Source organism: Triplophysa rosa, linkage group LG16 (assembly GCF_024868665.1).
Source record: "Triplophysa rosa linkage group LG16, Trosa_1v2, whole genome shotgun sequence".
Lineage (NCBI taxonomy): Eukaryota > Metazoa > Chordata > Actinopteri > Cypriniformes > Nemacheilidae > Triplophysa > Triplophysa rosa.
In genome coordinates, this window is record NC_079905.1 from 3067976 (window position 1) to 3178094 (window position 110119).

Sequence of the window (110119 nt, forward strand, 5' to 3'; positions counted from 1 at the left end):
CGGCAATAAGTCGCAAAATGATTTTCCACAGCATCTACAAAGCTTTTGGAATAGACAGCTTCGTATTTCTTCCAAAAAAGGGACGTGTTGACATTGGCTTTAACACACTTTTTATAGTGAAATGGTTTTTGTTTGATTTAATAAATGTCATGGATGCACAAAATCATGCTGATGCCTATTCCTTTGCACCTAAAAATGATAATAGCAATAGTATTATTCAGATTATTAGAGGTCAATAATTCTGGTCAAATAAGACATCAGGTGTCTTCATTCTGCCTAGATCAAACCAGCCAATGTTTCTAGATATTTTATGACCAGGCAAAACAGCAGCCTAGTAACAGCAGGGCAGGACATGGCGGCAGAAACACGGACCCAAAGTCACACATGATCCTCCACATGTCGATCCAAGCAAACATTAAATGACCATCGGACGCGAAAGATGCGCCAGAAATCCTCAAATAATTACCGACGGTGCTGAAACTGAGCCGCCAGAAGCCCCGCCCACCCGCTCGCGCCCGCAACCGGAGACTCACGGAGGGTTCCGCTGCTGTCGGACTCTATCGCTTAACGTTTGCCAGACTTGGATAAGAGTGGACGCAGGGGCTCGGGGCCGGAGAAGGGATTCACAACATTATTTCAAGCCTGTCGACAGTGGGTTGCGATCATCTCGTACGGTAAATAAGTATGCATGCTCGATCATTTAAATGCTGCACTAGTGGTGATGATGACTGTGCCCTGCGATCGTCTCAGTTGCATGAACCCAAATAGGCTTTAGGAGACCCGATTGACCACCATGCATCGTTTTGTCACGCGAGTCGATGTTGGCGCGTATTGGTTTATTTTGTATGTTGGACTGTTTAGCGGTGCACTTGTGTGTCAAACATGACATGTGAACCTGGTTTAAAACCCACTGGAGTTCATCTCACGCGATGTGTGCGAAACACCAGGCGATGTTACATAATTGCGCCCCACAAATTATTTACTTGCTATTTTGCGAAAATATGACAGTGTCGTTATCAGTTACAACATGTAAAAAAGGAGCGTAAACTTTGCACAATAAGCTCGTGTTTGTTTAGCGTCGACGCGCATCGAGCGTATGATGTTAATGCGCGAATAATTTAGAGATAATTTTGACTGTTAAATGATTGAATTATAAGTTTGGGGAAATGTGGGAGTGTTGAGAAAATCTGCACATTCTGTTGTTAACTCTACGTTGACCACATACCGCGGAAAATCTTGCGTAAAATAACGCGTTCACGAGTACTTAGTGAAGAATTTGCGACGGCGATTTGATGCCACACCTAACAGATAGATTCACGCGCACAGCTGTCGGGAGTGACTGTGCTTGGCTGCTGTGAAATGGACACGAAGTTGTGAAAGTTAAATGAGCTTAAAACAGCAGAGAGCGCGTGATTTAGTAGTCTGGTTTGTATCAGGGCGAACCGTGCAGTGCATGCCATGGCAGTCTGCACTTAGTTATTATCAGCACCATTTGAACATGAGCATCCCTACAGAATGATCTCGAGTCAAGTTCAAGTCAGGTTCACGTAATTGATGGTGGGTTTCGTGGCAACCTGACTGACACAAAGCTTAATGGTATCTACTTACAGGTGCATGAAAATCCCAAATGCCAGTGTTGCTTTTCAGGCGTAGTTGTCTTATTTGTTAAAGAGAGAACGTTTGGCATGGATGTCCCTAGTCTGTGCTTTGATACTTATGGACTTGAGATGAGCCGAATGGGGACTGTTTTTCAAGGAAATTAAGAACATGAATGCATATAAACGTCTACAAAGTGGAGATGCAGGCTTATGTTTGAAATTGATGCAGTAAGTTGCATTTCTGATTACAAGATGCATAGCCATGTCAGCTTTGTTTAATATCGATGAACGTACATGAAAAATGTCTTTATAGATTGGGAAATATACGGTTTTAAACTTTGCATGCCGGCACGTTTATGCAACATTTACATATTTGACTTAAAATCAAGGCACTTTGTATTGTCAGTGTTGTTAGCGCTGTAGGGCATATTGACGGAACATTGATTTCTCCCGGAAGTTGTTTATGAAGATTTGATTTCTTTTTCCAATGCAGGCAGTCTGAAAAATGTTAAGCGTTTTTGCATAAGAACAGTTTGTTCCTGACAGAAATGTGATATTTTTTATTACATTGTTTTACCATGACAATATAATTATGTATATGCAAATCTCGCCAATCTGACAGGACAGCTAGCAATTAGTCAGTTCAAAGTATTTTTCCTCAATAAATCCCTTATTAAAATCTTGAATAACAGACTTGTGTTTTGATCTAATGAATGAATGTATACAGACAGCATATCATCACGTTGTTAGCCTTTAGAATGCACCTTTAGTTGCTCCCTTACAGCTCACATCTGGTGTGATGGAAATGTTGCAGCGCCCCCTCAACCTCCACTAGGACACCTGCTGCTCTTTACATCTGTAGCCTGACAGGGTCTGCTGCCATGGCTTCCCTTTGGCACCGTGTCAGTGGAAACATTGGCGGGCACTGCAATAACGTGACTGTTATTGGGTTTTGTATGTACGAGATTCAGACGGTGGATTAGCAATCAGAGGCCAAATATTGCGAAGAAATATGTGAAATATTTCTTTTTGAAATCATTTTTCGACGATATAACATATCTTTCAGTGCATAGTGGTGAACACTGTGCGGTGCTTTCCAAAATCATTTAGTTTACACACCTAAATTTATGTGTCAGCTATGAAACTGTCATTGTGAGTTGTAGGTAATTCTGCTGGCTGATAGCACTGTAAGGAAGAGGGTATTTGGCACGCTACATTAGAGATAATGTCAATGCTCCGAGATCGCCGCCTCTGTGTTTAGTTCCCACAATCCTTTGCTGTTCTTATTTTCTTGACCTCTCCTATTTATTGCATGAGTGCGTGTGTTTTAACAGAGATAAACTATGCATGCTGAGCACAAGCATATCGCTGCTGTCCTTCTAAAACCTTGTATCCCCATATTTTGCAATTTAAATGTTTTCCCATAAATCATGAATAGTAGTCATCCATTATGTTTGCCACTGGGTTTTGCAAATATCTTATCAATTAAAAGTATTAAAAAGTGCTTGTCAACTTTGACAACACAGTATATGCAGTTATATATCCGGAAAACTGCATACTAATAGCTACTTTTCTTGGTCACATTTCAATGTATTGGCAATGGCAACATTGTTTTAGTTATATCTGATTTTGTGTCAGCTGTACTTCCGGATCCGTGTTGTCCTGGCACAACGTATGCCTTGGGCACGATACAAATGGCATGCTGAACAAAGTCGTACTATGGTCTGTAAATTATTTTGGCAAGAAATCCACTTAGGTTGGAGCGGCGCCTCAGCGGCACACACACGATCCGACACGAGCAGCGGCGCTTCTGTAGCCGATGCAACTTTGAGTCCATATTACATAATTTCCTAATCCGGTTTCCTCCTCTTTTCGTCTTCAGTTCCTGTCTTTTTTTTCTGTTTTACTATTATTAAAGGATATATCAATGAGACAGAAAACGCATTACTGCTGCAGTAGTATTTAGCACAATGGATTGAGTTACTGATATTTCGCCCCAGTGTTGCTAAACTTGTTTTATTTACAAGTTGATTCAAGAGCATCATGTCCCACAGCATGTTACAAAACCATAGTACTCATACTTTTTCCTCATACTTTCATTTTAAAGGCTACTGTACATAGTATGCACATTTTCTGTATGCATACTACCACTTGAATACTACTTTAGTACAGGGTGCAACCAGAACAATGTGCATGAAATGATAATCCAAATACGATGTTTTACTTTTTTCTATGCTTAATTCTTTGTGATACCGCAGATTCATGGTATATATTGATTTGCCAAAACAAGTGTTACACTGTGGTGATATGAAAGGATTTGCTCTAAAAATGTTGGGTTATTTGAACCCATGGTTGGGTTAAAAATGGACAAACCCAACTGTTCGGTTAGAATATCCAAGAATGGGGTTATAATTGACCCAACAATGGGTTAAAACAAACCAGCAGATGTTAATTTATGAACCAGCAGTTGAGTTTGTCCATTTTTGACCCAACCATGGGTTCAAATAAACCAACAGTTTTAGAGGTTTTGTTGCATTTTGACATAATTACATTTGCTCCAACAAGTGCATGGACCATGTTTTGTCAAAAATTTTGGAAAAAAATATTACACACTTTGTTATTCCACATTGTTATTCCATTCCTAACGTACACCCTAGTATAAATATGCTAATTTGTTTATCCAGCAGTCTCATCTTGACTATGTAACTGAACTCTTCACATATATCCATCTATATTTGAGTTTGTTTCCAAAATGAGATAGCTCTGTTTTTTTTCCAAAATCATGTTTTTTATTATGTTATCATGTTTTTATTGTGTTAGTTAGATGTGTTTTTTGAGTTATTATGGCTTAAATCAAAACAAACCAACTGCAGTTTGATTGATATTAATTGGAATGCACAATAAAAAAAAACATGATTTTTGAAAACAAATTTAAACGGAGTTATCTCATTTTGGAAATAAACTCTTCATTTACCCAACTTCAGGCACAACTTACAACAAACCGATCAAAATTGGAAGGGCAAAATACATTTTTTTTTCTAATTTCAGAAAAACTCGGACATACGTCATGATACGGAAAAGAAGTAAATCGCAATTTCCGTTTCATGGGGACTTTAAAATTCCTTCTTGTTTCGGTTTGTTTTCTTCTCACTTGTTCTCTATGAATACGTGATATTTGTGCTTGAAGACAGAGCATCTGTTTTCTGTTTGTCTGAAGATTTGAAGTAGACAGACAGAAAACCGAAGATAAAGCACAAGTATTTGTGACAGCGTGAGAGAGAGAGGAAAGTGAGGAAAGGGACCGTATGGTTGATGGTTGTGCGACTATGCAAGCGTTGTGCTTGTGCTTTGCAAGAGGAAATTGTGTGTCACCACAACAACCAAGCTATTTATACCACACTGGTGGTCTCCCTTAGACAGCACTATTTGATTTTTTTTACATTTGGCAGACAGTTTTATCTAAAGCAACATACTGTGTATTCAGGGCATGTATTTGATCAGTTTATGCATTCCATGGGATTGAAACCTGTGACCTAGCGGCACACTCTTCTGGCAAAACCACAGGATTTACATAATGTGAAAATCTGTTCAGTCTTGGTTTGTTTCTGCCTGACTCAGTTTTGGGTTTGATGATGTGAAGAAAACATCATTATGTGCCATCTGATAAAACGTGAATGAATGAATTACAATCTGCCAGTATTTTCCTGTTGTGCCATGTGAAAGACGGTTTTTTCCTTTGTTGATTTGATGTTTGCATGTTTGTGACTCAGAAAAGGATGGTGCAGTACAGTGCACAGACACAGACATATGTACACACACACGCACACACAGTTTCTGTTATCTCAGGCAATAATTTGGCCTGGTTTTTTTACTTTCTTGATCGTCGGGAAGGGAAACGCAGTCCTTTCACTGAGAAGCAATGGATGGAAAAAGGAGAGTAAGATAACCACAGTGGATGGAAAAAGAAGGTGCTGATTATTGAGGATGCTACAAAGGCAGAGAGAGAGAGAGAGTGAGGGAGAAAGAAAAAGAGAGAGGCAGATAGCAAAGCATATGAGAGAATAAATCACTGCCGAGGAATGAAAAGATAAAGAAACTATATTTCGGAAGAAATGTGCACGGTTGTGTTTTTATGTTTGTACTGACTGACAATTGCGGGAATTACCATCCAATAAAAATCCAAGACTGCAAATATATTTTCTTAACCAGTTTTTGGTAAGATTGTACAAAAATTTGTGTAAAAAGTGTAAGTGTAAAACTGTAGATAACTATACAGTATGTAGTCACCTTGACGTAAGTCAAATGATGTCAGTCTGTCATTGTACCTGACAGGTCAATTTATAAATATGACAAGATTACCATTGTGAATCAGGGTAAAGGATGGAAGCTGTTTTGAAAGTAGATGTTTATGTACACGCTCAATAACTGATTTTTTGCTTATTTTTGCTTATTTTTAATTACAAAAAAAATTGGCAGCGTTAACATCAACTTTTTAATCACTTCATATTGGTATGAAATGCCGAAATTGTTGAATGTTTCACTCTAAAATGTGCCACATCGTTGCTTCGAAATGATAAGGTTCTATCTGCTTTCTGAGCAGTTTTGAGATATTGAGCTTCAAAGTTTTGACATTGCATTTAACTTTGTAGATCACACCTTTTTGTTTCCTGAAAAAAGTCCCAAAATGTACACGACGTAAAGAAGAAACATCACATAATGTAAATAAGTTGTCATTTCTTGTCAAAAAATCCTTATAATTCCAAGGCAACAACATTACAGAAATAAAATAGGTTGTGGATGTTGTTTCACGTTGACTTTGAGCTCAAATTAAATCCCAGATGCACGATTAATCAATGCGCAAAACATATTTTAATGAATAAATGAATTCATCCTCTTGAACTTGTGCAGTGAGACCTACCATTTGATGTTTTAATGTGTTCTCTATTAAGCCTTCAGCAAGTAAAAAAAACTAGAGCGGCCGTGTGTTTGCTGATGATTAGCTTTTACTAGAAGGCATGTTGTTGCCATAATCTTTTAATAGCCAATGCACCCGCTCCCTATATTCAAAATGCCTCCGATTCAATGAGTGTTTGTGTTTCCAATGGGCGTATTGCATGAAAATGTGGTATTCTGAAATAGTCGCTGCGGTGGGATTCTCGACATTTTAGTGGGAGATATTGAAAGAGCTGTCTGCCCAAATTACCACCCCTGTCTGTTTTCATCACTGTCCTGTTTTATCTGCTCCTCTTTCAGATCCAAACGTGCTTATATGCATTTCTTCCTTGTTTCACGGTGTCATCTTCATTTATTTGATCTTGTGAAAACTCTGCACCGCTCCAGATTTTCCTCCGTCCTCTCCTGACCGTGTTTTATTAGGGACGCTAGAAGCAACAAGACAATACAGACAAAACATGTTTTTACAGTCAATTTGCTTGTTACGGCTCGTCCACGCTTTGTGTTCAGAACGATTTGTAAATATTTGTTTACTCCCTTTTTTGCTCATGGATTAAAAACCATTCAATGAAGAAGATTGTATTAAACATTCATATATGCTTATTTATTTATTTGATACAGTGTAACATTAAGTGTGATTTTTGTAATATAGTTCTGCAATTAATTCACTACAAGTCAATATAGTGACGCTCCTGTATGTAAACTGTAAAAGTTGAACGTAGGAACATTTTGTGACTATGCCATACTGTGTCACCACTATTTGTTGATCTAATTCTTTCATTTTACGAAAGACAACATCACAGAAGCATATTTTACTATCTCTCACAAGCTATGAATGGTCGGGATTATTCTGTAATCTTTACAGCCACGTCTTTTAATTACTCTCCTCGTCTGCCATTGCTTGCTCTGTTTTTCCTCTATAGTATCTCTCCCTTCCAAAAGCGGTCCCCCTCCCCTCCTCTACCTTCCCGTCTCACTGCATCAAAGAACCGACTTGAAGTGCCTTTTTCGGTATGGCATGCGCGCTTCCTCAGCGTCTGCGAAGTTGGCAGGACCAAAAGAGTCGAGCGACATGATTGTGAGCGAATGCCAGCAGATGAGAGCCGCACGCTCTGCAGGAGGACAGATAATGAACGGCATTGTCCAGCATCGTGTGCTGTGCTCTTACTAACTTTCATTTAGGAGAATAAAATGCATCATCTGTCCGCCGATTACCCCGACGCCAAAAAGAAAAGCAACTTAATTGTCCTCATCAAAGGGACTTTACCGTGACAAAAAAAACAGACTGACAGTCGTACAAGTTACCTTTTTTGTCCACAACGGATCGGTGTCAAAATTTAATTGGCCGAAAGAGAAATTTTGGATGATTAAGATGCCATTATCTCCACGGGGCTGTAAACATTCCTTTCAATGAAATGTGTTATGCGATTTAGAGCTGCCCAATTAGAAACAAACGCTGGCATAAACAGACTGAATACTGAAATATATATATTTTTATTATATTTATATATTTATGTCTTTGTAATTCGCTGTTTCTGTCAATGAAATGGAAATCCTACTACTTACTAAATACTTTGCAGTATGCAAAGTGTACACTATGTTTAGTTATTGTCAGGTTATGGATGTCCAGTTTTAATCCAATTACATCTAAAAATGATCAAAAAATGTGGAAGTCAAATATTTAATCGTATCTTTTTCGTTAAGTACCTTGTTAATATGAAATCGGAAAAAAATGAAGGTGCTTAAAAGGTTCTCCACAGCGATGCCATATAGAACCCTTTTTGGTTCCACAAAGCACCATTCAGTCAAAGGTTCTTTAAAGAACCATCTCTTTCTTACCTTTTTATAACCTGAAGAACCTTTTTTTGCCACACCTTTTTTTAAACATAAATGTTCTTTATGGAACCAGTTAGACACAAAAGGTTCTTCTATGGCATTGTGAAGCACCTTTATTTTTAAGATTGTGGATTATTGGTTACTCATACTCGTGGGTTTTATGTAGACTTTATATATTACCTCGAACTTTATTAAGAAAATGTGCATAGTATACTCCTCATAGTAAACATACTGTAAACATACTTCATACTGAACTGTTGAAATAGAGTAGTGTGTACTATTCCATCCCAAATGTAGCCAATTACAGCACCAAGCATTTTAAAGCGATCTCCCGAGTGACTGATGGATCCTCTGGCCTCACGTTTCTATTTCCTAATAAATAGCCTCATTCTCTTCTGAGTAAGTCTTTGTTGTTCACAGCTCAATAATTCTTCGCCTGCATCCTCTTTACCGTTCTGCCTTTGTCATTTTCTTTCATTATTTGTGAACATGTCTATATCCGCTTCTCCTCCCGTTCGAAATCTTTTCAATTCCAAACCCTTGCCAAGAAAACCCATCGGCAAATTTCATTAGCGCCGACATTTGCATTTCCTGTCGGCGTGTTACTGTAACACAGATTTTTAGGAAGACTTCATTTTAAAACGTTTTGAGTCCTGTCAGCGTTTTTGCTGGGCTCAATTTGGACACGGTCCTCGCGGCATTCGAGCGGTACCTCGCTGATGTAGTGGACGGAGGGAGGTAGTTCTTCCGAGAGAGGAAAAGGAACTTCTGCATCAGCAGAGATCTACGGAGAGAGATACGGTAAAATTGCCCTTGGCCTTGTAGCTCTGGCAGAAGGCGGTGGTGTTTTATAGAAGGGTTTTAAGGTGATAAGAAGACTGGCACTTAGATGATGATATGTATCTGTTAGCGAGATCCTGAAGTGAAGTGGCAACCAGATACTGATAGCTGTCAGTGATATCTACCCTTATACAGAATTACATTTACTTTATATCAGGGCTGTAATGTTGATTTGAACCCCTTCTTAATGGTTGCACATTTTATATGAACATATTTTTTTCAACATTTATCTGCTGCAAATATTTTCAATATTTCCTCTTGGTCAATATATACCTTCTCCAAATTGTTTTGTGTTCTTTAAATCGTTTAGATGTTTACAACTTCTGTCACCACTGTAGCTGATTTTTAATTGGTTAATCTGACAGCATTACAAACCATTGCCGTCCTTCCGAAACCTCGGAAGTCCAAATTCACAGTTTTCCAGGAAATGGGAAAAAAACAGTACTTTTTTAATGATTAAATGCTAGGGTTGTCAAACGATTAATCGTTATTAATCTCATCCAGAATAAAAGTGTTTACATAATATTTGTCTCTGTATACTTTGCGTATTAATTTTGTATTTTCACATACATGAATATATTTAAGAAAAATATCAAATATAAAAATTAATAAACATTTATATGTAATTTGAATTATTGGTAAATATGAAGAAATATCTGTAAATATTTCCCAAATATATACATGTGTGTGTATGTGTTTATGAATACAAAATTAATATGCACAGTACACAGACATATATTAAGTTAACACAATCTTTTATTCTGGATGCAGTTAATCGCGATTAATCGTTTGACAGCCCTATTAAATACTGTGTTGCTAAAGTTGAGAAGCACTTTTTAATACTTTTTATTGTTTCGACAAACATAAAAGATGACGAATATTAATGATTTATGGCAAAAATCTGATCTTTCAGAGGGACAGTGCCGTTTCACTCAACATTGAAATATATATAACCAGAACTATTAATTTATAAACAATTCATATTTAAACTGAATTTCTGATCCCAGGTCTTGCCTCATTACTTGTAGTCTTTGGAATACTGCAATGCAGAGCAACGGTAAATGACATTTGTTTTTACCTACAAATAAATAATAAATTGTGCTTTCATGTCTATTCTCCTGCGTCACTTTGAGGTCTTTTAACATTCATCTTTTAACCGTTACTACTTATGAATTTTTAATACAACACAGCACCGATTATGTTAAAAACGTAATACGATATTTGAAAATAAAATAAAATATTTGAAATACACACTCATAGATTTGGCAAACAGCAGTCATCAGATCTGCGAGATGGAGACACACTGACTGATGTTTTCCACGGTTTACATCAGCATGGCTTGTCCAATATTATCCGCTTCACAGTCTACAGTCTAAACTCATTTTCTGGTCAATAGAAGCAAGGTCACTAACGTTTTTCCATTTGTATCCCAGCGCTTTGCTTCCGTGCTACAGCGGTCATATGCGCAGTGCCTGCACAGTTTGCCAGCCTGCAGTTAATTCACGATGTGCTTCAGTCTTCCGTGATATCTACAGCTGCTCCGTACTGGCACCTGCACCATCTCACCACAAACGCTCGAGGAAACGTGTTAAAAAATACATGCTGTTTTATGAATGAATAAACAGCCACCGCGTTTCGTTGAATAACGTTTAGAATGCAAACAAATTTCTGTGTAATTAAATGTAAAGCATGGAGGACCCTCTGTATAAGTGAATCAGTGTTCCTCTTGCACAGATGTTGTGGGTTTCCAGGGAATGTGTATCTTGAATGAATAAATAAAAGATAAAAGAGTCTCCCAAAAGCATAGATGTAAGTCAATGGGTTTTGTAAAGGATCTTTATGTGGTCTATAGTGGGACTGCAAAAAATGACATTTTGTCGAGTGTTTTTTGTCTGTTTTGTAGTACAAATAACTAAACATTCTTACATCAAGATGTACTTTCTTGACAAGAAAAATGACCTAAAAAGTCTCCTTTTAAGGAGAAAAGTATAAGAATTACGTAAGTTTATGGTAAAAACCAGCAAAAAAATCTGCCAATGAGGTGAGAAAAATTAGGTATTTGAGAAAAAGGTCAAACTAAATTCAAGTTTATTTTTCTCACCCCATTGGCAGATTTTTTGCTTAATTTGACCATAAACTACTTAATTCTTATACTTTTCTCCTTAAAAAGAGATTTATCATTTTTTATATCATTTTTCATAAAACAAGACTGAATATCTTTGGTCACTTTTCTTGTCATTGATTTAAGATATTTTTTACTAAAAACAAGACAAACATGCCTTGCAAGAATGTCATATTTTGCAGTGTATACTCGGTGTCACCGCAGCCATTGGCAATGACTTGCATTGTTCCTGTTGTTTGAATGATATTTATGATATGTTGACCTATGCTGGGTTGTTTCCACTCAAGGTGGTGGGTTGCACTCATCGATGAGTTAAATACAAACATTTACAGGGTTAATTTAACTCAACAGTTTGATTTGTCTCTTTTTGGCCCAACAATGGGTTGAAAATAACAGAAAAGATGCACTGTGTTTTTCCAGACCTCAAATACTGCAAAGAAAACAAGTTCATCTTCACTTTTAAGCAATACAACAGTCATATTTGTCCACGTATTTAGGAAAAGTTCAAAAAATATTTTTTATGTGATTTTTATTGTTTTCATACCACAGACTTTGTCACGCCTGAGTTTTGATTTCGTTGAAATTCAGCAGACACTGAAGTGAAAAGGGCCACGATATACAGTATCTACAAATTCTGATGAAATTGAAATTTAGTTTCCTAATTTTTCTGCGGCTCTGTATAGATTCATACAGTGATATTTATAGATGCTTCTGCAATTCACGCTAAGACAGGGGAAAGTATTTTAACACGTTGAAACACTTTTTCAAACTTGAACTGTCAGATTGTTTCAGACTTGAACAAAGAAACCCAGTCAGCTGCTGTTTAAAGCTGCTGTGAAAAGCATCTCAGAAATGTTGCAGTATGGCTCTGTGCCCAGGCCGCTCTTCTCCTTGCAGGAGGTACATCCCTTAAATCCTCATTAACATGTTTTCCAATTTCTAATAGAGAATTCATATGCCTCATTTTTAATTTACATGATCACGGATGAATGCTCACCTGACTTGATTTTCAATGCTGATCACATTCACGAGGGGCTGAAAGAACCTTGTGCCAGGGTCATTATCATATACAGTAGGTTACAATCAAGGAGACTCATTTCATCAGTCATCATTTACCCTCATGTCCTTTTAAAGAATTTCTAAAGGATTTTCTCTTAAGAAAACTCCAAGCGCTCTTTTTTTTTTAAATATAATGACATAAAACAAGAACCGAAGCTGTCAGCCTCCTGTGCCATATCATGAATAAAACAAGATTGCTCTAGCATCACAAATCCCTTTTTTGGTCAGCAGTGCCAGCATCTTAACAGGTAATAGGTCCGGGTAATTTCACCATCTGTGATATTTACCTATTATGGACTGGAAGGCAGTAACACTGTGGAAACCAAGGCAACATGCTTTTGTACCCCTGTCAAGCCAGAGCTCCTGTGTGATCATTCAGCGTAGATTTGCAGTCATGTCCTACGGTGTGCTTGTCCAGCCTGTCTTATCTTTGAAGAAACAGCTACAGGAGAAATTGATGTGACCGAGCGTGACCATTATACGGTCTTCACTTTTTATGTTTTAGATGTAGATGTATTCATGTTCTACTTGTAGATCAGTGTTTTTCATGGACTTATCAATATGAAAGATGAATATTTCATGCAACCAACCTGCAATACGCTGAAGTGTAGGTTATACTGCAAAAGATGCAGTTTGACTTATTGACATGTGATCTGATTTGATGTGATTTTGCATGCAAGCTGTCAAGCAGAATTGACATCAAAACACTGTTTTGTTTGCTTAGATCTCATAGGGTCGTTGCGTTTCAAATCAACCCAGTTTTATATATTTCCCCAGCTTGAATTCCTTTTTTATATTTTTACAGAAGCAAGACCTTCATGAGTATTGATGAAAGCCAAAATATGAAATGCCAGCGCACCGATGAATATTACCTAAGTAATCCACTCATTTGAAGAGGAGGGCAAAAATGACAAACGTCACATTCAATTTGGAGCCATATTACAGGGGGTGAAAACTGACATGAGAAATCTGCCAGCAGCATAATTTTAGTTTTACACAGAGATTGGTATATCTAATTGAGAAATCTGTTAACTTCAGCTATCCTTGATGCATTTTATGCCAATGGTGACAGTTCAAAAATGAGGAAAAAGCAACTTTCGTGTTTGTTTTTTTGTTTGCAAAATTTGCATGCCTGTAACTCAAGAAATGTTAGCGATACCTTTTAGATTCTTTTACTTGACCAACGTTTCTTTTGGGAACTTAATTTTTAAGGCCCAGTATGGTTCAGTCCTAGAGATACGGAGATCTAAATGAGTAAAGTGTTAAAATGTAGGCAACACATTTTCAGTCATCAAAAACCAAATGTGGGTCATTTTGCAAATATCTGGCGCTTCATTTATTTTAAAGAGGAACGTCTGATTAATGTTGAAAGTAGAAATGTATCTTTTTTCCATCTATCAAAACAGCTGCATTGAACAAAAAACTTCTGGTTGAGTTGACACGGAATGACCCTGTAGTTTGAACAACCATCGCATCTGGTCCAGTTGACCAGAATACCTATAGCTTACATCAATGAATTTAATTTTGCCACAGACATTTGTCCCCATCACTGTGCCCATCCCTATACTTTGATATTAAAGGACCCTCATCTATCCCAGATTGAGTGCCCCCTACTGCCACTTAAAACATTGCAAGACAGCTTTATATTTACGCTATTAAATTAGCTGTAAAAAGCCCTAATTCCTTTTAGTAGCACTTCGGGATTCATCCTTAATACTCGTCCCGTCTTAATTCTCAACTGTGTCGTATCATTTCATTCCTGTCAGGGTTGAAAGAGCAGTATGCGCAAGCTTAGCACTGCATTATTACGGGGGCTTACGTTGCTCCGAGACGGTCTTTTCTGCATATGTTGAAGCTTCCTCAGGAGGAGTTTACTCTTGCTTATATTTCCATCAAATGTTTGTTTGTTTCTAGAACATGCAGTCAAAGGCATGTGTAGCCGAGCGGAGAAGATGAGCATGAGCTAGATGTGCAAATCTCAGCAGACTCAAGGCAAGGTTTGCTTTAATTAGTGTGTGTCTCTGGCTGTACACAGACGCGGCAAGTCCCTGGAGTCTGTGACAACAGAGCAGGCAGGGTTTGTTTTTGTACGAAGCCGCACTTCGCTGTATCACAAGCCGCAGTGACGCGTATCCGTCACCCGCGCGTCCGCCCTCTACTTTCGCTGCATGCCGGTAATGAGAGCGGATTAAAGATGAAAGGGTTGTCATTCCTCTGCCGATGTGAGAATGTGTGTGCTTGTGTGTCAAAGGTTTTAGAGGTTATCCCAATGCACCAAAACCGTTTGATGTTTACAGGAGCAAAGGGAAAACCAATAGCTCAAACCTATTTGCAGGTAACAGGCCCTCACCCCCTTGGTTTTGTCAAATGGAACGGCAACTCGGTATTGACGTGAAGGTTTCTTTCCATGCCGTTAATGATAATGGGATCTTTCCTACGGTAAATCATCCCTGTGGCTTTTTTGCAGATGGGAAATCTTTTTCCTTTGAAGTGAAGACGCTTGGCGATGCTGCCGGCACACTCACGTCTGCCTTGTCTGTTTAATGCCAACTTCCAGCTCTATGGGATTTTATTTTGGGTTTTTATATTCTTTAAATAGCGTTCAGAATGCATTTTCACACTTAAGCAGCCTAGAAGAGATGAAACTTGTTCCGTGTGAGTTTTAGAAATTCATTAAATCTTTTGAGACTCTCCTGAATGTTTCAAACCCTTTTTTTATGCGGAAAAACAAAATAGCAAAATCTCTTTTAATAGCCTTATAGAAAAAGTAGAAAACTTTTTGACACTTTTAGAATTACAGATTCAGGCTGCTCACATAACAGCCTCAAAAGTACAAAAACATTTGATTTTTAGAAAACTTGGTTACTTAATAGGCAAAGAGTACTTTAAAGACTATATCTTTTGTTATTTTATTTATTTACTTATTTATTTTTCAATTTGATCTGCTCCTCATTTATGTGTTTGAAAGTTCATTAATCTCTCACAGGGTTTGCATATTGCAATTTTTCCTTAGAAACATTTAGTTGAGAAGCAGTATTAGGCCAGAGAACATATATCATTATTTCATTTCCACGTTCATTTTTTAATGAAATGTCATGTTTTGTCTCTGTTCTTCTCTTGATCTTCTGAGCATCGGTCTGCCCGTGTGAGTTTTGACCTTGCACTGTCCTTGGGTGTCTCCCTCTCTCCCTGTGCCGTTTGCTCAAGTCTCATTCAGCCCAGACTTTTATATGACATCTCAGTCCAGACCAAAGGGTCACACAGCATTGTTCATTCCCTGTGAAGTTTATTGCCAAGCTTAGATTTCCAAACATCTTCAGCTTCCACCATCAGAACCGGAAGGAGTGGGTTCTAGTTTCTCGTTGATATGAGACCCTCAAATGCTTGATAAAACACCAGAGCTGTTTGAAGTTATGCTCCTAGTGCTAGTGTTAAAACATGATTTAAGTTACAGAACATAAATGTTATGGACAAACAAACTATACGGAAACTCTCTATTTTAATTCAGATATTTGTTCTTAATTAACCATGTGCTCAATATGTTCATAGTGGCTTTAATAGTAATGCATAATGCATTATTTTAGACCATGCAAATAGAAATACAAAACATTTAGACATTCTGGCAATTTTTTTCACTTTTTGTAAAGTGTGTGTGTGTGTGTGTGTGTGTGTGTGTGTTTGTTTTAATTTATGAGAATAAATGAAAACTATAATGCACAAATCCCAAGTGCATGCTTCTTAGTTCTTTGTATACCTGGATAGTCCCTGAACTGTCACTGAACTGAGAGGCAGGATCATGACAGAACCCCCGCCTTAAAGAACGCCCCCAGGCGTTCTCCAAGGGGACACACTAACAGGACAAGACCGACAGACATGAGGACAGACACCATAAACATAGAACAGAACAAACTAAGGGCAGGGCTGACAGGACGACAAAGGGGTTGGGGTTGGACAAGAGGATAAACATTAATGGGAGGGGGGGAGGGGGAAAGGGTAGGAGAAACTTGGGGACACTGATCTTGGGCGGGACAGGAGGTGGGGATTTAGGAGAGGTATGGGATTGCTTCCTAGAGCGGGGTGGAGGGGCGGGACGGGAAGAGCTAGGTGGGATAGGGGAACCTTTCTTGGGAAGAGGAGACATGGGCAAGACAGAAAGGGCTAAACGAGGCAGGGGCAGACTGGGACAATAACAGCGGGACAGGGTTGGGTACCGGCTGGACATGGCTTGACGCCGGCTGGAAGGCCGGCTTGACAGGGCTTGACGCCGGCTGGAAGGCCGGCTGGACAGGGCTCGACGCCGGCTGGAAGGCCGGCTGAGTCACCGGCTGAGTGGTCGGCTGGAAGGCCAGCTGAACGACCGGCTGGACTGCCGGCTGAACCACCGGCTGGACTGCGGTTGAATCACCGGCTGAAGTGCCGGACTGGACACTGGCTAGAATGCCGACTGGATCGTTGGCTGTACCGGCTGGGATGCCGGCTGCACCGGACTGGACACTGGAAACACCGGACTGGACACTGGCTGCACTGGACTGGACGCCGGCTGGAATGCCGACTGTATAGTTGGCTGCACCGGCTGGGACGCCGGCTGCACCGGACTGGACACTGGAAACACCGGACTGGACACCGGCTGCACCGGACTGGACACTGGCTAGAATGCCGACTGGATCGTTGGCTGTACCGGCTGGGACGCCGGCTGCACCGGACTGGACACTGGAAACACCGGACTGGACACCGGCTGCACCGGACTGGACACTGGCTAGAATGCCGACTGGATCGTCGGCTGTACCGGCTGGGACGCCGGCTGCACCGGACTGGACACTGGAAACACCGGACTGGACACCGGCTGCACCGGACTGGACGCCGGCTGGAATGCCGATTGGATCATCGGCTGCACCGGACTGGACGCACTATGTTTACGGCTTACTTTAGAGATATCAAGATGTTCTTAAGCCAAGTTCTTCAAAATTATGCAAATGAGTCATTTTGTGGAAACATCTCCAATAAGAGGAGCTACTTCGAATGCTTTTAATATTTGTACATCGTATAATACGCAGAATTCATGGGCCAAGCTTGTGCTGTTTTTGTAGGAAATTCCTTAAATCATTTTGGAATGGTTTATTGGTTATTATGTAGATCATTTAACATAATGGTTAAAGATATGGAAAAGTATTTTCATGAGGGATTTTCATGTTTTGAGAATGTCTGAGACAAGTGAAAAAATATAATCTATACGTAAAAGCTGTTTAAAAGGTACCAAATGTAAATGATGAAGGGTATAGAAAGAGTTTTTTATATCCAATTAGTTGTGATTTTCATATAACTAAACAAATAAATATTAAAAATGCAATATTGAAACTTTAAACTTTTTTGTTTTTTGGCCTACACAAAACAACAGATTTCAAAACTGTCTCCTTTAACCCCGATTCACAATAATGATTCACAATTTGAGCTGTCGGCTACAGTTTCACTAGAAATGTCATTTAAAGGGGTCAAATGGCACGAATACGTGTTTTTCTGTGTCTTTGGTGTTATAAGTTGCCCATGCATGTATTAGACACGTAAAATTGCAAAAATAAAAGTGTCAGAACAAAAGATGCATTCTATCTAAAAGCGAATGCTCACCCAGACCCGCCTGAAACTCCTCGTGTAACCACACCCCCTCTAATCTACGTCAGTTAGTAGGATGGTTTGACCGCCCAAATGTATATGCAAGTAAGGTGGGCGTACCTGTCAGTACAATTGCTTTGGAACCTGATGTTCCAAATATGGTAAGAACCGTTACATTTCCGTCACACGCTTGCAGTATTCGACCAATCACTACGCACTGGTTAATTGGCCAATCATAGCACACCTCCTCTTTCAGAGCCATGAGCTTTGCAAAAAATCAGAGAGGCGGGGCAAAGAGGAGATAGAAACATGCACGGTATGTGGAAAATACAGCGTTTTTTGTACCTTAAATCATGTATACACATTGCATTACATCTAAAACAAACAATGATATTCGTTTTAGCCATGTCATATGACCCCTTTAACATATTATGTAAACTAACCTGCAGTTTTATGTTTCAAACAGAGATGGCGCTAGAGAGGCAAAAGTGACAAATTGCTGCTCGTAATTTAATAAAAATGAATCATTGAGCCATAAAAATGCCCTAAATTAGAGAAACATTCATAAGTTTAATGACATTTACTGCATGAAAATGAATAATAGAAATGCAGTGTTGGTTGAAGATCTCAGAACATCAACAGTCCTAGTTAAAGCTGTTAATGATGTGAGATGTACAGAAGTGTGCTTTGCCTCTCAGGCATTCGGCTCTTAATTGGTTTAGATCCATCAGTCCGGTAGAAAGTTCTTTGTCACATTATGTGTCTAATTAAAATTGATATACCACATAAAGTACCTAGAGCAGCGTTCAGTACTTTAACTAGACTTAATGAAAAGAGTCCATAGAGAGAAACCAGTACAATGGGAATGTTGAATGTAATGTAGTGTTGATTACTATAAGCTGAACATTTAAACCTTTTAACATTAATCGACAAAAGTGTTTTCTGAAGAGTTTCCAAAAGCGGCTCATCAAACTTCTCTTTGATGAGCACACAATGTATATATTAAGTGTACTGTAAAATATGTTATACTTTATAATGAGAAGGGTGTATGTAAAGTAGCATAGAGTTGGTGTGTTCGGTTGTACTCGAAAGTCAAAGTTTGTTTTGTACACACACAGTCTATGTTTGTATTTAGTCTTCATGCTTTGAAGTTGCGAGATCTTAACTCGCACAAAGGTGTGTAGTCACGAAAAGCAGTAATGTCTTTAGAACGTGATTTCCAGAGTCTAGCGACTGGCAGCGCAAGTCAATTTTCAAAGAGCTGCCTGTAGACATTTCAATAACAGTACGTTTTCATGTTTAATATCTCAGGAACATTAAATGTGGGAGAGATGAGGGATAGCTAGAGCTTGATATCGGTGGAAAAATAAAGAAGCAATTGTGTAGAAGGAAACTTTGACCTTTGAGTAATGTTGTTGACTTTCTGTATAATGCTGGAGATAAGTATTAAGATTATATGGCTTGCGTTGGGTTTACAACCTTTTCGAGATATATCTGCTAATGTTTGTGTTAAACTTGTTTCACTTATGCCATTGAATAAGAGTGACTAGCAACTATTGTACAATTGCAAACAAAATAGATTTTAAAATTAGAGTAAAAAATATTTATTTAAAGATAGATTTTAAATATTTTGTGTTATTTTGCAGTACAAATGTCTAAATTACGTTAAAAAAATTGTCTTGTTTTTTTACACAAGCCACAAATGTCTGCCAATGGAATAAGCGAAATCAGGGGCGGATTGGCCATCTGGCGTACCGCTAACGTATGGGGCCGGAACAGAGGCGGAGGCCGCTAATGTATGGGGCCGTAACGGACGTGTTTGCCGCTAACGTATGGGGCCGTAACGGACGTGTTTGCCGCTAACGTATGGGGCCGTAACGGAGGCGTTGACCGCTTAGATGGACGTATTATAAATGCGAATGCACGCAACGCGAATGCAAAAGACACGGATGCATGCACCCCAACCCCCCCTGTCAACAGATTCAGTGGAGGGCCGATGCAGGCCTAAAAATGCCAGGGCCGATTTTTCTTCTCAGTCCAGCCCTGAGCGAAATAAACTTACAGTGAACTTTTTTCTAGTTTATTTTGTTACTCCATTTGCAGAGGTATTTGCATGCTTTGAGCATAAACCTGTTTAATCGAATGTTAAATGTTTATTCCATATCTGAACTATATAAACTTTTAAGATTTTAAGAAAGGAAAATAATACCATATTTTACAAATAACATTTTATTTTTCTCCTGATGTCCATTTAAATTTAAATTGAGGTTTTTGGCATACTTAGCTTTTCCTGACAGTTTACCAGCCTTTCAGAACCTGTTTTTATAAATGACCTGTGTATCAAAGCTCACACTCAGAATTGATCAATATATTAAACATGGGTGATCTCATGTTAACATGCTCTTGGTTGTGGTATTTTTGCATGTGTTTTTTTAATAAATGGGTGCTGAACTGACAAGCTTTCTGTTGTGTACAGTGAAGTTTGTCTACATCAAATTCTACATTCAAAAAAATGGAGTTTTCCATGATATGACCCTTTAAATCGGTTTATAAGCTTGTGTGAGAGAATTATCTTGGTTGTGATTAAATAATGTCTTCTAATGCATTCTTCTAACTGCATTAGAGTGTGAATGTTTTCTTATAAGCGCAACAGACTATCTGCACGTCGTGACTGTTGTAACATTAGACCAAACCTCACTACATTTATGTTTTTTTATTTGAACGTGCTGTAGGTAACACAGTTCCTGGAATAGACCTACAGGTAGCTGCAGATGTCTGTCATCTTTTGCCGTAATTGTCCGTTTGAAGCACAAATCGTGGTTGGCGTTTTTCTGGAAGCGCCGCGCGAGTTGAGGAGTGCAGGTGACTTTGTAATTCGAGTCCCGGCGTGAAGCGACTCGTGGTATCATCAGCTTCTCTCCTGGAGTCTGCCAAAGCTTTGCTGTCTGTTGCAGATCCTCCTGCCAAGCTCCTGTTGTGAATTCGATCTTCTCAGTCCTGCTGAGAAGCCTAAAATATGCGAACGCGTACAGATGTTTCTATCAACACCGCTGCGTCGAACGGAGAGGCTTTTCAGCATAAACCTGTTTAATTGACATTTAGCAGACGCGCTTCATCCACAACCAGATAAAGAAATGAAATCTAAATGTACCACTCTGAAGAAAAAAACGTCAAAACGTCGTAACTTATACTGAACTCTTTTTTTTAGCTGATGTCACCAAATCCTTCCCCTCCTTTCAACGCAATTTATGCCATCGAATCCATCGGTATCAGAACTCGTCTTTCTTTTTTCTAGCTAATGAAGATCTTGCTTCGCTCAACAATGTCACATTATGAACGTAAAATAACATGTGAATGCTATTTTATATCAAGCTTGCGTTTTCAATTTTTTCAAATGTGCAGTGAAGTAAATCCCGCGTCACCTCCAATAAATGTGAATGAAAGTATTCCTTTGCTATTTGATCTCTTATGCTGGCGTCCACACCCATGCGCTCTAGCTGGCGGTCTCCCAAACGCAAATCCGCCCTGACACTCGCACAAACTACGGCAGCGTGTCGCCGGAAGTCAAACCGAAGCTGACAGGTGGGCTGGTGCTGCATTGTTTAGCATCATGCCGAATGCAGCAAAGACCCTTAAAGCCAAAAGAATATCCTGTGTGTGTGTTTGTTGTCTTTGTGTCATGGAGAACAAGGCAGCAGTCAACCACAGAACAATGGAGGGGATGAAAACAGGTGGTGTGTGATGAACAAAACAGACTTGGATGTTCAGGAAGCATTAGTCATCATTAGACACGTCGTGTTCTGCGGGAAGTCGACTGAAAATGAAAGAGGACTTGGTAAAGAAAAAGAGGTTTATTGTGTTGACTTGAGCAGACCTTGGCCTTCTTCGGGACAATGGTGAAACGACAAGACTTGCTGGTTTGTTTTTTCCTCGGCTCGCTATTTGAGGACTTTCCGTCGCCCCTCTGGCCTTCAATCTGTATTCCCTCCTTCCTCTCTCTCTCTGTCTCTCTTTATCTCTCTCGCCCTATGAATTTCGTCAGCAGCCCAGCGGGAAAGTCATCTTATTTTAGTTCCCTTTGGTGATGCAGGAATGACACACTTCACCTTTAAATCACCTTTGAATTAATTGTTTTTTAAGATTTAACGTTCGATCCTCATTTTTGATTAAATCTCCGCTTGTGCAGATTATTCCCATATTACTCTACTGTCACTGACAATTTACCGTCTGATTAAGTCGGGATCCATTAGTCATTTAGATTTACTCTTGACAAACACATGCTTAAAAAGTCATAATATATGAAATTCCCTAAAAAAAAACATCACTCTGTTTTATATTGAAAGTTCAGATTTGGCTGGGAGCTTTTAGAAATGAATCATCATTGTTGTGATGGTTTTATGGGAATTGGAGAACATTTCCGCTCATACTCTTGAATTGTAAAGCATTGTCGGGGCTCTGCCATGTGTTGTCTCATTTTAAGGTGAAAGCACTCAGGTATAATTTTCTTCCGCTGCCATCTAGATCACATGTGCTATTAGCTATAAATACTCATAGCTCACAATATGGCGTGCGTGTCCGCTTGTCTCCAGGATGTTAAAGGAGTCGTTTTTTCCAGAAATGAAAATATTTTCATCATGTTGCTTCAAACCTGTTTGATTTCTTTATTGAACCCCCTGTTTGGTGCGTATAGAAAGGTTTATGAAATATTTCATTTTTCACACAGGCCTAGTGATCGAACTTCAGGTAGAACTCTGCGAAGAATCAATAACTGTTAAGTAGTTTTAATTTAATTTAATACAGTTAAAATACAATAAAATATTAATAAAAATTTATATGAATAAAATTTATACATTTTCTAAAATAATTTTATAAAGTAAATTGTTATATTATAACCAAACACAGACCGGACGTTTACCAAGGGCCGGGCGCGTGAGTCCAATGAAAAATCTGTATTAATTTAAAATAATTATGTAAATAAATACAAATAATTACATATTAATACTATTAATGTCAATTAGCTAACAAATTATATTACTATTAATATGAATACTTAATAACTGTTAGATAAAATGATAATTATTCATTAAGAATCAAGAAAATGACAAAATTGCTAAAAATGTAACTAAAATCAACATGAAAACGAATACAAAAAATAAAGCTAAATCAAAATATTCCTAAAACTAAACTGAAAAGAAGACTATAATAACTCAATGGGAAAACTCATATGGGTTTAAAACATCATAAAGGTGAGTAAACAATGATCAAAATCGTTTAAAGGGCCTTTGTCCCGTACGAATAAAGCACATACTGAATAATGAAAGCACAAAGCAATGTGATGGGATATGGAAAACACAATACTTATCTCCGCCTAAACCTCGCTTAACCCTAAAGTTGTCTTTTAATTAATACTGTAAGTTCATGAATAATTAATGTGTTAATGCCTTCTTCTTTCTCCGGCGTAGTGACTGCTCATTGCTTTGGACATCTTCCCTTGCATCAGGTGTAAAGGGCTGTTCTTGTTTCTGGCGGCAGGTGACCAAGCAGGCCTTATGTATGTGTGTGTGATGCCTGGATTCATGTTGATGTGATTAATGACTGTGAGAAATGCAGGCCATGTGGTATAATGCCAACTGTTAGCTAATTCCCAAATGTCTTGTGGGGGAAAGCAGGTAAGTGCACTGTATGACAGACTGTTTTTTTAAAGGAGCGTTGAAGAAAATCCGAAAGTGGATTCAGTTAAAATTGAAAAAGAAGAGAACAAAAGCATGCCAGAATGAGATTTTGTCAGATGTGCAGCCGTAAGCAGGTTCAAAGAGGTATTACAAATCAAACGGATTAGTCACCGGTTTTATTATAGAAATGGCATTTTTTCATGTTTCTGGATGATACACCCACACACGTGTTTTAGTTTACTTATTAAGATTCTGTTATTTGCCTTGGTTTCTGCATCGCTTTCTACAGAGCGAATCTTAAAGTTGTTTTGTGTATGGAGAGATTGAGAAGCAGAAACAGTCTGATCGTGAAATCATAACTGCAGCACGTGTGTGAAAGGCCGGGGCAAGTTGTCACACTTTTTACTTCATGTTTCTCAAGGGAGGTTTGTTTTTGAAACATTTTTGCGTAAGAATTTAGTCGTGTAGCATAGACACAAAAGCTCTCCTGAAGTGGATACAAAGGTTGTCATCTTTTTCCATCACGCATCTTGAACAGCCCTCCATCCATATCCCTCCTGTAGTTCTATTTTTAGTTGCAAATTGAGCACCGTTGAGGGATTACAAAAACCCAAACTTGCCCAGGACAAGAGTGTTCAGTCCATCAAAAGATGAATCTGTAAAATCCCCTATAGCTTACCTGCTTTGTTCCAACTCTAAACTACAAGGGAAGGGTTGAAATCCACTTTGTGATTTGTTGGATTGGTCTATGCAGTCGTTTTATAAATAGCATTGCCTGCTCACTTCCCACTGGTGCTTTACCTCTAAACTGGTGCATGCTGTCACTCGTGGTTCATACTCCAGGTCGCTGCATTCCTTCTGCATCTCTCTCACTGTTCATGAGCTCTAACACATTCCTTCATGTTTCATCACAGGTTGCGCTGAGGCTGGACACTGGTGATGTCACTGCAAAGTAAGTGTTTTGCTACTGGTGTTCACCGCGTTTGCTTTTATTGGAGAAGCAATTGAGACATTAAAGGGATAGTTCACCGAAAAAATACAAATTCTTTCATCATTTACTCACCCTCATGCCATTTCGTACATGTATGACCTTCTTTCTTCTGCAGAACACAAAAGAAGATATTTCGAAGAACGTTGGTAACCCAACAACATCGGTCCCCCATTGACGCAAAACCTCTATTTCTTAAAATATCCTCTTTTGTGTTTTACAGAAGAACGAATCATATACAGGTTTTGAACCACATGAGGGTGAATAAATGATGGCAGAATTGTTATTTTTGGGTGAACTGTCCCTTTAAGGAGATCTCATTTGTGAGATTACTTTTCTATTGATTTTTAATGCTTGTAATTTCGAGATTTATTATAAATGTGAGCGAATCTGTGCGCCTGTCCCTCGCTTTTTATTAGAGAGTCATTTATTATCACAACACAGCATCTGCGGATGATATTTGAAATACTTGGCATTTGAAGCCGTGAGGCATTTATTTAGTCATTTTCGTGCTCATCGTCTGCAGCGAGCGAGCCGGAGGGGTCCGTGAAGGTGGAACAGTGGCAGCAGACGTTTTACGCCTCTGACTCGGGGATACAGTCGGGAGCCACGACCATCCGCGATGAGGAGGAATTGGAATGCAGTAGCAGGAAGTACACAGTCACCTCCACCGCCGTGGAGAACGCCGCAGGTAAAACACTCTCAAAGGTCTTCTCTGAAACGTTTTGAGGAATTATACAACTTGAGGGCCTCTAAAATTTCACACGAGTTAATAGCATTCAGTCCACTTTCTGCCATGTAGTTTCATTGAGTGGGAGACCAGAAAGTGCTGTTTCTTGGTGATTGTTTATTCTGTCTGGTTTTAGTGCGTGAAGTTTCACAAGTGGCATCAGGCATACAAACAGCACTATTTATTTATTTATTATAGGTGCATCTTAATGGGAAAGTTCACCCCAAAAATGAAAGTTCTGTCATTTATTCCCCCTCATGTCGTTCTAAACCTGCATGACTTTCTCTCTTCTGCAGAACACAAAAGAAGATATTTTGAAGAACGTTTGTAACCAAACAACATTGATCCCCATTGACTTCCATTGTATGAACACAAAACCACATTTCTCAAAATATCTTCTTTTGTGTTCCACTGATGAAAGAGTCATATACAGGTTTTGAATGATGACAGAATTTTTGTGTGGATGGTTCGAGTGTTATTTCTGTGTACAATAATATTTCTTGTAATATTCACTTCCTTTTCATGTAAATTTGATATCGTATCAAGTTTGTAATAGTTCTCAATAGGCCGATAATTTCAATTTGAAATGCAGCAAAAAACGTATATGTTGCACGTATGTTATTTAAAATGTATATTTAAATACACAATTGCATTGTCATTTTACATACTGCATTGCCATTTCGCGTATTGCGTATTTCAAATTGAAAATTGCTACCAATATGCTTCCATAGATAACCATTCTCCTGTCCTTTATTAAAGAAGATACTTGTAAGATCCTTTTTTTCATGTTATTAAATTTTTTTTAGAAACATGTTATTTTCTGTTTAGAGCTGAAGTTTGGTCACACAGTGGAAACGGCATCAGTGTAAAATCAGAATATTAGACTGCATACGCATCAGTGCCGCTTGAAACGGTGTGGCGTGAAATCTGTAGCCTTGTCTAATAAAATATGACGTAAAATGTTTAGGGAGAGAAAAAGAAAACTGTGATCAGGATGTTGCAAGCAGGACTCAAATCTGCATCATCCTCACAAGCTCCGTGGCTCAACATGTCAGGAGTGTATGCACAAAAACCTTCTAAAACCATTTTGATCTGTTTCGACATGTGTGATTTTATTTAGACTAGATGAATATTTAATGCACATGTGGTGTTGTCATTATTCTTTGTAGTCGTGGTGCGCTCGGTTGTAAATATCTGGGGATTGTTAAATGGATTCCTCACCGTGGCTGCGCGAGTGCACTTTGAAAAAACGCTGAAAATTTATTGTCTGGCCATATTCCAAACCCACTGACATTTAAAAACTCGAAGACGAAAAAACGCAGTTCAGTAGATTTGCTTTTTTTTATGGTTTGATCGTTATTGCTGTTCAAACAGAAGCTGGAGAGAGCTCTGCCTGACGCTTACAATGCTTCCAGCGTGGATTGCTCTTTTCCCACCTCCGCATATCTTTTGTGAATCCGCTCTGTTATGAAATGAGACATGAACCAAGGCACTTTATAGGATCTGAACTCTGATTGGATGAGCCACATTTACAGCTGCCATAGAAAGCACATCTGGTCTACATATCTACAGTGTCACATACAGTCCATGATGTTAATTGTTTAAAAAAAAGGTATGACTTGAAATGGTTTATTGCTATAATATGATATCATTTTCTCTATCCTCAGATCTCGAGGCCCAGTACAGTCTGACTCGAGCCCAGAGAGTACGTGCCGCGATGTTTCCTGAGACGCTAGTGGAGGGAGAGACCGTCCTCACCATGCAGAGCAACCCGGATCAGCCCACCAACGTCCAGAGACTGGCCGAGCCCTCACAGCTCCTGAAAACAGCCATCGTCCATCTCATCAATTATCAAGATGATGCTGAACTGGCCACACGAGCCATACCAGAGCTCACCAAACTGCTGGCCGATGAGGACCAGGTGCGAGGTGTCAGTCAGTTTCGTGTGTCGTTATAATGTGTAAATTGATTCAAATCGAGCGATCTAAGTGTTAATACTTGAAACATTTATTCACCCTCAAGTCCTTCAAAATTTGTATGACTTTCTTCTGCTGCAGAACACTTTTGAAGAACTTTTGTAACCAAACAACAATGACCCTCATTGACTTCCTTTATATGGACACAAAGCCACTGAGACATTTCTCAAAATCTTCTTTTTTGTTCCACAGAAGAGTCATATACAGATTTTAAACAACACGAGGGTGAATAAATGATAACAGACTTTTTATTTTTGGGTGAACTGTCCCTTTAAAATATAAACCTTGTTTGTGCTACGAATAAACATTTATGACATCCGAGATATCCGAAACAATAAAACGTCCCTGTTATCGCTGTAGGTGGTGGTAAACAAGGCCGCGCTCATCGTAAACCAGCTTACGCGGAAGGAGGCGTCTCGTCGTGTCCTCATGCAGTCTCCTCAGATGATCGCAGCTGTGGTGAGGGCCATGCAGAACACCGGAGACCTGGAGACGGCCCGCTGCGCCGCCAGCGTCCTGCACAGCCTCTCCCATCAGCGTGAGGGGCTGCTGGCCATCTTCAAATCCGGCGGCATTCCTGCGCTAGTGCGCATGCTCGGGTTAGTGTGTAATGCTAAAGCACAAATAACTCGATAGTGCCACCACGATAAAGCCCGACCTGCTGGAGAAGTGAACGAGTCAACAGAGTTGATTCAGTGAGGAAGTGAGTCGTCTGATGGATTCTTTCCATGATTCTTGTTTCATTCAGTCCGATGAGTTGAATTGATCAATTTGAACTAAAATTGAAACAGAACTATTTCATTTAAATACAGTGTATATGGCCAAAAGTGATGTCATATTTGTGCAATGTTTACTTTTAATGCTTCCTCGGGTTAGACTAAACCAACAAAATATGAGGTATTAGGTACAAAATGGACAAAGCACAAGACTTTTAAGGTATTTATTGGACAAAATTATTTAGCAAACGAAATAATCTTGTCATTTCAAACCTAAATGACTTTCTTTCTTCTGAAGAACACAAAAGAAGATATTTAGAAACATAAAATCGTTGGTCCCCCATTGACTTGCATTGGTTTTGTGTCCACACAGTAAAAGTGAACGGGGACCATTTTACATTTTAAAAAATATCGTCTTTTGTTTTTTGCAAAAGAAAGAAAATCATTTACATTTTTATTTTGAAGGTGAAATATTCCTTTAAATTCTTCTCAAAGCTGAGCTTCGCTTTACACTCCAAGCACAACTATGCAACATGAATACAAAATGTTTATCTTTATTTTTAATAATACATTTAAATAAATAGCAAAGACGCCAATTTTTTTTAAAGCTGGACATCACTTTTGGTCACTGCTTCATATGTTTGTCTATTTTCAATATATAAAACGTAAACCAGTTTTATTTAAATGCAATTTCTAAGGCAAGCTGTGTTCCAAGCACATCTAGGTCAAAAGAACCTGAAATCCCAGTTAATTGTGCCGGTTCAGCACATATAAATTTCCCTGCTCTGTATTTCGTGAATAGATTTTGGTGCAGGTCTGTTCTGCATTGTGATGAATGCTGTGACTAAGCAATGCTATAGCAGTACACAGTGTCCTGTCTTGTCCTGTCCACGTATATCAAAACTACGCCCTCCGTAACAGTGTCCAGAGACAGGCCCGTAGCAGAGCTTCTGCAGCGCTCTATTTTACAGGGATATATTTGGACTGTGATGGGAAATTCACAGTGTCAGAAAAGCCATTTAGAGTGATGTTGAGATAATAGAGCGAAACAGAATGTTTATGACCAGAGCCCGTGGAACATTGACTGAGCTTCACTATATTAAGCCGTTTCCCCTTGGAGTAAAGTGTCTTGCTCAAGGATACAGTGGTGATGTCTATTAGGATTTATTTTTAAACATTAAACCTGCAAGTGCTCTGGTACTGGACTTTGTGTTTGGGACTGAATTTGGCCTGCATGATGTTGAAGGAAAATTTGATATACAACTTGCTAAATACATATACTGTATGCAATATACCACAAAAATATGCCGTAAAATACAATAATATACAGTAATGTATAATATATTTGTAAAATCAATCAAATTAAAATGATTGTAGTTATAATAAAACTATATCTAATATATAAATAATTATCATTATAAATTAAATTAAATTGAACTTAAATTAATATAATCTTCAATATATATTAAATCGTATTATATTAATATATTAATAGTATATATAAATTATTATGTATTTATTGTATATTTTATTGTATATTGAAATAAAATTATATATTGTTATTACATTAAATATTATAAATGACAATTATATAACTATCATACATGTTTAATAAAATATATAATAATAAATAGTAAATAATATTATATTAAAAGTAAATATAGATTATATTAAAATGTTTATTGATATTTTTTAATATTATATATATATAATTTTTATATAATTTAATTGAAATCAAATTATATATTATTAAATGAAATATTATAAAGGAAAATTATATAAATAACATACATGTTTCATATCCTTTCTTGGAAAAAAGCATTATTACTGCTTCTGAAAGTGAACACCCCCACTCTAAAAAAGCCATAAAAATAGGGCACAATATACTGTATTAATATGAAGGAATTTTCCGTGTTCATTTTTACAGTCGTTTTACCTGTATTTTACATTTTGCACTGCATTCATTTGCATTTTAGCATTAATGGAAATGTCCGTAAAATAAAGGAAAATGTACTGGTAATTTTCTGCCAGTACTTTATCTGTTTTTTTACGGGATTTTTACAGTGCATGATTTACTGATGCTGTACATGAAACTAATCTTACAGTATTATTGTCATATATTGACATTTGCTGCATTTCAGTAATTTCGATATATTGTGCAGCCTTATTTGTTCGTCCGAACATTTTTGCAATTCTATTTAGTGACGCCATTGATCTGAGCTTTAACCAGTGTGAGCACCTGCAGTTTGAGTTGTAATTGTTTTAATAACTGAAAATACGTTTAACACCACCTATAAAAATATAATAAAATCTAACATTTTTATGTTTATTTAGTTCACCGATGGAGTCAGTGCTGTTTTATGCCATCACCACATTACACAACCTGTTACTGCATCAAGAAGGAGCCAAGATGGCCGTGCGTCTGGCCGATGGTCTGCAGAGGATGGTGCCCCTGCTGAAGAAGAGCAATCCAAAGTTTTTGGCCATCACCACAGACTGCCTGCAGCTGCTTTCTTATGGGAACCAGGAGAGCAAGGTGTGTGGGTCAATATTTACAAGCAATTTTAAACCAACACTTTAATTCATACAAAATGTGATGCATAATTTTGTGTGAAACGTTTGGAACCCATATTAAATTGTTTGGCTTGTTAACTTTGTATTTGGGCTTTTCTACAATACGATAATGGAAGTGAATATGGTAGAAATGGATCTTGTGTTTGGTTTAGGATGTGGATAATGCAGCAGATCATTGAGCTTGTGTTGTTATGAATTTACTGTCTCTGTGTTCTTCGCAGTTGATCATCCTGGCAAACGGCGGACCAGAAAGTTTAGTGTTTATTATGAGAAACTACAACTATGAAAAGCTTCTGTGGACCACCAGTAGAGTCCTGAAGGTTCTCTCTGTTTGTCCGAGCAACAAGCCGGCTATCGTTGAAGCTGGTGTGTGTTCATTACTTTCTACTTCTCTACAAAAAAAACCCTCAGCATTTATTCACGCTTACGTTGTTCCAAACTTTCTTCAGTGGTATACAAGAGGAAAAATGATGAAGAATGTTGACAATGATCTCTTAGTCCATATAATGAAAGAAAATGGTGACTGAGGCTGCATGTCACAAACGTCATCTTTTGTGTTTCATGCAAAATAGAAAGTTTTTGAAAGAATAATGAATTTATACTTTGGGATGAACTGTTCCTTTATCTCTTTTGCTATGTGTTTCACTTTCATTGTTTATTTTTCCTAGCCTAGTGGAATATTCTTTAGCCTTTTTTGGTTTTCTTCACTTGGGTATTTGTATAATTCACCTCAAATATTTAGGAATTAAAATATGAAACATGCTTTTTTGTATAATAAATACCAACAATATACCAAATAATAAAATAAACAATACATTTATAGTTATTTTAATACATTTAAATAAATCAATTATAATAGAATAAATAATCATTTCAATTAAATAAAAAATAAAAAATCAATTAAAACGTAAATGTTAACAACATAAAAATTACAGCACCAGTGCATGTTAAATATCCATCTTTAATAAATCTCTTCTTCCACACAAGCTCAGTCATGCTAATGCCGTACGGGTTTTGCTTTATTAGTGTTGACCTTTCAGTGCATTAATACTGATTTATAAATGTCTGAGGTCATGTGACTGAAATATCTCCAGGACGATCTCATAAAAGTCTTTAGACTTATAACAGGACTGTTTCCGAGCTTTGTGAGGTCCACACCATCGAGGATCAGCAGGGCCACTTTAAAAGATGTCTCCTAATCTCCTCTCCCCTTTTTATCTTTCTAAGCCATGTGGCTTTTAGTTTATCTGCACTAGCTCCAAAATTCATTTCTCTCCTTTTGGCACACGGTAGTCTAGAGAGAAATACAGCCTTCGTTTTTGAACAGGTTGTGTCGCCGGATAGTTATGTTCCTTCTTTTGATTGCGGCTCAGTCTGTTAAATACGGAGTCTAAAGCCTTTTCTCTCTGTTTGGCAGGAGGTATGCAGGCCCTCGGCCAACATCTCACAGGTTCAAGTCAACGGCTGACGCAGAACTGTCTGTGGACTCTACGAAATCTTTCTGATGCTGCAACCAAACAGGTGAACTAGCTGTCAAGAAATGGATATTTTCTGCCATCATTTACTCACCCTCATGTTATTTAAAAACCTGTATATGACTCGTTCATCTGTGGGACACAAAAGAAGATATTTTGAGAAATGTCTCCATGGATTTGTGTTCATACAATGGAAGTCAATGATTATGTAGTGTGGTTACACGCATTCTTCAAAATATCTTCTTTTGTGTTCTGCTACAGGAAGAAAGTCATACAGGTTTGGAATGACATGAAAGTTAAGGCACGATTATTTTCGGAGGAACTTTAATGTAGAATTGTGACTTTGAGGAGACAGTTCACCCAAAAACGAAAATTCTGGAATCATTTACTCACCCCTAGTTGTTCCAAAACGGTCAACATTTTGTTGTTCCGCTGAACACAAAGAGATATTTAGAAGAATGTTTGTATCAAAACAGTTCTGGGGCACTATTGACTTCCATAGTAGGGAAAAACTACTGTGGTAGTCAATAGTGCCCCAGTTTAGTTTCCAATATTCTTCAAAATATCTGCTTTTCTGTTTAACAGAACAAAGAATTTTATACAGTTTTGGAAAAACTTGAGGGTGAGTAAACGGTGACAGAATTTTCATTTTGGGTGAACTGTACCTTTAAGGGAGGTGAAACTATTCGGTCAATGAAGTGTGCAGGCTAAATCTGAATAAATATCATTATAAGGAAGAAATGACAATCACATTCATTTAGTGTGCAATGAATATTAACCCAGACTGAACTTGAAAACCATTCAACGTTTTTTCTGTACTTTTATAATGCAGACGAGTTCATAATTGTTTCCTACCTCCACCTCCTACATCTGCGTAGAATTCATTGGCCCAGAAAATGCACAATAAATGCTAAACAGGTTATCATTTTCTCCCTTATTATTAAATTCAGGGAACAAAACGTCTATTATTAACAGGCACGTAGTTGTGCAGCGCAGGTGGAAAGCGTCTGGAATTTAAATGTCTGTATTTCATTGCTGTCACTCTCGGCTGATGTTCACGTGCTGTGGTTTTATTCCAGCGATCCGGCGCATCCGCTCTTATCTCACTCTTCCACTGCCTTTCATTTGTCAATTATTCCTTATCCGCGACTACTCATCCTCCTGTCGCTCTTTCATTAGCCAACATTAGCCATCATTGACCATTTGATTTCTGAAATCTTGTGTTTTTATGTGAATCATTTGTTTGATGTTGCATCATGATGAATATGCAAAATGTCAATCACTGGTTGTCTTTTTTTTCGTCTAGATGTATTGTAATGTAATTCAGATGTAATTCATTCAAAACCCTATGAAAAATGCAGGTTGCACACAATTCATAAACATGATTTTGATTGAGTTTTAGAAATGGAGTTTTAGAAACAATTCATCATTTCTGACATCATCATTTCTCGTTATCTCCATTCAGGAAGGTCTCGATGGTCTTCTGCAAATTTTAGTGAGTCAGCTCGGCTCGGACGACGTGAACATGCTCACCTGTGCTACGGGAATCCTGTCCAACCTCACCTGCAACAACGCACGCAACAAAGCCTTGGTCGCTCAGAGCGGCGGGGTGGAGGCCCTCATCCACGCTGTGCTTCGAGCAGGAGAGAAAGAAGACGTGGCCGAGCCCGCCGTGTGCGCCCTGCGTCATCTCACGAGCAGACATCCCGACGCCGAGCTGGCCCAGAGCGCAGTGCGGCTGCACTATGGCATCCCCGCCATCTCCAAACTGTTGGGTCAGCCGCACTACTGGCCCGTGGTGAAGGTCTGTGTGTGTTTTTTGTGCGCCTGAATTGCTGTGAAACTCTTTGACACAGTTTAAACATAAAGGTCAGATTTGAAAGTGTCTGGGGTCGACGCTTACTTGGCTTTGACGTGGAGGAACGCTAAGCTGATTTCGGGCGGGAGCTTTAGTCAGTGAGAAACTCAGGAAACTTTTCCTTCATGTCATTTCAAACCTGTATGACTTTCTTTCTTGTGCCGAACACAAAAGCACATATTTCGAAGAATGTTGGTAACCTAGCAATGCTGGCCTTCATTGACTTCCATTGTATGGATGCAAAACCACCGAGACATTTCTGAAAATATCTTCCTTTGTTTTTCACTGAAGAAAGAGTCATATACCGTTTTTAAATGACATGAGAGTGAATAAACGATGACAGAATTGTTATTTTTGGGTGAACTATCCCTTTAAATAAATAAATCTTCCATTAAGATGAAGCAGTTTATCGCAGGTTGTCGGGGATTCTTTGCACCCTTAAGACAAACCTCACGTCTTCAGTGCATTTAATTCGCTAACAGTTTTGTATCGTGTCAGTGCTTCTGCTCATCAGAGACCCCGGAGCTTCATCACATCAGGAAAGGTCATGGCGGATGTAATTGGCTGTCCTCAGCTCTCTGATTTGTGGTGGGCAGAACTTTGATCGTCTCTCGGTGGGCACGAGCTCCTGGCACGCATGATCTCCCGCTTAATCGCATCAGTCCGCTGGAGCAAAAGCCTGTGTGTGTGTGTGTGTCGTGATCCGTTCAGCATGTGTGTATCCATTCAGAAGAATGGAACTGCCAGCCTCTGGATTGCTTATTTTTGAAAACATAATAAATAATGGTTTAGATTAGACAGAATACAATTAAATTCAAATGTTTCAATGTTACCAGAAAGCCACTTTCACAGTTGACATTTGAGAGACGCTTGTGAACTGTGAGCGGCTGTGAGTTTGGCTGATGGCTAAAAAACAGATTTTTAATGAAACACACATGGAACCCCGATGCCTGGAATGCACCGAGTCCTGTTTATTTCCCTTCTATTTGGAGGCGTTTCAAGCACTTGACGTGGCTTGCTGTCACACCCCGTGGAGAGGGTTCCTCACAGCGAGCGTTCTCCAATCAGCACTGGAACATTGTTGAATAATGATGCGTGCACTGTGATGGAAGCCGTGTGAAATCATTTACGTATTGCTCTTTGTGTGCAGCTGGTTGGGTAGAGGTTAAATGAAACATCTGTGGTATGCAGACGCTTTAGATATCATGACATTACATTTATAATACAGTATATATCATGGAGTGATGTACTGGTGATATCTTTAGAAACTACAACTATTACATCAAGCATATCAACCTAAATGTTGATGTCACATATTTTATTTAAAAAACATGTTTTTTCACAGCGCTCAATGGCTATGTAAACAGTGTCTTAGTTTTCAATCAGGAGCACTTAGTATTTTAATTAGTGCTGTCAATCGATTAAAAAAAAAATCTGATTAATCACACATTTGTTCTGTGATTAATCACGATTAATCACACATGACATTAATGTTTTAAAATATACTTTTACAATCTAATAATTTCACATTTAATCTTCAAATTATTGTAGAAACAACAGATTTCTTTAACAGCATCATTTTATGAATGAAAGCCAACATTCTGATATTAGTACTGTTTCTGATGTCTATTAAATTGATTATTTTTTGTTTATTTTAACATTAATTATAGCCATTCAAAAGTATAAGTGAGAGCTATCATGTCTAACAGATAGGATATATACAGACATTGAATAGAAGTTCACAAACACTTAAACAGTCTTTCATGCTAAATTGTAAATTAAATACAGAAGAATTCTCATTAAAGCTACAAAACACATTGAATTCCTCTTTTCTTTTGTTCTTTGATTAACGTTAGGGACGGGAGTCACAGCAGTAGGTTTAAGAACGCGGCCCATTTAAGAGCTGACACTTTCCGCAGATGACGCCACTCCCGTTTTCACAACTCTTTGCGTTCATTTAAGATTGTATTTAACACGTTCAAGTCTGTGCTTACGAAAATGCTCGACAAAATGGGCTTTCTGTCATAATCTTGTGTGGTTTTATTCATTCAAGCACGAAAGAGAACTTTATACGGTGCGGTGTCTGACAGAGATTGACTGACGCGGCCTTTAGCCCGTGTGACTGTATACACAAGACTGGACCTCGCGTTGCGTTTTGCCGCATCCCAGCTAGAAGCTGTCTATCTTCACTGAACAAAGCAACTGTTTCAAAACGCGCTTAAGTGGTTTAAAAGCCTGTAAACGAATAACAGCGTGATTATACAGTATGTAACCTAGACAAAGGATGACAACAAACGGATGCTGCGTTAATTGCGTTAAATATTTCATGCGTTAACGTTGACAGCCCTAATTTTAATCCTTGTATTCATGGTTTTCTTAATCGGTGTGAAAGTGTCTAGTGCAGGTTTCACAAACAGGTGTTCACGAACCCAGTGTTGTAGTCGAGACCAGCTCGTTCGAGTCAAGACCGAGTCCAGAGTAGGTCGAGTTCGAGTCAAGTCCGAGTCCTAGGACAAGAGGTCTGAGACAAGACCTATAGAAATCTTCAAGAATATGTTAAATGTTTGGTGGAAATAATAAAACTGGCACCGAGCTCATAGAGTGCATTAAATATACCATGGCATGTACTGTACACGGTGTTTTATTTACTTAGACTGATATTAGTTTAAAAGTATTATTAGTTGAGGGTAAAAAATGCCACATAGTAAGTGTTGTAAAGGTAATTTTATTACAATTATGACTTTCCCCTGACCAAAGATATGTCCAAAAGACGTCTTTTCTGCATCTTTCCATGTTGAAAAGACGTCCCTAAATTGGCCCTTTATGACGTTTTCTGAATGTCTGATATTGACGTACAGGGGACCTTTGTACAATGTAAAAACTGGTTCAAATCTGGAGTTTATCAGACTACTCTCAGTTTCCACAAATAAATTAAATGAGACTCTGAGTTGAATGCAGTATACCATTAAAATAATGATAGGAAACCTGATTTAACATTAAAATAGAAGAGCCAAGAGCTCAACTAAAGCTAAAAAAAGATCACAATAATGGTGATTTTTGCAGGTACAAAAGTGATACTGATTCAATACAATGAACATTGACAAATCATCAATTTTTAACCTTGATTAAATGGTTGCTTGCTCTTACTGCATTCAAATCATTCAACTCAGTTTATTTCTAAGAGTCTCACTTCATTTGTTTCCATGTGTAAATTGAAACTAGTCTGATAAACTCGAAATTTCAACCAGTTTTTACTTTGTACAGACTGGACATCAATATTAGACAATCAGGAGACGCCATGAAAAGCCGTAGAAAGAACTTTCATTTTTGGCCCATGAAGGGACGTCTTTTCAATGTATTTAATATTTTTGATGGGACTCCAGTGGACTCGGGCATAAGTCCAATTCCGAAGATGTTCGAGTCGAGACCGAGTCAAAATGCACACAAGTCCATGACATTAAAATAGGGTCTCGACACCGAGTTCAACACCGAGTCCGAGTCTCGAGACTTCAACACTGCGACGAACCCCTGGTGGTTCTTGAGGGAATTGCAGGGGTTCGTGAGTTGATATACTTTGTCTACCAGTATACAGTATACACAAGTTTCTGTTACTTTGAAAAAGTTAAATTGCACAGAAATGTTACAGGTTTAATAATATCACTAGTTATGTAAAATACTACTGATAAAAGCTTTAAAACAGATAAAAGAACATTTACAGGTGCTATTGAATTATTGAAATATTTTCTTAAAATCTTACGGCTTAAAGTCTTAAAAATTTAGATCAAAGGGGTTCAGCTGACAAAAACTTTGAAAACCCCTGGTCTAGTGGACCCACAAACAAATGTATGTAAAAATACATTACATGTTTACTTTAACCCATTTACATGCAACATATACAGCATATATGGGTAATATTTGTCATTTACCTTTTCATTATCACATGAAAATAGGTGCTATGAGGTCTAATATGAAAAAAATGTATGTTAAAAGTGGTTGAAAAAAATGAATCACATATTTTTTCAGTAAACACTGTAAACAAATTTAGGAAACAAATGGATTTCTATTGGATTTGTGCAATATTGTAAAAAGATGTCAACTTAAAAACTTTAGTTCAAAAGCTGCCTTAAATTTTTAAGATAAATAAAATTGGCTTTAAAAGTCACGTGAGTTTACATTTCATTAAATGGAATCTACTTGCCTTTTGTATAACTGTATAGCACCTAAATCTTGCTTAATGTAACGGTCAGTATTATAAAAATGATCAATTTTATAATGATCAATTTTATATAAGTCAGTTTTATATAGGCCTATATATTTATAATTCTGATGACTTGATTGATTGATTCAACATAGAAATTTAAGGTTTAATTTTCTACAGTGAATAGTAAACCTATATATATATATAAACATTCAGTTCTTTTTCTCACCATAGGCAACAGTGGGTTTGATTCGCAACTTGGCCCTCTGTCCAGCCAATCAGGCGCCTTTAAGAGAGGCTGGAACAATCCCCCGATTGGTCAACCTTCTACTGAAAGCCCATCAGGAAACTCAAAGACACGGCTCAGGAGCCCAGCAGACCTATCAGGTACATCACAACCTTTTTGACACATGATATATATTTTTTAGGAAAAACATCCTTAAAGCAACATCAATTTAGCTGAAAACGAGACTTGTGATTCTTACTTAAATTTGTAGGTTTATTCATTTGTTTTGTTTGATTTTATTTAATTGTTTTGAAATTTCTCTAAAAAAAAAACCACCATGGTAAAATGCTTAAATGTTTTATGCAATGCATAGATTTTCAATGCAATGTCATTTCAAATGTATATTTGACAGGTTCCCTGTCCATATACAAGTCGGCCGCATTTTCCACCTTCACATCTAGAGCAAAGCACACAAAGGGAGACCAAAACACGATCCAATTAGCATCAAAGTCTCAATACCTGCCATACATCAAGCACCTGCACAGGTCCCTGTAGTCTCATATCATTTTTTTTCCCTTTCTCGGTCTTGCACTTTCTCTCTGTCTCCACAGGATGGCGTGCGAATGGAGGAGATTGTGGAAGGATGCACCGGCGCTTTGCACATACTGGCCAGAGATCCGATGAACCGAGGGGAAATTGCCAGCATGCAGACTATTCCTCTGTTTGTACAAGTACTGAACAAAATTACAGCATTCCTGGCAGTGAAACTGCTGCCTCTGCGTGTGTTGTGATGTGTGGGTGTCGATGATAACCGCATGCTACCTGGATGCTGTTCATGTGTGATGCTGCGCTGCCAATTCGTGATTTAACAAGCAAGCTTCCCTTAACACAAAACTTCTCTGTCTCCCTGTCTTCTCTTCTTTCCCTCCCTTTTTATCTTAAGCTTCTGTACTCGTATGTGGAGAACGTAAAGCGCGTCTCAGCTGGTGTGTTGTGTGAACTTGCTCTGGATAAACAGTCTGCGGAGATGATTGACGCGGAGGGCGCCTCCGCTCCTCTGATGGAGCTCCTGCACTCTCCCAATGAGGGCATCGGTGAGTGACGTTCAGAGAGAGAGAATGTTTATTTTATTATTTATAACACCAGGCTCACATCCACACAGAGGCGGATTAACCATATGGGCAATTGGGCAAGTGCCCAGGGGCACCAAGACTTTAGGGGCACCAAATAAACCCGCAATACAAAATATATATATTTTTATAAATGTACATAAGCACTTGTTTTTTAAGACTTAAGTCACGCATCTGCGCTAAATAGGCGTGGCACCATGTGCGGGAATACCCCCACTTTCAGATAAAAATGGTTCTGTCCTCCGCACTTTTTCGACACACCTCCGCCAAAATTCCCGCCCATGTTATCTGGTTAGTTACATAGATTTGAGTGAATTAACATTCAGCCAATCACAAGTGACTGCTATGAGGCGAGTCGTCTTTCGTGTAGCCTACACTTAATCTTCAAACAGATGGAAGCGGGAACGATGCAGAGCATTGTTGTAGCGGCGACTAAAAATGCGTCAGAAATAAGATGTTATAGTGCCGATAATGAATGCTAATAATAGTACGTGGAGGTAAGGCCACTATTGAAGATCCAAACCTGGGTTTTAAAGTGAAAGTGAAGAACGGTCGGTGTCATCAAAGCAATCAATTCATATGTGTCCTTTTTAGTGGAGTACACTTTTATCTTAGTACTTATGTGATAGTTTAGTAAGAAGAATATACACATACTGTGCTTAAATAGAGCGTTTGAATAGCTGTATAGCAGTTAAAATAGTAACAATAACGTTTCATGTTATTTTTATGAATAACCTTGCTATACATTGTAATCTGGTGAATGCCACTTTGGTGAATTAAAGTCCCAATGTCCTGAAAATCTGTACATTGTTCCATTGTCCCCCTAATGTGAATACATACATGCAAACTATAGTGTGTGTGTGTGTCCCTGTACCCCCATTTTGTGGCACGCACAACATTTACACCTGTTAAAAAAATGTTAGTGATTTTTTTAAACTACATCAAAACCTGAAATGTAACATTACAACAGAAAGCAGGTGCCCCTTAACTACAGTAGGCCTAATTGTTAAAAATACTTAATGGAAAAGAGTTGTTTTTGTGTTATATTCTACAAAAGTGTCATGTTAATGTATAATTCTTGTAAAATAGTATATTGTAAATTGCTGAGTTTCATTCTTATAAAATCTTTTAATATATAAATCTTTTAATGAGTGGATTCTTGCGTGTGGGTTGATGGGGGGCACCATGGGGCTGTTGCCCAGGGGCACCATGAGGTCTTAATACGCCTCTGCATCCACACCTACGCCTTGAAAACAACTCTGGGGATCACCTGAGGTCTGATTTTACAATACACAACAGAGAGCAGTACAGTGTACTGTATCTTTAAATACAGTAGGTGGAGACAAAAGCTTGTTTATGATTTTTTGTTTTTATTAACTGTCAAAGGAGGATGTATTTGCAATAAAAAAGCCTTGATGTTGTTGACGTTAAAGGGTGATGCGGTCAGATCCCAAAATACTACCACTGAAATGTGTTTTTTTTTTCATAAAGGGGGAATAGATTTGTCGCTTAGGTGGTCATTTTAAAATCTTCAAAAGTATTTTGCTGTTAGGGCTGTCATGATTAAGACATGACTGACGGTTAATTGTCTAAAAGAAATGATTAAACTTTTTTTTATTTCATATATTATTATGTTTATTTCCTCTTTTGTAAATATTGTCACTTGCAGTATATAATTAATGCATTTTTACACAGCGCTCTGGAATAGTTGATTCTGATTGGCCAATTTCGACATGAAAGGCTCATCCAGCTGTCTGTATATTTTATGATTTTAACACACATCGTTTACTGTTTCTTTTCACACCAGTTCTGTTACAGGTTACACTTTCCTTTTAGCCTTGATTTTCCCTGTCCTGTTGTCAACAGAACATTGATATACAGTATTTGCTTATATGTGCATAGACATTTGAGACTTCTTGGTTTTACAAACGTATATGTGATGACCTGTTTGGTAAGTATGATTTTAATATTTTTGAACACATCTTCTTTTGCTCAGCCACATATGCTGCAGCAGTGCTGTTCCGTATCTCAGAAGATAAAAGTTCAGACTACAGAAAGCGAGTGTCCGTGGAGCTCACACATTCTCTCTTCAAGCACGACCCCGCAGCCTGGGAAATGGTGAATATCTTTTTTGAGAGCCTTATAAAAGCACGTCAAAGCTCCTTTCTTAAAAAATAACCATTATCTGTTTTAAGTCTTTTAGTAGTTTAACAGTTATTGCGATTGCATTTAGAGTAGTCACCCTTCGGCTGGATTACAGCTAACACTACTCCTCATTCTTAACTTCATGAGATGCTTTCTATGATGCTTTTAAATCAGCATTGAGTTCCCATGGATGCAGTGGACACATTGGCAGCTTTTGCAATTCACTCTTAAAAAATAAAAATCGTTAAAATTTTAGTGTAAAAATTAAGGCAACCCTTTTTTACGTCTGTTTTAAGTATTTCAAGTCTTAGATATTTTTATAATGATTATTACATGTTAATGTTGTATTTCAAGATAAGGGCTTGTTTTTACTCTGCCACTAGATGCCACTAAAACACAGGCGCTATGCAGAAAAGGGAGAAAAGACATTTTTTGTACCTGATCATGGCATTGAGGGCACTATACTTTTCTGGTATTCATTGGCTACTGTGTCACATTTGTGATCTCTGAAGTTTGTTTACATGTTTACATTCTTTCTTTTAGGCACATGCTGCTATGCCCCTTGACCCCGGATACATACCAGATGGTGAGTTGAGAGTACGACACACAGCCCAGCACTTTCTCTGGCTGTGAATGGACTAAACTTTTGCTTTAGTACGCAACGCAACACGGCAGCAAATTGCTATTTGTCCCATCACATCTCGCTGCGTTAGAGCGCGGAGCTTTCACATACAATGCCACATGATAAATGAGTCCTGGCACATGTGTGCGTGTGTTTCACATTTATCAGAAGGGAACTTCAGTTATAATTGTATGCATAATTGTATCTGTCAACACCTTTTTTGGTTTCCAAATCTGGAGTGTAGATTAACATTTTTTGATTCTACACTCCATGTTTTCAGGTTCTGTGAAAACATGTCATTGTGATTTTTTAAGGTGAGATATGCGAATCGTTTGTTAGTCCAGACACAACATTGTTTTTAAAGAAACACATTTTTAACCATATCTCCACCCTTAGTATAAAATAAGAGACAAATAATAGGTTTGGAATCGTGCAAAAGCCCTTCTTTTAGTATGAAGATGTTACTTAGCTATAAACTAGGGTGCACGAAGAATGCACATAATTCGTGTTTACAGAAAAAAAGAATTAAAAACGTAGTCACCCGCTTCTGCCAAAGATCTAGCGAATTGATTTTTATGACATCGTTCTGCACTTTAGCCTTTAATCGGGTTGTTTTGACCAATCAAATGCTCTCATTTAATAAATCTCACCCGACTTACTTTTTGGAGAAAATGACTTCATTGCTTCATTAAAGCTTCATTAAAGCTGCATGTTTCAAGGCTATTCAGTTGGTGTTCAATAGGTAGAGTCTCTAATTCGTATGAATTCGTACGATCTCATTCGTGCATTGTTGTGCGTTTCGTACCAGTGACGTTAAGTTTAGGGGTTTACTTCTCAAGTAATCTTGCTTAGGGCGAGTTACACGGGGATTGTAAATGTTTTGTAATTAAACTCTCTCTCCCTCTCTCTCTCTTTCTAAGAGCTGGATCCAGTATACCATCCCTATGGTTACTCTGATATACCATTGGATGGTCTCCCGCTGGACCCTGAGCTTCATGAGCAATACATGGCAGAAATGACCTATGACCCTCGACAGGTGTACCCAAATCCTCTATAACAACACTGCCAGCAGGTTAAGAAGTGCAATTTACAGTCTCTGGTTCTATATTTATTCGGTCATGTCCAGTTCTTTACTGTGTTTCTTTCATCCTTCAGGTCGAATGAAGCAGATGAACGCGGTTTCTTCCCTGCAGCAGGTGTGATCCAGGCCGTGAAAGTGTGCAGTGCTAAAAAGAAAGAAGAAGAAAATTCATCACTTGCTTTGGTTCACCACTGGTTGTTGTGATGTGAACTCTCGAGCACTGCCTAACTCATTTCAGTATCTTGTGCTACTAACAGAGTGACAGCCTAAAAGTGTTGGTGATGCGATGAGCATGTGATCATAACATGTACATTTTGTACTTTATATTGTTTGTCCAAAGATAGAAAACTAGACATGTAGCATAGCTAGCTGCACAGCCACGACAGGGTTTTGATTTTTGCTTCCTGTCAATCTGTGGCTCTGAGGTGTTGCTATTGAGTAGAACAAATCAAAATAACAAAAGCAACAAAAGAACAAGTCCAGCGACTGGAACTAGGTTTTGCTGTCATAATCGCTATTCATCTCTGTCATTGTAAGCCAACATGATTGACAATGATGCCCTGCCACATTCCGTCTACGTGTCTGCACGTCTCAGTTTGTTAAAAAACAACACCCATTTTCTCAGTTTGATAAAAAACAACACCCATTTACGATTCAGAGGACAGTACTAGTGTAATGTGGATTTTTAGGGCAACGTTTCCATGGAAAAACTTGCTTGCCTACATTCTTGTCATGTTTTTTTTCTTGAAAGAAACTGATATTCAGTTACAAGAAAAGGCGTATGATTTCATGTAATGATGGGATGAAATACTGTCAAAGGCATTGGGGGGGGGGGCGGATGTAGACCTGGAGCAGTGAGTTAAGGTAAACGGGCGAATTTGCTGTTATCGTTCTGAAGGCCAGTGTCAACAGTTTAAACTTGATGCGGGCGGCAACTGGCAGCCAGTGAAGTGAAATCAGGAGGGGTTACATGGGTTCTTTGAGGCTGATTGAAAACTAGACGTGCAGCTGCATTCTGGATCGTTTGCAAGGACTTGACTGCATTGGTTGGATGGCCGGCCAGTAGAGAATTGCAGTAGTCCAGACTAGTAGCTGAGAGGCATGCTCCGACAGGAACGGCCTGATTTTCCTGACGTTGTAGAGCACATACTTGCAAGTTCGAGTGGTTGCTGCATTTCACAACTAATTTTGCACATTATACATGTAAAACATTTGACTCCTATTTTGTTGAGTTTTTGTCACTGCTATAATACAACATTATAAATGTTGTCATGTATTTTAGGATTCACAGGTTTGTGAATTGCGTAGTCTATTTTAGAGAACCGTATTAAAACAGTTTTTATGTTTATTTTATATAAATCTATAAATTTTGCTTTCGCCTACAGTTTCAGTAGCACAATGACATTAAACAAAATGATGTTATTGCTTTCGTACAATAAGTATTCAGCTTTGTTGTTTTGTTTTGCGTGAAACGTTAGCACATACTCTTCATTATGCCCGAATGAAAATAAGGTTTACAGACCAGGACGTAAGTGCTATTAACATTGTAGAGATTCTTTAAATGGCCCCTACACAAGAACAAAATTATCCTGTTAATGCTTGTTTATACAACATCCTAAAACTATAAATATTTTTTTACTCAGAAATTGTTTTTCATCATTGTACATACTTCGACATGCGTGCTAATGTCCTTTTTTAATGACATGAAATATGTGGTCAGAAGATGATGAGTGTTTATAGATCTTATACACTAGGCCTAGCTATGCATTTGCAGAGCTGTGGTAAAGTATGGTTGCTGGTTGATGATTATATAGCAGCTGCAGTGTTATAATTCATGTAAACATTATTCTCCAACCTTTAGATAACTCTTTAAATTCATATGCATCCAAATGTTGAACAGCACAAGAAAAATATTGGACTTCCAGACGAAGCACTTTCATATCTCAGAATCACCGGTCATCTGAATAGTCTGCGTATTTCTCACAAAGTAAAAAGATTCTCGGTTATTTTTTCAAGTAGAAAGAACAATTAGCGTCATTCATGCAACGTTTAATCTTTCCATTTGAACTGTAATGAAAGAAACTTGTTTCACTCGCTTTCTGTAACCATTTGCCCAGATTTATGCTTTTTCACTGTCTAACCTGAGAAACAGGATTCAGGCAACCTTGCCCTGTGTCATGAGATTACACAAACTGTGCGTTTTTGACATGGAGTGATTTGTGAGGTTTCAGTGCTCAATGCAGTTATCAATTCAACATTTCCTCCTGCGAGAAACAAAAATGCACAGGATGTACAAGAAAGTTTAACTGAATATGAAGTTGATTTTTTTTTTTCAAATAAATAAACCGAATGAAATTAACTGTGCCAGCTCCTTGAGATTTATTAAAAGTGAAGCAACTGTATAATGAAGATTGGTTCATTTTATGTTGTGCATAGGGTTTAGTATGTGTTTTTTAAATGATTTGATTCAGCCAGAGCCTGAACATTGATATTACTTTTAAAGTTTTAAGTTAGGGATGAGACTGCAATAATGTATAAAAAATGTATAAAAACAGATTTTAGAGACAACATGTGTTGTCAGTTGGGCCACTTTTTGTCAGACCATCTTTAGCAGCAATGTTTATTTACAATATATAGTACCTAAATAAATAATAATAATTATAGACTTGTTGTTGTTGTTGTTATTATTATTATTATTATTAATAATAATAAAATAGCAGTATAATCACAACGTGTATGAATAATAATAACAACAATATTAAACGTTTACAATATTTTACAATAAACATTTACATTGACAAAAAAGAGAACAAATACATTGTGGGTTTGCGTACAATAAAATATGAAATTATATATCCAGAAAATTAAAGAAAGAAAATCACAATAATAGGTTAAATCATATCTTTAAGTAAATCCTAATTTGTCAAAACCTGTGTACTTTTTGTTATTTATAAGTACCAGGGAACAAAAAGATAACTTCATTCAGCAAGAAGAAAAGGAAAACATAGGGGGGTTTTAAATATTAAACGGTTCACGGCGTAGCCAGAGCCTTACGGTGACGTAACTTCCGGGCCGGATGCAGGAGCGAATCAAGGCTATTGACGCGCGAGACCATGTAAAAGATGCCAGTTTGCGAAATCGTCGGACGCTGCGGAGAAAAGTAGGCTTAAACATTGCACTGATTCATCTGATAAACTTGTCGAATTAAGTTATATCGACTGACGAAACATTTATTCACATGCAGTCGATAAGTGATTTGGGAAACGTCCTGACGTGACAGGCGCACCTGCCAAGCGCCAGGCCAAGCCAAGCTAAGCTAAGCTAAAGCTTCGCTAATTCAAAATAAAATACATGTCAAAATAAACGAATTAAAGGTTTAGAAGTCCTGCCACAATCGACCTTTAATGCTTGAGTAGTTTATCAAAAAAGCGGAATGGTGTATTCGGGCAAAATGTCATGCGATATGTTAACTGTATAATTCAGACCGAGTTGTTTACACACTGTACCGTTATTTTTTCATAGGTACCACAGTTATTAACATTAGTTTAAATCTCTGGTTAAATATGACATACATTTTCTGTGGGGTTTTTGCTTTGCCTTATGCCTTATGAATTCATTGTGATTTTACAGTATTAACTACAGTAGCTCTGGTTTCTATTATAAATTTAATAAGGCGACATACTTGTGTTTGTTAAGAAGAGTAAAATTGGAGGATAATGTGCCCCGTTTTGCTGTAGTTATGAATCATTAAGTACACGAACACAGACTGGCTTGGTACATGTGTCAGTACATTATGAGTCTTTGTAACGTTATTTATGTATTCTTTGCAAAGGCTTAGGAGTAGGGCTGGGTATCGTTCAAACATTTTCGATACGATTCTGATACCGATACTTTGACCGATTCCTAAACGATACCTTTTTCGATACCAATTCTCTTTTTTTTTTTTTTTTTTTAAGTAAAAAGTAACAAAATGTAACCCACGCCATACATTAGTATAAATGGTTTTAATAAAGTTGAAACAGTTTTCAGTGGGAAATAAACAGTTTGTAGTCAGTATGTGAGGCTCACTATGCTGCATACTTCAAATCTTTAAATCACTGAGCAAGTCTGCTTTTTCTGGAGACAAACAAGAGTTCTCCTGACTGATAATGTCCCCAGCAGTAGAAAATGTACTCTCTGAGGGCGTGGATGGTGCTGGCACATCAGACAGCATCACAGCACTCCTTAGGACAGTATAGATGGAAGTCATCTGTATGTCTGAATCTTCTCTGTAGAGCTGCTAGCAGTCATTTCTGTCCTCCATGGCAAACAGTTCTTTAAGGGCAGAGCTTTGGCCTCCTCTGTAAACAAATAAAGTAAAAAATATAAAACACTATTGATGTAAATGCAAACAAGTTCATTTTGTTCTGAAAATCAAATGAAAAAATGGGATGTCTTTATGTTTTCTTAATCAGTTACTGTCAGCCTTAAAGCATTAAGCACTAATTTAGCGAGCTATCTGTAGCCATACATTCAAACAAATTTAATTTAGGTCCATTTGATAGGACTAACTTAAACTGCGCACAGAACAATAACTTATACACATTAGTGTTGTCAAAAATATCTATATTTCGATACTGAAAAATCTGAAACTGTTCCAATACCCATGTCCCACGTATCGAACTAGCATTCCCGCTCTCTTTCTCTTTTCCGACAGTGAGTTAACACACACTGCACGTGAAGCGTAACAACAGAGCCCCGCCTCCTCTCACAGACTTGACTCGTTTGCGGCAGTTAAATAGTGTTAATTTTAGAAAAGATGGCCAGTCTCAGTAACACATCTGGCGTGGTGCACGCTCGTTACGCTTCCCGTGTTTACCATAGCGATCCATGTACGTGCGCTGATCAATAATTTCATCCACTCGTTTCATTCGCCCTGGTTATATGTTGTTTATGTTAGTACAGAGTCTCCGCAACAGTTCTCATGTTTAATGCACGCGTTTCTGTCTGTATGTGCGCTCATCAATGATTTCATCCACTCGTCTCGTTCGCTCTGGTTAAGCTGATGTTTGAAATGATGCTGGTGCGGGTAAAGTCTCCGCAACAGTTCTCGCGTGTGATACACGTTTGCACTTCCGTGTTTACCATAGCGCTCTATGTGTGTGCGCTGTTCAATGATTTCATCCACTCGTCTCATTCGCTTGAGTGCAATTGTTCCCGGTGTTACAGCAAATTCTGTGACCGTCGTATTCTGTGACCCTAGTAGGCGCTGTTGTCACAATCCTTGGTGTTTCGAGTCTGACGTCATCACGCAGCCGAGTCTGACATCATGCAGCCGTGTTTTTTAGGCAAGTTTAAGAAACATATGTAGCTTAGATACTTTAGGGTTAGGGTAAGGGTTTCGTAAGACTCGAAACAGCAAGGATTTAGTCAAAAACAACAAGCCACACACCAAGGATTTAGTGAGAGCCATATTTGCACAGTGACAACAGCGCCTACTAGGGTCACAGAAAACGACGGTTACAGGATTTGTTGCAACACTGGCGCCCCCCGCAGCGTTGGTTTGGTTTCAGACTCAACTTGATTCTGTCGAACCCTGGTGCGTTTGCGTTCGTCTTATGTCATCAAAAATGTGCACTGCGCATGACAGAAAACAGATCAATATATTGTGTTTTTATTAATTTGATTCTATTATGCGCAGCAGAGTAAATGACATTTGGGTTTACTGTATGCGCGTTGCATGCAGACGGCTTTCTGCTGCTTGCAAACAAACTATTTTGAGGAAACAGTGGATTACCATTGACCTGCCGCTCTGATTCCACTCGCAACGCTGAAATACGATGCAGCCTGCACTCTTGCTCGAATCCAAGGTAAACACTCATCAACACTATCATCTCTTACTAGGGATGTAACGATTCACTCAGCTCACGATGCAATGCGATTCACGATTCTGATCTCACGATGCGATTTATTCACGATTTACTCACGATTTATTTTGAAAAAATGAGTTGAAACCAATTAGAAATGAACAACGTCCCTTGCATTATTTCTTAAATGCTTCACGTTTCTTTGTATGATAAAATAATGTTTTATTTCAAATAAAAAAACTAAACTGCAATTTTATAACAAATTAATAACTGTCTGTGCTTTTCTTGGATTTTTTTGCATTTAAGAAATATCAGCATCCACGTTTAGGTTTGCAGTGAAAATAGCGGCCCCTGCTGTCCAAAAAATGTATTGCGATTCAGTTCAAGCCTCAACCGATTTGAATCGTCGCTCATTATAACCGATTTTCAACCGGCTCACGGTGAATCGTTACATCCCTATCTCTTACATGTGTTTTATTGAAGGAAATACATTGTTATCGGCTTAAACGCATGCGCAGGTCACTTCCTCATCAAGTGCGCACCCGGGTCCGTGTTTCTTTTCTTATTCATGCAAACCCCACCACAGTTCGATAGCAACCGAACTCAGACCATTCCTTCAGGTAGTCTCGGGTTCGGTAGCCAGGTGCGCACCCGGGTTTGCTTGACAGCTTTCACATTAGCGATTTTTCATGTGAACCACGCCCCGTTCCGAACTAAACTTCAAGTGTGAAAGCGACCTAAATCACCGCACACAGAAACATTAACTTCATTAGTACAAGTCATGGACCCTACACTGTGTGGTGGGTGTGTTGAAGGACGCTCTGTGGCAGGAGCCTCCAGGTGTGGCAGAGAGTGAGAGATAGGAGGATGACGGCACCGGCTCGGTCTTCTGGTGGACATCGCTTCATCTGATTTGTCATGTTGCCCATTTTGGCAGCAATTGTCTTGCCGCAAATTTTGTATGCGCGCTATTAGTATCGAAGTGTGGTGTCGAACGACAAGACGTCTTTTGATACTCGATGGTATCGAGGCAATTCAGTCGGTACTTAAAATGTATCGGGCTCGATACCCAGCCCTACTTAGTAGAATGTTTTTATTCAGAGGAACCTTATTGAAGATCAAAAAGCTTTTGTTGGCCAGCAGATTTAAAATGGTTTATTAAAGAACAAAATCAGTAAAAAGTACAAATCTAGTCGAATGCACTGAGTAGCTTGTTGTAAAGAACAATATTCAGGCTGATTGTGGCACTTTTTGACATTTAACATTTAAAGGGGGAATAAATACTATACTTAACACTTGTGAGTGATGATGCATTGCAACAGACTGAATCTCAACTCAATGTTCAGCTCAACTGGACTCAATGGAGTGTTGCACTAGCTAGCTAAGTCAATGAGAACACATCCTGATAAAAAAACATGCACCTTATAATGCACTGTGTGAAGCTTTGGATAAAAGCGTCTGCCAAATGCGCAAATGTAAACCTGAGGCTGTTAAAATGTCTTGTCTTTATGCCATCATATTTACTGTGATAATGGTACCTATGTAAATGTTTAAATAGGTTAATAAGATGTCATGTGTTTATACTTGTTTCATTAGTTGACTGTCTTCATGAAATTTTAAGAGTGACACACACTCAGCTCCAAACACCGGACACGGATCCAGGATGCCCATTCCTCCCCCTCCCCCCCCACCCCCTGGTGGACCCCCTCATCCTCTCACCTTTAACCAGGTGAGTATTCTGATCATGATTCGAATTTAATTTATTTCTCGATGTGTAAATCAAATGTGCTTGGCTGGTAAAGTTGTGTAGACATTGCATTACATTACATTACATGGCTTAAATTTAATTATAAGAACAGACATTTGAACCTCTGTAGTATCAGAGCTTTCTTTAAAATAACCGTAAGGGTTTTTTGTAGGATTATCATCTGTGTCATTAAATCGGCTGTCCTGGTAATGGTTGTCAGTGTTTATAATGTGAAATTATTTATTTAGGCCAACACGACGACTCCTAAGTTTACTCGAGATGAAGCGAAGGGCAGGGGGGCGTTGCTCTCTGATATCTGCAAAGGGTCAAAGTTGAAGAATGTTGGTGTTGTCAATGATAGGAGTGCACCTTTTATTGAAAGTAAGTGAAGAACAGCTGGGTCTTGAGAGGTAAATGCATTAAAGCCTTAATCTCTGAAGAATTAAGGATGCTTTATGATCTCTGAGCGTTGTTTTTGTGATCCTCAGAGCCAAAAGGAAGTGGAGTCATGTCAGGAGGAACGTCTGCACCCGTCCAGCCCGTGGGGGGGCTGTTTCAGGGTGGTGTCCCAAAATTGCGATCAGTGGGAGGTGTGTGCATTTACAAAACATTTGTGATGGTCATTTTATTACTGTGTGTTTTCTTTAATGTCTTGTAAAGCATCCGTGCTTGATTGCAGGGTCTCGAACTGAAAATGGGTCTTGGGTGTGTTCTCAAAATTGTAAATTTTCCTTATCAGTCTGTATAATGTTAATCATTTTATTATTATAATAGTGTTGCATTTGTATTTAATAGCATTATAAATATATTTTATGGCCATGTTATTTATTGTTAATGCTCCATTTGAAACGGATGCTGTGTCTTCAAGATGGTTCTGCAGGCAGGTCTGCATTGCATCCTCCTGGCACACGTGCCACTGCCCCTCGCCCGCCTGGAGGTCACGACGATCCAGACAGCGGTTCTCAACAGGGCTCTCCTCCAGAATCCGGACGTTCCCAGAGACCATCCCTGCCCGATCTCTCCCGTTCACCCGGTGGAGGCAGCAGCCCCTCTTCAGGCATGAAGCACAGCTCTTCTGCCCCTCCTCCTCCGCCCCTCATGACTCGTCGCGGAAACGCTCCAACCGCTCCGCATCAGAAGGCCGCAGCGGCCTCCTACAACCGCGAGAAACCCCTTCCGCCAACTCCTGGTCAGAGAGGACCCTCTCCGGCACCCGTGCGTGAGAACGCACCACCTCCTCCAGTAAAACCTCCTCCGTCGCCCGCGAGCAGCCGCTCTTCTTCATCCTCCTCCTCCTCCCTGGCCCCGCCGCCGCCTCCTTACCGCCAGCAGTCCGTGGTTTCAAACGGCCTGTCTAGTCCTGTGAACGAAGCCGCCCCTGAGCTACCCCAGAGACACAACTCGCTCAGCAAGAAACCTTCAGCAGGAGGACACACTCCAACACGGGGACACGCCCCTCCACCGCCATCACCCACCCCACAGGCCGGCAGACCCCCGCCTCCAGCGCGAGAGCCTCCTGGACGAGGAGCAGGTGAGGGCTGTTTTTTATAATTCTGTGTCTTGAGGTGCCATGTCTTGAAAGTTTAAAAGCAGAACCTGTGGAGTTACGTTAATCCCACGCTCTAAATCATCTTTACTGTCCCTCTTGGATGCTCAATCTTAAAAAAAGTTTTCCTGTTTAGGTGAACTAACCCCTTAAGCTATACACTAGTCTGTCACTAACAACGCAAAAGACGAGGTTATCTAGTAGGGGTGTAACAGTACGTGTATTCGTACCTAACCATCACGGGCAACATTCCAAATATAGTCATCCTTCCTATGCCCTACTCCTTCGAAGGGCAGAGCCCTTGGAATTTAGACTTTGGAGTGAACAGGGCATTTGCGTGCCATTATGTAGACATCTGGAATGCACTTGGCAAAGGAAGCGATGTAATTTCCTCGTTATCTTCAGCTGGCATGTTCACGTGTAAACGAAGCATTTTGTCCATCAGCAGATGTCGCTGTTTTAACGGCATAACTTGCACCCGATATGATCGGACGTCGCGATGATTTTAAAGTCGATTATCGATATATTTTTTTAAACACATCGCCCCGGCCCTATACTGCCATCAACTGCCGTAAACACTAGACGCGAGAGATGCGCGCAAATGTTGAAACCCGTCCGTCTAGTGTTTATATAGAAAGACGGTGGGAAACTAGCACGAATGGCCGGGCCGGTCTCTGTAGCTCACAGCAGCAGGCACATACTTTGTGCAGTTATTAGCGTGTTCTGTACAGTAATGAAAACAGGTCGGACCACAGGATCTCGTCACACCCCTAATAATTAATTAATGAATATATTTACTTTTCTTTATGTCTCAATGCCTTTTGTTAGCTCCTCCAGTTCCCGGACAGCCGTCGCGGAACGGACGGGACGCTCCACCTCTACCACCTCCTTACCGGACACACGGCAGCTCTACGGACGGTCAGAGCCGAGGCAAGCCCCCTCCTCCCCCCTCCCGCACACCAGCCGGACCCCCGCCCCCTCCACCGCCCATCCGCAATGGACACACCTCCATTTCCCGTTCCTTCGTAGGTGAGTCCATTAAACTCGCTCTTACCCACACCTGCAGTCTCGCCCTCCCTCACGATCTCATTTCAACATCACATCATGTAGAGAAACCTCAGTTTTTTCTGAAATGACGTCAGCTGTGATAAACAGCTGTCACCTCAGATGATATTACTACAGTCATACCTCTGAATTAAATATATTCTTCTAACTAGAAACTGTGGATTAACCCTAATGTAGCTCAGAGAAGCTCTTTTCTAACAAATGTGCTTCATCTAAGACAGTGGTCCGGCATCAAACTCTGTGGAATTCCGTGGATTTTAGCGCTGGTTATTGACAAGTAGACACACACAATGTGAGCGTGTTAGTAGTATTCGCTGTTTGCTGTGACGGATTTTAATGAGCATGAGGACGAACAATGTGATATTTGAGACTTTGAAAAAGAAGAGAATCGCTGAGAAGTTCATATTTGTTAAAAGACACCGCTATATCATTTCAAATCCGTTCACAGCAAGAATGAACGGCAGGCGTATTCTCTTGTTAAGTTTTATATCTTTACGTTATGTTGTGAATAGGGTTGGGAATCGAAAATCAATTCCAATTTGGAATCGGAATCGAAAGGCTAGGAATCAGATCGGAATCGAAAGGAATAGGAATCGGGTCCTTGAGATTAAAATTTGAATTCCTCTTATCAATTCCTGTGTGCATATTTTCAGAAAAGTACATGCGTTGCATGATCTGCTGATTTCTCAATAAAAGCCCTTATGAAAATTATCGATATTTTTTACTATAGTAAGCATAGTTTAGCTATAGAATTTGCATTAAAGCACAGGAATCACAAATTAACCATAGTTGCATTATAGTAACTGCAGTTTAACCATGATGTAGTTCAACTATGATAATACAAATTGTAATAAATCAGAAAAGGTGTGTTTCTATGTGTAAATATACACAAAACGCTGCTCATAAATATACAGGTGCTGGTCATATAATTAGAATATCATCAAAAAGTTGATTTATTTCACTAATTCCATTCAAAAAGTGAAACTTGTATATTATATTCATTCATTACACACAGACTGATGTATTTCAAATGTTTATTTCTTTTAATTTTGATGATTATAACTGACAACTAATGAAAGTCCCAAATTTAGTATCTCTAAATAACCAATAACTGTCTGTTTTTATGTCTATTAAATAAAGTTGATTTCATGTTGTTCATTCTCTCCCTTGTTTACTTCAGCTTTAATCCTCATAGTAACATGGCCTGGTAAACTAGGCTATCAGTACTGTTGTAGCGTGTTGACAAAATGTAAAATGTGATTTGGATAAAAGCGTCTGCCAAATTAATGAAAATGTCCCGTTACTGTTAACTTAGTCATGCAGCTGCGATCCGCTAGCAGGAAGGTTTGCTTTAGCCTGTTAAGTTTTAAACTGCTAAATACATATAAAAATGCTAAGAGCTAAATTTTAACCCGCTAATATTATTATACCAATAAACACTAAACATCCTGTTTATTTAGTTGTGCTAAATATGTTTTGTTTATATATAATCTATGATATATAATAATGATATTTTTCTACATTTAGTGTCTCTCTCACCGTAAATGCCTTTGAACGATGTTTATTAGTTATTGTAGTCAAGAAGGTGAATTGTCCAGGAGAAAGGGCATCTAGTAGGCTAAAATAATGGATCCAGATCATGGGGTGCGTGACATCCAGACTCAGCTCTGGTGCGTGGATTAAGGTAAAAACAAATGTTTTGTAGACATTTTTTGCGTTTGTAGCGGCTATTATGGCAACCTCTAACTGCACACATTAAGCTGGTACCTTTTGGTTCCATAATAAATATTAACTAGCCAGTCTAAACACAAACAGCTCAAACATGGCGGCGCCCACATTCACGGCAAAAATCATTTAAAAGTCATTTACAGTGCTCTGTTTACAGTGCACTACAGAAAAGTGTTTGGTGTCCACATACTCAGAAACAAATGTATAGTATAATGCAATGTAAGTCGCTTTGGATAAAAGCGTCTGTCAAATGCCTAAATGTCCACTATTACTGCTGACTAACTTGAAAAACATCAACAGCTGGTAAATAAAAGTGTTTGTATTTTTAATAATACATCAGAATTGGAGGACGTGGTGTAAAGATAAAGATTCATCGCTCTACTATTAATTTAAGTGTTTATTCATACAATTTTCTATGGCGGCCATAAGGTGGTACTTGATCTGAAAAGTTTGAGAACCACTGATCTAAGAGTTAAGCACAGTTATAAATCATGACGGAGTCAGTTTAATCCTTTCGATTTGTTCTTTTTCCAACAGATGATTTCGAGTCCAAGTATTCTTTTCATCCTCTGGACGACTTCCCTCCTCCAGAAGAGTATAGACACTTCACTAAGATCTACCCGAGCAAAGCCAACAGGAGTGAGTCTAGAGGTATGCTTCCAAACAAAATTGAGAACTTTTCAACTGCACCGGGTTTAGTTAAAAGATTAAAAGCGATGAACTTAAATTACAGCCAGTTCACAGTGGCAATGAAATGTCAAAGCGCTTTGCATTGTGGGATACAGGGTTCCATGCCCTATGCCCTGTTGTATACCGCTTGGTATTTCTAAGGTGTCTAAGGAAGGATACAGAATTGATGTGGTTGATCATGAGCTTGGACTGATACCCGTCTCTCTTTCTTTTGCAGTAATGAGAGGAGCCCCTCCCTTACCGCCTGTGGGGAGGTAAACACTGTGACCGGTCGCCTGGGCTGCATCAGCGACGAGTGTTCTTCATTCAGACCCATACGTTCATAGACAATCTCACATGCACATGTAAATCCTCGAAGCCTGCACCTTATTAACAGTCATTCCCCATCGGATAACATTCCTCCACGTTCACGCGAGCTCCATCTCCCATTACCACTCTTTAATTGTGTGGAATGTCAAGGGACATTTTTTTAGGTACCTGTTTTCTGCACATTAGATTATATGCGTTTGGAGGTCTTGCTGATAGTCATGCTGTCAAATCCTGTATGGCGGTAATGCGTAGCACTGGAGAAGGAAACTGCAGAAAGCCTCTGCAAATATGTCTTAATTACCACGTCGGGCGACATACATATAGTTTTTTCATAATTGCTACCCCTATGATGCACTGTGAATAATGTCAGTCACACGGACGTGCGTGAACTGAACTGTAAAATATGAACTGCTTTAGAAGTTTTTGTTGTCGTCGTTCCTCGGACGCACCCCTTTTTCAGGGAACAGACGTTTCGTTCAAGTTCTCTCAGGAGGTTTATTGGACTTCATGACCCTCTCCAAAGGCAGAGAACGATAAGCTAAATGAACCAGAATTACGACGGGTCCAAAAGTGCCAAGAGAATGTGCTCTAGCATTTACCCAAACAGCATGACACGGCCCGTCAGTCAAAGGCTGATTGCCTTTATTAATGGTTGCTTTAAAGGCGGGTCTTGAATTAACCTGGTTTGGAGATGTCGTCCAGCGATATGCCTCACGCTCTGTGCCGTATCCTCACCCGCAATGTGAATTCTGGCTTTTGTTATTACGTCGTAACAGGCTGGCGAGGCTTTGCCCTTTTTATATCCTCTGCTTTGATGTTTGTGAGCTAACTTGTGAGCTAAAAGAGCAAACCTTGTTCATGTTCTGCCTGTGAATTTGTGTCTTGGGTTAGTGTTGTGATAGAAGACGGCCACTGTGTTGAGGAAGAACAACTGGAATTTTAAGAGTCACGCAGATGTGGGATGAATGGTAAAATCAGCCATTGTGGATTCACTGCATGCTGCTTTTTGAAACAGACCCTTCAGAAAAATAATGGGTGTATTTGCATGCACGTAAACTTCCTGTTTTCCTGCTTTTTTAAATACATCTGCTTTTTGGACGACAAGACCGGTTGTCTGATATCGTTACAGAGTTGTGGTAACTACCTAGCCAGTCATGTTTAACTGGTTGTCTTTGCACTAACTCTTAGCATTCCACCTAGCCACAGAGATGTAGGTTAAAGATAAAGCGAACTCTCCATTTCTCAAGACTGGCATTGATGCTTCCTAACATATCTACAATTTGAGGCGGATTTGTTCAGTGTCATTGTTTGATTGTTCCAGGTGTATATTCTGTACATGCTTGTTCTCAATCCGACCACCAACATTTGCATGTTTTTGTATTTTTTATGAGGGGCTATCATATGTCTGTAACCAACTCTAAATCATGTATAGCTAAACGGACAATACTGAATCCTTTCCACTACATTGCCCCTGTTCTTCTGCCTTACATTTACTGATTAACTTGTCGGTACTTAAGATTTATAAGAAAGAAAGTGTATTTAAAGTACATAGAGTGATACGGTAGTGATAGATATAATTCTATTTTTAAGTTGTAAAAAGCTTGTAATATAGTCAATACTTTCAGGCAGCCATGCATATTTTAGGCTTTGACTAATAACCTGATGTTGTATCCCTGAAAACAGATAAAATGTTCTCGTCCTTAATCGCCTACTGTCTGCCAGAAGGGTTCAGTGTACATGTCTGTAGAGGAGTATACTGTAACTTACTCGCATTGAGAGAGTGTTCTTGTCATGATCATCATTCCATGCTTAACTCGAGCTTGTACGTTTCACACCTGCTGGTCTTTGGATCAACTAGTTGAAATAAAAGCTGATGATAAGAGCTTTCTGATCTTCTGTCATTTGTCAACGGGTGACATAAAATATTCAAGAATTGCCGTGAAATCATTTCGTGGTGGTTTATTTGTGTGAAAACAAAAACGCACGACTGGGGAAAAAAGCAATAGTGACGCCCCACCCAGCACAACTGACCAAACTCTGATAAATGAATACTGTGAAATGTGTTTTTTTAAACAAGAGGTTTTATTTTACTCCATCGGTTGTAATTTATTTCTGCATTTGATCTGCATCTGCAAGATGTATTTTTTGGATTGTTTGCTCATCTGCAATACGTCTCTGAGAGGTCTTCTGTCAGATGTCATATAGACATCTAGAAGATGTCTGTAAGATGTTTATGATTTAGAATTGATGTAAAACTGCATTTTCTAAGACGTTTATCAGATGTTTTTACACAGAAGATTTTCTCCAGGGCCCATATTCATGAAAAATCCTAGTGACAAAATTCTAAGAAAATTCTTAGAAATGTGGGTGTTTCCCCTTTGAATTACAGAAAAGATCCTAGTAAAGAAGAATGTAATTCATAAAGCATCTTAACCCTTAAAAGAGCTCTTAAGGTCCAAAATTTTAGGAGTAGCGAGGAGGACTTTTAAGAGACTTAAGAGTTTCTTTAGCAGCAGAGAAAATGGACGAAACACGAAAAGTGAGAAGAAATGTGTTGCAATGCATGACAACTTCCATTTTACTTTTAAGGTTTATCAGATTTTGTGTGTGTGTGTGTTCAGCTTTTGATCATCTTGGTTTTGGTTTTCTTCTATAGCTGCTTTGATGCAATGCAAATTGTAAAAGCGCTATAAAATAAAATGACATTGAATTGAATGACAGTGAGTTAATAAGACACAACACATTAGATGTTTGTGACCGATCCTATTAGAGACACGCGAACATCTCCAAAACAGCGCAGAAATGTCATAGCGCCAGAAATAGAAGAAATCACTACATTATATTAACAACTGGAGAAATGCAGCTATGCAGCGGAGATGATTTGGTTCTGTCACAACCTTCCATAGTGATCACACAAACAAATACAGCTCTTACAGAAACTTATGTCACTGCTCATTTTCTATCAAATAAGTTGACATTAACAGCATGGTAAATAAAAAAAGAAAGATATATATATATATATATAGTGTGTGTGTGTGTGCGTGTGTGTGTGTGTGTGCACGTGTGCATGAGTACAGTAAAACAGGAAAAAAGACATGCGCAATTTCAAACTAATGACCCTATACCCTATACTTTTTTCCTTCTTGGTCAACCAACCAATCACAGTCTTTAAAAGACTGTGTCATACATAGCAACGGGGTCAGCCCCGCCTCCTCACTAAAATAAAAGTCTTTTCCTTGCTCAGAGTTTCTCTCAGATTGGTCCTGAATCGTTTTTAAACTAAGACTCCTACTTAGAAGTTTTAAGCTAAATTAAGAGTTTTCTTAGAGGATTCTAAGAAGCTTTAAGAATACGGGCCCAGATCTTTGAGAGAGGCCTGCGCTAGCCCCTACTGAGATCTTTAGCAGACCTCTTATACCTGCTATCTGGGTTATTACAGATGTTGTAATGTGACATTTCAGCATAATGTAATTTTAAGGTTTATGTTTTGAGACATTCCTTCATTTTCTGCACATGGCTTTAGAAATGATTTTCCCCAGTGGTCAGACCATGAAACTAAATCAAAATTTTCATTTTTGGGTGATGTATCCCTTTAATGGGGCAGTTTCCCAGGCAGGGATTAAGTTAAATCAGGAATAAAGTTAAATCAGGAATAGGTCTTAGTTAAATCGTTTTGCAAACATGCCTTAAAGGTGTGCATCTTGAGACAAAACAATGGCACCAATATATTTTATGGTTTCAGTTAAGACAGCTCTAACATTTATTTTAATCTGGGACTAGACTAAAGCCCTGTCCGGGAAACCACCCCAATGTTTTTTAAATGTTAATAAATCATAAGTAACGGCAATGTTTTAATGTTAATAAATCCAGACTTTATTTCCGGTTTTGAGGTGGGAAATATCCTAAATCCGATGTGTCTGGAACGCAGCAAGACCACAAGTGTGGACATTTCAACAAGACCTTATGTTCCACTTTGGAGGATATGCCCCACCTCAACCAATAACTCTGGAACGCAGTTGTTAAAGTTTCCATATAAAAATATACATTTATCAAATTAACAATTTACTAGTGTGCCAATGTTGAAATACAAGAACATTTTCCAAACGAAATTCAAGTTATATTTTTTAATAACAAAGCATGTTATTAGTGAATTAGTTGGCTTAAGTGTATTACGCAGTAAATGCGAGGTGCACTGCCGAGCTCGTGTCACATGCGTTTTGCATTTTTAATAAACCGTGACGCAATGGCGCATGTGCTTGTATTTTACTCGACCATCACATACATTTGACATAAATGAACAAGTATTACATTTCCACTCACTTTATTACCAAGTGAAACACGATAATTCACATGCATTTGTCTGGTTCGCACAAGAGGGAAGTTCCCTGCATTACGCTTCCCCCATAAACGTTTTTGATACCTGACCGCACCTGCTACTGTGTTTGAAAGAGACTTCTTCAATGAGACAAAAATTATAGGGAAAATGTCTTGTGCAACAAAAAAGGAAAACGTTTAGTTTCAACGTTGAGTCAAATATGAACACACCCAAAAGCTGATTAAAAGTAACCTGTAGTTAATATGGGCTTGTCCACATTTGATCCAACCGTGGCTTAAAATATCTTGAAATGGCACAGAAAGATTATTATTCGATAAGATAATTATTAAAATGATTAAGTAAATCGAATTTAATTATTATATCATACGGTATTATTATTATTTATATGATTAGTATAAATCGCAAATTAGTTTGAAATAAGAATTAAACATCAGCTAGTACCAGTACACAAGTAACACTTTCATTTTAACAAAGAATAACTCTCAGGCACGATTATTATTATTAACATTTTAAATTTGCAGAGAATCCTATACAGAGAGAATATTGACAAAGATTTTATTTTTTGGGTTAAGAAGCTCCGTATTGTCTATTGATACGTTTGTAGCAAAAAAAAAAAGATTTTTACATAATTTACAACAGTTTGAGTCTTTCTTGGTGCATGGACATTTTTATACCTGTGAAAGACGCAAAATGCCATTTCTGTATATCCATAATTCGCTGTAAATGTCCATAAGCTTTTCTTGTACAGTTACATAACCACACTTTGATATGTGCGCTTTAAGATGTTTGATCATGTTTTCTGACACGAAGAATAGAGTGACAACAAAGAGGACTTTGCAGACAGACATTTGAATACATGCAAACCGCGATACATCCCACCTGACTGGGACGTCAGGTGGGAGGAAATCGCGCTCCACTGGACACACCTGACCTACCTGACGTTCGGGTGCACCATTCTTAAACGTGACACCAGGAATATATTTCTTGAAACAGAGGTAGGTTACACGACTTTTTCGCCTGTTTTAATAATCACACGGAAGAGGAATATGTGAGTAAACCGCTTTTTATTTTTGATAATGTGTATTGTGTTCATTTGGAGCATAAAACTAATTCAGCACATCCAAAGTGGAAAAAGTGACGACCGTATTCGCACAGTCATTTCGCAATGGACATAAATTAAACTTTCGTGATTCAAAGTTTGATTTCAATCATTAATTTCACTATGATTACAATCTTTGACATGGCCTTACTCGGTCTATATCAAAGATATCAAAATGATATTTTCACAAAATGTTCTTTACATTACGTAATGGTTAAAGAATAACTTTTCACAGGCATGGTCACAAAATGCACATAAAATTATTAATAGCCTATAACAAAAAACATTATAAATAGGCCTAAATGTAAAGACGTTGTGTTTTCAAATTTAGCCAAGAGTTAATGCACTTTCAAAATTGAGGGTTGTATTTTCTGACGACTCTTACACACGAACAAACCTGCCTATCAGGAACTAAGTGACCACTAAACAAATAGAAGAGTTTGGTTCCAAAATGAACAAAACTTCGTTTTTAAAATATTTCAAATATCATGTTTTTTATTATGTTACCATGTTTTTATTGTGTAAATTCGCTGTATTTTTTGTTATTATGGCTTAAATCAAAACAAACCAACTGCCCTTTGATTGATATTCATTGGAATGTTCAATAAAAAAAACATGATTTCTGAACATTTTTAAAACATTTGGAACCAAACTCTTCATTTGTGTGTAGGCCTAGTACAGTATGTCTGTGAAGACATGCCACTGTAAAAAAAATTCCGTAAAATTTACGGTGAAAAACTGGCAGCTGTGGTAGCCAGAAATCCACCGTATAAAATACAGAGAAAATGTTATTTGGTTTACGGAACACAAAAAGTGGACTGTGAAATTAACGGTAAAAACTGGTTACATATAACCAGGTTTATTCTGACACAATTTCACTATTGCTTTAAAATGTCTCTATTTCTCATTAACTTCTATGTATCTCCCCTCTAGTGAAGGATAAAGAGGATGCCCAAACCTACCTCCAAAACCCAGAGTGTGCTCATCGCCTTAGTTGTGTTGGCATGTTTCGTGGCAATATTCTGCATGTACCACGAACCAACCAGAACTTGGTTTAAATGTCCTGCTGCTCAGGTCCTGACAAATAATGTCAGTGCAGAACTTTGCCTCCGTCTTCTTAAGATGGAGAACTATACTCAAACAGACTCGAACAACAACTGCAACAGCGACTCGGAGACAAAGCAAGGACAACACCCTGGAACAACGACAACGCCAAGACCACCTACAACTACAACAGCTACAAAACTGACTACAGCAAAGAGTGATCCAGAGACCATTATTTTAATCTGGATGTGGCCTTTTGGTGCCCCTTTCACCATTTTACCCTGTACAATATACAACATTGACGGCTGTCGTGTAACAGCTGACAGAAACCTGTATAACCAAGCTGACGGTGTTCTGATTCATCACAGAGACATCACAGGGGATATATCCAACATTCCGCAACAACCACGACCCGTCTTCCAGAAATGGGTTTGGTGGAATATGGAGTCTCCAACCCATTCACAACATTATCCTCAGCTAAAGGAACTGTTCAATTTGACTACGAGTTACCGCCGAGATTCGGATATCCCAGTACAGTACGGTTCACTAGTTCAGACCAACGGTGAGGAGATAAACTACACAATCCCCCAAAAAGATAAATTAGTATGCTGGATAGTAAGCAACTGGAATCCCAACTATAAACGGACACATTTCTTTAGTGAGTTTTCGAAGCATATCGCAGTCGATGGCTACGGTGGACACTTCAACAGACGTATTAATCAGGATGATTATTCGAAGACGGTGGGGAGTTGTAAATTCTACCTGTCCTTTGAGAATTCCGTTCATAAAGACTACATAACGGAAAAGGTGTTCAACCCTCTAAGGATTGGCACGGTTCCTGTGGTTCTTGGCCCGCCCAGAGAGAACTACGAGCAGTATATCCCAAGTGGAGCATTCATCCACATAGACGACTTCAAGACCCCAAAAGATCTGGCGGATCATCTGAAAAGTTTGGACCAAAATGAGGACTTATATATGCAGCACTTTACCTGGAAAAAGAATTTTATTGTAACGCATAGCAGTTTTGGCCTGGAACATTCCTGTATGACCTGCGAATATATTAAAAGGTTTCAGAACTACAAAGTGGTGAAGGATCTCAACAGCTGGTGGTTCGTTTAGAGATACGCAGATGGACCAGGGAGGGAACCGCGTGTGTTTCTATGTTGGTCCAGGCTGGCACACAGCAAAGGAGTTTTCTTTCTGGTAATGCCGGTGTTGAACACTGCTGGAGGTGTATCGTTATTGTCAAGCCTCTGACTGTAACACAACATGTACTGGTGGCTGGCAATCCTGGTTAGCTTGGAGGCAAACCTTGTTTTAAACGTATTGTGTTGAGACTCGAAACATGTCACAAATGACATTTTAACACGTATTCTCCACCTCCAACTTATTTTCTTATTTTGCCAAGCAGATTTTTATGCACACTGCAAACACATTTTCCATTCTTTTTTAGAAACTGAAGTCATTCTTAAAATTGTTTTGTGCCATCATGCCACAGATGATATGTAAACTTGCTTCTTTTCAGGAAATATTCATTAAATGTTGTTTTGTCAAAGTTGTGGCTGCATATATGGGCAGACACTTGCATGTGCCATTACTTTATTGGTCAACATTTTTAAAAAGGAATTTGGTCCTCCAATATCCCTGTATATTAAGCCATGGTTAACATTTTAGAAAGGCCTACTTAAAGGTTATAAAGCTTCTTGCAGCTTTGTGAGCGCTCTGGTTTTTCTACTGTTTGGCCAAATGCTCATGTTGTAAAAGATGTGTGAGGGACACGTTTTTAGGACAACATTTGGGACACTATAAAAAAAGGTGCTTCAAAAGGTTCTTCGATGCCAAAGAACCTTTTGGTTCCATAAAGAACCTTTAACTTCTGAAGAACCTTTTTGCTTTACAAAAGGTTCTTTGTGGCGAAAAAAGGTTCTTCCGATTATAAAAAGTAAGAAAGAGATGGTCGTTTAAAGAACCTTTGACTTAATGGATCTTTGTGGAACCAAAAATGGGTATTCTATGGCTGGCATCGCTGTGAAGAACCTTTTAAGCACCTTTATTTTTAAGTGTATGTGTGTATGACCTATAATGACATGTAGAGAAAGACACTTTTATATACAGTAGATAGCATAATGACATTGGCATATATACATGGACAAAAGTATTGGTGTACATAAGCCCTTTTGATGAACAGGTTTGACAACTTTAGTCATTTCCATAAGCACAGCGATCTAATGAAATTCATTATAATGATATTAGAATTGTGTGCTCTAATGCTATAGCAACAGTTTGGCCAGGGCCCTTTTGTATTCCAACATGACAATGCCTGTTGCACAAAGCAATGTTCAAAAATAAACAATTGATTCAGTCTGGTGTGGAAGAACCCAGCCGAACACTCACCTGAACCAATCAATGATTTGTACACAGAGTCGTTTCAGAACAACAAAGATGGAAACGAAGTTGTTTGATGTGGTATTGTATGGTATTTTTGGAACAACTAGAATAGATAAACATATTTATTAGAAGGGGGCATCCCAATACTTTTCTCCTTATATATTACTGTATATATTATTTTAAGAACATATATTAACTTTGATATATTTATTTTTTATTTTGGTGCTTGTAATGTTTCTTATGAGTGAGCCATTGGGATCTGAGCCAGTCTTGAAGTCTTTACCTGTTATTGCCCCATGATCTAGCGTGTGCCAAGCAACGACAATGTGCAACTAATCCAGCCAATAATACACAAGCGTGTCTTTAAGTTATTCTCAAACGGTCTGACTCTGTTCTGCTGCTATTTGTCTAACTTTCAGTCATTGATGCTATAGGGCAAACGATGAACAGATACAATGAATTTTCAACATTTCTAAAAGTAAACCAAGCTTGCTTGGATGATAGTCATACAGTAACCTATAGATAATAATCTCGACAAACCTGCAACAGACAAGAAGAAACGTCAGAAAGAAACATTGATTGTGTTATTGTTGTGTATGTGTTGCTCATGTGTAACATGTCCAGCATTTTGCATTTCGTTCATGTAATGTACTTATGTGGTCAGGCCCAGAAATATTAAAGCGGACGTAACACACGCAGTTTCTGCCAATCTCATATTAATCTTGAGCACCTATAGAGTGGCACTGCATACTTTGTGTCTTCAAAGAGTCTTTAGTTTGATCACATTTATAAAAGATAGATAGAGCTTTACGACTATTTTCGACTATTTTACGACTGAATAAAATAATACCTTCAAAGGATAAACTTTAAAAACAAAACAACCTGTCATGAATTGAACACAACTATCTGTCTATAGTTAAGGACAACACAGTTTTGTGTTACTTTGAACTCAACCTTGTGTTGTCCCTTTTATTTGTTTAACACAAAATCAGCACAAAATGAGTTGTGTTAAAATTCTATTTATTTTTATTCAACACATCCTTTTTGAGTGTGTAGGACCTTTCTTTTAATAGTATTTGTTTAATGTAAACTAAATTATGCATATATGCATACATACAGTACATACTAATACTAATACTACTACATTGCAGTATTATTTACATTGTTGATCATAAGCTATAACTCAAAAGAATGCTTGTAATGGTGAACCTTTTTATTAAGAGGATTTAAAAAGTGTAAAGTAACCCGGATGAAGCTTTTTGTCAAAGCTGTATAGTCTTAAGGAAATTCATGCAAACTGACTCCGTGAATGCAAAACACGATGGGTTCAAAGTGTTCAGACCCTTCTAGGGTGACTCTATGTACATATAATCTAAGCATCAACAAAACAAAAAAACTATGAGGAAATTGTCAACTGAAATGAGTAAAAGCCATGAGAAAATAAAAAGAAATAGTAACGAGAGTATCAATGACATTAGGCTATATCCCCTACAGCTTTTAAAGGTGGGGTGTCCGATTTCTCTTAGCCATTGTTGATGTTCAAATCACTAAAACAGACACACCCCTACCCCCATCTTTCGCTTTCGTCAGCGCTCGGCTCGGCTAATGTCCATCCTGTGCAATGTGCACCTTACTGCTGCTACAAGGTTGTTTTGGTACTCGGACCGACTCAGTTGTCTAAAGCGTGATTCAGATATCGGTTACCCCACCTTTAAGTTTGCATAAGACATTAACAAATACAACCTTATTGTAAAGTGTTACCAATATGAATACTAAGTTACAAAATATACAATGACGTTGCTAACTTTCCAACAAAAACACTGAACGCAGCAGGCAAGCAAGCGATCATCTATAAAATAAACAGGCAAGCAACAGTAAACATGCATATTGTCAAAATAAAAACATAAGCCAAATCATAAAAAAAAAAAAAATGAAAATAAAAAAATATATCTATTTTTATAATAGAATTATTTAATTTGTGAAATATTAACATTGACTAGTAGGAATGCAACAATACAGATCACCCACGGTTCAATACGAACCTCTGCTTTTTTTGGTTCGGTTCGGTTCTGATGGCTTGGCGCATTAAAGCGAACATCCTGTAAGTGTCAGAACTGAAAACGCCCTTGTTACTGAAATTACAACTGTTATTGACACTAGGCCCAGCGAACGGCAGGTCCTGGAATGCACCTATAGAAATATTGTAGATAGGTTGAACACCGCTTCCACAGAAAAATATCAACGACTACTTCTCTAGCCCCGCCCACTGGTTCGTGAATGACTCTAGCCACACACTTCCGCATTTGTGATGATTGACAAACTGCTAACCATAGCGACATATTTTTCAGCTAAAGATTCGTTTTGTCCGTCAGTTTAAAATAAACTGCTGATATGCGCCGTGTTGTGTTTATGCTCGGAAGGCTCCATCACACAGCGCTCTTTTGCTGTGTTGCCATGTTTGTTATTAATAAGCGCTTTTATGCTTGTCGTTTGGTCTTAGATCAAAAAGCCTCTGCACTTAGGTCTTAATAAATGGTCTGTTGCAGATTTTAAGAATTTTTGGTCTTATAAAATATATAAACAATTTGCATTTTAAGGCTTGCTTTTGTCTTGATTTGCTTATTTTCTCTGTGAAGATCTGGCAACCCTGTCACTTTAGCGAAGGGCTCTCGAGGGCGGCTAGCCCCGTGTCATGTGTGCAAAAGTGAGGACTTCTTTCACTGTTATTTTTATTTAGCGCGACCAAGCAACAAACATGCAACATTGTGCAGCACCTGGTTGTGGAAGAACACAGTCGCTTCCTTCGGATTCTGATATTAGGAATGATTGGTTGAAGTTTATTTTTAAGTACGTTCCTGCTCACGTGGGTGAAACATTGAGCATTTGTTCACTTCATTTCACCATGGATTCCTTTGTGAACAAGGCGCTGGATTTGTGGAGAGACTAAAATTAAAAAGCAGTGCTGTGCAGTCAATATTGGATCCGATAGGAATGGCGCAGCAAACTTATGTGAGTAAAACATATATGTACTATGCGTCACTATTGCTTTGTTAGAGATCGCTTGATATGCCCTGATAATGTGTAACCTAATGTTACGTGTCTAACCAAATTCACAGAAGGCTCCAACTAAGTTTACTACGCAAACTGCTATCCAATCATAGCAGTGGGCGTTTACTTGGTGCTGAAATCAAAATAAACATTATGCACACTAAGCGTTGGCTACAGTATTACAAAGAGACGGTTTAACAGAGGTTTGTAGAAACGGCTTGCATAAGACAAAAGGGCGTCTACTTGGTGCTGGCAACATGATCTGTGAAGTTCAGCTGATCATCAGTTACCACTCCCAGGTTTCTGGCCGTTCTGGAAGGAGTAATGGTTAGTTGGATGGAAAGATCGTGCTGAGTTTTCGGGTCGGCCGGGATCACAAGCAGTTCAGTTTTTGCAAGGTTCAGCTACCGGTGTTGGTCCTTCATCCAGAGTGAAATGTCATTCAGGCATGCTGAGATACACGCAGAAACCGTTGGATTATTACGCTGAAATGACAGGTGTGACAGCTGTGTGTCATCCGCATAGCAGTGATAGGAAAAGCCATGTTTCCGAATGACAGAACCTAGGGACGTTGTGTAAATGGAGAAGAGCAGCGGTCCATGAACTGAGCCCTGGGGTACCCCTGTACTGAGATGCTGGGACTCAGAGACCTCACCTCTCCAGGACACTCTGAATGACCTATCTGAGAGGTAAGACTCGAACCACCATAGCGGCAGACACCCATAGTTTTGAGGGTTGATAGGAGGATGTGGTGGTTGACAGTGTCGAAAGCGGCAGATAGCTCCAGGAGGATGAGCACAGATGATTTAGAGGCTGCCCTTGCCAGCCTCAGGGCTTCGATGACTAAGAGAAGTGCAGTCTCGGGGGAATGACCTCTCTTGAAACCAGACTGGTTGCTGTCCAAGAGGTTGTTCTGTGTGAGAAATGATGAGAGCTGGTCAGCTACCACACGCTCAAGGGTTTTTGCAATGAAGGGGAGGAGAGAACTCTTGAGAGAGAGAGAGAGAGAGAGAGAGAGAGAGAGAGAGAGAGAGAGAGAGAGAGAGAGAGAGAGAGAGAGAGAGAGAGAGAGAGAGAGAGAGAGAGAGAGAGAGAGAGAGAGAGAGAAGATCGAGAGAAAATCCAGTCATCATTGTGTTTGAAACTTGGAGTACAGTATTCTATGTCTAAGGCTATTGTTTAACAGACAAAGATCTTTTTAACAAAGCACAGGTGTTGTGTTTCAAAATGAAATACTTGGACTTTGACTCGCAACTTACACAGTACTGTTCCCCAAATAAATATGACATTTGAATCGCAATCACGCCGTTTTACACAAGCAATAAAGCAGAATTTTATAGCGCAGACTTCTGAGTAGGCTATACATGACAACATATCAGAAACATTCTTTACTTCTGACACATTTCACTGTTTATTTTTTATTCTAATTATGTGACTTGTATGCAATCACACCTTTTATTAAAACATATGTTTACCCTTCTGAGTTTCAAACCAAATCTCTGATAAGTCAAGTATAGCCGGTTGTGTAAATGTTTGCTCTATTGAAGCCTTTAAAACCAGATAACCAACCTTCAATGCAATAAATTCTTTGTTTAATTTATGTTTTCCATAATACATAAATTTACTTGTTTTTCATTTGTCTATACCTACAGTGTAACAATCTTCTATAGGGAATGGAAGGGCCAAAATAAACCACACACTACTATACAAAACATATACGTAGGTCGCTTTGGATAAAAGCATCTGCCAAATGCATAAAAACACATAAATGCATAAATGTATCGTAATTTAAGAACTTTTAAGAAATATTTTTACTAAAAAACAAGACAAAAATGATTTGGAAGAATGTCAATTTTGCAGTGTTGCTGTGCTAATGCCAGTCACTTCTTGCTATTCATTTTGAATCTCAAAAGTCAGTGTTTTAATTTTGATTAAAGTAAAGTTTAACTCAAATTGAAAACAGTACTAATAGGAAAGTAATTAAATCTTTCCTGCAAATTAAATCTTTCATGTAATTAAACCTGATACAAAACTACAGCAAAGTTTTACAGTGTATACATGGGTAGTTGGCGAATAAGCAGTAAAAAAAATATTTTTGTAAAACTCCATTTATGAAGAAAAATATACATATTTATGTAGGGTGACGTCTGAAGTTTCAGAAAATGTCACTTAATTAGTAAACTCTTTCACAGTTTTTTTGAGCATTTTGACTAAAATGTTCTATGGTGTGACATGGCAAGAATTAAGAAAAAAATCTCTTGATAACATATACAAATAGCATGAGAGAGATCTATATTCATCATTAGATTTAGTATGAAATTGTGAAACAAATTACATAATTTTTCCCCATGACTTGTATGTTTTTAATAAATATGAGACAAAATTTGCTCTCAACCTTTCAAAACTGCTGAAAATTATACTATTTTAAGATAAGTCATGACTATAACTCCCCTACTGCAATAGGCAAACTGTTCTTTAAGATATTACGAGATAAAAACAAATTTGTGGTTCTTTTATGTGTCACACCATAGGACATTATGCCACACCAAAGGACAGAAATGGTAGTTATTGCATTAAATGAGAAAGGTATTACACTTTTTTAAATTTAACTTTGACAATATTTAAAACTTTTATAGATTAGAAATTAATACATTCCTAGACAAAACATTACAATCTAAGCTAAAATGGAAGAAAAATTCCAAATTGTTTCACACAGAAAACATTTTCTATGTCAGTCATCTGAATCTTTTCTAGTGTCTCCCTACTGCACAGCACAGCTGATTGTTATTCAACCTATATTCATTAAGATGTGAAATAATTTTATAAAGTATAAGGCTGCTCTTTCTATAAGGAATCATTTTGATTGTATTTTCTTTCCGTCATTCTCTTGGGATCTTCTCCCTTCTGTGTGAATCATTGTTAATTTTCTCTCTATAGACCCGTGTGCTCTCTCGTCCACTCATTTTTCTCCCTCAATTCTTTCTGTCTCAAAACCAAAGAAGTACCGCATTTGATTTATTTTCATGACACTTACAACATTACATTTTCTGCAAAAACATCAGAAATTTTTTAATTAAGGTATTAATTCAAATTGAGAACACCCCAAATGATTAAAAATGAATAAGAAATGAGTTAAACAATTATTATTAAATTGTTTAAAATGCTTTTAAAAAGAGCTTGTCCTCCATTGGACATTATCCGTCACACCTAAGGAGGTTTCAGCCTTTTGTCTCAGCTAATGACCTAGCTAACACCTATCAAAAATAATTTGCATAATTTTCCATGATTATGTAGTTTAACATATAGTTTTTTAATAAAAAAATATAATTTCAGGGCGTCACACCAAAGGACAACATAACTTAACGCTTTTATAGTTGTTCCAAAAAAAGTGAAATATTTGAACAATTTTGAGACAAAACTTTACCATGTACACACGTCATGTGCCTCACAGTAACAGGGGATTTAGTAACAAGTAGCATGATCTTGAACGGGGTCTTTTTAGCAAATTATTGTTGTTTGTGGATTTGCCCGATTTAAAATCAGGATATGGTGTCACACCAGAGGACATGGTTTTCAGTGACAAAATGTATCAAGTTCCTACGCTTTTAGAAATATATGGAGGAAAAAAGAATGGCCATTTACTAAAATAGACACTTTAAAATGATGCCTGATGTATTTATTAACATTTTTGTGCTTTTCATTTTAATTTATAAGTTTTCATTTTGAGACAGTCAAGGATAGGACAATTTTGAGATCTGGCTCAAAATTAAAAAAAAAAATCTAATAACAAAGCAGTTTTATATAACAACAGGTCCATGTAAGATAAAGATATGCTTAACCATTTAATGCATTTTCAATGATGACAATACTAATCATATTCATTTTTATCTTGTGTGACAGTGAAAATGCCATGTCACGTCAACAACCCATATACACATGGATTAAAGTGAAAAAAATCATATTTATGTTTCATATAAAGTCATATTCCTTTAACCGACACTTTATTTAAATAGTCGAGACCAATAGCGTTTTAAGGGGAGATGTTTTGAAACATTTTAATATTGCCAGTTTGCATATTTTAAAAGCTTATCTTTTAAAATTTACATGTAGTCATTTAGCATAAGCTTTTATCCAAAGCGACTTACAGAGAGTTCAGGGAGCAATAAAGCGGCATGTCATACAGGAGCAATAACCCAATAGGTGCTAATAGCAAGTTACTAGTTTCCACAAAAGCCAGAACAATACCTGTTGAGAGAAAGAGAGAGTTTTTTTTCTTTACTTTTTTTCATGTGCCTGTCAAGTATTCACAGAAGAGTTTTAAGTCGTTTTTTGAATGTTGTGAGAGATGTGGTTGACCTTTTTCTTTTATAAATACTTACCTTGACAAATGAGTACATAACTTTACAGCGCATGCTTTTATTTATCTTATAAGACCAAACAATGTTTTCTGAAACTCTTAATTAACAGAAAAAAAGTAACAGCACCACCATGAAAGACAAAAAAGTGCTATTTTTGTGCAAAAGTCTCTAGAGTGCTTTTCACTTTTTCTGCCTTTTGGCTGTGAAACCATATTTCTGAAGCTTGGCTACACCTGACACCCGTTTCAGTGTTTGACTAGCTACAGTGACTAGTTACAGACTTTTCCAAGGCGACTGTTAAGAAGGTATCACTTTAACATTTCCATGGCGACACGGCACTGCTTATCATGTGACACCGCAGAGCCACAGCAGCTGTTTGACTGATGAATTGCTTTTGCATAATTCTTTTTTTTACTCAGAATTTTCACAAACTGTTAACTATGTCATGAAATATCTGATATTCCATTTGTCAACTATGTGCATGTGAATGTGTTTTGTTGTTTAAACACTTTTTATAGAGCTCTGGAGGTCACGTGGCCCGTTCTTTTTACACCACCGTACTGGCAGGCAAGGACAGCCGTGAGCGAATACGAAATGAATGGTGCCTGCATGAGTTTTAAAGCAACAGAGTTCACTGCGCGCTTTAATTCAAAAGACATAGACATGTACATAGCAAAACATAATAGATTAAACATAACAGGTCCCTATAATGCCCCCGTGCTTTTAACGTGTATCAATAAAGCAGTAATACTCAAATCTGGCTCGCGAGATCCATTTTCCTGTTGAATTCAGCCCCAACTCTGATAAAACACACCTGAACAAGCTAATCAAAGTGTTCAAGAACATGTCGCGTTCGACTTGATGCTACTCGTCCTACTCCGGAGACTCTTTGAAAGGCCAACAAAAGCCTGGAGAGATACAAATGGAAGCAGTCTAATTTCGTGATAAATATTTAACTTTGGAAGGGTAAGTCAACTGTGTTGTTAGCTAACGTAACCGACTCTAGCCGAGTCTGTTTGTATAGCCAGCATAGCTAAATCGCTGTGTGTAACATTAAAGTAGACATCATTCATGAAATCAAATTAAAATGATTTTCCATGTTTTGCTTCCCCCCGCCTGTGCTGGCATCTTGGTGCACAGCAACTGTACACCATGTTGAAATAGTAACGTCTAAACAGTCTGGTTTTAAATGATTGTTCGACCACTGTTGATATCAATGCTACAGCCACTCTAATGCTCTCCTGAATGCCTGCCAAAATGGCGGAGTTTAGATTGCGTGACGTCAACCTCCGGAGCTCTATAATGATCGCGTTAGTTGAGCTCTAAGCGGGCGCTGCCATGTTTGTTTCTGCCGCGGTCTGAAATCTGTCGGATTTACATCACGTGAATTCATCCACTTCTCTCAAAATACACAAATGTAAGTGCCTGGTAGAAGAATAGAGTGATCTTAACAATTGCTTAAATTAATGTGTATCTGATATGAATAAAACACATCCGTCAAATTATAGTTGACGTGTATATGTCTGAACATAAAATAAACATGTGGTTGAAAGCACTGCATAGTTGTGATATGTGACAGGATTGAATCTGTCTCTGGTTCAAGTGTTAAAATTATGAAAAGTGAACTTAAACATTAAGGACAGGCGGGAGACCTGTAATTGACAGAAATCCGTCGTAGACTCGGTGCAATTAACGGAAATCCATCAAAGCAATGGAGAACTTAAATCCATTCATACATATACATACACACACATACATTTCAAATATACCTATTTTATATGTCTGTTTGAAAATTCTAATTTTTAAGAGTATTCATTGACAGAAATGTAATATAATATACACAACTATGTCTTCGGAGGTGTATAAAGACCTTATGTAATGAACCGTTATGTCTGTTTTACCTTAGAATAAGCTATTTCTATCTACATACTATCTACATCACTTAAAAGAAAGGCCTACATTCATGAAATTATGATGTGCTGCCTTATTTTGTACACTAAACAGACATACAGCTCTACAAAACGTGTTTAGTATATATGTTGTTCTTCTTCGTGTGTGTATTTTTTTAGAGGCAACTTGCATTGTCATTAAGTTGAAGACGCACGAAGAAGAAGTAGTAGTAGGAGGAATATAGTAACAGTAGTCTGGCTTATTCGAAACAGATTGTTCTTTGTTAGAAGTTTTGATCAAATGGGGGACCATGCGTATTGTGAACAAGAGCCGACAGAGCGTGTATCTCTGTCGGCAAAGAAGCGCAAACGTGATGCTGCCAGACGAAGTAGGGACAGACGACAGCAGAAATCCAGGATAAACATCGGTGTAGCTATTCCCAGATGGAAGGCGCTGATGAAAGACAATTGTTTTGAAAACGACGCCGAAGTTTCTGCTGGACCGGTAAGCTTATCCAAGCAATGTAAGTGAAAACTGTTTTTTGATAGCTTTAGCTACAAATGGGCATAACCTCTGAGAGAAGTAAAGTTTTTTCCTTGTAAGTGTAGAAAAATATTTTTTTACTGCGACGGCCACCGTCGTGCTTCGAAAGGGATCGGAGCGCGGAGGATTTAGAGATTGGTTGCAATTCTCAAACTCACCACTAGTGGCCGCTAAAAATCCCACACAGCGGCTTTAACAAATACAATATAAGAATTAGGTCTGTCACGATTATTAAATAATCGTCTCATCGCGATGGTTTCAGATCATCGCAATTATTGCACATCTCTATAGAAGACACTAGGGGGAGCTGTAGTGCCTGCATATTGCATATTTTAGTGTATATATTGTAACTAAAGCATGGTAATACTTGTAAAATGTACCTCCACAACACAATCACTTAAAAGAAAGACTAAAGCATACGTACCATACAAATTACCTGCAGTACAATTTAATATTATTTAAGCAAATCTCAGTGTGAAAACCAGTCTACCAAAATTTCATGAACATACAAGTAAAATTTTATTGTAGTCTTGCAAGTGAGAAAAAAACAGACTAGAAGCTTTTCTATGACTGATAGCATTTTAATGGTGGCTTCAATTCACACCTGATCAATTTACTTAATTTACAAGTATTTGGCGTTTGTATTATTGACAGGTAAAAGTCTAAATCTTAAATATATGATGACCCAATTTTTTCCCATGTATTTCCAAGAAAAAAACATAGTCTTGTATTCAGAACAATATGGTCGTTTCAATCGCTGAATCAAAAATGTATGAGAATTAAAGGTCAAAGCTCAAAAACAGACAATTAATCGTCATAATGGTCAAAGCCCGAAAACAGACAATTAATCGTCATAATCGCAATGATTTATTAGACAATTAATCGTCAGTCAAATTTCATAACCGTGACAGCCCTAATAAGAATATTTTCAAGAAGGGAGATACAAGCGAACTGTCAGAGGACCTAAACTATGATTCAAAAATATTACTTAACAACTGGGCATGATACTGTGATCAGCCTCAAGAAAACACCATAGAAAAATATAGGAAAAATCAAATAAACTTTATTTAAAACAACAGGAGGATGTTTTCAAATAATTGATCATCAAAATGTTATTAAGAACTATCAGACCACCTTGACAATTAATTTTATTCAAATTTTATTCAACGTGTGAACGCATTTCATTTAATGTATCAGTGAGATGCTTTTAATTATAATGAACATTTCAATTCAAAATCAGATTTTCTTTAGACTCTGCTCGTTAATCATTCTTATTGATTGCAACTGTAACACCTCGCAACAGCAGTAATACCTGTAATACCCGAATACCCAGTTCGACACAAGAGCGCTATTGTCAAGTACTAACACTTTCTGTTTACATTCATTGCAAGCTAAGTAGTTATAATATAAAATACAGAGATTAATGATTAGCTCGAATAATTCATCATATCAAACTAGGCAAATAAACTGTCATGAAGCAAATGGTTGTCCTTGTCTCATATCTCAATCAGCTCCCTAGTTCAGAAATTAAGGGCAAACATGTTCCACAGAACAAAGAATAGATACCGTAACTAGACACACCGTAATGAGCTATGGAATGGTTTGAGACGCACACAGTCAATCATTTATTGCATTGAGCATAAAGTCACCACTTTTCTACAGAATGTGAAAGGTTCCTTCTTTACAAAGCCGGTTCGTATGGAATTATGCAAAAACGGGTGATAAAAAACGTTGTTGAACTTGAGTTAACAGACACACGACAGCCACCAGTTGGTGTCTGTTAACAAAAAACATTTCCTCTTCAGATATGTAGTGCTTCACAAATACTAGAGAGCGTGACATATCCAGAAGGACCAGTTATAGTAGTACTGCAAAACGGTTTCCTGGAACAAATTTATACGGTTTCAAAGTTCATGAAGAAAATTACAGAATGATTGTCAAGATACACACACAATACAGAACAAAATACGATAAAAAATGCTGTCGAATAATTTACAGAAAAGACTGTTTACGTGAAAGCGTCTCGTGTCATTTAAGGGAAATGGTCTCAGAAAGGATTCCAGGAAATAAAACAGTCTGAAACGGTTTCTGGGTGTGCTAATATCTATAGTCTTTACGTCACAGACAAAGTGTCACGACTTTGTGTGCAAAGACATTACCTGATAGGGCCGCTGCCTCAGTTCTGACGTAGCAAAGGTAAATTTACAATGCTTCAATGTCAGTTAAACTTTAATCATATCATCATCATACACCACCAAACCATGATTGTAGAGGGATAAATGCAACGATTTTTGAAAACAGAAAAGCTTTAACTAAACAAATAACTAACTAAACACAAAACACCAGAATCAGGAATTAAACTACAAAACAAATAAGACAAGACTAGAAAAACAAGCTATAGTAAACAATTTTAGAAATACAGCGGTCCAAAAACTGAGTTTGTCCCAAATCATTTTTTTACTTTCCTTCATCAACAGACGTGCACTTTAAGACATTTGGAGTGCATATTAGTACACTCCCACACACCCAGTTGCTTGATGAAACCGATAAAACACCGTACCAGTATAAACTCATGCATGCACAAACTTTCCCTTTAACGAAATAAACACCATATCAGAGCTTTGTTTGTGAAACATGTGAAAACTTGTCAAACTGGGGCATGTTAATAACTCACACGCACTAATACGCGACAGCTAAAGCAAAGACTATAGATATTAGCAAGTAGAATGACTATGAATGAAGACAAGTGCGACGCTCACTTGAGGTACCTGTCAATCTTTGCCATTGCGCATGCGCAGTAGCGGAAGCAACGTGGGGAGATGTTTCGTAAACTCAGATTGAGTTTAGGAAACAGGATAATATATGGTACAATTGATGGCCGGTTTAATGTTTTGGTGGGAAATGTGCTGCTTTATTGTGACCTTACATAGGGATTTAACGATATTAGTCTTCTGCCGTTCAATTGAATAGGACTTGGTCTTATATGACTAAATATGGCCGCCGAGCACAAAGACTTCTACAGGGACGTTGTAAAATCTACGTGGAGAGGGCGCCATCTTGTGGCCGCTCTTAACAACACCGATAATGTTGTGTTTGGCTGTTTACTTTGAGAACAATTAAATAATTTATAAATACACGAAAATACGAAACACACCAAAATGATCGTATGGATACATTGGATTTTTAGCCAACTCGTTGCATTTATGAAGAAGGTTCTTTCACTCTCAAAGTCCTGTAAATCGAGGAGGCTACAAAGATGTGAAATAACTTTTGCAATTTCGGGAAAAATGTAAGCGAACCAATATTATCTAAATAACCAACAGTTTGTTTTAAATGCACTAACCTTATAAATAATGTTTATAATATAAAACCACAAACTTTTGGAAGATTTAATCAACGTGTTGCTGTCATCCGCAGAGGAATCGCCTTTTATGGGGGAGTACTTCAAAATAAGAGTATTTCACTTTGGTCGAAATTAAAGGACACAGTCCATCCATCCAACGCATAACGCAACGAGCATAAAAATGCAAATAAAACAATAATATATATATTATTAAAATTGTGAAAAGTAATAGAAGCCTTTACAATTGTTATTTAAAAAAAACAATGATGTAGGCCTATACATAACAGGTGCCCAGTACCAGCTCTAGTCATCACATGGTGTAAACGAAAGACTGTTTTTATATTTCAATTCCAGAGATCTCATCTTCACAACGGGTTATTATTATAATGTCTGAGCCTGTGTTGATCCAGGCAACAGAAGTAGCTGTCCACTCATTGTTCAGAAGATCATCGCTGTCATCATTTGTCTATCAAATACAACAGAACCGCCAGTCAATGTCAGTGAACGCAGTTTCTGTAAGTAAACACTTGAATTTATACATAAAGAAATTGACATTCAATAAAAAAATTTTACAAATCAATAAAAATGGTGTTTAATTGATGCATATTTGGTGAGGAACTATACCAACCATACTGCTAAAAAGTTCATATTTCTATCATTTAAAGGGGATTTTTCTTACAAGGACCTCTGCTGTTATTTCTGTGGCGTCCTCTCTTGTGTTGGATTTCTCTGAATAAAGATATAATAAAATATATATTCTAAACTAAATACATAAAATATTAAGGTGAATACTTAATGAATTATTATTATTTCATTCAAAGATCATGCCAACATAATAATAATAATGAAAATCTTACTATGCCATGACCACAGTTTCCAAGAAATTCCAGGTAGAATAACTAATAGAAGCAATGCTCCACAAAGCACAATCACCCACATACGATCTCTGAAACACAAAAACAAGTTATCAGACTTCTTTATAGTGAAACTGGATGTCTAATGCCTGCATGGGTCTTTTCTTTTCAACAGTAGCTAAGATGGTTCAACTATAAAAAAAAGAAACATACCTGCCCTTAAAGTCAGATTTAAGATCTTCAGATGATACCGTAACTGCAGAGATACCACTCCCAACATTTGTAGTAGCCGATCTACTGGTTGGCAGTGTAATTCCGCTCCAATGAGATGAGCTGCTGTTTTTTGTGGTTGGATAGGTTGAGGAATATACCGTAGAAGAAAGCTGCTCTGATGATGCTGTAGATATCTGCCATTGTTTATATGAAGTCCTCTCAGGTAATTCGGATGTTGTGGGTGACATTGTTGCTTCTGTATTATGGTTGTTTACATCAAAAGATGTCGGTGAGGAGGAATGTGTTGATGGATAAACAGTAAACAAGTGTATTGGAGTGTAGGGTGACCAAGGTGCCACGGTAGATGTGGAGGGTCCTGTGGAAAATAACAAAAGGCTTGTCATTATAAATGACTGAATCTATATTCATAGATCTATTTGTCTGTTTGTACGACCGATGTATAAGTTTTATATTTTTGTTTAAATGTATTAATTAAATTTACTTTGGAGATGCCTTCACATCTAAAATATCTTAACTATTATTATTTTGTTATTATGATTGAATTAAATAGAATTTACTTGTGTTAGTTGTACTGGCATGCACAGAAGTGATGTTAATATAAACCGGGGCCTGTAGTTCCCTAGCCATACACCAGTACCAGCCGGCATATGTCTTCTTCAGTCCTGTTAACATCACTCGAAAAACTCCATCATTTGTATCGTTTATCTGTACAGCCGCGTCAGGGGAAGGCTCTATATCCTGAGCCGTTTGACAGGAGTGTCGATCTCCACTTCTGCACCACTTCTTCTCAGCATCTCTGAGTTTTTTACTGTAGAGACACTCGACTGTAATATTGCCTCCTTCTACACTTGACACCATGCTGCTGGCCACTGACAGATCTGGCATACCTGAAAGTAATACAAATCATCTTTCAATTCTTGGGGCTTATATTGTCAAACCATTTCCATTGTAGGCTACTATAGGATCTCAATGATGCTAAAGCATCTCATCATGAACAGAATATGTAAATAGGCTATTATTTACCCTCAGTGACGGTGAGTTCTAGAGATGTCCCGATGTCTGATCGGAGGACACCTCTCTTTTTCACCGCACACCAATAACGGTTTGAATCACTGCTGCGGAGGTTCGTCATAGTCATGGTTATTACCAGTTCATCTTGGTTGTTGTGAAAGCTGACGCCTGGCCGCTTCTCCTTTTGGTCGGCGGTTTGCATGGTCACGCAAGTTAACCAGTTTCTTCCTTTGCACCAGTATTTAGGGTTGTCCCTGTACAGACGGTGGTAGTGACAGGGAATGGTGACGAAGCCCCCACTTTTAGCTGTTATCTTGCTTACCGTCCATAAGCAGCTGATACCTGCAGTCAAAACGTGAAAATATGACCTAAAGAGAAGTTTCTGATTGGCACGAAGGGGGCATTTAAAATGTAACGTCAGAGTAACAGGACTACATTAAATATCATTTTAGATATCATGTAGTATTATTTCATAGCTGTAAAAATATGCATTATACAAAAATATACATTTGTTACAAGCACTTATACCCTCTAAACTTAGTTTGTACGCAGTATACAAAAGTATTATTTTAAACATTTTTAATGTAGTAGTTTTAATATACATTTATTAACGTAGCAGGCGCTTCTATCCAAAGCAAACAACTAACAGAGATGATTTCATACTTTGTCAATGAGCTAAAAATAAATGTAGTCTACAAAACCATGCTTACAAGTATTTGGAACCAGTCTACACAATTATTTTCTTAAAAAAAGTCCATTATTGCACATAAAAGGACTCACCTTGGACTTCTAACAGTAGCACGATGATACTCAGCATGATATGAGTTGTGATGTTTCTGGTGGCGAGCAACTGTCTGGGATTGACTTTCCATTCTCAGACTTACAAAGACATTTGAACTTCCCCATATCATGTTGTTGCGTTGTGAATTTCAACATTTCCTAAACATCTTACAATCCTCATTTCCTTTCATCCTTCCCCTCTACAAATATTGTGACGATAATTGGAAGCAAATAAAACACGGACCTTCCAGCAAGACAAATGGAGCACATTTCTCAAACACACCTCACCTCAGTTGTATCCATGTTCACAAATAATTGAAACAATCTCACGGTCACGTCCAAACTTCATAGTGGACCACCTGATCCATCATTCTTTCATCAGATCCATTATCTCTCATATTATACATATATCATTTTCCTCCACTAAAAATGCTATTATCAAGACATTTAATGTTTTTCTTGTGTAGTTTGTTTTGACGACAGCATTGGCAAGTATTTCTGGCCAATCATAAACAACATAAAATAACAACTTTGTAAACGAGAGCACAGGCATACAATACACCACACACGAGAGTTTCTCGTGCAACACGGGGTCTTCTCCTCTTTCACACGATGACGCTCTTCAAAAACCTCTTGCGTCTCTGCTTGCCCTGTTAGGTAACACGGACTTGAACTGGATGTCAATAAACCGTGATGCAGTAAAAGATTGGTAAAACATTAATGTTCAAATTCTTCAATTATATTCTTATTGTATTACATCTATTCTAGATATATGTTCAGCTTATTGACTCACGTCATGTATGTGTTAACCCCCTGAAATATGCTGCCAAAAATTTGAGAATTAAACAAAAATGTACAAGTTCATTTATTCCCATAAGTACTTGTCGTTAGTTTATATTTGTAAGATTCTAAATCAGTTCAAATCAAGCTGTTGTTTTCATCAGGGTGAATGTAGCTTTATTTGAAGTTTGCACTATACTTGCAGTTTAAATGTATACTTAAGTGCTTGAATAGCACATTAAAAAAGCAATAATAGGTATGTGTGGTGACGGTAATTATAGCTCAGTCTTCCAGTTCAAACTGACTTAGGACACATATTTTACTTCTAGCTTCTAGCTTACTAACCTTTTGTGTAGGAAACAGGATTTAATATATATTTCCATCGTTGTCCTCAAGGGGGCAGTCTCGAGACGTTTTACTTTGCGCAATGGTCCTATTTCACACGTCACTTCAGTCTACTCGTTTGACGTAGTTTGAATAACATCTTTAATAAAAGTGGATGCATTTTATGAATGATTGCATTATTATCTGATTTTTGCGTTAAAGCACAACTTTCTCAATGACATCTAGAGTTGTAGTCGAGACCACCAAAAAATGGTCTTGCGGCCGGTCTCGAGACCAAGACCGGTTTCGAGTAGGCTAGCCTACTACAACACTGACATCTATTGCACTTTGTTAATATTTAAAATAATGTTGAATTCGAATAAAAAAATACTTATTGTCGTTTTACAGCTGCTCAACAAGGACACCTTTAATTTACGTTTGACCTTAATTTAATTCGCATGCTTGACATGATATCACAGCTTGACGTCAACTTAATCTTTATAATAGGCCTAACTGTTTACATCTGCCTACTGTCTTTTTTTTGACGTATAGTAGGCTACTTGGCACGTTGAGTACTTTATTACATACATTTATTCTATATTATTTAACTTTGCAATGTTTCAAATATATATTTGCATTCTCTTGTCCTAGATAAAATACATGTATTTTATTTATTTTGTATTTAGTAGATTCTCTGGATTGGCTCCAGTTGGGTGAGAGGTGAATGATTTGACCGCATAATGTCCAGCGACTTTTAATGTTGTGATGATAATAATATCTCGTGATTTTCCAGGTTGACATACAAACACATTAGCAAATGCGAGTTAGGGTACATGACAAAACATTTCAAACATGGTGATCCCGGTCCTGACACATGACCGGCGCCCCCGTATCCTCTCTCTGATTGGTCAAACATCTCATCAACGTAAGGATGTGGGCGTGGCACGGTCTAAGAAAGCACATTTAAAGACAGTTGTCAACAAGAACATCATAACAACCTCAAACTCAAGAGAATAACGCGCGAAGAAATACTTACAGCCTACCAGTGATACGTCTTTGTTCTTTACTGCATCAATAGTTTGGATTTTGTCTTTCATGATGAAGTTTGTGAGGTTTATGATGAGAAATGCTGCGATGTTAAATGTGCCGAAGCACATTGATCACTACGCCAAGTTTTCTCCATCGCCTTTGTCGATGAAGCAATTTCTGGATTTCGGTGAGTTTAATTTTTTCAGAATATGTTTGTTGTTATATCCTGTAACACAAATGCATCGCAACATGTTATGTACCTCTTAAAAATGTTGTTACATTATATATTTCGTTTTACGCTTTTTCTGCATGGGTAATTGGTTAAAATTTTAATTTGAGCGTAAATGCGTGACCAGGAGTGTGATGCTGATGTCGAGGCATGGGAGCTATTAAAGCTGCGTTGTCTTTGCAGGATCCACCAACGCGTGCGAGAAAACATCCTTTGCATTTCTCAGACAAGAGCTCCCGGTGAGACTGTGCAACAGTCTGAAAGAAATCAACCTGTTACCAGATCGTTTGATCATGACTCCATCCGTTCAGCTGGTTCATAGCTGGTAAGTTCGTCTCCAGCAAAATAACTCTGGAGCAGTCTTTTAACGTGTGTGCTCTGTGTTTAGTTTTTCCCCTTTTGTTCAAAGAATAAAACCAAGTATGTGAGGGCTTTGCCGTATTCGGTCATTATACGGGCTGCCAGACACTGTGTTCTAATAAAATGATTTACTTTTCACGTTCGCATTATGTAAATATGGCCACGCCTCCGGACTGAGCACTCAGCACTGAACTTTGCCCCAGTTCCTCTGGCTGCTGTTTTTCAGCGCGTGTCCTGCAGTGTTTTACAGTCAGCAGTTATTCAAACTTTATAACCCGTTTTCATTACAGCTGACTGTAATAAATTAATCAAATATAACGCACAACTAAACTTTTCCTACCTTTGTTTGTTCGCGTGTTTCAACTATTCCGATGCCAAGTTGCAGTTTGGGGCGCTCAGCCCCAAAAAACGAAGACAAAGATATTCTCATCTCGTTATGTTGACGTTAGTGCTCACATCTGGCTGGTTAATGTAGTGAAATGCCACAGCAGGGAACTTTTCTCATCGGACCACCGCGGGTTGTTTACTAGACTTTCAGACGGACACTGCGGTTGCGCAGCGAGTGAAATATGAGAAGATGAGGTACGCTGGCTCACGCGCGCACTTGTTTTCGAGTACTGAATGGGAACTCTGCGTTCCAGCGCGCTCTCGCGGAACTGTGTGAACGTATTGCAGTGACTAAACGCAAACATCTCAGGAGAGCGCTGAAATCTTCTGTAGTCTATTCTTATTACTGTAAAGCCAGAGAATATTTGACCATTTTATCCCATTTTCAGTGTTATTTGAAACATAATTACATCGTTGAAAATATGTCAACATTATATGGCAGTATACATTTTTATATTCACCTCTCTCGCTTACCCTCACAGGTTTGCCCAAAGCCTGATGGAGGTCCTTGAATTCCAAGACCAAAACCCAGATGACCCGAGTGTGCTGGAAGAGTACGTTCTTCATCCAAATACACATCTGACGTGATTCTGTTTTACAAAAGCAATAATAATACATCAACAGCCGGGTTAATGGAGTTAATTTGTTCCCTAAGATTCATGGAAGCTCTAGTGACCCTAAGGAACCGCCACAACGACGTGGTGCCCACCATGGCCCAGGGTGTCATCGAGTATAGGGATGCGTTTGGCGCCGACTCTGTCACAAGCCAGAACATCCAATACTTTCTGGACCGCTTCTACATGAACCGAATCTCCATTCGCATGCTCATTAACCAGCACAGTAAGTCTGACATTGGAAGTGTAGTAGATTTAATGCCCTTGTTTAACATGCCTGGCATTTCTACTGTTGGCAACAATACATGCTTTCTCAGCACTTCCAAACACGTAGCTCTGTAGATCTCGAATAATCCAGCCTGTTCCTGTTCCAGTTATTTATTTACTAGATGATTATCTCCACTAATACACTTCTGTTTCCCTTTCTGTTTATCTCCAGCTCTGATCTTTGATGGCACCACCAAGCCGGCACACCCCAGCAGCATCGGGTGCATTGACTCCTGCTGTGACGTCACAGAAGTAATCAGAGGTAGGTGTTTTATTGCGTAATTTAATCCAAATGCAAACGCTACACCAGCGACTTGTGCAAACGAATGTCATGTTTTCTTCTTCAGATGCTTACGAATGTGCTAAAATGCTCTGTGAGCAGTACTATCTCGGATCCCCGGACCTGGAGCTTAGAGAGATAAATGGTAAGGAACAGAAATGCTGATAATAATCCGTTTTTCAATACTATTGCTGTTACAGTAATTCACAAAAGCATGTTTTGGTTTGTTACGTAAGGCTGCTTGTGTTGATTTATATCTTCTCATCATACCTTGAATTTGTTTTTCTGTAGCAAAGAACAAGTTCCAGCCAATCCAAATATCCTACGTTCCTTCTCATCTCTACCACATGGTTTTTGAGCTCTTCAAGGTAGGCGTGGGGCTTTTGTTTTGCACACTGGAAACATCTGGGTTTGTGACGGTGGGGTAATTTTTGTGTTTATCTATTTCTAGAATGCAATGAGAGCTACTATTGAGAATCACGAAGCGAGCAGCACGCTGCCGCCCATCAAAGTCACGGTGGCCCTGGGACAAGAAGACCTGTCAATCAAAGTGAGTGAATAAACCGATTCAATTAAATACACAACAAAATATTGTTTTTTGATCAAGAATTAAGAATAATGTTTATACATTTATATAAAGATAGAAACATTGGTTAGTACCGTTTTTAATCTCATCATGAGGACGTGCCACCACCCCTATTTCAGTCATTATTTCCAGCCACCTCCATTGTTTTCCTGCCCTAGATCCTCAAGATAATCGTGTTATATAAACTCACATAAACCACAATTATACAAGCTGGAAATAACCAAATGAATTTGTTGCCATAAATAGAAAACCAACTTTCCCTGGCACTCTTTATGTCATCATCCTTTAACAAAGCACACATTCACGATTTCTCCCTGTGGTTCTGTAAGATTGCAATTAGCTTTAACTAAAAATGTACTTTGTTCCAGATCTGTGACAGAGGTGGTGGTGTTCCATTCAAAAAGATCGAACAACTTTTTAGCTACATGTACTCTACAGCGCCCAGGCCGACTCTCAGCGACCATCAAAGGACACCGATGGTGAGAGCACGGCACACTTTATACACCCCGTTTGGACAACACTGACACGAATGTAACAGAGATTATGAAATAAACATGTTGACAGCCAACAGTGATATATTTCTCAAAGCTTATGTTGCATGTTTTGGGCAGCCGCATGATAATATTTTGACGTATGAACCTGTAGGTCAATCCACAACAATACAATTGGTTTGTTTCTTGCTCAGGCTGGCTTCGGTTACGGCCTTCCCATCTCCCGCCTCTATGCTCAGTACTTCCAAGGGGATCTCCTGCTTTATCCAATGGAGGGATACGGGACGGATGCTGTAGTCCAACTGAAGGTACAGAGAAGCAATGACAACAAAAAACGCACGGGCTGATAAAAAAGTACCTTTTGGATGACATGCTTTGCTTTGCATAGAAGCATCTGCTGTTTGTTTACCTTAAAAAATCTGATTATCCTGTGCGTCCGTCTCTCACAGGCACTGTCCACTGATTCCATCGAGAAGCTTCCGGTGTTTAATAAAACTGCCCTGCGCCATTACAAATCAAACCTGGAAGCGGACGACTGGTGCGTGCCACGCAAAGATCCGTTAAACTTCAAGATCGCGAAGTGAACCACCTGTCTTGGTTGCATGAAAAAATATGATCATGGCCTTCAAGAACACCAGAGCGCCAGGCCACCAGAGCGAATGCTTGCATTCCACGCAGGCTGCGGGACCAGCTACAGCATCCTTTACTCTGAGTACTGTTGTGTGGGAACATTTAATCGGGACACAGACGAGACGTGTTGCCAGAAATGAAGATGCAAATGAGTAGAGTAGAGTCCTTAGTATAGAAGCACTGTGGAGCTGATAAAGTTGGTGGTTTTCGGAATAGCGCAGGAAGGAAGAGCCTTTCTACAGGAATGAGATGCACGTGATCCTGCTTGAAGAGGAGATAAAAGTTGCATGTGAAAGACCAATAAAGTAGAGTACTGTGAGTGTTTGTCGACCAGGGAGTAAATAAGCGGAAATCTGGAAGAAATATATGCGAAGTTAGAAAAATATTAGCCCTAGAAAGGGAGACTGTTGCCAAAGATGTTTTTCCTCTTTCTAAAGAGGCTGGACGTTGTTTTTCAACCATACTTGAAGTGTTTATGCCAGTATTTTTCAATGTTTAATTGGATTTTAATTTGACCACAATCTATCTGCACTATGTACTGTATGGCCTAATTTCTAAAATGACCCTTTGTTGTGTGAGTTTTTATGTATGTACTGCATATAAACAAAATAAATCTGAGAAATGTTCATCAAGCTGCATTAAGTTGTTATTTAAAACAAAAAATTTCACACTCAATGGCTGTGTAAACAAAACCCTTTTTGCTTCGTCAAAAACAGCTATGCTCACAGCAACCTGTTTTTATGGAATGATTTCGCGGACTGAATTCAAAAGGAATTTCAAACTGCATTTGCAAATGTGTTTTCTATTTGTTCGTGTTAAAATTGTGACATAATTCAAACACGAATGCAAACCGTTCGCATTTGCATTTACGCGAACGCACAATGTCTGCCAAATTTCAAAAGGAAAAGCAAAGTCTATTTGCAAGTTAATTACCTCTGTTTTACGAGTTACGACCCTGCCATATTTAAATAGCAATTCCCCATATGCTATTTCACTTCCTCTGGCATCGCGTATTGAGCCTGCCAAAACCCAAATGAAATCGCAAATCTCTTTGCATTTGTGTTTCCTCTGACTTGTACAGAAACCTGTCAATCAATGGCGGGGGTGAGCTTATACAATGGGGTCTGTTTGCATGGGGAAGTGACGGGTGGTAATATTATAATAAGAGCCTGCGTCTAAGTCACATCAGGAGCGAAATCTGAACGGCTCGATTTCTCACATGCTTGCAGAGAAAGGCTTACCAAAACAAAGTGACTGGGGATCTTGTTTTTCATGTTTTCTGGGTTGCTAGATGCACCCGGGACCCCATTATAGCACTTAAACACAGAACAAATGTGACTTTCATACAATGGCTCCTTTAAGATATTTTAACTACATATTATTTACATGGTAGACTCTGAATAAAGCATATAATAAGACCCAGAGCCTCATTTATAAAACAAAGTTCATATTTATAAAACGGCCTTTGACATGCTGGTCCGAGTGCTGCCGCTTGTAAAGAATTTTATGTTGAAAGGGAGAAGGGGGAGTCTGCAGACCTGGAGCAGGCAGTTTTACGCCCGTTTTTACTTATTTGTCCAGTAGGGGGAACTATACATTAAGAACCACCAGAACAGACATAAGAACAAAGCACTTTGGATCTCGTTTTTGCCAAGTGGTTGATGTCCTTAGGGCAACATCATGTTGACCATTGTTTTTCACTTATCATTTCCCTCTGATTTTAGGGGTAAGTTATGGGTTGGGCTTTGGTGTGGGTTTAGGTTTTATTTATAAAAATGTTGTCCTTAGGTCAACAAAATATGTTGCCCTGAGGACATCAACCACTTGGCAAAATCAGGTCGAGCGATAACTTCATCCTCCATCACGAGTTATGGTAAATAAACGTTTTTGTTATCAGGCAATCGTCCAACATGTATAGTTTTAAACAATCCATTGATATCGATATGAATTCATTTCAACATCTAAAAAGATATGTATGTGTAATTTATACTCAAAGACAATAAAATGTATACTTTTTGACCAGGTCGATGTTCTGTCTGGATCAACCTTAGCTAACCACGTGTATGCTTGATCACACGTAGGCACTTTGGGAAATTAACGTACAATTTAGGACGATTTGGTTTTTCTACGCAGCATTTTATTTTAAATGAGGCCCCAAGTGCATAACATAAAAAAGTGAAGTTAATGTGGTTTCAACAAACCATCACCCCTGTTTCAAAGTCTATGTGAGATGAAAAGATCGCTCTTTGCTCTTCTGTAGCTTGCAACACAATTCACGCAGCCGGCATGCTCTACTCATTCATTAACATGACTTGTGTTGGACAATGTTTAAAAAGACATCAATCCAAGGTCAGCTGATAAACTGGAAATAGGGTACTTTGATTACGGATGCCCTCCCTATGAGGAACGTAATTGTGTCAGATACGCCTCCATAATAAACAGTCAGATGGGACAAGGGGCAGAGAAGGACATGACTCATGCATGCACCTTACATAAATGCTCAAATCTAGCCAAACAACTGCACGGGACAAGGACACAGACACTAGCCCTAGATTTCATGTTAAGGAGACACATAAACAGTGTTTTTTGTTTGCATTGCTTTTGAAGATTTTGAGTTGAGTTAGTTTGATTTAACCGTTTGTGAGTTTCATTTAGTCTCCACACGTCTGGTTCGGTTTGACCTAACAAACACACGAACAAAAGCTTGTTTGTCTACCTGCTAATCATATCTGTATCACTGCTGTTTAAACTTCGGCTCAACGGTGCCTCCTGCTGAGCAAAAGTGGAATTACTACTATAATTTTCACGAAAACATTATTTCTTTGCAAAACAAAACAGACAGACGAATACAACAGTGCAGACAAGAATATGTTCACATAAAACATAATTTTACGCTGACAAAATATCGACAAAAATATTTGTCTGCTTCATTTATATGTGCATTATATTTCTATGCAAGCAATTAATTAATGGACTAAAAAATATGCAGTAATGTTAACATGATATGCAGTGTTAAAAAGCTTCAAGGTAGCCTACATTTAGACAAAGATCCTGTGATGTCATAACAAAGACTGAAATCCTTCTTCATTCTGCTTCATTTCTTAACCAAAATACTCTCAAACTAAACATTTATGAAGGATGGTTGCTGATGATGGCGGGGTGGAGGATTAAGAAGACGCATCCGTCTCCTTCTCACAGATCCAGCGGCGGGACATATAGCAGGGGGCGTCGTACCAGCTCTTTGTAGCAGTACGATTTAAAACCTCAGTTTTCACAATGTAACAACAGTCTTCATCATCATCATGATTGTTGGGCTCTCCATCCTCCCAGAAACTATAAGCACAAAGTAGAATTTTTCTAAGGGTGTTAATAGGTTAAAGGAGTAGTTCACCTTCAAAATGAAAATTCTGTCAACATTTACCCTCTTGTCATATCAAACCTGTATGAATTTCTTTCTTACGCAGAACACAAAATAAGATATTTTGAAGAATGACGTAACAGCCCCCCATTCACTTTCATTGGTTGCAATATAAGGGGGGGGGGGCTGTGCTGTCTGTTACCAACATTTTCCAAAAAATCTTCTTTTGTGTTCTGCAGAAGAAAAAAAGTCATAGTCAGGTAAGGAATGAGGGTGAGTAAATGATGACAGAATTTTCATTTTGAAGGTGAACTACTCTTTTAATCACAGATTTAGCAGATTTATGATCATTTTATGTGTGATGACAATACGCACATTTACTAAATATAACACAACAATAACACATTTGTCCTGACCTCTGACACAGAGAATAAATCATTCAAGCCTAATTGTAACTGAAAACTTCTTAAATCTTTATTTAGAAAGAGGAAGGAAAAAAGGAACTTAAACGTAAAAAACAAACATCAGCATCACAAATAAAGAGGAGTGAAAGAATATGATTTAGCACTTTCAAATGTCTTGTGAGATGTTTGTGGTCATGTGTATTGAGCTACTGACGCAATGTGGAGAAACTGTTGAGTATAATAAATCTTACATCATAATTTATAATCTTGAACATTGAATATTTCTAAGTCTAGAATTGTATCTTGTAAAGCTCAAATTTAGCTTCCTTCACTCACCCTCCAACCAGTTTGGTTCCATCCACCCAGTACCAGTCATCTTCTACCTTTTCATCACTTATGCCAATCCAGTAAGCGTTCCAGTGACCACGTGGCAGCAGGTCCCAAATAAAAGTCTGCGACAGGTGAAGATATCAGAAATATTTCAAATGGATGGCAATGTTAGGAAATATTCTTAAAATGATTCCTTAAGTTCCTTAAGCAGTTTATTTTCAGTTTATTAGCTTACAAGTTTCGGGTAATGTCTACACTAATTTGGCACTGCAAGCCAATAGTTTTACGATTTTAAAATCAATCTTCTCGAGGTCACTTAATATGAAACAAACATACAGGACTACACACTAATGTCAATATAATTCTAAAGTGATAGTTCATCTGAAATCAACATTTTGTCAGCATCAACGACTACTTCTATACCCCAGTAAAAATGTCAGTTTGACATCATTCAGATTCAACCCACGTTGAGATGAGCCTGCAATTCATGTTTCAAACAGAGATGGCGATATACAGGCAAAAGTAACAGATTGCAACGGTAATATCCACTAGAGCTGTCGTTGTTCCTCACCTGTTCTTCAGGCGTGTGGATGATGGCCAGGTGTCCTCCTCTCTGCTTACAGAAAGCCTGACTGTATGACCAGCTATTGGTGTCATCAGAAATAAAGTAACAGCTGCCGCTGAAGTAATGCCAGTCAGACGGGCAGGAATCACTCGCCGTCACTCGCCCGGGAGTGGATTGTGTTGTCACTTGAACTGGAGTGGAAGCGGATGCTTCTATAGAGAGAAACAGTGGCTGAAATTCATTGTACAAAACAAAATACATGCAAACCAATGTTTTTATTTGATGAAATGGATAGTTCACCCAAAAATCAGAATTTTTTCACCATTTACTCATCCTCGTGTCATTACAAACCTGTGTGACTTTCTGTTATTCTTCTGTTGAACACTAAAGAAAACGTTTTGAAGAATGTTGCATTCACATTTACATTTAGTCATTTAGCAGACACTTTTATCCAAAGCGACTTACAAAGAATATAAGGAGCAATAAGCGATATGTCATACAGGAGCAATAATGCAATAGGTGCCAATACAAAGTTACTAGTTTCAACAAAAGCTAGACCACTACCTGTTGAGAGAAAGAGAGAGGGTTAGTGTGTTTTTTTTCAATTGTCTGTCAAGTATTCACAAAAGAGATGGGTTTTAAGTAGTTTTTTGAATGTTGTGAGAGATGTGGTTGACCGGACCGAATTAGGAAGAATGTTCCACCAGGAAGGAGTTGTGAAGGAGAATGAGCGGGAAAGCGATTTACTGCCCTTATGGGAAGGCAGTACAAGACGCTGCTGGTGTGCTGAACACAGGGATCTTGATGGAGTGTAGGAGTGTAGGAGGGTGTGAAAGTATGCCGGTGCAGATCCAGTGACAGTCCTGTAGGCAAGCATTAGTGACTTGAATCTGATACGGGCTTCAACCGGTAGCCAGTGGAGGGAGATGAAAAGGGGCGTCACATGAGCCCTTTTGGGCTGTTGGAAGATGAGGCGTGCTGCTGCGTTCTGGACCAGCTAGAGTGGTCCAACCTTGAGATTACCAGGGCCTGGACAAGGAGTTGTGCTGCATGCTCAGTGAGATAGGGTCTAACCTTTCTAATGTTGAATAAGGCATATCGGCATGACCGCGTTGTCTTTGCAATGTGATCATTGAAGGACAGCTGTTCAAAAGTCAAATATGACTCCGAGGTTCCTGGCTGTTTTGGAAGGAGTGATTGTGATATTGCCAAGTTGGATGGTGAGATCGTGCTGCACCGTGGGGTGTGCCGGAAACACGAGTAGTTCTGTCTTGGCCGGGTTCAGCTGGAGGTGATCTTCTTTCATCCAAGCCGAGATGTCCTTTAGGCAGGTGATAGGAGAAGCCGTGTGCCCGTATGATGGGTCCCAAGGATGTCGTGTAGATGGAAAAAAGCAGCGGTCCAAGCACCGATCCCTGAGGGACCCCAGTGATCATGTGGTGAGCAGTGGACAGCGAGCCCCTCCATGACACCCTGAAGGATCTGCCGGAGAGGTAGGATTTGAACCAGCGGAGAGGAGAGCCTGAGATTCCTAGAGATGACAGGGTTGCTAGCAGTATCTGGTGATTGACAGTGTCAAACGCTGCAGATAGGTCTAGCAGAATCAGGACCGAGGATTTAGATTCCGCCTGGGCTAGCTGCAGTGCTTCTGTGACCGATAGCAGTGCAGTCTCAGTGGAGTGGTTTGTTTTGAAGCCAGACTGCTTGTCATCCAGTAGTTTGTTCTGGGATAGGTAGTGCAGGTGCGAGTGTGCTGGATGTGGCCTGAAGGAGATGGGAGGGTATTGGGACAAGGGGACAGGTGGTGGGGTGGCTGGAGAGAAGTCTGGTGACTTCAGTGTCAGTCAGTGGGGTGAAAGAGGAGAGTTCAATGTTTGAAGTGAGGGAGGTGTGTACCGAGGTCTGAGGTGCTAAGAATTGTTCACTGATGGATGATGTTTTCTCAGTGAAAAATACAGCAAAGTCCTCCGCGGTCAAAGATGAAGTGGGTGGGGGAGGAGGGGGGCAAAGAAGAGAGTTAAATGTCTTGAAAAGCTGCCGAGTGTTAGGCGCATTGCTCACCTTGGTGGTTGTGCAAAAGACCCAAGCTGAGGAGTTAACACACCGGAATGTGGTAGGGATATTCACTGTTCCTAGAGGAGCTTTTATTATGAAAGCAAGCAGCGCTCATCCGGAGTGATCACGGAAGAGCGCTAGTTGGAACAGCGCGTGGGACAGTTGTGTGGCATACACAGGCTCGTAAATCAGGCTGTAACTGAACCATCCGTGCCAGGTTATAATGTAGTGTGCTAATGTGCGCCCAATAAGAGAGAGTACAGATAAAGTTATATGTGTTCGCTTGAAATGTGTTCCTTATTGTTAATGCTAACATGCTATTAGCTACACAGCTGTTCATAGCTGTGATAATCACTCATGTTACTGTTTGTAAGCGTGTTGCTAATGAAGAGCGTTGTTTCATTATGTCAATGGTGTATTGGTAACGGTGAAGAAATGAGTGTAATACATATTACTGTGAAGATGTATGAGGGGAGAAGCCATAGTTATCTGTTCATGCGTTAACCACATGGATGTTATGCACAACAGCTCTGCATGCTTAGGAATTCTGTTGTTATCTGTTGCAGGGAAACCACATCTGCACATCTTTACATCTTAACACCTCCACCGGCATCTTACCTGGCCCGGTTTACAAATACCGCCAATATTAACAGCCAGCTAAAACTACCTGGATAATTCAAAGAGTACCAGTCCGAGTGAGGAAAGGAACAGCACTCAGTTTGTGCACGGCTCTGGGTTCAGTAAAGGAACATTGATCGTACTCCTCGTGATCTTGTTAACGCTGGCTCTCCCCTCTGATGATTGTTCTTGTGTGCCCAATAAACAGCTTAAGTTGATCCAATGCTCTCTGCTGTGTTCTGACCGACACCCTGGTTCACTGCTATACTTATCTGAAACTAGCCCCTCTCCTCTCAGAGTAGCCCTTCGCTACAGTGGTATAGAAAGACGTTTTAGCTGTTGTAACACTAGCAGAGAAGGAGGAGAGCAGTGACTGGTAGTCCCCTAAGTCAGCAGGATTCTAGGTCTTGCACCATTTCCTTTCAGCAGCCCTGAGTGTACTCCGTTGCTCACGGAGGATGTCAGACAGCCAGGGGCAGGAGGGGGTGGTGCGGGCTGGTCTGGAGGACAGAGGAAAAAGGTTATCTAGACAGGATGTAAGTGTTGAGCATTAGGTGTCGATGTCACTGTCAACATCTAGAGATGCAAAGTTGGAGGGAAGAGAGGATGTGACTTTAGCAGAGAGGGTGCTAGGGGAGAGAGAGCGAAGTGGTCAGAAATGTGAAGAGGTGTGACTTGAATGTTATCTGTGGTGAAGTTACGGGTGTAGATGAGATCAAGCTGGTTTCCTGATCTGTGAGTACAGGCTGTGGCGAGGCGCGTGAGGTCGAACGAGGCGGTGAGGGTGTGGAAGTCAGAGGCATAGGGTTTCTCTAGGTGGATGTTGAAGTCCCCAAAGACTACAAGAGGGCCGCCATCCTCCGGGAATGATGAGAGCAACACATCTAACTCTTCAATGAAGTTGTGAAGAGGACCTGGGGGGCGGTAAACTACAACAACACTGAGCTGAGTGGGAAAAGTGATATTAACAGCATGGTATTCAAATGAATAGTTGTTGCATAGGGAAGATAGTGGGGAATATTTCCAATTATTGTGGAGTCGCACAGGTAGAGTCGCAGGTCTTTACTCTCGTCGGTCTTCACACGAGGAGGGCTGACGCTACAGCTGACGCAGAGGCAGTGCTTAAGTAAGTGTTGAGATTAGCACGAACAGAATACAGCTGGAACACGCCTTCTCGATTAGCAAAACAAAACCTGAACGACTTGAATGGGCCACGGATCAAAGAGCAAACAAACTTGCTCCGTGCTTTTTAAGTGCAAAATTATAATGTCAAGCCGTAACGAGCGGCTAACGGCAATTAATTTAATGTGACTTCAGTACCAACGGAAAAAAACGCTAACACCTTAGCAATCAGTCAACGACTAACGAATAATTAAATAAACAAGCTCAAATAATCTTAACTAACAACAGGCAACAGTCCAGTTCAACAGCTAAAACAACGTAGCAGGGTAAATAGCAGACTCACGCACTACCGCAGACTTGTGATGATATTCGCTTCTCCTGCATAATCAAACAACATCGGGCCCAATTGACTGTATTGTATGGGCATTTCTCAGAATATCTTCTTTTGTTTTCCACAGAATAAAGATTTCAACAAGATTTGAATGACATTAAGGTGAACAAATGATGACACGTTATTCTTATTTTGGGGTGAAGTGTCACTTTAAGAAAACATAATGAGCATTTTACACATACTCTTGTTTTTCCCTCAACTTATTCCATTGCTTTTGTTATCACAACTAACCTAGCTCAGCGATGATGGCTTTCAGTTGGGACCTCTCTTTCTCCAGCTCACTTTTCTCTTTTCTTAGAGCCTGCAACTCTGATGTCAATTCGGTCACATTAGCGCAGGTTTTCAGCATGTGAGCGTCAGCAGAACCGTTGGTGACATCCTGAACAGATGAACTCTTACCTAACACAAAAGGAAAGGAAGCAGATGATGGTTAGGGATAAAAAGATATAAATAAAACATCAGGGATCTCCAGGAAGGCAAAAACATTAAAACAATTGTGACATGCTATGCATCAATCTTTGCATTAATTTCATTTGATGGTCGGTGAGCAAAATGATAAAAAAAATTATTCTTCTATAGGTTGGGTAATGGGGAAGTAGTTCGAAAATCACAAAAACAGCAATTCTTCAGGAAGAAGAGGTACCCACTGTGCACATCTGTCTCCTTCTCACAGATCCAGCGGCGGGACATATCGCAGGGGGCGTCGTACCAGCTCTTTGTAGCAGTACGATTTAAAACCTCAGTTTTCACTATGTAACAACAGTCTTCATCATCATCATGATTGTTGGGCTCTCCATCCTCCCAGAAACTATAAGCACAAAGTAGAATTTTTCTAAGGGTGTTAATAGGTTAAAGGATAGTTCACCAAAAATGAAAATTCTGTCATCATTTACTCACCTCTTGTCATTTCAAACCTGTATGACTTTCTTTCTTCGCAGAACACAAAAGAAGATATTTTGAAGAATGTTGTAACAGCGCACCCTTCACTTTCATTGTTGCACAATAGAAGTCAATGGGGCTGCTGTTCTGTTACCAACATTCTTCAAAATATCTCTTTTGTGTTCTACAGAAGAAAGAACAGTCATACAGTTTGAAATGACAAGAGGGTGAGTAAATGATGACAGAATTTTCATTTTTGGGTGAACTATCCCTTTAAGTACCATATTAGCATTTAATGAATATTACTGGTTGAAATAATAGCCATTTATAAATATAAACAAATACACATTTGTCTGAGCTCTGACACAGAGAAATCAAATCATTCAGAGCTATATTGTAACTGAAACTTTTAAATCTTTATTTAAGGAGAAGGAAAAAAGGAATTTAAACATAAAAACAAACATAACATCAAAATAAAGAGGAGTGAAGAATAGATTTAGCAGCTTTCAATGTCTTGTGAGATGTTGGTCGGTTCAACATAGTGGCATTTTAGTCCAGCGGAAGATGCGCTTTGTTGAGAAAAATACTTGATGTTTCGTTTTGGTTTTGTTGTATATTAATTTGATGCACTTAAAGAAATATTGAGGAAAACAACCCAAAAATTAGTCTCGTATACGGTGGAATATGTAAAAAATGAACGGTTAATTCGTTTTTCTGTTTTGAAAACAAAAACGAATAAATGAATTATCCGAAGGTACACGGACCACGGACCGTGGTCATGTTATTGACGCAATGTGGAAATGCTGAGGTCTAGTTTCATAAATCTTACATCATAATTTATAATCTTGAACAATGAATATTTCTAAGTCTAGAATTGTATCTTGTAAAGCTCAAATTTAGCTTCCTTCACTCACCCTCCAACCAGTTTGGTTCCATCCACCCAGTACCAGTCATCTTCTACCTTTTCATCACTTATGCCAATCCAGTAAGCGTTCCAGTGACCACGTGGCAGCAGGTCCCAAATAAAAGTCTGCGGCAGGTGAAGATATCAGAAATATTTCAAATGGATGGCAATGTTAGGAAATATTCTTAAAATGATTCCTTAAGTTCCTTAAGCATTCAGTTCATAGCTTACACATTTTAGGTAATGTCTACACTTCTTTGGCACTGCAAGCCAATAGTTTTACGATTTTAAAATCAATCTTCTCGAGGTCACTTAATATGAAACAAACATACAGGACTACACACTAATGTCAATATAATTCTAAAGTGATAGTTCATCTGAAATCAACTTTTTGTCAGCATCAACGACTACTTCTATACCCCAGTAAAAATGTCAGTTTGACATCATTCAGTTTCAACCCACGTTGAGATGAGCCTGCGATTTATGTTTCAAACAGAGATGGCGATATACAGGCGAAAGTAACAGATTGCAACGGTAATATCCACTAGAGCTGTCGTTGTTCCTCACCTGTTCTTCAGGCGTGTGGATGATGGCCAGGTGTCCTCCTCTCTGCTTACAGAAAGCCTGACTGTATGACCAGCTATTGGTGTCATCAGAAATAAAGTAACAGCTGCCGCTGAAGTAATGCCAGTCAGACGGGCAGGAATCACTCGCCGTCACTCGCCCGGGAGTGGATTGTGTTGTCACTTGAACTGGAGTGGAAGCGGATGCTTCTATAGAGAGAAACAGTGGCTGAAATTCATTGTACAAAACAAAATACATGCAAACCAATGTTTTTATTTGATGAAATGGATAGTTCACCCAAAAATCTGATTTTTTCACCATGTACTCATCCTCGTGTCATTACAAACCTGTGTGACTTTCTGTTATTCTTCTGTTGAACACTAAAGAAAACGTTTTGAAGAATGTTGCATAATCAAACAACAATCGGGGGCCCAATTGGCTGTATTGTAATGGGCATTTCTCAGAATGATTCTTATTTTGTTTTTCACCAGAATAAAGATTTCAACCAAGATTTGAATGACATTAAGGTGAAACAAAATGATTGACACTTATTCTTATTGTGGGGGGAAGTGTCACTTTTAAGAAAACCATAATGAGCAATTTTACACAATACTTCTTGTTTTTTCACTCAACTTAATATCATTCTGTTTTGTTATTCACAACTAACCTAGCTCAAGCGATGATGGCCTTTCAGTTGGGACCTCTCTTTCTCCAGCTCACTTTTCGTCTTTTCTTAGAGGCTGCAAACTCTGATGTAATTTCGGGTCACATAAGCGCCAGGTTTTTTCAGCCATGGTGAGCTTCGAGCAGAACGAGGAGACATGAACACTCTTATCTAAACACAAAAGGAAGCAGATGATGGTAAGGGATACAAAAGAAATCAATAAAAACACGGATTACTCAGGAAGGCATAGACATGAAAAAAATTATGATGCATTCCAATATTTGGGCATTAATTTCATATGATGGTCAATGAGCAAATGATCAAAAAAAAACCCCAATTAGTCTTCTAATAGGTAGGGTAAATGGGAAATGAGTCAGAAAATCACAAAAACCGCAAATTTTTCAGTCATATTTCTCAGGAAGAAGAGGTACCCCACGTGTGCACATCTGTCTCCTTCTCACAGAAATCAGGTGGCGGGGAAATATAGCAGGGGGCGTCGTACACCAGCTCCTTTGTAGGCAATACCGACTTAAAACCCCTCAGTTTTCACTATGTAAACACAGTCTTCATCATGATGATTGTTTGGGCTCTCCCGTCCTCCCAGAAACCTATTAAGCACAACAAAGTAGAATTTTTCTAAAGGGTGTTAATTAGGTTAAAGGAAGTAGGTTCACCTTCAAAATGAAAATTCTGTCGTCATTTACCCTCTTGTCATATCAAACCTGTATGACTTTCTTTCTTCCGCAGAACACAAAAGAAGATATTTTGAAGAATGGTGTAACAGCCCCCCATTCACTTTCATTGGTTGCAATATAAGTGTGTGGGGGGGGGCTGTGCTGTCTGTTACCAACATTTTTCAAAAAATCTTCTTTTTGTGTTCTGCAGAAGAAAAAAAGTCATAGTCAGGTAAGGAATGACAAGAAGGTGAGTAAATGATGACACAATTTTCATTTTGAAGGTGAACTACTCTTTTAATCTCAGATTTAGCAGATTTATGATAATTTTATGTGTGATGACAATACGCACATTTACTAAATATAACACAACAATAACACATTTGTCCTGACCTCTGACACAGAGAATAAATCATTCAAGCCTAATTGTAACTGAAAACTTCTTAAATCTTTATTTAGAAAGAAGAAGGAATAAAGGAACTTAAACATAAAAAACAAACATCAGCATCTAAAATAAAGAGAAGTGAAAGAATATGATTTAGCACTTTCAAATGTCTTGTGAGATGTTTGTGGTCGGTCCGTGTACCTTCGGATAATTCATTTATTCGTTTTTGTTTTCAAAACAGAAAAACGAATAAACCGTTCATTTTTGACATATTCCACCGTATACGAGACTAATTTTTGGGTTGTTTTCCTCAATATTTCTTTAAGTGCATCAAATTAATATACAACAAAACCAAAACGAAACATCAAGTATTTTTCTTAACAAAGCGCATTTTAGTCCACCGGAAGTTCAGCTGCACTGCCGCCTCTGGCGACGAGAGGTGGTAGCACAAGACCACTCTCTTAATTATACATATGTTTTCAGTGGTGTGTGCCACTAAATCCGTAAACAAACCATACAGACACATAGGTAGACATTTATGTGCAATGTAGACGTATACAGTTAATGAAATAAAGAATGTGTGTGTGTGTGTGTGTGTGTGTGTGCGTGCGTGCGTGCGTGCGTGCGTGCGTGCGTGCGTGCGTGTCGCGTGGTGGTGTGCTAATCCGCTTGTTTAAGAAAATACTCGGATGTTCGTTTGGTTTGTTGTATATTAATTTGATGCACTTAAAGACATTTGAGGAGAACAAACCAAAAATGAGTCTCGTATTACGGTGGATTTGTATAATGTAAAAAAAATGAAACGATTTAATTTCGTTTTCTGTTTGACAACAAATAAAGATTATCCGAAGGTAACACGGACACGAACGATGGTCATGTGTATTGAGCAATGTGGAAAACTGGGCTGAGGTTCTATAGTTATATGTCTTACATATCATAATTTAATAATTCTTGAACAATGACTACGGATGTAACGGTATTGTAAATATCGAAGTATCGCGATAGCATTTTTTTCGATACTATCGTGGTCGCATGACGATAGATCTTCCAGGCAAAGTGTAGTTTTTTCAGCCGAATGGAGCGAGTTGAGGGAAGCGGGAACTACAATTCCCATCAACCCATGCGTGCCCATCATCCTCTGCGCTCTGCTGCCGCCCGCTACAGATCAAGTTGAGCGAAAATGGCGGATGCCGCTAGTGGCATAGAAACGGATTTACAAATTGTTGAAGCTAGGGCTGGGCGGAATGACGGAATATTCCGTTACTGCGGAATAAAATGTCAACCGTAAGAGATTTTTCTATTCCGTGTATTCCGCGGAATGTAAATAAGTAGGCGTGGTTAACTCGGCGCTCTGCAAATTAGGCGCTATTCTGAAAAAAACTAATGAATTAATCCACCCCTAACAAATGAACGTATCAAACATTCTTTTGACCTTCTTTCAGTCTGTAGTTTAGTGATCCGCTCCAGTCCGGCGCTTCTCTCACCCGCAGTGCTCGTGCAGGGATCTGCGCCAGCATTTAAAAAAGCTCATTCTCAACACGTATCTCAGAAGTCAGGTTATTTTGAAAAGCTGTTAATAGTTTTATAAAGTTTAACTTCAGGCGAGCCAAGGTGAAACTTGCGTTGAAATGCGCGATGATGCTCGCGGGCGTGTGAGCGCTTTGATGTGACGCGCTTCTACCTCCAGTTTTGGGAGACGCGTGAGGAGTCACCAGAGACTCGCAGTGCAAAAACAAGCCCGAGAATAAACAAACCTAAAGACAGAGAGTCGCAACACACTAAAAGTGCTCATCTAATAGAGAGTGAAGAGCAATAAAGACCTACAGTACAGACGCCATGAACACCAGTTTAGTCATATACTGTACTCTCATTGTTTGTGCATATTCATACTTTATTGTTATATATGTTGTCTATCTTCCTACTGTATACATATGATATAGCCAGAAGATAAATATGAATAAATAATACATCTGATTATCAGAACTTAATTTGATATCTTTAGTACATTTTCATGACTTGCCTACATTTTAACTATGGTGAGCATTTAAATGAACTGTAATAAATAAATTAGTTAAATCAATCTAAGAAAAATGATGTATAAAATATAGAATTATAATGGGAGATTGTTTCATGAAATATATCGTTACCGTGAAATAAAATTACTCATTCCTTGAAATAGATTTTTGGCCATTCCGCCCACCTCTAGCTGAAGCTAAAGCAAATTATAAATCGCATGTGTGGAAGCATTTCGGTTTTCCCGTAACAAGAAACGAGAAAAGGTGACGGACAGACAAAAAACAATATTCAGACACTGCCAGACTGCGGTGAAGTACAATTCGGGGAATACGACTAATATGAAGACCCATTTGTTACATCACCCCGAAAAGTTTCATGAAGATACGAGGAGAAAAAAAATAGCAGTGAGTGAAGCAGTGAATGTGGCGAGTACCTGACTGGTTGTGAGTTGTTAAAAGTTGACAAACAACAATTTTTTCATGTTTCATGTTCTCAATTTTTATGTTATTAATTTTTATGCTATTATATTACTGTTCTTTGCACTTTAAAATTACCTAATCCAAAAATAATAAATGTTATCTTTGTTCAGTCATAGTGTAATAAACAGTTATGCCACATTTTTCCAAGTCTTCATTTGTTTTTTTGTTTTTCCTGCACAAAATTCAATAAATATCGTATCATAGTGTTCATATCGAGGTACTATCGTATCGTGAAATGTTGATACCGTTACAGAGCGTGTTCCTAACAATGAATATTTCTAAGTCTAGAATTGTATCTTGTAAAGCTCAAATTTAGCTTCCTTCACTCACCCTCCAACCAGTTTGGTTCCATCCACCCAGTACCAGTCATCTTCTACCTTTTCATCACTTATGCCAATCCAGTAAGCATTCCAGTGACCACGTGGCAGCAGGTCCCAAATAAAAGTCTGCGACAGGTGAAGATATCAGAAATATTTCAAATGGATGGCAATGTTAGGAAATGTTCTTAAAAGTCCCTTAAGCATTCAGTTCATAGCTTACACATTTTAGGTAATGTCTACACTAGTTTGGCACTGCAAGCCAATAGTTTTAAGATTTTAAAATCAATCTTCTCGAGGTCACTTATTATGAAACAAACATACAGGACTACACATTTATGTCAATATAATTCTAAAGTGATAGTTCAACTGAAATCAACTTTTTGTCAGCATCAAAGACTACTTCTATACCCCAGTAAAAATGTCAGTTTGACATCATTCAGTTTCAACCCACGTTGAGATGAGCCTGCGATTTATGTTTCAAACAGAGATGGCGATATACAGGCGAAAGTAACAGATTGCAACGGTAATATCCACTAGAGCTGTCGTTGTTCCTCACCTGTTCTTCAGGCGTGTGGATGATGGCCAGGTGTCCTCCTCTCTGCTTACAGAAAGCCTGACTGTATGACCAGCTATTGGTGTCATCAGAAATAAAGTAACAGCTGCCGCTGAAGTAATGCCAGTCAGACGGGCAGGAATCACTCGCCGTCACTCGCCCGGGAGTGGATTGTGTTGTCACTTGAACTGGAGTGGAAGCGGATGCTTCTATAGAGAGAAACAGTGGCTGAAATTCATTGTACAAAACAAAATACATGCAAACCAATGTTTTTATTTGATGAAATGGATAGTTCACCCAAAAATCTGATTTTTTCACCATGTACTCATCCTCGTGTCATTACAAACCTGTGTGACTTTCTGTTATTCTTCTGTTGAACACTAAAGAAAACGTTTTGAAGAATGTTGCATAATCAAACAACATCGGGCCCAATTGACTGTATTGTATGGGCTTGTTCTCAGAAATAGTCTTCCTTTTGTTTTCCACAGAATTGGAGATTTCAAACAAGATTTGAATGACATATAAGGGTGGACCAAATGATGACCCCTTTATTCTTATTGATGGGGGGAAGTGTCATTTTTAAGAAGACATAGATGAGCAATTTTACACATACTCTTGTTTTTCCCAATCACTTTTATTCCAATTGCTTTTTTGTTTTATACAACTAACGCTAGCTGCGCGATGATGGCTCTTTCAGTTGGGACCGGCTCTTTCTGGAGCCTCACCTTTTCTCTTTTCTTAGAGCCTTGCCAACTCTGATGTCAATGTCGGTCACGAGAGGCGCAGGGGTTTTGCAGCCATGTGAGCAGTCGAGCAGAACCGGGACATGGGATGAACTCCTTACCTAACACAGATCAAAAGTAGAGCAGATGAAATGGTATGGGATTATGAAGAATGAGTGGAAACAACACGGATCGTAGGCGAAGGCACATAAACATGAACACAATACATGTTATGCAATCAATTCTTTGCGTTTAATTACGAATTGATGGTCCAGATGACAAAATGATCAAAAAAAAAACCCCAACTTAGTGGTCTTAATAGGGTTGGGTACTGGGGTGAATGTGAGTTCAGAAAATCACCACAAAAACAGCAATTCTTCAGTCATATTTCTCAGGAAGAAGATGGTACTGTGACTGTGCACATCTGTCTGCCTTCTCACAGATTCCAGCGGGCGGGTAGCATTGTTGCAGGGGGGTTGGTACCGAGCTCTTTGGTAGCAATACGACTTAAAACCCTCAAGTTTATGTCAACTATTGTAAGAACAAGGTCTGTCATTCACGTGATTGTTGGGGCTCTCCATCTCTCCCAGAAAACTATAGGCACAAAGTACAATTTTTCTAAGGGTGTTAATAGGTTAAAAGGAGTAGTTCAGCTTCAAAATGAAAATTCTGTCGTCATTTACCCTCTTGTCATATCAAACCTGTATGACTTTCTTTCTTCCGCAGAACACAAAAGAAGATATTTTGAAGAATGGTGTAACAGCCCCCCATTCACTTTCATTGGTTGCAATATAAGTGTGTGGGGGGGGGCTGTGCTGTCTGTTACCAACATTTTTCAAAAAATCTTCTTTTTGTGTTCTGCAGAAGAAGAAGACATACTGGTTTGCAGAGGTGGACAGTAACGAAGTAAATTTACCTGAGTACTGTACTTAAGTACACTTTTTGAATATCTGTACTTTACTTGAGTATTATTTTTTTCTGAGTACTTGTACTTTAACTTCACTACATTTGAAAGACAAATATCATACTTTTTACTCCACTACATTTATAAAAAGGTCCAAAAGTAGAAAATGGTTTCTATGCTGCGGGGTTTTCTGTGTGAGCAATTTATCTGGCTTGCGATCTGCCAGGACCTTTTACTGTTGCCAAGTATTTCACTTTTTCTATGCTCGCGGTTTTCCGGCAAGCTTTGAATGGCCATTTGGCGGATGTTTTAGCGCAAATCTGGCAACTCTGGGATCCTCCCCGCTAAACTAATGTAAACGTAGGCGCTGATACACCATTGATAGCGCTCTAAAAAGGCAAATAGAACAATAAAAGACGAAAAAGGCACATGCTAAAGTGTGGTGTAATCATCTGTGGGTTACGATCAGTCAAAGATCGTAGAAACATTGTCATGAAAATGATCGGCATAACGGCTAAACGGTAAATAAGCATCACATACACATTGAGCTACGCGTGCGTGTTAACTTCAGATCTGCTGCTACATCATTTAAAGCGATTGGGAGAATGAATGATGTTTTTACTGAAGTTACTATAGTTGAAGTATTCCTGTTGAAATAAAAACAATAGAACCCTGCCCAAAATACAACAGAAAATGTAATGGATTTAATGGTTATAATGGGAATTGTACTATGGACAGTGTTGGGTAAGTTACTCTCAAAAAGTAATTAATTACTAGTTAGTAATTACATATTCAATAGTGTAATTAGATTACTGTACAAATTTCTCTCTCCAAAAAGTATTTAGTTACTGGCATGAAAGGGCTCTTTTAATTCATTCAAATAAATAATATTAAACTACATAAAGTAATATTATTAACTGAGCAAAGTATTACGAGAATTATACATTAAAGCACAGATTTTAAAGTTAGACTCTGAATTTTGATGTCAATTCCACTGTTACACACACATATATTACACAAAGTATTTAGTTTAATTACTTTGTACATCAAAAGTAACCGTAATTAAATTACAGAAAAATAAGAGTAATCCCTTACTTTACTTTTTCAAGGGAAAAGTAATTAAATTACAGTAACGAATTACTTAGTAACTAGTTACACCCAACACTGACTATGGATACTTGTTGTCTACTTGTATGTGATGGATTCTATTGGTGGGATGGTAAATCCTATTGGAATAAAACCCCAAACACACTACAAAGAGGAATTTAATTTAATCATCTCATTCGAATTCTTTAGTAAAACCACAGCAACTAAAAATACCATACTTTCATTATACTAGCTATAGTTTATGTTTGAAGTTAAATTATGGTAATAAATCCAACAAACACATGACTTCTACACTTTACTATTTAAAAGAACCTTACTACTTACTGGTAAATTGCTGCTAAAACTGGTAAAGGGAATATACAAAATAAAAGAACACTGCTCATAAATACATATAGGCCTAGGGGGCTAATGAGGATAATTAGGCTAAATGATCATACAGGATTATATCTAAACTAAACATATACAGGTATGTGCTAAACATATAAAGCTCTTAAAGGAGTTGCTCACTGCAAAATTTGCCCCCATTGACTTTCCATAGTAGGAATAAAAATGACTATGGAAAGTCAATGGGGGCAAATTTTGAAGTAAACTACTCCTTTAATACAACTGATCTAGAGTTGAAGATTGAATCAAAATATGATTTAGCACTTTCAAATGTCTTGTGAGATGTTTGTGGTCATGTGTATTGAGCTACTGTTGAGTTTCATAAATCTTACATCATAATTTATAATCTTGAACAATGAATATTTCTAAGTCTAGAATTGTATCTTGTAAAGCTCAAATTTAGCTTCCTTCACTCACCCTCCAACCAGTTTGGTTCCATCCACCCAGTACCAGTCATCTTCTACCTTTTCATCACTTATGCCAATCCAGTAAGCGTTCCAGTGACCACGTGGCAGCAGGTCCCAAATAAAAGTCTGCGGCAGGTGAAGATATCAGAAATATTTCAAATGGATGGCAATGTTAGGAAATATTCTTAAAATGATTCCTTAAGTTCCTTAAGCATTCAGTTCATAGCTTACACATTTTAGGTAATGTCTACACTTCTTTGGCACTGCAAGCCAATAGTTTTACGATTTTAAAATCAATCTTCTCGAGGTCACTTAATATGAAACAAACATACAGGACTACACACTAATGTCAATATAATTCTAAAGTGATAGTTCATCTGAAATCAACTTTTTGTCAGCATCAACGACTACTTCTATACCCCAGTAAAAATGTCAGTTTGACATCATTCAGTTTCAACCCACGTTGAGATGAGCCTGCGATTTATGTTTCAAACAGAGATGGCGATATACAGGCGAAAGTAACAGATTGCAACGGTAATATCCACTAGAGCTGTCGTTGTTCCTCACCTGTTCTTCAGGCGTGTGGATGATGGCCAGGTGTCCTCCTCTCTGCTTACAGAAAGCCTGACTGTATGACCAGCTATTGGTGTCATCAGAAATAAAGTAACAGCTGCCGCTGAAGTAATGCCAGTCAGACGGGCAGGAATCACTCGCCGTCACTCGCCCGGGAGTGGATTGTGTTGTCACTTGAACTGGAGTGGAAGCGGATGCTTCTATAGAGAGAAACAGTGGCTGAAATTCATTGTACAAAACAAAATACATGCAAACCAATGTTTTTATTTGATGAAATGGATAGTTCACCCAAAAATCTGATTTTTTCACCATGTACTCATCCTCGTGTCATTACAAACCTGTGTGACTTTCTGTTATTCTTCTGTTGAACACTAAAGAAAACGTTTTGAAGAATGTTGCATAATCAAACAAACAATCGGGCCCCAATTGACTTGTATTGTATGTGGCCTTTCTCGCAGAAATATCTTGTTTTTGTTTTTCCACAGAATAAAAGATTTCAAACAAGATTTGAATGACATTAAGGTGAACAAATGGATGACTCGTTGTTCTTATTTGATGGGGTGAAGTGTCACTTGTTAGAAGAACTAATGAGCATTTTTACACATAACTCTTTGTTTTTTACCTCACATTATTTCCTTGCTTTTTGTTATCACAAACTAACCCTAGATCAGCGATGATGGCTTTTCAGTTGGGACCTCTCTTTCTCCCAGCTCCACTTTTCTTCTTTTCTTAGAGCCCGGCAACCTCTGATGTCAAATTCGGGTCACATAAGCGCAGGTTTTCAGGCAATGGTGAGCTTTCAGCAGGAACCCGTTGGTGACATCCTGAACAGATGAACTCTTACCTAACACAAAAGGAAAGGAAGCAGATGATGGTTAGGGATAAAAAGATATAAATAAAACATCAGGGATCTCCAGGAAAGGCTTAACATGAACATTGTGATGATTGGCTCCTGTCATGGCTCTGCTTCTCTTAGTCATGTTTTTCTTGGTCCTGTAGCAGAGTCATGACAAAGTCTTTGGTTATGTGTGGAGAGAAACATATTATTGTCCTTTTGACAATAATATACGTTCTCTCCAGTGTCTCGTCATTGGCCCCGCTCCTCTCGTTTCCTTTTATCTTTCCCTGAGTGTTTATTACCCACACCTGCCCTGTGTCGTTATCCCTCGTTTGTCTTCCCTTTAAATACCCTCTTGTTTCTTTGTCCTTGTGCTTCGTGGATTGGTGTCTGGTATGTGGCTCATTGTGTTGTGTATCGTGGCTTCCCAGTTCCTGTTTTTGCCAGTGTCCTGTTGCTGTTTAAATCCCAAGTCAAGTTGAGTCTTTGTAAGTTTGTTAGTTAGCGTTTGTATAGTGTTGTTCTTTTACCCTGTCTTAGTTTTTTTGTCCTGTCAGTTTTAGTATCTAGTGTTGTTTGGTTTGCCCCATCGTGGGTTTTTGTTTTGTGTTCTGTTTATTATTTTATTAAAAGCCCTTGTTAACCCCTTCATCGCCGCTGCCTGCATCTGGGTTCTTTCTCCTCGCATTCCTGACGAATCAGCCACGGCTTCAAACCAGCAGGTATGGAAAGTTCCCTGCGAGCCCGCCAGACCTGGTTATTGTTCGGGCTTCGCCAGGGGGATCGGGGGGTACGGGAGTTTGCCCGTACCTTCCTGGATGCGGCGGCAGAGACGGGGTTCGGTGAGAAGGATCTTACCGTAATTTTTAACAGCTGTCTCACCGAACCTCTCAAGCCCAGCGAGATGAGGATGCTGAGTCCCCTGTACTTTGGTGACATGCTCAGGTACGTGGTCAACCGGGACGAACCATGGCCCACTANAGGGGCCACCTGTGCAAACAAAACAAAGCTCCTGAAACACATCTCGCACGTTACATGCATGTCCAGTTACGGTTGTACATTTTCATGTACGTATATGAATTTAAAAAATGTGATCTGAGAAAATGTTTGAGAAATACACACTAATCTTTTAGGACGTTGTAACAAATCTGTCAGTTTTCTTATAAATGTAGTTTGTCAAACTAGGGCTAGTTCGTGTCCGATTATGGATTCACTGATAGCATTGCCTTATAATTATGCACACAGGCTAATGTGTGTATGAGACACTGGCGTTTAGAACGTTATAGCCGAGATGATAAATGGAGGAGGGGTCTTACAGCTGAACCAATCAGATCCCCGGTAAGAATGGACAGAAACATGAATATTCGGTATGTGGCAACTCCCTTTATCAAGAACCAATACGTTTCTTTTGTTTACTCAGTACTCACAGTCTTTCTGAAGTGTGACGTGTACAGTTCAGGATGGTATTCATACTCCAGGGGGTCATAGAGTCCATCGCTCTTTCTAATCAGGTGGTGATGTCTGCTGATCACTGTGCCGTATACTTTGGCTAAATCTGAAAAGCACGTGGGCATGAGTCTTTTCACAAAGACACCAAGATGTTACAGGGACAGTTCACCCAAAAATGAAAATTCTGTCATCATTTACTCACCCTCTTGTCA

At 38.6% G+C, this 110119-nt stretch overlaps 7 protein-coding genes across 12 annotated transcripts; 4 read left to right on the forward strand and 3 right to left on the reverse strand.

Annotated features, from left to right (window-relative positions):
• The first annotated feature begins 372 nt into the window (after positions 1-372).
• Positions 373-45765, forward strand: jupb (junction plakoglobin b). Of its 2 annotated transcripts, XM_057354751.1 has the most exons (16): positions 375-674; positions 24602-24639; positions 25202-25366; positions 27073-27326; positions 27742-27980; positions 30432-30633; positions 30893-31037; positions 32089-32192; positions 33612-33950; positions 38437-38589; positions 39040-39159; positions 39372-39522; positions 41555-41676; positions 42247-42289; positions 43246-43397; positions 43481-45765. In XM_057354751.1, the coding sequence occupies exons 2-15, from the start codon at positions 24627-24629 to the stop codon at positions 43380-43382; spliced, it is 2187 nt and encodes a 728-aa protein (XP_057210734.1). In that variant the 5' UTR covers positions 375-674; positions 24602-24626; the 3' UTR covers positions 43383-43397; positions 43481-45765. The 2 variants fall into 2 exon arrangements, with proteins under 2 accessions (XP_057210736.1, XP_057210734.1); XM_057354753.1 differs by lacking the exons at positions 24602-24639; positions 25202-25366 and having other exon boundaries at positions 373-674.
• A 674-nt stretch (positions 45766-46439) lies between these two features.
• wipf2b (WAS/WASL interacting protein family, member 2b) lies at positions 46440-58219 on the forward strand. Of its 2 annotated transcripts, XM_057354528.1 has the most exons (9): positions 46530-46566; positions 49132-49255; positions 50849-50981; positions 51248-51380; positions 51488-51589; positions 51868-52530; positions 53374-53574; positions 55876-55989; positions 56246-58219. In XM_057354528.1, exons 3-9 carry the CDS (start codon positions 50916-50918, stop codon positions 56284-56286), a joined length of 1320 nt encoding a protein of 439 aa, XP_057210511.1. In that variant the 5' UTR covers positions 46530-46566; positions 49132-49255; positions 50849-50915; the 3' UTR covers positions 56287-58219. The 2 variants fall into 2 exon arrangements, with proteins under 2 accessions (XP_057210510.1, XP_057210511.1); XM_057354527.1 differs by lacking the exon at positions 49132-49255 and having other exon boundaries at positions 46440-46566.
• Positions 58220-60991: 2772 nt separating this feature from the next.
• On the forward strand, positions 60992-66030 carry LOC130566773 (4-galactosyl-N-acetylglucosaminide 3-alpha-L-fucosyltransferase 9-like). Of its 2 annotated transcripts, none has more exons than XM_057354529.1 (2): positions 60992-61721; positions 62706-66030. In XM_057354529.1, the coding sequence occupies exon 2, from the start codon at positions 62721-62723 to the stop codon at positions 63933-63935; it is 1215 nt and encodes a 404-aa protein (XP_057210512.1). In that variant the 5' UTR covers positions 60992-61721; positions 62706-62720; the 3' UTR covers positions 63936-66030. The 2 variants fall into 2 exon arrangements, with proteins under 2 accessions (XP_057210512.1, XP_057210513.1); XM_057354530.1 differs by having other exon boundaries at positions 60993-61668.
• A 4561-nt stretch (positions 66031-70591) lies between these two features.
• Positions 70592-83522, reverse strand: si:ch211-264f5.2 (uncharacterized protein LOC570749 homolog). Of its 3 annotated transcripts, none has more exons than XM_057354601.1 (8): positions 83406-83522; positions 81266-83318; positions 80498-80827; positions 80032-80361; positions 79454-79829; positions 79244-79332; positions 79066-79115; positions 70592-78852 (listed from the first exon to the last, which is right to left on the reverse strand). In XM_057354601.1, exons 2-8 carry the CDS (start codon positions 81300-81302, stop codon positions 78724-78726), a joined length of 1341 nt encoding a protein of 446 aa, XP_057210584.1. In that variant the 5' UTR covers positions 81303-83318; positions 83406-83522; the 3' UTR covers positions 70592-78723. The 3 variants fall into 3 exon arrangements, with proteins under 3 accessions (XP_057210584.1, XP_057210585.1, XP_057210586.1); XM_057354602.1 differs by having other exon boundaries at positions 78709-78899; XM_057354603.1 differs by having other exon boundaries at positions 78807-78899; positions 79015-79115.
• On the forward strand, positions 83465-87867 carry pdk2b (pyruvate dehydrogenase kinase 2b). Its single transcript, XM_057354605.1, has 11 exons — positions 83465-83585; positions 83811-83952; positions 84857-84928; positions 85030-85214; positions 85428-85517; positions 85603-85680; positions 85827-85903; positions 85987-86085; positions 86490-86600; positions 86807-86920; positions 87062-87867. The coding sequence occupies exons 1-11, from the start codon at positions 83465-83467 to the stop codon at positions 87194-87196; spliced, it is 1224 nt and encodes a 407-aa protein (XP_057210588.1). The 3' UTR covers positions 87197-87867.
• A 1499-nt stretch (positions 87868-89366) lies between these two features.
• LOC130566890 (CD209 antigen-like) lies at positions 89367-98761 on the reverse strand. The gene is made up of 8 exons (XM_057354708.1): positions 98758-98761; positions 98436-98641; positions 97879-97994; positions 96733-96893; positions 96317-96484; positions 91906-92111; positions 91341-91456; positions 89367-90575 (listed from the first exon to the last, which is right to left on the reverse strand). Exons 1-8 carry the CDS (start codon positions 98759-98761, stop codon positions 90410-90412), a joined length of 1143 nt encoding a protein of 380 aa, XP_057210691.1. The 3' UTR covers positions 89367-90409.
• A 4215-nt stretch (positions 98762-102976) lies between these two features.
• Positions 102977-103796, reverse strand: LOC130566891 (C-type lectin domain family 4 member E-like). The gene is made up of 2 exons (XM_057354709.1): positions 103527-103796; positions 102977-103096 (listed from the first exon to the last, which is right to left on the reverse strand). Exons 1-2 carry the CDS (start codon positions 103779-103781, stop codon positions 102977-102979), a joined length of 375 nt encoding a protein of 124 aa, XP_057210692.1. The 5' UTR covers positions 103782-103796.
• Between the last annotated feature and the right edge of the window lie 6323 nt (positions 103797-110119).

Coding starts and splice junctions, on each gene's coding strand:
- jupb (XM_057354751.1), top strand. Junction 33,951..38,436: donor ACTACTGGCCCGTGGTGAAG/GTCTGTGTGTGT, acceptor TTCTCACCATAG/GCAACAGTGGGTTTGATTCG. Junction 41,677..42,246: donor ACCCCGCAGCCTGGGAAATG/GTGAATATCTTT, acceptor TCTTTCTTTTAG/GCACATGCTGCTATGCCCCT.
- wipf2b (XM_057354527.1), top strand. CDS start 50,916: ATGCCCATTCCTCCCCCTCCCCCCCCACCCCCTGGTGGACCCCCTCAT. Junction 51,381..51,487: donor GAGTGCACCTTTTATTGAAA/GTAAGTGAAGAA, acceptor TGTGATCCTCAG/AGCCAAAAGGAAGTGGAGTC. Junction 51,590..51,867: donor AAAATTGCGATCAGTGGGAG/GTGTGTGCATTT, acceptor TGTGTCTTCAAG/ATGGTTCTGCAGGCAGGTCT.
- LOC130566773 (XM_057354529.1), top strand. CDS start 62,721: ATGCCCAAACCTACCTCCAAAACCCAGAGTGTGCTCATCGCCTTAGTT.
- si:ch211-264f5.2 (XM_057354601.1), bottom strand. CDS start 81,302: ATGCTGAGTATCATCGTGCTACTGTTAGAAGTCCAAG. Junction 80,828..81,265: donor GCTACTGTTAGAAGTCCAAG/GTGAGTCCTTTT, acceptor TTTTGACTGCAG/GTATCAGCTGCTTATGGACG. Junction 79,830..80,031: donor TGCCAGTACAACTAACACAA/GTAAATTCTATT, acceptor TATTTTCCACAG/GACCCTCCACATCTACCGTG.
- pdk2b (XM_057354605.1), top strand. CDS start 83,465: ATGATGAAGTTTGTGAGGTTTATGATGAGAAATGCTGCGATGTTAAAT. Junction 85,215..85,427: donor CATGCTCATTAACCAGCACA/GTAAGTCTGACA, acceptor GTTTATCTCCAG/CTCTGATCTTTGATGGCACC. Junction 86,086..86,489: donor AAGAAGACCTGTCAATCAAA/GTGAGTGAATAA, acceptor ACTTTGTTCCAG/ATCTGTGACAGAGGTGGTGG.
- LOC130566890 (XM_057354708.1), bottom strand. Junction 96,485..96,732: donor GAAGGAGACAGATGTGCACA/GTGGGTACCTCT, acceptor CTTTTGTGTTAG/GTAAGAGTTCATCTGTTCAG. Junction 92,112..96,316: donor AGCCATCATCGCTGAGCTAG/GTTAGTTGTGAT, acceptor TTCTCTCTATAG/AAGCATCCGCTTCCACTCCA.
- LOC130566891 (XM_057354709.1), bottom strand. CDS start 103,781: ATGTATTTTGTTTTGTACAATGAATTTCAGCCACTGTTTCTCTCTATA. Junction 103,097..103,526: donor TCCACACGCCTGAAGAACAG/GTGAGGAACAAC, acceptor CACCTGTCGCAG/ACTTTTATTTGGGACCTGCT.